Here is a 144,179-nt window from a genome sequence, read left to right as displayed (position 1 = left end):
ATAGCCAAGAGTTGGAACCAGCCCAAATGCCCATCATCAGATGAGTGGATACGGAAAATGTGGTACATCTACACAATGGAATACTACTCAGCTATAAAAACGAATGAAATACTGCCATTTGCAACAACATGGATGGACCTCGAGAGAATTATATTAAGTGAAACAAGTCAGGCACAGAAAGAGAAATACCACATGTTCTCACTTATTGGTGGGAGCTAAAAATTAATATATAAATTCACACACACACATACACACATACACACACAAACCGGGGGGGGGGGAAGAAGATATAACAACCACAATTATTTGAAGTTGATACAACAAACAAACAGAAAGGACATGGTTGGGGGGAGGGGGGAGGGAGAAGGGAGGGAGGTTTTGGTGATGGGGAACATTAATCAGCTACAATGTATATCGACAAAATAAAATTTAAAAAAAAAAATATATATATACAATGTGGTTGATTATTGTGGCCCATTACCGAAACCTCCCTCCCCCCTCCTTCTCCCCTCTTCCTCCCAACAACCTCATATCTGTTCATTTGTTGTAACAACTTCAAGGAATTGTGATTGTTATGTCTTCTTCCCCCCCCCCCGTTTATTTGTGAATTTATTTGTTTATTTTTAACTCCCACAAATAAGTGAGACCATGTGATATTTCTCTTTCTGTGCCTGACTAGTTTCACTTAATATAATTCTCTCTAGGTCCATCCATGTTGTTGCAAATAGACAATCTGGCTTTTTTTTAAAGCAGAAAATATGCACACCCTACTATCCAGCAATTGTAATCTTAGGAACACATCTTTTGCACATATGCACCAGGATATATGTACAAGAAAGTTTATGGTATATGTAGAAGAATGAAACTAGACCTGAATCTCACACCATATACCAAAATCAACTCAAAATGGATTAAAGACTTATATGTAAGACCCAAAACTACAAAACTACTATAAGAAAACATAGAGGAAACTCTTCAAGAAATAGGGCTGGGCAAAGACTTTATAAATAAGACCCTAAGAGCATAAGCAACAAAAGAAAAAACAAAAACAAATGGGATTATATCAAACTAAAAAGCTTCTGCATAGAAAAAGGAACAGCAAAAAGACAACCTACAGAATGCGAGAAAATGTTTGCAAACTATGCATCTCACAAGGAATTAATATCCAGAATATACAAGGAACTCAAATAACCTAACAGTAAAAGAAACAAGTAAACCAATTAAAAAATGGGCAAAGGAGCTGAATAGTCAGTTCTCAAAGGAAGACATACAAATGGCCAGCAGACACATGAAAAACTCCCAATATCACTAAGCATCAGGGGAATGTCAATCAAAACCACATTGAGATATCGTCTCATGCCAGTTAGACTGACTATTATCAGAAAGACAGAGAATAGCAGATGCTGGCAAGGATGCAGAGAAAGTGGAACCCTTCTACACTGTTGGTGGGACTGTAAATTAGTGCAGCCATTATGGAAAATACTATGGAGGGTCCTCAAACATCTACAGATAGAACTGCCATATGAGCCAGCAACCCACTGTTGGGTATACATCAGGAATAGAGGTCATCTTATTGAAGGGACAACTGCACTCCCATGTTTATTGCAGTTCTGTTTACAATAGCCAAGAATTGGAGCCAACCTAAAAGTCCATCAGTGGACTGGGTGAGGAAAACATGGTATGTATACTCCATAGAATACTACTCTCCCATAAAAAAAGAATGAAATTCTGCCATTTGCAGCAACATGGATGAACTTAGAGAAAATTATGTTAAGTGAAATAAACCAGGAACAGAAAGAGAAATACCATGTTCTCACTTATAAGTGGGAGCTAAAAAAAAAACAAACAAAAAACCCAAAACAAACAGCAACCAAAAAACATAAATACATTTTAAAAAAGAAAGAAAGATATAATAATCACAATAATATGTTGAACTTTAAAAATGAGAGAACAGAACTGAGGTTACCAGAGATGGGAAAGGTGGGGGGAGGTAGCAGGAAATTGGTAAAGAGCTACAAAAAATGATGACATTGTGAAATGTCGAATATACTAATTATCCTGATTTGAGCATCGCATATTGCGCACAGGTATTGATATTCAGAGCTGTACTCCACAGATATGTATAATCAATTATGTCTCAATAAAAAAGTAGTTTTTTTAAAAGAAAGATATGGTAGCATTTTTTTGTAACTGGAAAAAAACAAAGAATGAAAAGATAAATTGTGATATGACCATGTAGTACTGAGTTTCAAAAAAAAAAAAAAAAGTCACAAAAGAATTCACAAAGTATAATTCTAGTTATATGTAGTTCAAAAATGTGCAAAATTAATTACTAATTGCTTAGGAATTATTTACATGTGATAAAAAGTATAAAGAAAATAAGAACAAAATTTAGGAAATCGGTTATATCTGGAGAGAAAGGGAAATGTGATATGATAGGAGGTCATACAGGCTTCAAAAGTTTTGGAAATGTACTATTCCCAAACTGAGATGTGAGTACAGGGTTACTTGTTTTATTATTATTCAAACAGTATATGTCTGTTATTTACACAGTCTTGTAAAAATGAATAATTATTTAAATGATATTTAAAATAAATATTAAATATTTAGACTGTATATTGAAAATATTACAAACAGAAGGAAAATGACAAAGTAAAAAAATTTTGTATCATATCTGATAGAGAAAGAGTTATTGCATTTTTAAAATACTGCATATAGACTTAATAGAAAAATATGCTAAACACTGAAAATGATGATCTGTTAAAAAAAAATAGATGAACCTCACTAGTAATTAATGAAATATAAATCAGAGCAGTCATGTGATGCCATTTTCAATTGTGAGTATGGGATGCAAGATCACTTATATTTAGCAGGAAGGATTGTCTATAGATGTAATATTTCTAGGAAAAAAATTTGGCAACAGATACCAAAAGCCTTCATACGTGCTTAATAACCTGGGAATTACACCTCTAGAAATTTATCCTAAGAAAATAATCAGTCAAATGCACAAGATTTATGTTTAAGGATACTGAATAGAAAACTCTTTGTAACAATATAAAGTTGGAAACAATTTAAGTGTTCAGCAATTAGGCATTGGCTAAATAAATTATGGTGATCTATACAACATCACATTATACAACATTAAATGATAGCATAGATACCTAGTCTTGGATTGGAAAAACGTGTTGACAATAATGTTAAATGGGAAAGGGAAACAATTGCAATATAAGTAGTATACAGTATACTCCATTTATTTTTTTATAAAGATATTAAAGGATATACATCAAAATGTTAACACTTGTTACCTCTGGATGGTGAGATTTGAGGTGATTTTAATTTATGACTTTTGACTTGTCATTATTTCCTACAATAATAATAAGAGAAAAAAAACTTACAGTTCTTAGAAAAATAATATTGTGTGAAAACAGCACCAGATAACAACCTTTTTAAACTTCACACTTTTCTTTATGGTGAATCTGGCAATTTTCAATGCGAAAACCTTGAAGCTCAAGAGGAAAGACTAGAATCCAATTACAAAATATTCAACTACAGAATGGAGTTCTGTATACAGAATAACATACAGAAATTACAGAGTATTCAACATACAGAATAATGGAGGTCACCAGTAAAATGATTTTTAAATGCCCTATGGTAACATGGCCACAAATTTAATATAAATGAGCCAGGAAGTCGTAAAAATTAAAATTCAATATCAGGGAAACAGAAAATCAGCGGAAATTTAACAAATCAAGAAAAAGCTATCTGGAGTTCATTGACAGCATACATTGAATATGAGCACCCTACATAGAGAATGAAGAATTTTCTAAGTCATAAATTGTTTATACAGTTTGCTTTCATTTGGGGAGTTTGATATATCCCCTGACAATAAACACTTGATAATGCAATGAGAAGAAAATCAAAAGGAACCTAAGAGGCCATGGAGATTAGTAACAGGACCTAGAGACTTTCAGCACTAGTTCATTGTTTGGAAGTTAGCCTAGATCAACAATGACTAAGAATTATAACCTACACTTCATTCCCAGCAGTTGCATGATCTCTTTGCCTGGAGAAAAAGGATTCACTCCAAAGTGCTACCTACATAGGTGGCACTTCTACTAGAAAAGCTATAGGAATGAAAGGTCAATTCTGAATTTTACCCATTCCCTAAATAACTACACATATATGAAAAGAGGAAATGAAGGAGTGAGAAATTGGGAATGCAGGTGGCTTAAATTCCAAGTATAATCATACAGCTCTAACCTTTCACACTAGCACTGATAAGTTTTCATTAAACATACTTAAATCATGCTGTAGTTAGAAGACCAACTTGATCAGTCCAAAGGTATTTTAAATGTCATTTCAAATTCAATGCCCTAGCACATAAATTCCAAGCTTTCTGTTACATTTAAAGTATGGCTTAAACCTCCCAAAGAGTCCTTCCCAAAAATTACCCCCAATTCATACATTCTATATTTTTATAACAAGACATTTTCCCAGTTGAGTTAAAAGTTTTCTATCAGATAATGAACAATTATGCTGCAACTTGCTAACAAACATTTCTTATAGGTCTTTACTGTGAAGACCCAATTCGTTGGGTCTGCTTTACTCATGCTGGCTTTCATTCAGAAAGCAAATTTACGCAGCAAGACCTGTTCTTTCCTAGAGATATGACTTTGAATGGTGATTGAATAATGTTAAGTATATATGGCTAGGATCCCAAAATCTGACAAACTGAGATTATTGCATATAGCAATTTAAATTCCAGTTGAGGCATCTCATAGTTCCCAAGGGACATCACAAATGGTTATTCGTAATTAAATAAGACAAAATTAGTGGTAGGGGATTAGGGCACAGGGGTGGGAGGTTATTGGAAGAATAAATCTGTCAGCTATTTAGGTAAATATAACATTCAGAAGCAGTTCTTTCAGCTATAAAATGATTTGGTAAATTTCTGACGGAAGACTTTTTTATTCGGTAATTTAACCAGTACAAAGACTTAAAAATAGCATTATAGAGTAACATTATAGAGTGATAAGAGCCCTCAAAAATTTACTTGTTTCTAACCTCTTTCCTACCAAACTTCTCAAGAAAATCTTATAATCAGAAAAGAATAGGAAAACAAAGACAAAATTAACTAAAGCTACTTAAAAGAAAGACATTACTACCACAAAGTAGATTCTGCTTGACCCTAGATCTTGGCTTTTTCTTTTTTCCAAAAATCAGAACTCAGATTTGAAACATGAAAATAAACTCTGCTTGGAGTACCAGGTGCTCTTTAAAAATAAAATGTTGCTGAGGTAAAGTGAGAGGAGAGCCTAACAGTCTGGAAAAAGCCTACAACAAACAACTAGATCCTTTCCAGGCTTCTAGAAAGAATTCTGAAGACCAGGGATCAGCCTGAAAACACAATTACCCACAGAAGGATTCAATTACACATACTCTTGGTTCTATTGAATAACATGACTCCATTTGGGGAACATAAATGCTTTGAGGGCTGGGGAAAAAAATGGGATGAACTGTTCTTCAGCTACTTGTGGATGACTTTAGAATGGTTATGTCTACCACAAGCCATATGCATGCTGCGTATTTCAGTAACAAAAATAAATCTTCGGCTGTTTGTATGGCAACAGGTATCTGGATCATATAAAAAACTATTCAAGGGAATTTTTATAAAATGTTTTGTATTTCTTTTTTCCCATGGCTTGAGTTAATTTAGGCCCATATCTCTCATTTTATTTTGTCAGAAGACTGTGGCTTTACCCTTCCTTTCTTAAAAAGCCAATTTCCTGATAACCATTCAAATGTACCAACGGGATTCTGATTGTGGGCAACCAGTGGATTTTTGAGGGGTTTGAAAACAATAAAATACCTTAGGTAGAAAAACAGTTATCTAAAACATGCCAAAGTAATAAGTCACCTTTCATATATGCCAATAATACCCAGACAGACTGACTCTTAAAAGAGACTTAGGCTTGAAGTCCAATTTCCTGTCCGGTCATAGGTGTGCTTTAAGCCAGCCATGGCCTCTAATAATTCCCTGTGGCTAGGGGCATTTGACTTTAGATCCACTTCTCTGTGGAGAGTTCAGTTTGTTCAGGTATCAGACAACTCCGGCCACTTTAACATTTGTATTGACCATCTGAACAACACACAGCAACATTAAACCGTCCTTAACAGGCAGGCCCAGATCCAAGTCTCAGTTCTGTAGGCCCCAGCTTCCTCATCTATACAATGCAGATAGTAATAGGTCCCACCTCGTAGCACTGCTGTGATTAACTGAAGCCCAGCTCAAAAATTGTGGGCTCTTACTAAATAACAAAGCTACAAAATGATAAAATAACTTAGTTGTAGGAATTTCTTGCTTTGTTGTTTTTAAAAAATATTCTCTACTGATTAGCATCTGTTTAAAATGTATTTTTTTCTTCTTTTTTTTTAAATTAAACTTTTTATTTAAAAATAACTGTAAATTCACATGCAGTTGTAAGAAATAATATAGAGAGATCCCATGTAACATTTCCCATTTCCCCCAATGGTACTGGTATCTTGCAAAATTACGGTACAATATCACAACCAGGGTATTGATATTGGTACAGTCAAGATACAGAATATTTCCATCACTACAAGGATCTCTCATGTTGTCTTTTTATAGCCATACCACTTCCCTCCCACCTCCAACTCTTCCTTAACCCATGGAAACCACAAATCTGTTCTCCATTTTTAAAATTTTGTCATTTTAAGAATGTTATATAAATGAAATCATATACGATATAATCTTTTGAGACTGGCTTTCTTCACTCAGCATCATTCTCTGGAGGTCCATCCAAGTTGTTGCGCGTATCAACAATCTGTTTCTTTTTTATTGTTGCATAGTATTCTATGATATGGACATAGCACAGCTTGTTTAACCATTCATCCATTGAAAGACATCTGGATTGTTTCCAGTTTGGGGATATTACAGGAAAAGCTGCTATAAACATTCATGTGCAGGATTTTGTGTTTTCATTTCTCTTGGATAAATGCCCCAAAGTGCAACTGATGGGTCATATGGTAAGTGCATATTTAACTTTTTTTAGAAACTGCCAAAATGTTTTCCAGAGTGGCTATATCATTTTACATTCCCATCAGGAATGTATGACAGATCCAGTTTCTCTGCATCCATTTGATATTGTCACTATTTTTTAATTTAGCCAGTCCGATAGTTGTGTAGCGATAACTCATTTTGGTTTTAATTTGCATTTCTTTATTGTCTAGTGATTTTGAACTTCTTTTTGTGTGTTTATTTGCCATCTGTGTCTCTTGTTTGATAAAATATCTTTTCCTGTCTTTTACTCATTTTATAATTGGTCCTTTTATAATGTTGAGTTCTGTTGTATATAGTAGTATTTTGTCCAACACATGGGTTGCGAATCTTTTCACCTAGTCTGTGGCATGTATTTTCATCCTCTTCCAAGTATTTCACAGACTGAAAATTTAATTTTGACGAAATTCGATTTATCGGTTTTTACTTTTATGTATCTTGCTTTTGGTATCAAGTCTAAGAACTCTTTACCTAGTTCTAGATACCAAAATTTTTCTTCTGTGATTTTAAATAGAAGTTTTACAGTTTTGTGTTTCAAATTTAAGTCTGTGATCCATTTTGAGCAAGTTTTTGTGTAAGTTGTGACGTTTAGACTGAAGTTCTTTTTCTTTCTTTCTTTCTTTTTTTTTTTTTTTTTTGGCCTACGTCATTTGCTCCAGCACCACTTGTTGAAAAAGTAATCCTTCCTCCATTGAATTACTGCTTTTGCACCTTTGTATGAAATCAGTTGGGCATATTTATATGGGTCTTTTTCTTTGTTGATTCTGTTCCATTGATCTGTTCTGTCCATTGTCTATCACTCCATCAAGACCACACAGTCTCGATTTAATATAGCTATATAATCATCTTTAAATTGGGTAGACTGATCTCTCACACTTATTCTTGTTTTCCAAAATTGTTTTTATTTATTCTAATTCCTTTGCCTTTCCATATAAATGTTGGAATAATCTTGTCAATAACAACAACAACAAAAAATCTCGCAGGGATTTGGATAGAAATTGCATTAAACCTTTAGATTAATTTGGGAGAACTGATGTCTTTACTATGCTATGTCTTCCAATCCATGAACACAGTATGTCTCTACATTTATTTAGATCTTTGATTTTTTTCACTGTTGTGGTGTGGTTTTCAGCACACAGGTTCTGTACATGTTTGGTTAGATTTACACTTAAATATTATATTTTTTCTGTGTGATTGTAAATGGTAGTGTATTTTTCATTTCAGCATCCATTTTAATTTTTGTGTTCATTGCTACTATATAGAAATATGATTGATTTTTATATGTTCATCTCATATCCTTATTAGTTTTAGCGTTTGGGCGGGGGGGAAGATTTCTTAGGATTTTGTACATAGACAACAATGTCATCTGCCAATAGGGACAGTTTTATTTCTTGCATTCCAAACTGTATGACTTTTTAAAATCACCTGTTTAAAATTTAAATGCATTTCTCCCTCCAGTATTCTACTTCCATTTTTATAATAGAATTCAAAGAAGGAGATTTAAATAATTACATTAAGATTCTTTATCTAGGGATTACCTATTACAGAGAAATCAGAGCAGACCAAGATTTTTGTGGGTTTGAAATTTATACAATTTGGGGACCCTCTTTAAGAAAAAGAATATGAGATTATAAATACAAAATTAGGTACAAGGCCTTGAAATTCGAAATACAAAATTAGGTAGGAGGTTGTGCAAGTAAGGGGCCCTGATGTTTCATTAGCTTTATGGTAAATCCACTTCTGATAACAGTTTTACCATCAAAATCATCATCTTATTAGTTTCCTTTTCAGTGCTTATAGCCTGAAAAAAGATAATCTGTATTAAAAAGTAGATGACATAAGTACTTGCAATATAGGTGGGTGGCTAAGTGTAGTATTATAAAAGTAGAAGGCTTGTTAATCAAATAATTTTACATGTATGAGTATTAAAAAGCCAGAGAAATCCTACATTTAGTATCTTTTATAATGTCAAGAATTCTTGTATGAAATAAGTAATCTATTTTCAAAAATTAAATTCCTGTGAACTGTTTTGTTTATAGCAGTAACTATAATTTACTTTTAAGTTCTCTCAGTTAGTCACTATGAGACAGAACTTTATGGGAACTTATCAGAACTTATATGCACCATGATTCTTAAATAGAAGACATTACCTTGATCAAAAAAACCCCGAAACACTTCATTCTGGAGAAAAAGTTCTTATCACCTAATAATATTATTTTCTTCATAATACTCTCAGAAAATAAAAGTAGCATAAATTAAGAGAGAGCATTGTATTTTCTTCAGAAGCAGTCCATAAACCCTGACTGAGCGTATTTTACTTCAGGTCAGCATCCTCCATTCTCATGCAGTTAGAAAAACAATTAAAATTAACACATGACAAGCAATTAATACAAACTATTGTATGTGATGGTAAACCTATCATTTGTTATTGTAGTCAGCCTATAATTCCATACTAGTCTTATATGTTTAACGACATACAGACTTTAAATGTTTCATCAATCAAATAATTCCTACTCCATCTTTTTTTTATTCACTTTTCAGCCTGCTGCAGTCTGGTTTTTACTCCACATACACAAACCGTTCTCTTCAAGGTCAAGATGACCTCTGTTTCTAAATCCAGTCAACACTTTTCAAATGAAAACAAATCTACTTGAAACCCACCTATACCAGAACTTGCAGCCCAGGTTGCCTAGTCTGGCAAACAAGGGCCTTCATAGTCCTACCCCCGTTTATTTCTACAGCCTTAATTCCCCTTTTTCCCTTCCTCAGCCTCTCTACTCCATTCATGCTGAACTGCTTGTGGCTCCCCTGAAGGCTCTCTGAGCCTTTGTGAAGCCATTTCCTCCCTTGCCCTGGCTAACTCATCCTCTAGGACTCCCCTTAGATGTCTCTCCATCTGGGAAGCCAGCATTCCCTGACCTTCCAAGGTCGAGTTAGTTGCCTCCTCCTTGCACCCACTGTGCTTGCTCCATCAAATTGTGTTATAGTGCCTTCACAGATGTTTGTCATTCCCTTCAGACTGTAATATCCTTAAGGACAAGGTGGTAAACCCAATGCTTCATTCATAGTATGTGTTCTACAAATACTTGTAGAAAAACTGAGGGACCAATAAAAAATTTAAAAATAAATGAACAATTTTTAGTATAAATACATAAATAACACATACACACAAACAATCCAGATGATTTTACATAGACATCTGACTAAGTTTTCCTTTCTATTCATAAAATTCAACCAGAATGCATTTAAATTTTCAAGTAAAATGCATTAGTAGCTAGCCAGCATATAATCACCTAATTAAATCTAATCAGCAAATTAAACACTGATAGCATCATATAGCAGTAAAACCAATAATTTTGTATACGTTACTGCCCATAAATAGTTTGGCTAGTAGGTTTTATTTTTCATAGAACTTACTGACTTAATAGACTACTTAAAAATCTTACAGTCACTAGCTTTATAACAATTTTATAATTTAGGAACAATCTTTTAATCAGTTTTAAGAGATTTAATCAGTTTTAAGAGTTCTAAGAGCTTTCTCATATAAATGTTATTTCCATAAATTGGAGACTAGTCAAACTTAATGCATTACTGCTTACAAATAATATCAGAAACACTAGTTCATTTTAATTTGCAGAGGACTTTTGAGTTTGGATGTGTCTTAAATATTCTATGTGCTTTAAAACCTCACTATTGTGCAAATGAAATAGGGACTTGCTATGGTTTGAATGTTTCTTCCCTCCAAAAACTCATGTTGAAATTTAGTTGCCTTTATGATAATAATAGGAGGTGGGACCTTTGTGAGGTGGGGCCCTCATGGGTGGGATAAATGCCATTACAAATGGACAGGTTCAGTTCCCTTTTGCCTCTTTGCCCTGCCTTCTGCCGTATGAGGACACAGCATTCCTCCCCTCTGGAGGATGCAGCAAGAAGATCCTTGCCAGATGCCACTGTCTTAATCTCAGACTTCTGAGTCTCCAGAACTGTGAGCCAATAAATTTCTGTTCATTATAAATTACTCAGTCTCAGGTATTCTGTTATAGTAACACAAACAGACTAAGAGAAGAAGACTCAAAAGAATAAGACACTTTTAGAAATTTGCGCTTTAAGAAATCTAATTGCAAAAACTAAAACACACATAAATTAACTCTATTGTATTTCCCAGGTCCCTTAAGCAAACAGTCCCTTCAGGTTCTTCAATATTCCAAAGAAAATGGTAGCAACAGAGTCACAAAAGAAAGCTGATAAGCATTTGTTGAAGCTAATTACTCTTCAAAAAAAAGGGGGGATGGAAGGAAAGGTGAAGTTTTCTTGACATTCTCATGGTGTGTGTTCTGTGAGACTCTTCAACTGAACTATAGCTTCCAAGACAAACCTAACTATTCATTCAATCATTCATCCAACACATTTTTGTCGAGAATCTATTCCACAGCAAGCATTGACACAGGACAGAAACAGCCCCTGCCTTTGTGGAGCATAGGGTCACTTGTAATGAATGTTTGACAGCAGCTTATTACTGCAAACAAACAAACAAACTGAATCTCTTGACTCTTACCCAAAACCTTTATCATTTTACTCTACTATTATAAACTATTCCTCAGGCCTGGATAATTATCTTTCAAATGTGTATTACGTGTCTTGAAAGATACCAGCCAGTATTTCAGATTCACTTCTGTTTAGGGGAATAAAAAGCCCTCAATGCTCATGAAACTGCAATAGCTTCTCTCTCTTCCTCTTTCATTTCTTACTCTCAGTCCATATTTTTCTCTTCTGTGTTCTTCTTCTAGTTCCTCTATCAGCCAATGATACCATATCCACCTGCTTTCCCATGAAAGAAACCCAAGAGTCATCTGAGCTTTCTTCCTACCACCATCACCATGTCCTAAACAACCTGCTTCTTTAACATCCCTTAACTCTGACATCTTTTCCTCATCCATTACCTGAAAAATTCAAATAGGTTTTCAGCTGCCTGTCACCTCACATCTCCTCTCAAAAATTTATCACCACCCCCTCCACCACCAATGTGATATTTATAAAAAAAAATTTAAATGTGAGTCATCAATCCCCTTCCTAAACTTCACCAAGGGACTGTCAAGGTCACCCTTTCCTGGATCTTCATCTCCCACTATTGCCTCCCACCCCACCTTGAACCTATGTTTAAACAAAACCCAGTGTTCATGGCTCCCTAAATAATTCTATGATGCCTTTGTGCCTTTGTATATGATGTGTTGTTTTCTCTCTCTAAAACATCCAACCCTCCAGTATTTGTATAGTAAAACCCTATCTTCCTGTGAAATCTATCTCAAGCATCACTTGCTTTAGCACCTTTGACTCCTCAGTTGGAATTATGCATTGTCTGTCTCCTCTTCCAGATTAGGATGGGCCAAAGACTGGGCCTTCTTATTTGTATCCTTCATACCCAGCCCAGAGCCTGGACTATAGTAGGCTCTCAAAAATTCTTTCAGAATAAATGGAGGATGAATATTACATAAGATAAGAATCAAGCTCTCTCTGCTCCACCATTTTCACAATGTAATACTCTGCCATACTGTCACCACCACCAAGGCTCTCACCAGATGTGTTCCCTGGACTTTGGACTTCCCAGCCTCGTAAACTATAAGCAATAAATTTTGTTTTCTTTACAGTTCCATGTATTTTGTTATAAGCAACATAAACAGACTGATACAGAAAATTGGTACTAGATAAGTGGGGTGTTGCTTATAACAAATAATTGAAAATGTGGAAACATCTTTGGAACTGGGTGTTGAGGAGAGGCTGGAGGAATTTGGAGGAACAGGCTAGAAAAAAGCTTAGATGCTGGTAAAATTTAAAAGGCAAGAATACCGGGTTTGGAATGTTTTAGAGATAGGTTAAATGGTGGTGACCAGAATTCTGATAGAAATATGGACTATAAAGACCATTCCAAGGAGGTCTCAGATGTAAATGAGAAGGAACTTATTAGAAACTAGGGTAAAGATCACCATTGCTATGAACTGGCAAGGAACTTGGCTGCATTGTGTTCATAACTGAGGATATTGTGGAAGTTAGAACTTAAGAGTTGTGAAACCAGAGTTATTTGGCAGAAGAAGTTTCTAAGCAGCAAAACATTTAGGAAGCTGCATGGCTACTTGTAAAAGCCTATGCTGAGTTATGGTGGCAAAACCATGACATAAAGCCAGAATTTAAAAGGGAAGCAGAGTGTAAAGATCTGGAAAATTTGCAGACTGGTCATGTGGTAGAGAAGCAGAGAGCATTTTCAGAAGAAAAATGCAATGATGTTAAGAAGATTAGTACAAAAGAAAGGGATTATCAAGAGAAGGAGGAAAAGGCCCTAAAGGCATTTCAGAAGTCTCTGGAGCTGATCCTTCCATTACAGGCCCAAAGGCCTAGGGAGACAGAATCATCTTGGGGAACAAGCCTGAAGTGCCTCCACAGGCTTGCTGCCCAGGGTCACCTCGGGAAGCTGCTTCCAGCACCAGCATCCCAGCTGCTTTGGCTTCTCCAGCCATGGCTAAATTAGCCCCAGGTATAACTGGATGAGCAGCTTTGGAAACACAAGCTGGAACCTTTGTGGTGTCCATGTGGTGTTAGGTCTGCAGGCTTGAAGAATACCAGAGCTGTGAAGGCTTGGGAGCCTCCACCCACATTTCAAAGGATATATGGAAAAGTCTGGGGACCCAGGAAGAGATCTGTCACAGGGGCGGAGTCACTACATAGAGTCTTCACTAGAGGAAATGTGGGGTCAGAGTTGCAGCAGAAAAACCCATCAGTGCCACGCCTAGTGGAGCTGGGGGAGTGGGACCACCATGGAGACCCCAGAATTGTAGAGCTACCAACACACAACGCCAGTCTGTGAGAGCTGAAGCATCATCCAAAACCAGGAAAACCATAGGAGTGGAGCTGCCCAAGGACTTGAGGACCCAACCCCCACATCAGCAAGCAGAGGATGTGGAACATGAAGTCAAGGTACATGATTTGCCAGCTTTGAAATTTAATGCCTGCCCTGCTGGGTTTTGGACTTGTTTGGAATGTATTACACCTTTCTTTTGGCCTATTTTTCCCTTTTTGAATGGGAATATGTACCCTATGTTTGTTCCACCATCGTATCTTGGAAGTAGATAACTTGTTCTGAATTCACAGAACGGACTTTGAACTTTGGACTTTTGAGTTGAAACAAGACTTTGGGGAAGAAATGAATGTATGTGTACATGAAAAAGACATGAATTTGGGGGAGCCAGGGGTGAAATGCCTTGGGTTGAATGTCCCCCTAATCTTAATCCCTACTGTAACCGTCAAGGGTGGGAAATCCTATTAGGGTAATTGAAAGATAGGGCCTTGAAGAGGTGATTAGATTGTGGGACTATGCCATAGTGAATGTATTAATAATGGTAGTCAGGGGTGTGGGTCTGAGGACTTTAAAATGAGAGTGCATGAGGAACTATTTCTCTCTCTGCTCCACCATTTTTGCAATGTGATACTCTGCTGTCACTGTCGCCACCACCAAGGCTCTCACCAGATGCATTCCCTGGACTTTGGACTTCCCAGCCTCAGAAACTATAAGTAATAAATTTTTTCCTTATTTTAAAAAAAAAAAAAAAAAAAAAAGAGTCAAGAAAACAGGATTCCAAACTCAGCCCTGCTACTAAATGTGTGTCTGTCTGTCTGTTTCAGGTAAGTTTCTACATAATAAAGGAGGGGGATTAGAGCCTTCAGCTCTGAAGTGTAATCATAAAAAGAACACGAATAGCTTCATCCAACAACAGACACAGTCCCTGGGGAGGATGAGAAGAGGGCAGCATTGTGATCCAGATTTTTCTCCCTGGCCAAAGCCTCCCACACTGATTCTTAAAGAAAGGTGCTTGTGAAAACAGAGACTCAGGAAGGTGTTTCTACTATTGACTATGTAAATATTGATGTCCAATACAATTCCACTTTGGTGCCCATGTGGCAAACTATAGCTCGAGATGAAGCAAGTGACATTTCTCACTTCTACTTGGGACAAGGGCAGTTTCAGAGCATTGGAAGCTCCAGGAAATAGTGTCACTTTGGAAATTCAAGTGCTCCAGTCCAACTGCAGGAGCCACAGTGCCCAGTGGAATACCTTAGACTATGTCCTCAGGCTCAGCAGCTCTCAGCTGTCAGAGAGGTGAGAAGGACATTGTCATGAGCCCAGGTGAGACCCCCGCAGGCTTGCCCTGCCCAGAAGAACAGACATTGGGGCAGAAGGTCCTGCAGTAAAAAACAGATATAAAAGCCAGAAAACAGATTATTATTCTCAATGTGGGCCTGCTGTGGCCTGGAGTCACTCCAGTAACAAAATACAAATGGAGCCAGTCCTGCCCTCTAGCAAAGAAGCTAATCTGCTCTTGGATCACTCACTTAATGTCCTTGGGCCTTTGTTTTTTTCATGTCTCTTTAATAAACATATATGGAACACCAACCAGAGCCACTCTGCTGAGTGCTGCAGATGCCAAAAATAATATGACCTGTTCCCTCAAGGAGCTTTTGGTGGTGGAGACAAACACACAGATGCACATACACGCAGAAATCATAGACCATAGGTCAATGTAATGAAAGGGGAAATACATATGGTGCTGTCATAGTGCAGACAACTATTTAATGCAACCTTGAAGGGTCAGAAAATAGAAGGGATAATTTTCCCATGAAAGCCATATTTCCAATCAACTGAAGTGGAGCATGATTATTGTATTAGACGGTTTCTGTTGCTTATAACAAAATAGTTGAAACTGGGTGATTTATAAAGAAAATGAAATTTTTTACTTACAGTTTCTGAGCCTGGGAATTCTGAAGTCGATATGTGGTGGTGACAGTAACCCAGGGGTCCAACATTGCAAGATGGTGGAAGCAGAGAGAGCAGAGACAGAACAAAGAGTAACCTCCTCTTCACTCTCTTTCTAAAGCCCTCAGAGCCACGCCCTTGACCGCCATTAGTAATCCATTCACTACTACACGGTCTTACAATCCAATCACCTCTTCAATGCTCCACCTTTCAATTACCATAATAGGATTTCCCACTCTCTTAATAGTCACAGTGGGAGCTAAGTTTCTAATGCCTAAAACTTGGGGGACACAATTCAAGCTGCAGTGAGTTGTGGGGGTGCATAATTCAATTCACTACAGTTATTATTCCAGGAAATTACAGTAGTCCAATTCAGTAGTGATCAGAACCTAGGGCTGGAGACTGTTCATAGAGAAAATCAAATATAAGCTTTCCCAAACATTACACAATATGAGGAAATATTTAAAATAATATAATGCTGAACAAGAATAAAGCAATATGGTATAAAATCTTATACACAGGTAAAATATGCTATAAAATAACAACATCGTCTATATTTGCATATATACTTAGAATAAATACAGAGAGAGAGAGAGAGCACTGCACACATATAGACGAGCCTGGAAAGAAATACAACAATGTTGACAGTGGTTGTTTCTTAGGTTGATAATATTTATACCATTTTCATTATGGATGATTTTAATTTACATCTTTACATTTTTATATGTTTTATAAAATATCTACAGTGAGCATTGATTACTTTTATAATTAGAAAAAAACAGATGTTACTGTTAAAAAGAGTCATTAGGAAGAAGGAAGCTATGGAATGTTTAGAAGTATGATAAATTCATTTCATTTTTAAATGTTAGCAACCTGCTGAAAGTAAGTTTCTAATCAAGGTTGTCATTTTAAAACCTACTGTTACGTTCATTTAATATACTTCTGCAGAGGAAAAATAGCTACTATTTTGTCTAAAATGTAGCTTATTCACACATTTTTTTAAATTGCTAGTTATTAGTTATTAATCAGCTCCAGACCATGATTTCTGAAAGTGTTTGAAAGAAGACTAAGTGATAGAAACTCAGCATGTGTATACAGCACAACCCCATTTTCTTCACCAATTAATAGTAACTAGGAGAGAAAATAACTCCTTAATATAGCATCAACATAAATCAGACTGAGACTTCACAATACATGAAAGAGAAAAAAACAATTATTCATACAATTTGCCATATATTTAAGCCAGCCGTCTGAAAGCTCGAGACTCAGAGTAAGTTTTTTTTTTTATGTATCTCAGGGTGATCAATTGAGCCAGGAGCCACTTTATATCACACACAGTACTCAACACAGTCTTTCCAAGCTAAACATTCAATGAAAAAATGAGGAGGATGAGGACAAAGATGACACTATGAAGTGTCTGTACTATTCATTCCATAAACATCTATTGAGTATCTACCAAGTGCCAGCTTTTGCTCTGCAATACAAAGATAGGACTATCAATTGCAACTCCCAGACAGGTGGGACCTGCATTCGTATGAGCTAAGGCCAGCGTCGTAGAAGCTTGCAGCAGGGGCAGGTATGAGGGTCACTTGCCCAAGATCTGCAGAGCACATCATTGAGTGAAGATAATATAAAGGTCATCTCTAGGAGAAATAACAATATCAAAGCAAGCTGACCAAGAGAATTGTCTGTCCAAAGGGGATATAAGCTGAGAAGAGGACTCCTAGTAGGAAGCAATGGGACAGAAATCAAAACAGACAAGAGGATTCATAATATAGGGACAGGTGGAGAAATTTCCTGAGGCAAAGTGCATTCTGCATAAAGCTTCATAGAGCGTATTCTGCAACGTGGGCTGCTAAGAAGATGGAAAAATTCAGTCCCAGTTCAAGAAGATCACAACCTGGTGAAAGAGAGAGATAAAACTCATTTCTTTCTGCACATGTACATGTCAGCTCCACCCAACAGCTCCCTAAGGGCTGGCAACATGCCTCAGTCAAACGCTCAATGTGTGTTGTGTGGATGAATGATGATCATGAAGATTAATTATGTCAAATAGACAAAGGAGGCTGTAAATAAAGAGATATTGCAGGGAAGTAGGGAAGTGGAATGCGCCAAAGATTGGAAGTCAAGACATGTGGTCCTAGTCCTTGGCTCTGGCACTAACTAGCGTTAACTTGGACAAGTCCTCTAAGCTCTAAGTTTCATGAGGGAGTTGGAGCAAATGGTTGCTAAGATCCACTTTTTTTTTCTTTTTCTTTTTCCTAAATCAGATTGGAAAGTTTTTTCTGATCCTGCCATCCTTGCAACTGAATTGAACAAGTTCAGCAGTGTTTTGTAACTCTTGCCCCTTTTAAAAATTAACTACAATAGAGCATCTGCTTGAACAGAGTTCTTTAACAAAAAAAAAAAAAAAAAAGCTTAAATGCTTAAATCCAAGCAATATCCTTCAATATCTCTCTTGTGGATATGTAAACTTTTAACCTCTTACCTTGAGTAGAGTTTCCACATTTGCCCTATTTAATCAACAATAAAAATCGGATATGTCATTCTTTATATTTTATCCGTTAGCAGCATGCTATAAATTCCAAGTAGAAAGGGTTTTTTTCCCCAGACTTTCCACATTCTACAGTGAAAAAGAAGTTAATGCTAGTTTATCAAAATAATTTATGCTTTAAAATTCCTCTAAGAGCAGAGAGAAAATAATAATGTCCATTCTATTTCTTGGCTTTGGTCTTAGCAGTTCCACTGGTATAGGTTATGCCATACCAAGGGAAAAAATCAAGTATTAGTCTTACTAATGCTATTGTACATGTTTAAAATTCTAGATATCAACATATACAAAGTAGCTATGATTTTGTTTTGAACCATTGTTTCCTAAAATATTAATTTGAATATTTTCAAAAAGATTTTAAAACCTGTTTTGTCAGCTATAATCAGTATCAAGATGTAAGATTCTGTATTTACAAAAGAACAGATGAAAAGCATTTCTATTCTAATAATAATCCACAAAGTGAAGGAAAAAAATAATTCAATTAAGGTAATATAAAATCGGAAAGTAAAACATAGAAAATTCTAAAAATCAACAAAATATTATAGGACGATTTCAAACTGGCAAAAGTGGAAAAGTGATGATCCAGTTCTTTAAATTATATATTGAAAAAAAATTACTAATTTTCAGAGGGTATCACTTCTAATTTCATGCTCCATAATACAATCATCTTGAAACCCTATCAGCCTTAATTAGCCAAATGAAGTTTCCGGAAAAGCTAAATTTAAAGGAGATAGGGAGGAACTTGTAGCTGAAAACCAAAAAAAAGCTTCACATCTGTGTCCGCATCTGAAGTTGCTCTGTAAGGTCTGATAACTTGTTAGAAAGCAATCTTTTCTGCAAGGCAATGGATTTACATCATTCATTTTTATCTCTCCAAGGAAATTCTAATTACTGGTTCCAATCATTTCTGATTGATTTGCTTTTTATTCATCCAAGGTATTCTCTGCTCTATGATGAAATCAAGCCTCCAATAAAATTCCAAAAATTTCAGAACAATTTACAGGCTCCAGATGACTGAAAGTTTTCTCATGTTCATTTGGCATTCAAGAAGAGAGTTTCACCAAATGTATTCTGAAGAAGAGTACATCTGGCACTCACTAAAACAAAGCACTCAACAATGACATACTTGAGGCAAATTATATCGCTTAAATACAAATTTGCCAATATTCTTCGAGGCCAAAGCCGCAGTCCAAACTGCATGTATTTCAGCAAGCCCTCTTCAGAACTACAGGTCACCAGTCATATGTGCTATTCGGGGGATATTTTAGAATCAATTAAATACACATTATCTTCTGTGTACAAGTTTATAATTGTTTACGTATTTCTTTTCTTTCAGGAAAAGATTTAGCATCTGCTGAAAGATTCCTTAAATTCATTCGTTCTCTTGGCCTTATGCTGACTCCAATTCAGTTACAAAAAACAACATAGAATCAAAGAATTTTAGCACTAAAAAGAATGTTAGAAACCATCTCTTCCAAGGACTTATTTCGGTTATGGCAAGTATATCTGAAATCCATATGTGTGTTCACCATGAAAATATGTTCATGGATAATAGTGGTAAATGTAACTATTCAAAAATATTGAATTTTTAAGTATCAACATGAAATAAGCCCAAGACAATAAATGACTTAAACATTATTCTTGCAAGAGTACATAACAGGGATATCAGTTGTCAGTGATCAGTTTTAACAATTCACTAAGAATACTAGTATTTACCAATGAACGCTTTCTATAAAAGGCAGAGGTTTATTCAGCCAATTTCAGTTCCAACTTGGCTTCTCCTTCAACAGCTTCATAACAATATACTTTTACAAATCGTGTGGACCCAAACATTGCCTGGTTTGGCTACATGGCCAGAAATTATAGGGGAATTCTGTGATTCATGTCTTGGTCTCTAGCATGTCAGGGATACCTACTGTGGGTCCTTGTTGAACATAGTCAGCCTACACCTCGATTAGCCACTCTTAGCCATGCTAATAGGACACATTTCATTCAGACACACACTCTAAAGGATACGAAGACTTAAAAGCACAGTGCACATTGCTTGTCATCCAACATTTGTGAATTTCTTCTGAAACTGTGAATTTTTTTCCCACCAAACAGATCTTCAACTCTTTAAAATCTCAGAATCCCCTGAGATCAGAGCAATTTAGCAAAGTGATTTTATTGCAATCTCCATGCATCCAGTTTGAATCTCCATTCAATCCATGCATCCAGTTTGAATCTCCGTAGTTGCACTTCACTAAAGAAATCAACCATGCTTCTTTCTGTCGGTGCAATCCTAAATTCACTTGGTGGTGAAGAGGGAGTAACGCAGAGCATTTAGAGCAGGGGTTCTGGCACCAGACAGCCTGCCGTAAATCCCTAGTCTGCTTCTCACTAGCTGTGTGACCTGCAGCAAGTTACCTAACTGCTCTGTGACTCAATTTCCTTTTCAGTAAAATAGGGATAATAACAATGCTGTTGATTTAGCATACATAAAATGTTTACTGCAGCTTCTGGCACAGTGCAAGTGCTATATAAGTGTTAGTTATTACTATTTATTATCAGTAAGGAAATATAATTTTTTTATACTTTTAATTTTTGAAATTTAAAAAGTTAGATATCTTAGAGCCATTTATTCCAAAAATACCTTCATCTCAAGGTGTTGCTCTGTAAGGAGCTACATATTTCCATGACCCAGTCAGCAAACTGCAGCAGAATAAGTGTCCAAACCTTTTTTCTTCTAAATATCTCATAAACTAGAGATAGTTACAAACAAAAGTATGAAGAAAATTTTTAACCTTAACGACTTATCCTAGTAGCATGAATCTGATTTACTAAGCTCATGGCATAGATCAACGCATGTTAATCCACCACAATCAATAACAATAACAATAGAAATAGCTATATGCAAGGAACTGTAGTAAGGGCTTTATGTGTATTTTTTGGTTTAATACTTATAAAAACTCTATGAGATAGGAACTATCATAATCCCCCTTTACAAAAGAGGAAATTGAGGCCTAGAGTGATTAGCTAACCTTCCCAGGTTCACACAGCCAGCGAGTGGCACAGTCAAGATTTGAACCCAGGCTCTCTGGCTTCAAGCCTCATGCTCCCCGTCCCCCTCATTGAGAGTTATCTTAGGGTGTATCTGCCATTCCTGAGCCAATCACTGCAGCTACAGGAGATTTGGTGTTATGACTGGCAGGGCCTGGGCACATGCTCACCTATTGAATCAGAGGAAAAATAAATTTCACATAAATCATATGGACTGGAAATGCTCTAGGCCAAACATGCTATCTGGATTTAAAGATAAGTAAGTATCAGCCAGGCAAAGGATATGAATGAAGTAAGGGCTCAGGGGGATGCCCCAGCTACCAGACTTCCTTATAGTTCACAGAAACAGGCCTGATGCCTGGAAGTCTTGACAACCTCGGTAGAATGGGTTGTCTTCCAGTCAGAGGAACATGGAACAGTGCTCTTTGTGTTCCCAGTCTCATCAGCACATGGAAATAACTTAAGCCACTACAGAAGGCAACAATTCTGCCACGTCGCCAGGCCTAATGGCCAGATCCTGGCCTTGACATTCTTGTGTGGGCACGGGGCTATTTCCCTAATATATACTTTAGGGCCTAAGAGTTTTCTGTTTGTGTAGACTAAGGGGCATTCAGTGGGCAGAACTGCTCATGGCTTACCACTACAACAGTTGGTTTCCAAGGAGAAGCAGGATGTTATTACCAGAAGAAGACAGAATAGATGAGGAACAGGTAAAAACAATGTGATAACTACAAGTAAGCACAATAAAATAACTACAGATAAATGTTGTTACCTGGTTAACATGCATGCATAACTGACTCAAAGAAGTTGGGTGACTGACATAGTTACCCAGCTAGTGCATGGCAAAGTCCAGGCAAGAACTCCTGGCTGTCTGTCCGATTTCTTCCTACTATACTTTTCCACTGCAAAAACCTTTAAGTGTGCCTGGAACTTAGAGGTTTCCCAAGACAGAACGTACAGTGCAAAAGATGTAGAAGTCCTGGGCAAACCAAGACAAGTTGATCACTCTTCTGTTAATCCCCATGTAAACTGTTACATCTTTACTTACTTCTTACTGAGTTCATTCTTTCATGATTTCACTTTCCAGTTGCCCACACACCAATGAATATTCTTCATCAGGTTTTAACCACAGGACTTGTTGGCTCCTTAACTCAATTGATTAAACACCATGTGGAGTCTGGAGACCTCTACTTATTTTCAGTGAATTTTTAAAAGGTAAATATTAAAGAAAACACAACAATATAAAGTTTTCTTTGTAATACACATAATATCTGCCAAAATGGGGAACAGAGGATTCGCTTATAAAACCTGTTTACTGGTTACTTTTCAAATCACCTGAAAAGGAGCCAGAGTTGCCTTCCTGACACAGTGACTGTTAAAGGGAGATTTCACATCTCAAATCTTTGAAAGTGTACACACACACACACACGCATGAACAAAGTAGACTGAGAAACTGATCCAAGCAGAAGTGGCTGGAATGCTCAGCTCGCCCAAGGACAGAAAACCTGGGAATCTCTCCCAAGAAACACTCAAGGCCTGACACTCTGGAGTACAGGGCCCAGGCAGAACACATCACAAGGGCCAGAGTCCCCAGAGTAGGAGGCTTCCTCAGGTTATCAGTGAGCACATTTTCTGCTGCAAGGAACTGAATACCTGTCTAAGACTTGTTTGAGCCATAAGGAAATATCTTATCTCACAAAACTGGAGTGCAGGGATAGGGCAGGGTCCAAGTTTGGCGGATTCTGAAGCTCAACAATCAGGGCTACACTATAACTTCCATGGTCCCTAGGCACTGTTGCCTTCATGGACCCCTTCTTCCACAAAAAAAATATATTTCTCAATTGCAATGTTATAAAGACAAATAGAATCTAGGCAGGCTGATATTAATTTTTTCTTCTGATTTTAAAAGAAATCAAAACATTGTGGAGGACCCCTAAAAGTATTATGGACCCTAGGATGAGTCGGACCAAGATTTTTTCTATTTGTTAGCCGTGCACAGTGCACATCAGCTAAGCTGCTTACCCGGGGCTGCCAGTGCCAGCTGTAACAATGGGCTCCATTGTCCCCCTCCACATCAGCCTGGAAAGCCTTTCTCCTAACTATGAAAAAGAAACCCTTCCTTACAGTTTTGATTCATCCCAAGTGGGACAATGGCCTACCACTGAAACAATAGCCATAGAGTGCCATTGCTAATTGCATTACCTTTAGACTAGTCAGGAGACACCATAGTCTTAGGAATGGAAATGATACCTAAATAATATTGGGTTACGTTAGGACAGAGGAATGGTCAACTATAGCCCTACCTCCCCATACCTTTAATATCTAAAAATTATTATTCACTTGTATTAGATATTCATCATGGGTATCTCACTCGATCCTCACAACAACCTTAGGATGTAGAGATTATCCTTCCCATTTTACAGAAGCAGGAATTGAGGTTTAGAGAGCTTAAAAGATTTGCCCAAGGTAGATTTTTTTAAATAGAACAAAAAATAAAAGAAAAAAAGTAATGAATTGGACTTCATCAAAATTAAAAATGTTTTCTCTCAAAAGGCAGCATTAAGAAATTGAAAAGGCAAGACAAAGACCAAAAGAAACTATTCAAAAAATATATATCTGACAAAGGACTTGCAGGAAGACTATATTTCTTAAAAACTCTTACAACTAATAATAAGACAAAAACAAACAATAACGAAATGAACAAAAGATTTGAATGGGCTCTTTACAAAGAAGACATATTGATGCACAATAAGCAGATTAAAAAAAAAAGTTCAACATCACTCATTTACACACCTAACATTTTAAGTGACTGACAATACCAGGTGTTGGCAAGGATTTGGAACAAATGGAATCTCACATATTGCTGATGGGAACGTAAAATGTACATTCACTTTAGAAAACAGTTTGGCACTTTCTTATAAAGTTAAACATACTCCTACCATATGATCTAGCAACCCACTCCTATGTATTCACCTAAAAGAAAAGAAATATATCTCCACACAAAGATTTTTACAGAAATGCCCATAACAGCTTTATTCATAAACAATCCAAATATCTATCAACAGGTGAACAGATAAACAAATTAGGGTATATCCACACAATGGAATACTACTCAGCAATAAAAAGGAATGAGCTTCTGATACACCTAGCAACAAGGATGCATCTCAAAAACAGGCTGAGTGAAGGAAGCCAGACACAAAAGAGTACCTACTCTATGATTGCATTCATATGAACTTCTGCTAAGAATGGTTGCAGGAGAACAAGGTGAGCAGGGAGACCAATTAGATTGCAATAAATCCAGTTGAAAATGGTGGTGGCCTAGACTTGGATGATTGCAAAGGAGATGATGAGAACTGGTCCCATTCTGGATATATGTTGAAGGTGGAGCCAACCAAGTTTTCTGAAGAATTGAATACAGGATGTGTGAGAAAAAGAGAAATCAAGAATGATCCAATGGTTCTGGATCTGAGCCAATCAAAAAGTGAAATTTCTATTAATTGAGATGGTGAAGCAGGTGGGTGGAGTAGGTTGGGAAAAAGAATGAGGAATGCAGACATATTCAGTGTGAAATGTCCATTACATGTCCCAATGAAGTGAGGTCAGTAGTTGGATATATAGGAAAAGTTCCAGGCTGGAGGTAGAAATTTGGGAGTTTTCACCTCATTTTTCTGGAGAAAGGGCTGATGACAGGTAGAAAGAGTTCAAAAGAAACAGAAGAAAACATCTGGACAGATCTTTTTACTGTACAAAAAGCAAAGATCCATTTTGTTGAAAAGGTTGGAGGTCATTAATGATGGTGAGAGGAGGAAGTTACTAGAATTTTGGTAGTAAAAATCTTCAATACAATTAGCAAAACCCTGTATACCCGAGTAAGATTCAGGGAGCATAACGGAGCTCCTCTGATCTTGTCCAATACTGTGTGGCTTGCTGCCAAATTGGCAAGGTCTGTGTATCCCACTGGATACCCCAAAGATAAAGAGAGTGGCTTGCACCTGGCAACCTCTCTCTCCTGCAGTCTCTACCACCTCCCCACCTTTGGTCAGCAGGGAGGAGAAAAGAGCTGCTCCTCTCCCTTCCTCTGCTATTCCTCCTGCTCCTAGACAAAGTCCTTAAACCCCTCAGTTTGCAGGTTGTCTCATTCATGAAACTATATTTGGCAGTCTGCTTCTTAGAAGACAGTGCTGCCTTGAAAGCAAACTATTAATCGGACTTTAGAGTTGGAGGCTTCAGAGATAAGTGCAATCTGTGTGGTAGGATTTGAGGAAGCCAGAAAAAAAAAAATTACTTTTTTTCCCCCTCTCCAGATTCCTGAAATTCCACCATCAGTATGAAAGATGAAAGTAAAATGTCCAACTTTGAATGAGCAGTACTGGGAACTCCGGCAAGTGAACCAATGGCGAAGAGATAGGCTGGGGGTGAGAAAAGAGATCCATAAAAAACAGAAGTTTGAGAGAACAGAAACAAACCCCACCTCACCATTTTGTCAGTGTGAGTTCTCCTTGGCCCATTCCCAACACCTAGCACACAGCAGGTCACAAATATTTGTTAAATGAATGAATGAATCCTCAGTTTTCTCCATTTGAAGAAGCAGACACCCTCTCAAAAAAATAAAAAAGAAAAAGAAAAAAAAATCTTAAAGAAAAGGCAAAAGGACCAGTTCTGTGAATGGGGTTAATTTACTCTCCTAGGATTCACTTACTGAAGAGAACAATTTTTTAAAGCAATTACTAGGGCCCTTCAGAAGCTCTCTAGGAGAGATGTTTTCTTCTCCTGGGGCAGAAGAAATCTCCCTGGAGCCTGGGAGCATCATCAAGGCTGATTCAAACCCAGGACATCACATGCCAAACGTGCCCTCTTCGGCCTGGGGTCCCGGCGACTCTGGGAACGGAGGGGCTGGCAGGGGAGGGCAGGCGCGGTGCTGCGTGGAGGGCCCCAGGCGTTGAGGGCGCGCACCGAGCTGCGCGGCGCGCTCTCCCGCCGGGCTTGCAGCGCTTGGCTCGGCGCTTGCGCCTCCCTCAGCTCTCTCCTCCGCCCCCCTTCGCCCTCCCCCTTTCCCTCCCTTTCTCCTCCTCCTCCTGCCGCCGAGGCGGCTGCCAGACCTCGCCAGTTCAGACCCACGGGGCTGCCCTCCCCTGCGCACTCCCCTCGCTGCCCGGGCCCGGAGCGCAGCGCGGCCGCGCAGGTAGGAGCCCCCGACCCGGGATCGCACCGAGCGCGCGCGGAGCCCGCGGGGCCGCGCGCCGGGGAATAAGGTGGGGCGACCTGCGGGGTGCGGAGTCCCCGCGAACCGCCCGGGACCGTGCACAGGCTCTCGGGCAGAGGGAGGTGGAGGTGCGCGGTCTCGGAATGCGATCTGTCAGCAAGTGTGAGTATTCGGTGACAACTGTTGGGATGGGCTGTGTGTGCGCGCCGACAGCCAGCCGGCAAGGCTTTGCCCATAAACGTGGTTTTGAAAGTTTCAGGGGACCAATGTGCGAGATTTAAGTCGCACCTGGATTCCACAGGAGCTCGTTAGAAGCTGGAGAGTTGGGCAGCTCCGTTGCACTGCCGCCTGTTAACTGAAGAAAGGGGACCTGACCTCCCTGCGGGCACCAGGCCCACCGCCCCGAAACTGGTACTTCGTGCTGCGGTGCGGTCCCCAGTTCCAGCCCTAGGCAACCCGAATCCTGAAGGTAGCGTGTCGGGGACCGAGGGACTGATAGGAGACAAGAGGATCAGGCGCTTTGGGCTGTTTCTCCACACAACCTGGGGCCTTTAGAGAAAGCCGTGCGCAGAGAACGGCGTGGAAATGCCACTCTGAAAGTTCGTGCTGGGGGATGTGAGAAGAAGCTCTAGTATTCTGCTACAACCGGGAGGAGATTGCTCTTAGAGTTTTGTTTTGGTATTTTGTTTAAAAAAAAAAAAAGTTTGAGGCCAAGGTAATTCATATTGGCTCGCAGGTATTTTTGCTGAGCTGTGTAAGGAACGTCACTAGCTGGACGTGAGCACACAGGGAAAGCCTAAAGTTCAAGAGAATAGAGATTTGCTGCCCCGTCTCCAACCCCGGCGAAAAAAGAATGCACCGTCGCCTTTGAAACTGATTACTCTATTTTTTCCCTCCGACCCCCGCTTTCTGGAGCCTGCTGTGTAAGTGCAGTGTACAATGCACGATGAATGTCCTTTGCATTTATAAGCGTAGCAGGATGGAAATAATGTGACATGCAATTCTGCAGTCGTTCTGTGGCTACGGGGGAGGTTGCGGAGGGGGGAGGGGAGATGAGAAAGCAGATAGGAAGTTGGGGATCGTGGAGCCTCAGCCTCCCCCGCGCTCCCTTCCTTGCTTGTTATTTCACTGCTAAAGTTTTGTTATTTCCCCGCAGTAGATACTAAACACCGCTTTGTCCTGTGTTTTCTTTGAGATTCACGATGTTGAAAGCCCTTTTCCTAACTATGCTGACTCTGGCGCTGGTCAAGTCACAGGATACCGAGGAAACCATCACGTACACGGTAAGGGGTGATGGAATTTGAGATAAGTGCGGTTCAGCGGGATTCTGCGGCACAAGAAAGACTGTACCCACGCTGCCAGTGAATGTGGGCTGTACTCTTGGAGGACTGTAAATTAAACAACTCTTTAGCATGGTTCACATTCAAGATTCGTTGTAAATTGCCCTTGATCCTTTCAAAATTTCATTGAGATCATCAATTGAGATTTGTGTAAGGCCAAAAGAGGAAATCCATTTAAAACTAAAACCAAAGTAAGTTACATGTTTCCAACACATCCAATAAATTAATGGGTGTAAGAAATCAAAAAGCCTGAATTTCTACAAACATGAAGATGAAACCAATACCTGCAGAATAATAGTCAAGTCAAATAAGAATGTTAAACATCTTAAGAGCACATCACTTCATTTGTGCACATGACTTATGTTCTCATTTTAGTGACCTTTATTGAATTTATAGAAGCTATCTATTTATTTGCAGTATAACTGACAACTCATATAAATGCCCTTCAGATACGCTTTTATGTGTGACCAGGATGCAGTATTTGCTAAAGTGGTTTTAAAATGTACTGTGTGCAACTCAGTTTTGCATTTTCTAATTATCATTCCTGATATTTCCTCATAATATTTGATTCATTAGTTAATTTCATGGTCATAACCAATATTTAATAAAATATTTAAAATATCATCTGACCACTACCACTGCCAGGAGAAGATATGGTGAGAACAGAAGAGGGTAGTTCACCTCACTTCTGGTGAGTTTGTTTGCACCCCTGTTTTGTGTTTTACAGTCTTTAATCTGTTTTGTGAGGCAAACGACATTTGTCCTGGATTGGAATATGAAAAACACATTTTTCTACTTGCTCTCAAATTAAAATTAAGTAATCCTACTAGAAAGAATGTTAAACATTTTTGAAAATAAAACTCTTAAAAGTGAGCTAATGTCAGTTACTGATAATAAACATCTCACTTTTTGGTACCGTGTAATCCCTAGAATGTTAGTATTCATCTAGCAAATGTGCCTTTCTGTTGTTCAGATCAACTATAAATAAAATAGTTTAATATAAATATTTTGTTAATGTTAAATGCAGTTGCTTCCTCTGCTGAAGATAAATAAAGCAAGAAAAATGAAGGCATGTGCTGTTTATCTTCAAATGAAAATGTTTTGTTATTCAGGCTAAACTTACTACCTTCTCAGGGAGCTAAAGTTAAATTTACTACCCACTTTTATAATTATCTAATAAAAAATTTTATTGCTTTTACAGTTGCTTATATTCTAACCCCCTTCCCTTTGCTAGTTGCCTAAATCTTATCCATTTTTAGCAGAGAAAGTTCCCTGTGGATTAAACACTGTAGTTTTAAGACCACTAATGTTCATTATTATTATAACAGATTTTCCAGATATGATAGTCTTTCTCATACTAAAATTAGGTCTATTCTCTTTTGAATTCTGTATGCCTAATAATTCATGGTTAAAGGACAAGAGGTAGCTATTTTTGAGTACCCCACTTTGGAGACACTATCTCCTTTCATCCTTGAAGCAAAGTATAAGGTAAGTGGCATCGTCGTCCTTCTGCTGATGGTAGAACTGAAGATCAGAGTGAGTGTCTAACTTGCTTAAGGCTACACAGCCAACAAGTGGTGTTGCTAAATCAGTCTAAGCTTGTTTAATGGTAGACCTACCCCCCAGATTAAATGTACTGGAACTAAATACCTGAAATAAAGTGTACATCTTCTCTATCTAATACACAAATTATTCAAGTGAACTGCCATTTTTGCCTGTTTTGAAAGATACTTTTCAGAAGAATGGTCTTGTATCCACCAGATAGCTTCATTCCCCTTCTATATTAATGATAGGGTCCATTCAGCTATTTACTCAACAAATATCTACATAAACAAAAAACTCTAACCACTATCAAAAGAATTTTATTTGTTTACTAAGAAAATTCAGCCATTCACCTCAGGAAATTTACCCTGGGCAGACACTGTTGAAAACTACAAAATCTCTAAGCACATGAAAATAATATTATTATGCAGATTATACAAATTACTAAAGAAATAGAAAAGCAAGGTGGTGATTAATATCGGTGCTGGCATATTGGAGGAGATAGAACTCTGTTCTCATTCTTGAAAGAAGTGATGAGCTCAGATTGATCTAGAAAGGCTTAAGAGGCACCTGAGTCAGAGGAAGTGCATAGTCAAAGGTGAAAACACCAAAACAAATCCAGGAGGTCATAAGGTCAGATTGGGTGGCGCTGCATAGTAAAGAGAACCTAGAGATGGTAACAGGCCACTGTGAGCTCTTAGATGGAGGAGCAACCAGAAGGATGAGAGCCAGAGAGATGGTCATGGAGGCTGTGTGCAAAGTGTAGAGACACAGAGCCTTGCCTACTCATGCAGCCAGGAAGGCTTGCACCGATGTGGTGGATGTAGAAATGGACACAGGTCAGCAGAGCTTGAAGGAAAAGAATTGGAGAAGTTAGTGCTGGTGTTAAAGTGGTAATCCTGGGTCCCAAGAAAGTTGTTGGCGCCCTGGACAGTGTTGGGGAAACTAGAAAGAATTAGTCTAGGTGATAAAGTGAGTTTAGTTTTTACCATGGATAGTTTCAGATATCAGTAAAATATCTAAACGGATTTCTCTGTCTCCGTTCAGCTATGTACTTGCCAAGCATCTGTTGTGTATATAAGCAACTTTCAGCTCTATTAAAAGAATCTAAGTTTATTTGTTCGTTACTCCACTTTTGTTTAATCCTTCCCGAAGCATCTTCCTCATAGTGACTTTCTCAAATGAGCATCTAATCAAATTGTTTCCTGAGCTTAAAAGTTCTTCAGCGGCCTCTCATCCCCTATAGAAACATTTCTTCATAAACAGCCCATAGACAAACTATATGGGAATCCCCTGGGTTACTTGTTAGGAATTCAGATTCTGGGCCCCCTACCCAGACTACAGAATCAGATCCTTTGGGTGAGTTCAGGAATCTGCATTTAACAAGTGCTGTAGGTGATCCTTGGGTGTAATAAATCTTGAGACTCACTGACCTTCAGGGTAGAATCCAGTCCCTCCCTGTCCCAAAGAAAGACGATGGATTTGGCCTTGCCTACCTCTCTAACCTCATCCCCCACCCACCCAGAACTACTTGTAGCTCCTTCCCTCCTCAACAGTTTTGTGTCTTTGCTCACAGTGCTCCCTTTCCTAGAATTCCCACAACTCCCTGGAAAAATCCTGCTCATGCTATAAAGTCCAATTTACACCTCCCCTGTAAAGCCTTCTCTTCAACCCTGTCATGCCCAACCCAAAGCCCCAGGCGGAGTCCATCACTCCTTCCATGCACACACTTGTAGAAGTCACCTGACATCTTGCTCCAACTTGTCTACCTTTCTGTCTCTCCTTCTGGCCTGTGAGCTGCTTGAGGACAGGGACAAGGGCAGTGCCTTTGCATCCCTAGGGCCTAGGACAGTGCCTGGTGTGAGACTGCTCAATAGATGATTTGTTCAGTGAGTGAATTAGAGAGGACTGGTAGGAACTGAAGCTGGGAAGGCCAGGGTATGAGAGGGAGGTGAGAAAGGTAAGGAAAGCCAGGTGCTTGAATACTCTACAATGATTTAGAGAGAAGAAGAAGAGTCCAGGGCTGGAAAAAAAAAAAAAGAGCTTGGTTGAACTTATTTTGTAAAATTTATAATGTGAAAAAGGGGGCAAATAAAGGGGGAAAAAAAGAGCAGTCAGAGAGGTTGGAGATTAGTCTCAAGACACAGAGAAAAGGATTCCAAGAAGATGGTGATGGACAACTGAACCAAACCCAACAGGAGAGTTGAGACAGCTGATGATTGAGAAGGGACCCCTGACGCTGTCCAATGCACAGACAAGAAAAAAAGGAAGGAAGAGAGAGAGAGAGAAAGAAAAGCTAGAGAATGTTAAACTACCTATCTCATCGTATGTCTAGGATTCTAGCACAAGGATTGTTCCATAATAATAAGGCTTTGAGAGTGACTTCTTAGGGAATGGACATACCGACTAACTTTCTCCTGCCCTGTCTTTGATGTTTTCTCTACAGCAATGCACTGACGGCTATGAGTGGGATCCTGTAAGGCAGCAGTGCAAAGGTGAGCTAACTTCAAAGACTTCCCATCTGAACATAGCTTTCTGTCTTCGTCTAATGTGTCGCTCTTCCTGTCCTATGTGTATGATACCAAACAGGCATGAACGTATATTTACATGTTAAGTTTTCCCTCTAGGAAGATTCCTGACTTATTTTATTACTGACCACAGATATTGATGAATGTGACATTGTCCCAGATGCTTGCAAAGGTGGAATGAAATGTGTCAACCACTATGGAGGATACCTCTGCCTTCCTAAAACAGCCCAGATCATTGTCAATAACGAACAGCCTCAGCAAGAAACACCAGCAGCCGAAGCTGTAGGTGCAGCTGCTAATGCAGCTGCAACCTCGGGTGCAACCAGCGGGGGCGTAACTGCAAGTGGCATGGCAGCCAGCGGGGTGTTGCCTGGGGGTGGTTTTGTGGCCAGTGCTGCTGCAGTCGCAGGCCCTGAAGTGCAGACTGGTCGAAACTTTGTCATCCGGCGGAACCCAGTGGACCCTCAGCGCATTCCCTCCAGCCCTTCCCATCGGATCCAGTGTGCGGCCGGCTATGAGCAGAGTGAGCACAACGTGTGCCAAGGTAAGATGACTGATTACACAAGAGCTTGCCCAGGTGCACCTCGTGGTGAAGATAACAGCTCACATAGATTGAGGGCTGCCCACGGGTCACACATCGTGCTACCTGCTCTGTCTGCATTGTCATATTTCATCATTTCCGTAATCCTAAAATGTAGTCGCTGTCAGTGTCATCATTGTTTCACAAATGAGAAAACACTGGCTCAGGAAGTTTTTCAGTGGTTCCCAACCTTAGCTGCCCGTATTTAGAGTCACCTGAGGGCCTTTAAAATTTCTCCATGGCCACACCACACCCTAGCCCAATGAAATGACAGTCACTAGGGGTTGGTTCCAGGCTTCAGTATTTGTTACATCTCCCCACGCGGTTCCAGCATGCAGCCAAGTTTGAGAACTAGATGTCACACCAATGCTAAGTGCAGAGACGGCCTTCACACCTGAAGTAGGTTGGTGCCAGAGTCACTGCTGTCAGAAGGAATGGTCAGGTTATTCATTTTGAATTTGAAATTGTGCTGTCGGGCAACACCATAAATGTCCCCCTTTGGTTTCTCAAGATTTCTTTCACTGAAGTTGCCACTGACATTTTCCTCCTTCAAATAAAGAAATGGGGCTCCTGCTTCCCATCACCTCTGAGGGACTCTCCCTCACTCACATCTGTATCTCTTTTAATGCTCTCATTTGAGCCCACTTCGCTTATATCACTTGCACCATGGCACGGTCCGCCTGGGCTTTTCTGTTTATTTTCACAGAGAGCACACTTCACTATGTATTCTAGAAACAGCTGTAGACTCATGCTAGCAAAGTGATAAGAATCTGAGGCTTTGAAGACATGTGGGATATTAGCTAATTGGACTGTGCTAAGGGATTTTGTTTCTCTTTTCCTTCTTAGCAAATCCTTTCAGAGCTGCCTAATGTGGAGATTGTGTTACTGAGATGGGGCTATAGGAGTCCCCAGACTCCTTTCTCATTCAGGAGCTTACTAGGAAGACCCCATGTTACAGGGCTCATGTCACCACCACATCAGTGCATGGTACACATTGGCCAGTGGAAAGAGCCCGGGAGTTCTTACCTTCTAACTGGTCATGAGTGAGGAAGAGAGCACCTTCCTCCCTCAACCCTGAGGGGTTCAATCAGGATGACCAAGCTGCAGCATTAAGTGAAAGATGCATCTTCTTGTGCAGTGGAATGCTGCTCCCTGTTCACCAGTGCTTAGTTTTATTTTCTGCATAAGAGATACTTGATTTTAAATGGCTTATAAATGAAGTAAGGAAATCTATCATGCTCTGGCTTTTATTATTTTATATTTTGTGTGCAAATTTTAAGTATCTCACATCAAGAGCTAACCCATGCTGTGATGGTGTCACTTTTCAGAGGATACATCATATTAGCATCTGTTTCGTGTTACTGTCATGAGTCAGAATTCCAATATTGATGATGGATGCTTCAGCATCTGCTTGATATTCTGATATTTAATTCAAGGATTATGTCAAGGAGATAAACTGATGAGGTTATTCTTATATATGTATTTGGGTGAATATTGATTTTAAAAATACCTTGAGTTTATTTAAGATATATATCAACTTTTAATTGTGTTATTTAAATATATAATTAGATTGGAAACCTTGATGTTATTTTTCCTGAAACCGAAAAGTTTTGTTGAAATTTTTTAAGAATTAACTTTTATATACTGAGTAATTTTTAGCACCTCAGATGTTGTATATATTAATGGTACTTGGGAGAAAAAAAACAACAGATAAATGAATGGCTCATTTCCCAAAGTAGTTTATAGTCCATCATTGGCACTTATGGTTGGATTCAAGAACCATGCCTAGAACTGAATGAAGAAGTTCTAGAATAAAATATATTCAAGACTTAACAACAGATATTGGTTATAGTAGAAACTGTGCTGTGAATAATAAAATGGACTCTTATTTAATTATTCTTGAAATGTTTAGACTACCTTACAAAGTAATTTACTTTTTTCATATTAAAACATTTATAATTCTTACTTCTTTGGGATTATGCCTTGCTTATGGAAGATGATTAGTACATACTTGTTGATTGTATGCACACAGGGTATTTCTGACCCAAATTGTTCTGTATAATTCATTCAATTTCTAAAATTTGGGATTGGGGTCTGTATCATTAAAAGCAGGGTTAAAAGTTTTTTGGATGACTTAAGGCTTAAGTTGGATTTCTTCCCACCTCACAATTTTGCAAAGTGCCCATAAATGTGGATTTACTTAATTGTTGATAAAAGGGGGTTATTTCATATGATAACAACAAGATAATCTGTCTAGGGAATCTGACTAACATAAGTCGAGTCACACTTGTGCCCATTTATTATTGAGCTAATCAAACATGCAGTCCAGTTTCTTCTAATTGCCTACAGATGTATGACATTCTTATTCCAGGCCAGCAGCACAAAATAATGTTTTATAACCAATGTGAAAGTGTGAGGACCTCCACTTAAAACAATAATGTGCTCCAAGGACCTATATTATTGACATCATTGTGGAGTTTGAGGAGCCTTCTGTTTTAATAAAGATCTCTACTCCCTTTTAAATGCTGCATACTTATGCCCAATAATCCAAGCACATTTACCACAGTCAGCTGGATTAGAATAAATAAATGCCTACAAATGAGTCATATTTGTATAAAAATTATTTTTTCCACATATATTTTTCAAAAGGTACAGTGTCATTACATAATCTAAAACTTAAGACATTTTTTATGTAAAGGCTGAAATCTGTACTGTTTCAGTCTTAAAATCAATTATGCCTTTGAATGCACTGTACCAATCACAGATGGCTCCTAATAATTTAAATAATACCATTAGATTTTTTAAATGAACACTATTTTATAAACATATCTTTTAACCAGCTGTCCCTGTTTCAACAGTTTAATGAAAACATGATATTTTTACTTTTTTTTCATTTATTTTTCCAGGGTTTTCAGTTTTTTGCAAAAACAAGGGGTTTGAAATGCAACATAACATCCAAGGATCAAGTCATAGTGAGCAGATTTTTTCAGATAACTTTTGCCAAATGTGGGTGATGCTGGGGGAGGCAGTTACGCTGAGAGTTTCACATGATTGGCGTTATCCTTGGCTGCTATAAAATTACATGAAGATCATTTCAGCATTAAAAACCTGGAGTCAGCGCCGAGCCCGTGGCGCACTTGGGAGAGTGCGGTGCTGGGAGCACAGCGACGCTCCCGCCGCGGGTTCGGATCCTATATAGGGATGGCCGGTGCACTCACTGGCTGAGTGCCGGTCACGAAAAAGACAAAAAAAAAAAAAAAAACCTGGAGTCATATATAAAGTTTTAGAAAATAATTGTTTCTATGAGATATCATCTATCTCAAAGAAAACAGATATTCATGTATGCCAAAAGGAAGTTGGATAAAAAGGGAAAATATTGTAACCCACTGTTGGCTTACCTTTAGCTTTCTACATCTTTATTGCATAGTCTCTATGTAATCCTCCTCAGATGAGATGGAGTTCTCATTAGTTCAAGTTGAGAAAGGATTTATTTTATCATATACAACATTCTAAGAGTCCCATTCCTGTAGGGAAAAATAAAAGATCATTCGGGAACTGGCAAGAAAGCAAAAGCATTGCTTGCCCAATTTGAAACATTTGTTCTCACCTAATTGAACTTTCAAACAATTAAACATACGACATTTTGCATAGCTGATAATGAAGCCATTATTAAACTCAGTCAGGATTTACAGGTATCACTACTAACTTGCTATAGAAACTGTACAATCAAGAAATGAACTCATGACAAATGCCTAGTGAAGCTGATTATGGAGCCAAATCCAGAGTGCAGTACCTGGCTTGTATGATGTATAGTGTCACTGAGAAAGGTGCCAACACATTCTAGGGTTTTCAACTGTCTCTGTCTACCAGGACTGTCCTGGTTTTAAAACCATAATTCCCAGGTCCCTGGAAACATCTCAGTCCCAGGCAAATAGATTGGTTGATCACCCTAGTTTACCCCCATAATCAAATCCTCTGTACCTCATAGCCAAGAGTGAGGTCCTAACATTAAAGGCATTTTTTCAGGTTAAGGCATTCTTTGTCCAGTGAGACTATTTAAAAAGAATTTTTTTGAACTTTCAAGAACGAAACTTCATTGATTTTAAGTACTTGGACAGATCCTTCCTTCGCAGTTGTCGGGATCCCACTTGTCAGTTTTCCAGTTTGCAGGTTTCCTAAAAGTATCTAAGTATGTTGGTGCTAATGTCTAGGCATCCTACACATGCGAAGTCTAATGTGTAGGATACCTAGATATTAGCACCAACATATATATATATATATATATATATATATATATATATATATATATATATATATATATATATATATATATATATGTTGTACCTTAGTTAGCTCATGTTTTCACATTTCCATTTGGAAAAATTTCATGAAACAGCCAAGTTAAATACCATGCTTCAACTATAAATTTTTCAGTTTGCTAAAATTTTTATTCTTTTCAACTCTCAGCTGTATTTTCAATGATTTTATTTTATTCTTATCATTATTATCTGTGATGCAGAAGCAACTAAAACACTAAAAACAATTTTTTTTTGCCTCATAAAGTCTAAAGGAACAAACAAATTACATTCAGGATTTAAGAAAACCCTCTATATTCTTGGGGACTCTTATCTTCTGCACATTTCTTTATAAACATAAGGATAACTAAAATACTATTTTGAAAAGGAAAGAAATTATTATCTATACATCTACTTTTTAAAAAGAGAAACTTAAACCAACATGTACAACTTCACAAATGCTATGGACATCTTTCTTCAACTTCTTTAACTTTAAACTTCATTGGTCTCATATCCAAAAGAGGATGTATAAATGATAGTGTTATCATGTGGCTTAGCATACCTGTCATTGTCATTATCAAACAGCTTTCAAACACTGCCCTTTTATTGATCTTCACTAACATCATTAGGGCCACTGGCTGCTTATGTTAGTTTTGTGAGGAAATACCTAATTTTTGTTACATATAATTATACAGCCCAGTAAAGAGCTTTGATCTCAGAAAATATATATTTTGCAAAAGGAAGACTATAATTGAGTAAATTAGTATATTAACCTAAAAAAATACTTTAAAAGTAAAATGGGCATTTAGCCTGCTTATGGTTCTTCATAGTTTTTAGTTGTTAATTACCTCTGAGTACCTGAAAATTCTCTAAAGCCATATAAATGGATAAGAGTTGAGTTTATAGGAAAACTTAATTACTTTTTAAATAAGCTGATGCAGTGTACTAGAAGTGATTGATTTCTTCCTGAAAACTCTAGCATTGTTTCATAATTTACTTTTCCAAATACTGCAGTCATCGAACTTCCAGTCAATTTAAGACAATTTTCATATACATTTGTGAACAGTATGTATATGTATCTGACTTATACAGTCAGAAAGTGTTCTTAAAATTTCTTCATAAAAACTGAATGACAACTGTTTGAGGTGGAAGAATAAAAGAGGTCAGTGTAATCACACTTCTGTAGCAAAAGACTGTGCTATACAATTCCAGATTCAGTGGTTCCCAAAGTGTGGTCCCAGACCAAAAGTATCAGCATCATCTGGTAACTTATTAGAAATGTAAATTACTAGGCCCCACCAAGACTTACTGAATCAGAAACTCTGGGGATGAGGCCCAGCCATCTGTGTCTTACAATCCCATGATTTTTATGCCTACTAAAGACTGAGAATCAGTATCCTAACTTAACTTTAACTTTAGGAAGCTGCATTCAGCTATATAAATCAGGGGACAGAGTCAGAATGCTTTACATGGGATGTGGGAAGTAGTGAAAAGAAAACATTAAAAAAATATATATTCTGCTTCTAGGGTAGAATAATATCTCTGTTTTACTTCTCTCACCTGTCTTATTGTTGTCGCCAGGACTCTGATCCCTAAACATAGATGTTAATGAGTCCTGGTTAAGACTGTATCCCTAAACCAAAGCAATCTAGAGGAAAAGGGGCATCTTAAGAAGAAAACGGGAGAGCCTTGCATCTCTTTATAAAACCTGCAAATATGAAATAATACAACTATCCTTAAATTGTTAGTAGGTGAAACTCTCAAGTTGTGTTCTGTCTATGGTAATGATTGGTGCTAAGTGATACCTGTATCTTCGATAGGGATCTTCTTTAATCTTATGGCACAAACTTGAGATGAGACAATGCTCTTTGGAAGTTCAGTTCATGTAGAGCCACAAAAGGGAAGGAGATTTACTCTGACTTTGACCGTAAAGCATCTTTCAGTTACCAAAGTGATAGGGGATCCTTCCAGTATCAGCTGCACAGCTGACCATCTCATTCCATTTAGACTCTGTGAGTCATCACATATTTGAAGAGTATTCACGTGTCTTCTGTTCAATTTAAGCTTGATCAAAGATTTATTTCCCATCAAAGACGAGAAGATTCTTGTTAAGACTAGTTGACAATCTGTGGAATGAATTTCTCTCTCCCCATAGATGCGAAAAGAAGCAGATTAGGATAGCATTGCAAGCCTGAGTAACTTCAGGAATGTGCCCTGGTACTGGCTCATTATTTTCTTTCTCCAGCAGAAAGTCTCACGCTATATTCTCTGAAATCAACATGTTGCCCTTTTTGTAAGGACTGCCTTTGCACTTGTTGAATTACTGGCACAATTTTATTCTTTGAAACCAGAGTAAACAAAATTTGTCCCAAATGTGTTTGATTTTGCACGAATGTACAAATAACTAATTCATGCCACATCTGATATTCATTACCATGCTTCTTTTTCCAGGAGGTAACTGCAAATTGCACACTCAAAAATAAAACTGATCAAGAAAACTGCGTTCAAATATTGGCAGGAAAAAATGCTTTCATTGCAAGAATTTAGACATAATTGCAGGCTTGTAGTTTAAACTTAAGTGATTTGTAAACATTTAATAAAGATGAAATGAAGAAATAACATGAAAGGACGGCTGAGTGCCAAGATATTGGCAGCAGCATGGATAGTTTATTTCTGTCAATTTTATATGACCACTAAAAGAGATAATTAAAAGGAGGGAGATACAGTGATTCCATGTTATGTAAATGTGTACTAAATAGACTAAAAAACTTAAGATTTGTGCCAAATCAAATTCTAAAACTTTAACTATCTTTCCAATAATTGTACATCTATACTAGTCCAGGGTAACCATGCAATATTGCAAGTGAAATTGATCAAACAATTCACAAAACCACTCAGTTAGTGTTCAATAAATTCAATAAAATTTGAGAACCACTCTCTGTTGTGGGATTGACAGAGTCAAAGTAGAAGGAAGGAATGGTCATAGTCCTTAGGGAACCTGGAATAATAAACCTATAAGTAATCAAGTAACAATAAAAGAAATAAACTGTTCAGTAAAGTAACACACAGGGCATCACAGGGAGTACATGACAAATTGCCAAAAGCAGAAAGAAAACTAGTATGTGACACAAGTAGCCCCATAATTTACTAAAATAAATATTTGGACAGGAAAAGAGAACATGTCCCCAGAAATGTGGTCAAGGACAAAAGTCCGTTTGCTCCACGGAATGGAGCATTTAGGAGAGAATGACGAGATGTCAGGAGGTCTGATGAGGAAATTAAGATCGATACGTCAGAAGTAACCATCTTGCAGCCAAGTAGAGTGAGAAGCAGCGTTGTGTCCATATTCCTTCTGTCCTAGAATAGTTCCCCAGGAGAAGTCCCCAGAAGCAGCGTGCTTCTGATAGGAATGCTAACAAGATAAGGTGGGGAAGAAGACCAAATCAGAAAGTACAAATGATGCTGAACCACTTTGCACAGCAAACATCTATGACTGGTTCCATCTTCAGTAACTCCTCCCCCAAAAATACTTATGAGTTCATCTAGCTCTGTCTAAATGTCTTCCAGAACTGTGTCCTATTTTCCTTATTATTGAATAGGTACTCAGTAAATTTTGTTTGTATAAGTGAATGGTTTTTAATCATAGGAGAATTCAGATTTAAACCATCCTTGAAAATGAGCTACTGAGTACCATGTGTGTATAAGGTATATTTTCCAACTATAAGTATTATAAACTGTCAGTGTGGTCCATGAGCATTTATTGAAAGAAACTGTTCCTTTCCTTTAATAATGGAGGCCTTAGATACCTTGTTCCCATTTTAAGCTTAAGCTCTTAAAAGAAGAATCCATAAACCTATTCTTTATTTCCTGGATTATTAGGTTTTTATAAACATCGGTGACTAAACAGAGCAAGACTAGTAGTTGGAAACACCAGAATTCTTGTCTATTTTCCAATAAGCCATTTAACCAGGGAATGCATCTCTGTATCAAATATATCCTTCCTCAGAAATCTCATGGTGAATAAGAAAATCACACTTGGGTTAGGGAAATGTTAATATTTGTGATATTTGAAGTGATATAATCATAAATCTGGAAAATATTTTTTGTTTTTTTATTTTATTTTTAATTGACAATTGCATATATATTTGCTGGGTGCAATGTAATGTTTTCACATATGTATACATTATGGAATAATTAAATTAAGCTAATTAATACATTCATCACCTTACATACATTTTTTTTATAGTGCAAACATGTAAAATCTACTGTTAACAATTTTGAAATATACACTATATTATTATTAACTACAATCACCATGCTGTGCAATAGATCTCAAAAACATATTCCTCCGTCTAACTGAAACTTTGTATTCTTTGATTAATATCTCCCCATTCTGCCCCCCTCACCCTCCTTCCCAGCTTCTGGTAACTGCATTCTTCTCTCTACTTCTATGAGTTTGACTTTCTTAGATTCCACATATAAGTGAGATCATGCAGTATCTGTCATTCTGTCAAGCTGGAATATATTGATGTGAGCTCTCCAATACTGTGAAGAAACTCAAGGCTTTTGATGAAGCTCTGTGAAATAAGAGAGTTGAAGAAATCAGAGTAATCCATCTTATCCTGAACATTTCCTTAGACTGCAGTCCAGAAATTATCCTTTTTAAGTCTGTTTTTAGAATACAGTAAAGTCACTCAGTTGTATGTAGGTGACTTAAAGAAGAGCAGTTCTGAAATGGTCCAAAAGTAGGAAGAACTGAATTGCTAAAGTGAGAAGGAAAGCCCAGTATCTTGGGAGCCCAGAATGAAAGAACCTAGCTTACTGAAGCCTTGAGGGTTGATAACTAGTTTATACCTGAACTGTAGGTGAAATAAGAATGAAGAATGGAACAGAACTAGAGATAGCTGTAGAATCTGTCTGTATAGGTTTACGTGTGCCCAGCTAAAGCAAGAATCGTGACAGGAGTTGGAACTGCCTTGTGCACATAATTAAATCTCAAAATGCTCCAGAGACTATAGTAAAACAAGTTTTCACTCTAGACAGCTCTGCGTGCTGCAAGGAATCTAATCGTTCCCCCTTGAGTGGAACCACGGGACACAATCCAAAATGGGAAACAAGTCGAGGGGTCCAATTCAGTGCCCACCCTGCAGACCAGGGTTATCACAGCCTGTATCAGGGAAGAATTTTTATTCGATAATGATTAGTTAGATTTCACTTGTGAGATATATCAGAACAAAGCCCTCCTCTTATACATGCATTCACAAGTATGCTATTAAATTATCATTAACATTTTTACTATTCTCTAAACCCTTAAATATCCCACTATTTTTAAATATATCAAAATTACAAAGAGCAGTATAAATCTGTTTTTCATAGCCTGCTGTTAAATCCTTAGAATTGTTGTTGATTTGAAGAAGCTTCTTAGAGAATTCTTTCAACTTTAATCATTCTCCTAAAATATGTTAGCAATTTGGGTATCTGGCATCATTCAACTTTGCAAAACCCACTAATGAACTTTTTTCTAATCACCGTTTTTCATAATTTGAGGCCTAAAGAGATAGTTATATAAAAAGATTTTCTCTCCTTATCTGTGTTCTTCCATAAGTACTTTGTGATATAAGAAGATCCCTCATCTAAAAAAAAAAAAAAAAACCCAGAAGAAATTGTTTTTAAAAAAGCCTTAGAAACTTGCCTATGCAGGCTAAATGACCCTCTTTCTTGCCTAAATGCAGTTTCTTTTAGCTACTTATACTCACACATGTGCACACATACACATACTTACTCGAGTACATGCTTATACACACACACGTGCAGGAACATGTATACACACCATTACTTTCAGGAGGAAAGTATCATGTACCAAAATTAAACTGATCAAAGTTGGTGATGCTTCTGAAAAGATGCCAAACACAGTTCCCCGCTCATTTCTGTAAAATTAACACGAGGAACTGCTAAATGCATGTGTTTACCTATCACAAGAGAATAGGGCACCTTGGACAGCTACTACACTATTTGCTCAACAAAGAATTTTGTTAGACAAAGTATATAGAAAGAGTTGACAAAATAGAAGTGAGAGTACAAAGGCATAACCTCTGAGGCTTTGTCATCTTACACTTCTGCAGCATCATGGCCATGTCTTTACTAATCTTTCTGAAAGATTTACCTGGATTCCATCCTGACCCACCTTTGTATTTTATACTGAACAAATGAATTTTTAGCAAAATCAACTTTTTAGATAAATTGTCATAGAGAGGGTTAGAAAATACTAACTTATCTGAGACTGACATTGAATCTCCAAGCTCTTTCATTCTTCAGACTTTGGTAAATTATATAGTCACGAAGTAGTCTGGAATAAAACTCCACTAAACAAGCAAGACAGAAAATTCCAGTCATTCATGATGAATTAAACTTCACAGTAAAAGCTGTGCAGCCTTTTTGTTAAAATAGTTCATGACCTGATATATCTTAATCCTGGGAGGTAGCCAGAGAAAAAGTCCTCCCACACAAGTTGGTAAAGATGCAGGGCTTTGTTCTGAACTTTAATTGTATGAGCTCCCTCCTTTAGTGACTAGGCTAGAAAAGAGCTAATGATAGAAAGAAGCTAAATGAAAGAAGGAAATATAATTACGGTGCAATTTAAGTAGCTAATGCGAGTTCTGAAAAATCAGGAAAGATTACTTGGTGAATAGCTTATTCAAAAAAAATGTTAAATAACAAAACCATTGTAAATTAGAGCTCAACTCTAAGTAAACTGAAAAACCTTCTCATTGATTTTTCAATTTAAGCAGAAAAATGGATTGTGTAAGCATGCCAGGGCAATAGTTTTTAACAAACTACCCTATCACAGATGGTTAACACTCCAAATAAACTATCAGAATATCACTCTATTAGAAAAAGCTCTTGGACTATTTTGTGGCTATTATAAATACCTGGCCACAGTTTTAGGGTTCTAATAGAGAGTTTTGAAGAATTATTGGAAAATATGGTTATAATATCAAAGTCAGGAATAGGCAGACTTATACATGATTAGGAGTATTATGAATCTATTACAAAATTTCTTAGGAAAATACATAGTTTCTGGACTTATATTAAGGGAACAGTTTACAGTGATAGGAGAAAATAAGGAAGACTATGAATTATTTGATTAAATATGAATGGTGTTTGGAATTTTCTCCAGAGCTTAAAAACAAAATCAAGTAAAAGTCCTGAGACATGGGCAAAACTAACTGCAAGCAATGGATCTACCTATTTCTCAATGTAAATCTTGAATTAGGAAAAGAAGAATCAGCATAGATTCAAATTCAAAGTCTTTGCAGTTGAGTTGGAGAGCCCAAATTTTTAAATTATTCTAATGCATAATATATCATTGTTGTGTCAAAGCTATTATTCAGCAGAAAGAAAATACCACTTTCCCTTAGAAGAGAAGAAAGAGAAGAAATAATTTCACTTCTTTGTCACAGTAAGGTGAACTTCTGTATTAATCAGGGTTCTCCAGAAAAACAGAACCAATAGGATAAATATATAGAGAGAAGAAGAGATAGTGATTAATTTCAGGATTATGGAGGCTGAGAAGTCCCACCATCTGCTGTCTGCAAGCTGGAGAACCAGGAAAGCCAGTGGTGTAACTCAGTCCAAGTCCAATGGCCTAAGAAGGGGGTAAGGGGTCATGCTAGTGTAAGTCCCAGAGTCCAAAGGCCTGCGACCCAAGAGCTCTGATGTCTGAGGGCAGATGAAGATGGATATCCCAGCTCAAGAACAGAGAGAGTAAATTCACCTTTCCTCTGCCCTTTTGTTCTATTTGGGCTCTCAGTGGATTGGATTACATCCACCCACATTGGTAAGGATCATCTGCTTTACTCAGTCTACCAACTCAAATGCTATCTTTTCTGGAAACATCCTCACAGATACACCCAGAAATACTATTTTACCAGCTATCTGGGCATCCCAGTCAAATTGATACATAAAATTAACCATCACAACCTCTTAATTACAAAGATGACAAGTTGGTAACTGTGGTTGCTAAAAACTTCATGATGTAAGTGTTGTTTGCCCATTGATCAATTTAGAATATATATATATACCACATATTATTAGGATGAAATGGTGAACCAGCTATGGGACTTCCCTGGCCCCCCTGCTGAGTGACTTAAGTAACAGTAACACTCTCCCCCCAGCACCACCTACCACAACCACTCAGGTCTCAGGTATGAAAATCAGTCATCTAAGGAAAAAAGCAAAAATGCATGGAATACCTGCTAGGGTAGGAGGCAGGACTGTATTCATACATTTGTGGAGAAAGAAGCAAAATGCAGCTTACAACTGTGTCATGTTGTATTCTTCCAGGTGCTTCCTCTTACCCTAGGAGACAGGAGCTGCTGTGAGAGGAATTAGAGCAGGAAAGAGAGACATGGAATGGAATTGGAAGGGAGATAAAAAGAGAGCAAGACAGGAGAGTAGAGAACAAGACTATATTAATCAAAAGTAGGTTCTACTGAAGTATGTCACAAAATAGTACAGGCATACCTCAGAGATATTTTGAGTTCAGTTCCAAACCACTGCAATAAAGTGAATATCGCAATAAAGCGAGTCACACACATTTCTTGGTTTTCCCAGTGCACATAAAAGCTATGTTTATACTACACTGTGGTCTATTAAGTGTGCAATAGCATTATGTCTAAAAAAGATTGTACATATCTTAATTTTAAAATATTTTATTGCTAAAAGATAATAATGGTTATCTGAGTCTTCAACAAGTCATAATCTTTTCGCTGCTGGAGGGAGGGTCTTGCCTCAACGTTGATTGCTGCTGACTGATCAGGGTAGTGGCTGCTGAAGGTTGGGGTGGCTGCAGCAATTACTTAAAATAAGACCACAATGAACTGCACTGCATTGATTGATTCTTCCTTTCATGGAAGATTTCTCTGTAGTGTACAATGCTGTCTGATAGTGTTATACCCACAGAAGAACTTCTTTCAAAATTGGAGAGTTGATCCTCTCAAACCCTGCCACTATTTTATCAACTAAATTTACATAGTATTCTAAATTCTTTGTTGTCATTTCAACAATGTTAACAGCATCTTCACCAGGAGTAGATTCAATCTCAAGAAACCACTTTCTTTGCTCATCCATGAGAAGCAGTTCCTCATTTGTTAACGTTTTATCATGAAATTGCAGAAATTTAGTCACGTATTCAAGCTCCACTTCTAATTCTAGTTCATTTGCTATCTCTACCACATCTTCAGTTACTTCCTCCACTGAAGTCTTCCCTCAAAGTCATCCCTGAGAGTTGAAATCAACTTCCTCCAAATTCCTGTTAATGTTGATATGTTGACCTCCTCCCATGCATCATGAATGTTCTTAATGGCATCTAGAATGGTGAATCCTTTCCAGAAAGTTTTAAGTTTCCTTTGTCCAGATCCATCAGAGGAATCACTATCTGTGGCAGCTATAGCCTCACAAAATGTATTTCTTAAATAATAAGATCGAAAGTCAAAATTACTCCTTGAGCCAAGGGATACAGGATGGATGTTGTATTAGCAGGCATGAAAACAACATCAATCTCCTTGTACACCTCCATCAGAGTGCTTGGGTGACCAGGTGCGTTGTCAGTGAGCAGTAATATTTTGAAAGGAATCTTTTTTCCTGAGCAGTAATTCTCAACAGTGGGCTTGAAATACTGAATAAATCATGCTGTAAACAGATGCGCTGTCATCCAGGCTTTGTTGTTTCATTTATAGAGGACAAGCTGAGTAGATTTAGCATGATTTTCAATGGCCCTAGGATTTTTGGAATGGTGAATGAACATTGGCTTCAACTTAAAGTCACCATCTGCATTAGCCCATAGCCAGAGAGTCAGCCTGTCCTTTGAAGCTTTGAAGCCAGGCATTGACTTCTCCTCTCTAGCCATGAAAGTCCTAGATGGCAACTTCTTCCAATATAAGCCTGTTCATCTACATTGAGAATCTGTAGTTTAGTGTTGCCACCTTCACCAGTTATCTTAGCAAGATCTTCTGGATAACTTGCTGCAACTTCTACATCAGCATTTGCTGCTTCACCTTGTAATTGTATGTTATAGAAATGGCTTCTTTCCTTAAACGTCATGTACTAACCAACCTCTGCTAATTCCAGACTTTTTTCTGCAGCTTCCTCTCCTCTCTCAGTCTTAATAGATTTAAAGAGAGTTAGGGCCTTGCTCTGGATTAGGCTTTGGCTTAAGGGAATGTTGTGGCTGGTTTGATTTTCTATCCAGACCACCAAAACTTCCTCCCTATCAGCAATAGGTGTGTTTCACTTTCTTATTATTCATGTGTTCACTGGAGTAGCACTTTTAATTTTCTTCAAGAACTCTTCCTTTACATTCACAACTTGGCTCTTTGGCACAAGAGGATTAGCTTTCAGCCAATCTCAGCTTTTGACTTGCCTTCCTCACTAAATCATCTCTAGCTTTTATTTAAATTGAGAGATGTGAGACTCTTACTTCCACTTGAACACCTACAGGCCACTGTAGGGTTATTAATTGAACTAGTCTCAATATCGTGTGTCTCAGGGAATAGGAAGGCTCAAAAAGAGGGAGAGAGATGAGGGGACAGCTGGTCAGTGGAGAAGTCAGAACACCCACAACATTTATCAGTTAAATTCGTCATCGTATATGGGCACAGTCATGGCGTCCCAAAACAATTACAATAGTAACATCAAAGATCACTGATTATGGATCACCATAACAGATATAATAGCAATGTAAAAGTTTAAAATATTGCGAGAATTACCAGAATGTAACAGAGACACGAAATGAGCACATGCTGTTGGAAAAATTGTGCCAATAGGCTTGCTCGACACAGAGTTGCCACAAACCATCAATTTGCAAAAAATGCAATATCTGTGAAGCACAATAAAGGGAAACACAATAGAACAAGGTGTGCCTATATTATTATTACCAATTAATTTCCAGCATATTTTCTTCAAAAGACCGATGAGGGAAAATAGAAAAGGTGACACCTAAATAAATCAGTTTTCCTGTTCTTATAAAATTAGCTAGAGAAGTCTTTAAATTTGGGATTCAATTGTTTAATGTGTTTTTGAGAATCTATACATTACAGACCAGTGCTTCTCAAACTTTAGCGAACTTTTGAGTTACCTGGGGATTCTGTTAAAATAAAGATTCTACTTCAGTAGGTCTGGACTGAGGCCCAGTAGTACACATTTCTAACAAGCTCCCTGATTTTTGTTAATGTATTCAGAGCCCATCTTGTGGTGACTGACAACATGCTTCCCACCAAGAAGCTTATATGTGTAATGATTCTTTATTCTCTATTTTCTGCAGCAGCAAAATGTGGTATAATTTGGATAGAATCAGGTTTGTGTGTGGTGATTTTTCAAAAAGATATTTTTCTTTTTTGGTTAGATACTAAGTTTCTCCCACATAAGTTCCTTTGTAACAGCTATAGCCATAATACGCAGATATCTCCTTACTTGCTAATTAATAATATTATCTTCTGTAGTGGCATGTTTTTATGCTTGAATGCTCAGGAGGATTCCAGAAAGTAATCTTTGGTAGCAAAGAGTGGTGGAAACTCCATGAAACTAAGCAAGAGACAAAAGTTCCCGTCTGAATCTTCCCCTAAGTGACTTGTTGACTGTATTAAATCAGTTAATCTCTCAGCACCTCAGTTTTCTCAGCTGTTCAAAATAAGGATTGTCTTTTCTAGCTCTTATTCAAAATAATTTTTAAAAACTAGAAAGAGAGAGACAACAGACAGAAAATGAGTACATTTTGTCAAGGCTATAAGCCTTGTGGATGTATGGTAATTGTATAGTTCTTGATTGAGACACGCCTGGCGTTTAAACTGTTTCCATTGATAGGAGTTCTCCTTTGCCTTTTGGATTTCATTTTTATGAGGAAAACATACCAGGGCAAGCTAAAATCTGCCCTGGGAAGAATGCAGGTGCTTTCTGTGATTATAATAGCATTAATGACTCAGAAACAAACAAAAAAAAACCCCAGACAGTTCTAATGAACTGAAGCTTTATTGACAAAACAGTTCACACTTAGTACTGGTTGTTTGCTAAAAGTCTGGATCAAATCACTGAAGCTTTAAAAGATAGAATGCTGCAGTCTTTCCCCCAGGTGTAATTATTGTGGTTCATGCCACAGCTCAGGACTCCATTTCAATCCTAGTTCCGAAAGGAGTTATTTTTATTTTGGTGCACAGTAAATATACACTTTGTGTGAATTAATATAAATTCCTTTAAAATGTAAAGGTGTCAGCACTAACTGTGACCAGCCCTTTATTATTTTCTTGACTTTTGAATTAAGATTTTCTGCCTTCATTGGGGACAGGAGTACCTTTCAACAAAGAACAATCTGTTTAAAGTTTACACGTTTGCTCATTTCACATTGTGGAATTTTTTTCAGCCCCAGACTCAAACCAGGCTCATAACCAAAGCAATGGCTCTGGACTGAGTTTGTGCATTATTTTCATTTCATATGAACCATAAGGAAGTCTATGTGCTAGTCATCTGTTGCTGTGTAACAAATTATCCCAAAACTTAGCAGCTTAAAACAATAAACATTTATTATCTTGTGGTTTCTCTGGGTCAAGAATTGAGGTGTGGTTTGGCTGGGTCCAGTGGCTTTGAGTCTCTCACCAGAATGCAGTCATGTCAAGACTTGACTGGGAAGGATCCACTTCCTAGCTTACTCACTGGTAGCTATTAACAGGATTCACTTGATGCCTCAGTTCCTCGTGAGTTCTGCTTTCAATTCCTTCAATTCCTAATACACTTCTGCACAGAGCATCTCACAACCTGACAGCTTTCTTCATCAGAATAAGCAGGTGAGGGGGCAAGAAATGATGCCATCAGGAGAGAATGTTAATAAGACTGAAATCACAATCTTTTGTAACCTAAGCATGAAAGTGACAACCCATTACTTTTGCTTTACTCTGTTCATTAGAAACAAGTCACTAAGTCCAGGCCCCACTCAAGGGCGTGAGTGCCAGGAGGCTGGCGTCATTGGGAGCCATGTCAGAAGCTTCCTGCCACAATCTGCAATTAAAATTCCCCCTGAATTGACTCCAACCAAACCTTTAGAGTTAAATCCTGAATTTTATTTTTTGAAAAGTAAAACATGAGTTAAAAGGAAAATGCACCCATTCCACAGCAGTTCAGGACACGGATGACTCATTCAGATATGCAGCGTGATGGGTGTGGTCAGCCGCTTAGGCAAAGCACTGTCCAGAAGAGCCTGGCTCCTTCTAACAGCTCCTTTTGAGTAAGTGTTCCCTTTTCTTCTTCATTGACCTGGGACTTCTACAATGCTGTCAGTCTTCTCCAAAACCACTCCTAAATGATCTATCCCCTTTGATTTTAAAACTTTTAAAAATTTTTTTCTTTCCTTTTTAAAAAAATTATTTATTTATTTATTTATTATGAATATTCATGAGACACGAAGCTGATTGTCCCCCCCTCCTGCCTATGATGTGGGGGCCAGATTCATACTGGGGGCATACCCACCACCAGAAATTACCCTTGTACTCCCCGTTCCCTTCCAATTATCCCCCAACCTTCCTCCCCTTCGCCCTCTCCCCCCAACTCCAATTTGTAGTCCTAGGAATGTTCCCTCCCTCTGTTGGATCACGCACTACTGTGGTCTTTCTTTCCTTCCTTCCTTTCTCTCTTAGCTCCCACATATGAGTGAGCACATGCGGTATTTATCGCTCTGTGCTTTGCTCGTTTCACTCAACATAAGTTTCTCCAGGTTCATCCATGTTGTTGCCAATGGGAGTATTTCATTCTTTTTTATGGCAGAGTAGTATTCCATAGTGTATATATACCACAGTTTCCTTATCCAATCATATATTGATGGACATTTAGGTTGGTTCCGTATCTTGGCTATTGTAAACAGAGCTGCAGTAAACATGGGAGTGCAGGTATCTCTTCGACATGATGATTTCCATTCCTCTGAGTATATACCCAGAAGAGGGATTGCTGGATCATATGGAAGATCTGTCTGTAGTTGTTTGAGAAATCTCCAAATTGTTTTCGAAAGTGGTTGTACTAATTTACAGTCCCACCAACAGTGCAGTAGTGTTCCCTTCTCTCCACACCCTTGCCAACATTTCTTATTCACCATCTTTTTTATTATAGCTAGTCTAACTGGAGTGAGCTGGTATCTCAATGTGGTTTTAATTTGCATTTCCCTGATACTAGTGGTGTTGGCCAACAGATACATGAAAAAACATTTTTTAAATTAAAATCTTCTTTTACTTTACTCTACAAGTAAACAATATCCATGAAACAAAAACTTTATGAGCAAGCACAAAAACTCCCTTTATTTTGCAAATTAACATGTACTCACATGCATGTAACATAAAAGAAAAATAAACACTGTTCTTGCTTTATATGTTAACTTTTGTCCTAGGCATTGTGATATTTGTGTGTTCATTAGGGAATCGTGGAACATATTCTCCATCTCCCCCATGCAAATCCCTGTTCTGTTTTGGTCACATTTTTCTTCCCACAGTCAATTCAACAACCTGCTTCTAGAACCATCATTTTTATATTTAAATGTGTTTATATCTTTTCTTTTGCTTCAAAAGTCTACTAGGAAATATGTGCTAAACGTAACCTAAGGTTACAATAAATAGGTTGTTTAAGAGTTTAAAAATTTAGAAGCAACAAAATTCAACATGAACTTTCTTAGGGTCCTAAGGCTTAGGTATCTTGATAAGAGGCATGATAGTGACTTATTTTTCAACAGGAGGCCACTGATGAAATAGAAGAGCACTCTAAGGGAAAGAGAAAAGATATATATGACCAAAAAAGAGAAAAATCAGTGAAGGTGGAAACCGAGCGATCCAGGCAATTGAACAATGTAAGGAGGTGAAAGGAAGGCCACCAGCCATACCTAGTCTCCCCCAAAAGAATATGCTAGTAGCCAGATTGTGAATTAACCAGAGAGAAAGAATAGAGAAAAGCTAATGAAAAACTAAGTTATTTAAAAGAGTAATTAAAATCCAAAGGATGAGTTTTTTTTGGTAAAGAAGAGGGAAATGGACCAAACTTTCTTAATTTGCTTTTTAGAGTACATAATACAGTTCTCTATGGAGTTCAGTACATTTTCTCCTTAGTTTACTCTTCCCCAGATTACTTTCTAGATTTGTCCAGGTGTCTCCGATGCCAATAATAAAAAGCTCTGTGGGCCTGTTGAGTGGGTTGTGGGATAAGAGGGTGCTTTGCAGCCAGGTAGAAGCCAGCCTCTGACCTCATGCCTGGAACACCCTGGGGAGGCTGGTCTGTTCCATGAGGCAAGCAGTGAAAGCTGGAGCAGCCCTCAGGGGGGCTGACAGTCAGATCTGGTTCCTTTTACCGTGAAGCCCAGAGGGAAAAAAAAGCATTATGCTCATATTCTGTCTCCTCATATTCAGCGATCCATTTGCCCAATACATTCTCTTGACATAAGTAGCCCTACTAAATTCCTCTTTCTTCATCACTAACTCTAAAATGACAGTTTAAGGATTATCCTTTCTGCCACTTACTATGAAACACAGCTCCAAACCAGTTTGTTGTAGGTTTCAGAGCTTAACCACATAGCTCACAACTGAGTGGATAATCAATCATTCTGTGACTAAATCCATCTGGAGCAAATTTGAAGAAGTGGCCATGTAGGTTTCTTTTGGGGGAAAAAGAAAAAAAAAACCGACACTAAACTGAAACCAGGGTTGATCTTTTCAAAGGTTCAGGAGAAAAAAAAGCTGTAAAATTCAGCAGTGACTCCCCACCCCCCACCCCAACTCATGCATACTCTCTGAGTAGGATTTGTTCTGTCCTTCTCCATTTTGCATTGCATTTAATCCTTCAGAGAGGCGGTCTGCAAATGTACTGGAGCAGTGTCCACTTCCCGGAGAATGAGGTCACGATTCCTCCTTGGGTGGAAGGGAAGGGTGACATGGTGTGGCCGTGTGTTACCGTAACCCCATACTGCACTTAAATTCCCAAATACGCAAAGTTCACCTGTTTCCAACCCATTCTTTCTGGACCCTCTAGGCATTAAAGGACAATGTAAATACCAAGAGCCTTGGTTTTTAAGAATTTTGCCTGCCTTTCTTTCTCTAGATCCCAAATTGTTAGAGTAAATTTAGGATATATTTCTCCATGTATACCCTGAAATCTGCACCATTCATGCATTAATTTGTTCAATTTTTAGTTATTTATTCATCAACTCATGTATCAGTGCATTCCATTAATACATGTTCACACTGTACTAGATATAACTGCTATTGTATTAGGCATACAAGGCAGACTTTTCAGTCTCTCTGAACAGGTAAGATAAGACTAGGTTTTTAAAAATTAAGTGATACAAATAACTCAGCTCAATGATTCAAGCCAACAAATCCAGTTAAGAGCCTCAGTTACCATGTAATCAATGGTAAATGGTGTTACCAAAAAACCCAGAGGAATCAGAGGAGGGATCGGCGCTGCAACCAGGTGGCCAATTAGGACTTTTCAGAGACAGTGGATGTAATCTAAGTCATGAAGAATGAACTGGATGTGAATAAACCTGAGCAGAGCAGGAAAGGCTTTGCTGGAGGGACACCCCAGATATGGCACAATGATGACCATATTGTATCACCGTTTGGGCTGAGAGAAAGGAGGGCTACTGTGTATGCAGCAGCAAACAAATTAGAAAAGTCATTGGAAGACAGTTTACGTATGACCCTGAATTCTTGGTTAAGCCATTTAGATTTAGTACTGTCATACAAGTGGAAGATTTTGAGCAGGGAGTGACATAATGAAAACACTACCTCCGGATAGTTGTAAGATGAGGAGGAAAATAAGCATACACATATGGTTAGATGTATTAAACCATCCCAATAGGGCTAGGATGGGGGATAGGGGAGGAGAGAGCACACATCAGTCTGATTTATTGAAAAGTGAGTACGTTTTTCAAGAAAGAATTGCATTACATTCAAGTACTGTACACACAGCAATGATGCTAGTAAGAGGCATAAAAGGAGAGTTTGATCACAAGGACTATTTTCAGGATCATAATAATTACTTAAAAAACTGTTTCTAACAGACACATTCATTATTTTTTGTATGCAAGAACTTCTCCTGAGTCAAACATTCATTCTAAACAAGTTTAACTCCTAGTAAGGTAAATGGTTTATAATATTCCTTAGCAATACATTTATTCACAGGTATTACAAAGGTAAACGTCAATTACAGATTAATAAGATGGTATAATTTCAGCTCCGGCACCCTATGAAATAACCAATTAGGAGCTAAATATGCCCTTAAATGATCTTCTGAACAATAAGCCTTTCTGCCTCATGCCCATATCCATTAAACTGTTGAATGTTCATTAGTCATAATGTATAGCTGAAGGAATATTGAGAAAGTCTTCAACTATAAACTATGTCTAAACATAGATTATTAATAGCAGTTACTGTTATTTTAACATGTTTAAGGCTGTGACCCTGCAAAATGCAATGAACTCAACCTAAGCAGAGTCATGCCCTGATTATAACAAGGTTTGTGCGGTTATTATGGAAATTATGGTAAGAGGCATTTATCCAGAGGCCCACTCTGCCCACAAGCCCCCACTGTTCATTCTGCAAATAAGCATGAACTAAGGAGTAATCTGGTCATGCAGATATAGGAGAGCAACGAGTTCTCCTGATATGTCTAGGGGAAATGCATTTTCTAGTTAAAAATTATTTTTATTTCAAAATAAGAATTTAAAAGGAGTACGGAAAGAGGAACATTTGTTTGGAAGTCGGGGTGAGGCTGGACTGCTAAACTGATAAAGCAAAAATTTAAGAACATAAGAATATATAGGTTAGCTTATGGAATAATCCAGATGAATTTTAACTGGATTTAGATCTCACTTCACTAAGTCTTGACTCGGCTTTTTTTTTCTTTGAAAATTCTACAGCTCGTTTGCAAAGGTAAGACACCTAGATTGTCTAGGTGTCAACAAAACCTATTTAAGTTTTTTTCTGAAACAGTTTATAAACAATAGTCACGCCTATACTTTTTCTTCTCGAGAGTGGGCGGCTCTGCTGCAAATGATGTGGTAGTACCTGGATTTACTTTTTAAATTTCATATTGGACTTAGGAATAATAATGTGGGGGAAATTTTAACAATGCTTAACACTGCTTGCAGTTGGGAAGATGGCACAAAACCACAAACTAGGTATACTGTCCGGATCCTTAAACATAATTTCCAAGTATGAGATTATTTAACAGACCTGAGTAACTACTGTTTGCGAAGCATAGCAGTTGCTGAGAGTACAAAGATATAAGCCATTGGGGCCTACCCTCAAAGAGCTCACAGTCTTTGAGGAAGCAGGCAGTAATTACAATGAGACATTTTGAGTCCCATTTTAGGGACTGCCTAGAGAAGGTGACACCAGGCCTCTGTGTTAGGAAGTTATGGAAATTAGACTTCAGTGAACCAGGGAAAGGAGAGAAAGAGAACGAATGTTCCAGGCAGAGGGAACAGCATTTGCTAAGGTTGTGAGTAAAAGACAGAAGAAAGGAACAACAGTTGTTCTCCATGATTTCAGTGTGCCACATGTGAGTGTAGACAAGAGTCAAATCATGAAGGGCCTGGCATGTCATGTCAAAAAGTGTGCGTTTCATCCTGAAGATGTTGGGAGGCAACATAATCAGTTTTCCTTTGTACCAAGCAGAAGATGTCCTGTATCAATATGAAATTTACTTACGCAAATCTAAACGAAGTCTACCCTTTTTGCTCACAGAAGAATTAAATGCATGAAATGCATCGTTTACTTTTAAAATTTATTTCTGAATTCTAATTTTTTAGCCTGGCTAGACAACTTTATTGTAGCCAATTAGGACTGGTTTTATTCTCCATTTGTAACAGTGCTACAAAGGCAGATTAAGGATAGATTTCATTCTAAAAATAGCACAGGTCTATTTGTAAACTCAAATTGTTATCAAATATAATGCAGTGGGTAAAATATCTTAGCCTGAGGAAAAGCTGCAGAAGTCAAACCAGCCTTAGAAAACCACTCAGCATTTAGTGCATTATTTCAAACCATTTATAATTTTTCTCCACACAGAATATCACTATATTTTTGTAATTCTTAATGTAAATCTTGTGTAAATATTGAATGTAAATGCTGTGTAAGAATGTAAATCTTAAAAGATTTTTACTCTTTGAGGTTTGTTCCATTTTAGAGTTTTACTAAAACTTATTTGAAGACTGTATTGAAAACAAAATTGTAACTCAGCCTTTGCAGAAGCTATGAGAGGCTCTGCACATTCACCTTATTTGACACAGCATCCCCTAATCTTGTACCAAAAAAAATTGTTATAGTGATAGTATAATGTATAAATACTATGGAAGCTTAGAATAGACAGTGCTAGAATTTATACATCAAAACTGATAAAAGAGCTCAATTGCTATTTTCAATGAGCTAAGGCTATAAAAAAATACCTTCTTGCTAATTTTTTTCATTGAAACATAATTGATTGTACATATCTGTGGGGTACAACATTGAATATCAATACTTGTGTGCAATATATGATGCTCAACTCAGGATAATTACTACATTCATCACTACACAATGTAATCATTTTTTGTGGCCCTTTGCCGATTTCTCACTAATCCTCCTCCCCGCTCCCATCTCCAGTGGCCTCAATTCCATTCTTTCCTTTTGAAAGCTCAACAAATTATTGTGATTGTTGTGTCTTTTATTTATTTATTTGTTTGTTTGTTTATTTATTTTAGCTCTCACTTATTAGTGAAGACATGCAGGATTTCTCTTTCTGTGCCTGGCTTATTTCACCTAACATAATTTTCTCTAAGTTCATCCATGTTGCTGCAAATGGCAGAATTTCATTCTTTTTTATGGCAGAATAATATACCATTGTGTATTTTTACCTTATCCAGTTATCTATAAATGCACATTTAGGTTGGCTCCAACTCTTAGCTATTGTAAATAGAGCTGCAATAAATATGGAAGTGCAGGTATCCCTTGGACATGATGATTTCCATTCCTTTGGGTCTACACCCAGCAGTGGGATTGCTGGATTGTATGGTGGTTCTATTTACAGTTGTTTGAGGAATGTCCATACTGTTTTCCGTAATGGCTGCACTGATTTAACATTCCCACCAACAGTGTAGGAGGATTCCCCTTTCTCCACATCCTCATCAGCATTTGTTACTCTCTGTCTTTTTGATAACGGCCAGTCTAACTGGCATGAGATTATACCTCAGTGTGGTTTTGATGAGGCTATAAAATTACATAGGCCTCTGATGTGTGCCTGGGCTTATCCAGCTGCTGGTTTCCTAATGCAGAATGCCAGGATTAAGTGGTCAGAGTAAAACTTGTTTAGAACCCTGAACCACACCAGATGCCACCGACAGCCCTTTGTCCTGAAGGTGGCTTTAGATAAGGATGAAGTGGGGAGCGGCCATCAGGGGCCTCACCAAGTCAGTTGACTTTCCAGAGACAGCAAGCATGCTGCTACATCTCTCTCTTAACAAGGACAATTTGCTCATACAGCTGTCCCAAATGTCAGTTAGACAAGCTGCTTCCTGTATTGCTCTTATGTTCGCCAAAGGAGCTTAAGAGAAGAAGCATAAAGGTGGACGTAAGCTGGACCTTGAAGGGAAATCTACCCTAGCAAGGTAGAGGGGGCTAGAGGGAGACTCAAAGACAAGAGCAGACAAGAGGCAAAAGTGTGTTGCACATGAGTCTGTAAGTAGGTAGCCTGGCTGATAGGGAGGGTCATTTAAGATGGCACTGGTGAGTTGGAGCAAAAGGAAAAGTTTTTTTGTATGGAACCACCTGTTATATTACAGTAAAGGTACAGATCAGTCATACAGTGCCATCTGTATTTTATTAACACCTACGTGTGCAGTCACAGGCAGGCCTTGGAGCTGTGGGAGCCTGACAGCAGCCCAGCCACACTAGGAAGGTGAAGGTGGCAGGGAGTTGGCCCTCACACCACCTCAAATGTGGCAGCAGTCACAAGTCAAAAGAATGGTCTGAAGGGCACATGCAAAATTGAATAGTTAAATGGAAAGAAGGAGTCAGAAATGCAGGATGGAGATAGGTAGGACAGGAAAACAACAGAGAAGGAAGTCAGCCTTACCACAGGCTGATTTGTCATGCTGTTACCATAAATATAGTGCTTTTCCTCAGGCTTTAAATTCTTTCATTTTTCCTGTTAATTCTCGGTTATGCCCTTAATATGGGAATAAGAGACAATCATATACATATATATAATTTACCTTCAGTTATAGTTATAATGAAAACATTCGGAAGAGGCCATTTGGTATTCAAAGAAATCAAAATTAACTTTCTGAAAGAATATATTTATAATATGCCATAGTTTTACTATAAAACCACACAGTACTTAAAAAACAAAAACTGGCTCCAAATCAAACTCTCCTATGTGATATGACTGAATTGATGCTTCATTAAATACAAGCGGTGTAGATCACCATTCTGTTTGGTGGAGACTCCTTAGACCTGCTCATTTGATAAGTCAGGTATCCAGTGTTTTCATCTTAGAGTCTGACTCTGAACCTTGTCCTTAGGAACAAACAACCAGAAACCCTTGTCCTGGGTTTGTATGCAGTTATTTCTACAACATTTGAAAATATTCTCTATTCTCTAGTCCTGATTTATAATTTCGTTACTGCCTTGAAATATAGTGACCATAATGTCCTTGACATACTCAATATAATAAATAAAAATTGCTGCTAAAATTTACATTTTTCATATGTATTTCATTAGCTAGAACTTGTTGACACTAAAGGTCTCTCTTGGAGTTACATAGGTTCTAATTAGAGATCTAGTTAAAGCTGTTTGCTAAGTAGTTTTTATAAATATTAACACTCCATTGCCGGGAAGGGGTCCTATAGCCATTGACAGTCATTTCCTATTAGAAAATATTATGACATGCAAAAGATGCTAGATTCATTTTGTTTTGTCAGATCTCTTTTGTTTGAACATCTGAAATTTTCCTAATGAGAATTAACTTTAAGAAAGAAAGGCTGACTTTTCCTGTTCTTGTATACATCCATCTGGAATATGCCCAAAAAAGGGAAGGTCATTCCATGCTATGGTGTTCCTCCCAATTGGATTTGGAAGGACCATATTCAAAACATGACACTAAGCAAGGAAATGAAGATAGAATTTGTAATTATATGCAAGTACCTAGAAAATTATATTAAAATCTCTGACTTTCTGTAGTTTTCTTGCTTCCTTCCATCTGTATACAACACAAGTGCCACCCTGATCCACTGCCAACTTACAGTCTTAAATGCTGTTAAGTACAATTTATTGAGCATGTATTATGGACCAGGTACCATTCTGGTTGTATATTATTTCAGTTAGTCTTCACAATAACATTGTGAAATTGGTATTATACCTACTTGATAGATGTGGCAGTGAGATTTGGAAAGGTTAAATAACTTGCCCAGGACACATAACTGAAACATGATATTGCTTGGATTTGAACTGAGACTTATTTGACTTTAAAACCCATGATCTTACCCACTCTCCTGTCTCAATCATATTTTTATCAGTGAGATGCATAAAAAAAAATTTATTTTGTAGTTCTCAGACTTTCCAAAAAGATCAAGTCCTCCCTTAAACTTTAATTCTTGGTATAATAAATTATACATAAACATTAATTCCTGGTATAATATGACTAAGAAAAAAAGTAGCATAAGCAACTCAAGAAAGATACAATCTCAAATGAAATAATTTAGAACTTAGAAATACTAGCAGTAAGAGAATAATACTATTCCTCTAATTCTGGAAACCGTGAAGAGACCCATAACTGAAGGTCCCTGACAGGGGACCTCCTTCCACCTACCTGGCAGCCTCACAGTCATCCACATTAACCACATATGCACCTGAAGCCAAAAGTTTTTGTTTAAAGGTTTCAATAAACAAATTATTACATTTCTAGGGAAAACTAATCCTAGGCTAATTTTAAAATTAACAATGTGAATTTCTCAGTTTTTCCATTTTCTTCCAAAATGAAAATGTGGAATATGATAGACTCCACGGATGTGCTCCATGCAGTAACCACTGTAAGTATATATAACAGATTTGAGAACATAAAGCATTTTTTCCTGTCTCTGTTTATTCATGCCAAGAAATTATCTTTAAGATTGACTCAATTTGGCATCTACCTTTAACATATCAACTGTATAACTGGAGTGGATCCATCTGCTATTGTACTCTACTGACATAGAAACCATGTACAGGGCATGTTTCTCCACTAGATTTTTTCAGAATTTATTCTGCCAAACAGACACTAAGCTACTCTAAATTCTTGACAGGTATGTAACTTTATAGGTACACAATTGTGTATTTAAACATTGAAGAGAACTTTCTTTTTTTTTTTTCTGACTGGTAAGGGAGTTGCAACCCTCGGCACGGTGTGGTCAGCACCACGCTCAGCCAGTGAGTGCACCGGCCATCCCTACATAGGATCCAAACCCGCGGCCTCGGCGCTAGCAGCACCGCACTCTTCCAAGTGAGCCACAGGGCTGGCCCTGAAGAGAACTTTCTATTCATCCCACTCTGCTAACGGAGCCCTTTAATACTGTCCAAAAAGATGAGTCCATTTTTAGACTCTCCTTTAATCCTGTAGATTAAAGGGAGGGAGAAGTCACTGCTAAAAAATGAAAAAGGAGGGAAGAAGAAATAGAGACAATAACCATGGCCCTAAGAAAGCAAGAGCGTGTTGTTCAGGTTTCCCAGGATCCAACATTTTAAGTTAGAAAGGGGAGAAGAGATTAGAGCTACATACTTTTTAAAAGAGCACTCAGGAGCTCATCAAAGTAAGCGTTAATTTCAGATTCTTAAAACTGAAACAGATCTCAGAGAACGTATTTTCTGAGAAATTTGTTTCCTCCCCCAATAGAATTATAAGGTAAAATGCCCCCGAGACTCATTTAAAAGTCTATTTTATATGCTAGTTACGTTGAACTAAAATCTGCCTCCTTTGCATTTATACCCATTTATTCCAGTTCTGCCTTTGGAAATACATGGTCAAGGTCTTTTCCTTCTCTAAGCAGCCCTTCAAAACCCTGAAGTCCACTCTCATAGCCAACCATCTCAAGTACAGATCTCATCTGTACTTTCTTCTCTTGTAGATTGAGCACAGTAAGAAGATACTTATATTGCAAAGTTAACTTTCTTTTGGTTGGTATATTTTCCATCTTTTTTCTTTCAACCTGTGTCCTTATATTTAAATTAGGTCTCTTGAAACAGCATATTTGGGTTTCATTTTTAATCAACTTGACAATTTCTGTTTTTTAGTGAGAGCACTTAGTTTATTTACATTTAATACAACTACTGATATGCTTAAGTTTAAAACTACCATTCTACTATTTGCCTTCTATTTGTCCTGCACATTTTAGTTTCCTTTTTTTTTTCTTTCTTGTCTTCTCTTTAGATTGGTATAGTATTTTGTATTATTCCATTTTTCCCTCTAGTAGCTTTGTAGTTTTATATTCTTTTAGTTTTCCTTTAGTGTTTTACTTAGGGATTATGCAAACATGCATCCATGTCTTATCAAAATCTAAAATAAATTATAGTAGTAGTTTAAACTCTTCCCAGACAAAGCAAGGGCCTTAAAATATTTAAACTCTACTTACCCTCTTGCCAACCTATATAATTATTCTCATGTATCTTAATTCTAAGTATTTTATAAATCACAAAATACCTTACCATTAGTGTTTTTACAATTACTATTCATTTAGATCCACCCACATATTTATCCCTTTTATTGCTCTTTATTGTGCTAGAATTCTGAATAAAAAAAAAGAAATGAAAAAATTTAGTGCAAATTTGGTAAGTCCATCTTCCCCCTTATCCTATTTCTTTGCTCCATTTGGAATTCAAAAAAATCATAAGGACCTTGAGGAATATGGGGAAACATTGTGCAGAAATATCATAAGTAAGATGTAATGAAATGGGCAGGAAGCTATACACAAGAAGGTAACATGCTCTGAAGGCAAGAGGCACAAAGATACACTTTGCTGAAAAAGACTTAGGCAGTTAATGAGTTGAAGTATTGCAAGGTTATAGTCACCAAATTTAGTAGTATGCCTCAATTTAGTGGGCACAAAAGCTGTTTATTGTTGATTGAACAAGTATAATGTAATTGGTCTCATACAATTAGGAGGTCACCAAGCCATGCTTACTATAATTGGCATTGCCATAGCCGGGACTTATGTGACCTCAAGTGATGATTTGCCTAAAGGAGTAAGCCAGGAATGTGTGTGCTTTGGGCTGGGAAGACTGACTGCTCTGGCTGTAAGACCTCCGGGAAGGAGGCCAAGAATCAAATCACAGTGTCCAAGCAGAGCTTGGTGGACTCAATTGAATGTAGTTATTCTCCATTCAGTTCCTCACTCTCCAGGGTTTAATCCGGGACCAGGGAGGTGGGGGATGTGGGAAAAGGTGAGGTTCAGTAGTGGGGCACCAGGAAAACACAACTGATGTGTCAGTGTGAAGGCATCCCATTATAGGGTGTGATGATAATTCCTCCAAAGGCCATTCACTTTGAAGCAGGTCCCTACTATGTATAAAATGGGCTTAAACCTTCACACAGACAGTGCTTAATTCCTAGTACTGACCACCTTGGAGCAGAGACTGATTACTACTTGTTTCCAAATATAATTTTACCTCCACAAGGTTGCAGACTGATGATTGGTTGTGATATCCCAAATACCAGGATCATCTTTTCCCAAACATTTTTTTTAATGAACAATTAAATTTAAGAAGAAAAAAGTGAGTTTTGCTGGGTGTGACATATTCACGTAGATGCCAGAGAATGCTCCGAACAATTAACAATCATTTATCAGTAGAAAACATTGTTTCCTTAAGATTCTGAAAGGAATATGCTTCATTATGCCAGTGAGCAAAAGGATATGAAGAATGAGAATAAAAGCTTTTGTTTCCTTGCTCACCCTTCTGTCTCAGCCTATGACCAATTGGTTCATTTGGTTTGTGTGCAGTACAGATGAGTCACAGATTGATCGTTCACATGCACCAGTTGGTTTTCTTCCCCATGTTCATGAACTGCATTAACCTCATCCAACCATCTTGCAAATTTTCCAATCAAATTGCAAATGTGGAACACTATTGCTTGCAGAAGAAACTAGGTGAGAGGGAGTGTATTTGCAATGCAAAGCCATCATCATTTCTGGAAAAGCAGCTCCAAGAACATGTAGCATGATTTTCCCATATGGGAAAAGTGTATTGCAGGGTTCTGTTAGAACACACTGCAATGCCAAGGACTTCCAGGACACTTGATTCACCACTCTCTAAAACAAAGAAATGAACTATCAGGGATATTTGTTGATTTTGGTGATATTTTTGTTTATCATTTAAAGCACACCAAATTATTAACAATCTGTTTTTCCAGAACTGATAAGAATCTAGAACTATAAATCTACTGCTAGCCATCAATGAAGACAGTTCTCATTTTTAAACTTAATATCAGTGTTTATTTTCTCCACAAGAACTGCTTAGCTTGAGTGAATTCTAGCTGATCATTTCAGAAGGGTGAAAAGCTAACTAGAACTGGGCATTTGGCCCAGATAAATGATTCCAGTACTATGAAGGAAGCAGCAAGGGAACTAGAAAGACTTTGACAAAAATTGTTGATAATTGGCTAAGGACTAGGGAGGGAAACTGAAAACTTGGAGAGCTATGCATGTTATTATTCTAAGTAGAAGGAAGATGCAAAGGAAGAATCAAGGTGCTACAAGATTAAAAATCCCCTCTTTAATGCTAAGAAAAAATAAAAATATATATGACTACAGTTCTGCTATCCAGAACTCTAAGGAAATAAGTCTTTCTGAAGACCTAAACTGCAGAAGCAAAATGGAAATCGTACGTTTGAATCTGTTCTGTATGAGTTAAGGCAAGACACCTCACCGAGTCTACATTTCAGTGAATACTCCAAATGACTATAAGGTCTTCACCCAGTGAGTCCCTTTTATTTAAAAAGTTTTGTATAGTAGAAAGAGTGCTTTGGTAAGAACCAATTTATCACCCCGTCACTAGAAAGGATTAGGAACAATCATTCTGAGCAGATGAGTATCTAAAGTCATTAAGAATGGAAAAAAAAGAGGGCAAGAGTAAAGTAGCTCCTCCTTATAGCAAACGTGAATCTTGACCCTTTTTTTTTTTTTCCTGATTTGCTCCATTTATGAGATAAATAAGTATGGTTTCAGAAGATAGATATAATAAGGTTTTAAATGGACACAAATCAAGAAATATCAGCAACCCTCAAACACTACCTTCTCTTTAACCACGGGAGTTGAAAGAGTAGCACCGTCAAATAATATTTGCAAAGCATGCAGTTTTTCACACATAACTAATAAAGATATGATTATTTTACTCTAAGTGCTTATAGTCTAGAAACAAAAGGATATGTTTTGAAGATTATGAACACTTTTCTAAACCTGCGTGTTATCATAAATAGTCCATTTTACAGTTTGAGAAATAGAGAGCAAAAGAAAAGATACCGTGGTCCTAGATCACATAACAGTGACAGAATAGAAATAATTTCAAGTGTTTCCTCCTGTTTCAGTGTATTCTCATCACTACTCTATGGACTCATTCAAAAGTAGTCCTGACTTATTTCTTAAACCTAAAGCAGCATAAATTAGAAAAGTCTAAATGGTACTCTACAGCATTCAAGGTGCAGATTATTTTTGCCCATGAAAACACCCTGAAGTGACTCCACGTTGTGGTAAGTTATCAAATTATGGAAAGAACACTGCAGAGATTAAAATGTTGCATAAGAGAGAGAAAGCAGCATGAGTCAGGGGTTTGGGAAATATGAGTCAGACTGAAGGGAAAGAGCCAAAAACATAGAGAATGAGGGCCTTAGCAGGGACTTAGTGGACACCAGAGAGACATGGACATAGGTGCCTCCATTAACTCTGAGAGAAATCCAGATAAGTGGTTCCATAGGTCAGTGTGATTAAAGAGTCTAGAAATGAGATCTGAGCAAAGATTAGACTGGATTATTTAAAGCAACTCATGGTGCCAAAGTCAGCAAGAGAGGCACCTATAATAGTATAAATCACCAGGAGGGAGAGAGTGGGCACATTTTTGAAAAATGAGGAAATAACCAAATATTGCCATTAGCTATTCTTAATGTATTAAAAATGATGAAATGTGTTGTGATATTTTAGGAAGCACATTGTATTATTTTGTTCTTTGGTAATGTTGACATTAGGCTATGTCTGCATAGTTCAGAGCTGCTCCTATGGTGTTCAATCCAAACTCTCTAATCCTATCTTTAAGGCCCTCAATTTTACTCATGCCTTGAGCTAGCATTCCATGAGCACCTTCAGCCAGGCACCGCACCAGGCTCCTCACACAGAGCCCCTCCAGCCATGCCCACTCCATCTGTCTGCCATTTTCTCATGCAAACCCGTTTTGTCTCAGTGTTTTCTAATGCCACCTACCTTCTGCCCAGAAACAGCCTCCTTTTCTTGCCAATCCATGTATCTCACCTTCTTCAAAATGCAGCTCAGAACTCACTTCCTCTGGCAAACCCTGGGCGGCCACCCTCCTCTGATGCTGCTTTATTCCTTCACAGCTACTGTGTTTCTGTACTCAACTGCTTTACATCATTTTCCATTTACTGACATCTTGCTAATTTTGCTGTGCTTGTCAGATTTTGCCTGTTACTCTGCCTTATAAATTTTTAGGTCTCGAGATAAAACACTGATCCTACCTTCCTCAAACTCTAGGCACCAATTCTCAGCAAACAGTAATGATTCATTTATCCATTTACTGAAAACCTACCATGCTTCATACACTATACTAGGTAATAGGAATATAGGCAAAACAAAGACATAGACCCCCACCTTCAATGAGCTTGGGTCTAGGGCCCAGGACATGTATTAACTGCCTAAGAAACCAAGCAAGCTTAACTGTCAAGGGTAAATCATGGATCATTTAAAAACAAAATAAAAACTCCTCTCCCCAGAGTACTTTTTTATATTATCAGTAAATTATAGCTGACCTGAGTAGTTTCCCTTATAAATAAGTAGCTTCCCTGCATTGTTTTTGCCAATGCAGATATTCTCCCATATAAATATAGGAAACTGATTTTTCTTACACATGGTGGAAATACCTACAAAAGGCAGTGTTTGTGCCGTGGTGAATCAGGAAGAGGCGGAGAGCAGTGGACTTTCATAAACACTCCTGGGACAGCCAGGTCTTCTGGAACATCTGTACAGGGATGGATATTCTGCTCTGAGTTTCTAACATAGTTGTATATTTTAGTGATTTTCATATAGCACTGAACTTTCTCATATTTGGACAAACAGAAATGCATAAAAGTAGAAAAGACCAAGATAAAAGAATTTATATATAATTTTACATGACTTTTTAGAGATGTGTAAATAAGCAATAACAGGATCTCCAAGTATAGTTTCCAAAATAATAAAATTGTGTTATTTAAATAAACTAATAAATGGACATTATAATGAACATAGTTCGAAGAAATTCAGTCTATCTATATCCTTCAGTATTAGATAACTTGTAGTCAGAGAAGCCATAAATGGAAATGTAGAGGTTATTTTTTTAACCATTTTGTGAGTCCAAGTAGGTAGAAAATATAATCACCAGTAAATCTTAGGTGAGGCGAGTCCTGTCGCAGCTTTGTTTGTTTTTTTGATAAAGGAAAAGAATATAGTGGCAGTGGAGGCAGTGGGTATTTTATTTTTTGTTTGATTATATCAAATTAAATTACTTTAACTGATCTAATATTTTTATTAAATAATCCTTCTCAAAAGGTAAACAGACCTGGTTCTTAAGAAGGAGTGGTACAGGTAACACAAGTCTTTATGTTTAAAACCTATTTATTGATATCTTAATTACACTGGAAATGTTAGCTTATTTATCAAAGAGACATAGAAATGAACGACAAGAAAGTAGGAAGAAAATTGTAGGACAACAGGAATACTGTGGGGTGGAGGCAGTTTGCAAAGAGATGTCTCAAAAAAAAAAAAAAAAAAAAGCCTCAGCCACTGGTGAGGCCTCTCTTAGAAAATGCAGCCGCCAGCCCAAGCCCTTGATCTTCTGCCAGCATGTTCTGAGGAAACTTGCACATGTGAATCTAACATTGCCATATCTCTCAGGACTGTTATCACTGCAAATGCTGGCAAATGTTCTTGACATAAAACAATAAGAATTCTGCTGTCATTTCTGCATTATCGAGTCATAAAGCTCTGAAGAAACCCCAGTAGAAAGGTTTTCATCAAATGCACATGAGAAAATAATAGAGCCGATAATTTCAAAGAAAGATGGTTGCACCATTGCATAGTATTTAAAAAAGACAGTTTGTAAACCTGACTTGAAAGTAATAATAATAGTCCTAAGAATAAATTTTAAAAAAACAAAAATAACAGAAAAACTTAGCCAAAACTTTAAAACCAGGTTCAAAGAATTACGTAAGTAGATGCTTTTATAGGTTACTATCCAATAAGCAGCCATACATCACTCAAGTATTTTTCACCTCCCTTCCCTCTTTCTTACGGAAAGAATCTGTCTTATCATTTCCACACCCGGCTAAGTGAAGCCGATGTCTGAGGACAACCTCCTTACAACCTGAACTTCCTATGTTATTACATTACATAGTGTAAATGCAGCAAATCTCCTTGGAAATACAGAAAATTGAAAGGCAGAACACACTAGGGGCCACTCTCCGGGCTTCTTAAAGCGAAGGCAGGAATTTAGTCAATTCTAATTTCTGATGGCCCTTTTTTTTATTATTGATTTTTGGCCCACTATTTCTTCCAAAGCACCACCCTTGGTCTACCACAGTAATGATCTAAGACCCCCTAAGTCTGTCTCAGTTTTTATGCAAAATTTGTCACCAAGTTTTACAATATTTTTAATGAAGCTTATTAGAGTCTTCCATTGTTGAAGAATGCCAAAATTGTGTAATCCTTTCATTTGTACTATTTAACTTCATGATATGGGAGATCTGAATGAATACAAAGGTAATGTAGAGAAGGCAAATTTAAATTGCACTTAAAAATTACGCAGATATAAATATACACACACAAATTCACATTACATTTGATTCCAAACAAATTCTTTATAACTGGTTTATTATCTTATGACTGAGCATTTTTACTTTTCTAGAACTGTGACCTTCCTACTCCTTAAGACACATTTAGTAAATTATTCCCAGAAGTAAAATGCTTTGGGAAAATATGTACTTTAAACTATACCAGTCTATCTCTACTAAAGGAATATGATCAAATTAAATCCTTTGCATTTTGAATTTACAGTGAAAGATTTATACATACGTGTTGTCTTACCCTTTGCAAAAAAAAAAAAAACCAGCAAGGGAATGTGTAATATTAAAGTTTGATTATACCCAGTTTGGGGGAAGATTTTTAGAAATTTGTCAATAGAAATGATCCCAAATGCAATACATTGGATGGAAAAAGCAAGTATCATGCAACTTATTTAAATTTCAAAACACACAAAACAATATCATATGTCCTCACGGATGCATCCCTATATAATGAAAGTATAAAGAGCATCTCGGGAGCATTTGCACCTACCAGGATAGTGGCAGATGGCAGATAAAGAGATGAGGATGGAGTGAGGCCTTAGCTGTCTCTGAAATGCTTCATTTTCTAACAAAATAAAGTGAGCTGAGGCAAGCATGACAAAATTTATTAAATTTCAGTGGTGCACACTGGTATCTATGAAATTATTTCAAGATATCTATGAACACTTGAAATAATTTATAATTTTAAATGTTTCCAATGTACCAATATTATAATGTTTTAAAAATAAAGTAAAACTTCAGTTTAAGAAAAGTATAACAGCAAAATGGAGGAAACATCGACATCACAACCAACTACAATTCTTTCTGTTGCATGTCTCTGACAGACATAGATGAGTGCACTGCAGGGACACACAACTGCAGGGCAGACCAAGTGTGCATCAATTTACGAGGCTCCTTTGCATGTCAGTGCCCTCCAGGGTATCAGAAGCGTGGAGAGCAGTGTGTAGGTAAGTACTACAGTGTGGTAAGCGAAGTCCTGTCTTGAGCCTCTTAATTGTCTAAACCTCTGGCATTCAAATCAAAGCACTATTTACATGGAGAATGATAGATAACAACTGCTTATTGTTTCATTGACTACCAATCCATTCTCCACACTAACAAGAAAGAACTAACCTTTAGGGTTGCACCTATTCTGAATATCGAAGTGTTGGTTGAATATCGAAGTGTTGGTTACATGTTAGACTAAGCAAAAGCAGAATTTCAGGATATGAATGGAATCATAAAAGCCACCAAGAAAATAATTTTAAGTTAACTGTTTGGGGTCTGTAGCACTAACACAGTGGTGATATGGGCTTTATTCACTGCCACATAACATAGAATAGTGCATATGGCAAATGGTGAGGTTCAAATCCCAGCCCAACCCCTAACTCATTTTGAGACCTTGGGCAAGTTACTTAAATTTTCTGTGTCTTGCCTTGTTTGTTCGGACTGTGGAGACAATCTAGTTCCTACTGCAGGAGCTCACAGAAAGGAGCACTTGAACAGTGCCTGGCCCAGTGCCGTAATGCTGTCATGATGTGTGAATTCACAGACCAGTGCTAAAAGTCTCTTTAGGTGGTGAGCCTGTGCAGGGTGCAAGGTGTGCAAGGTCAAGTATAGCATGTGCCTGACTTGAGGGCCTGAGAGCATGAGCTGCCCAAGGGCAGAGCCAGGTTGACTGTGTCACCGCTGTCACCTCAGTCCCCGAGGAGCACCCACAATGTGATGGATTCTCTATGCGTGTGTTTTGAGTGACTGAAAGACCTCAGCGTGACGAGGATGAAAATAGAGAAGTAAAATAAAGATCCTGGGCTCCATTGTGAGGCCCAGTACTGGGCATGAAACTTTGATTGTTCCCTTTGTCCATTTATTTATATAACACTATATAACACCTCTTACCACACATTAGTGAAAAGGCCTGATGTTCTCTTAGGAACAGAGAGTGAGGATGTGAGTACAGGAAACCAGCATCCATTTTCACCTGAAAATGGGAACTGTTGATGTTAGGATTTCAACTCTGAGCTCCTTATGGTCCCTGGCCCAGTTCTGCCTGCCCTGGGGCTCTGCCTAGGTGCTGGGGTTAGTGTCCAGCATCCAAGGAAGACCCAGGGTTTGCAGTGACTGAAGCTGTGATTTAGGAGAAGAATGTGTGGAAAACTCCATAGACACCAAAGTTTTGCCCATTGTATTAGCCAAAAAAATAAACACTTGAGGACATAAGAAATACAGAAAAAAGAACTAACCCAACCTACTGTGGGGTAAATCAAAGAATGGAACCTATGGTCACAACTCTTTATGATGTAGTAGTAGTAGTTCTTAAACTCAGATCTAATCATGTGTTTTCCCTGCTGTTCCCCTCACCCACAGAATCAAGCCTACATTCTTCAACAAAGCATAAAAGGTGTTCCTCAATCTGATCCCCATCTGGCTCTGCCGCATCAACATTCCAGCTTTATCCCACTAATTATAGTTCCCCACACACATCATGCAGCATCACACTTTGGTGCCTCTACACAAGCTCTTTCCAGGATCAAGAACATTCCCTCCTAACAAACTCCTATTCCACTATCAAATCCCAACTCAGGGTCACCTCCTCTGGGAAGACTTCCATGACCTACCCAAATATAATTAGTCACTCCCTTCTCTGTGCCAGTACTTCTCAAATTATGATGAAGTTTCTATTTTGTAAATTTCCAATAAGTTGCAGACCAATACTTACGTAAAGTGTAATAAAAACGTTATGGTAATGTCACATTGCTATTCCTAACATGTAATCTCAGTTTTTGTATTTATTCATTACAGACTGATCCAAATAGTCCATGGACCAGCAGCAGCCAACAAACCATGCTTTGAGTAGCACAGGGCTGCCTCTGTCCCTTGTATACCTTTCTGTTGTTGATCTTATCATTCCATGGAGTAATTTGTTTCATGCTGTCTTCCATACTAGACAAGGCCAGAACATATGTATATTTATTATCATTATAAAACTGCAGTGCCAAACACAATGCTAGCACATAACAATGGTTCAATGAATATTTACTGGTTGAGAAGATATGCATCATTTATTCATCAGAAATTTATTGAGGGCTGACTACGTGCCAGGTATTGTTCTAGGTGTTGGGCTTTGGTAGTAAAGAAACAGAATTTACAAATTCACAACTTTCATGGAACTATTAGAAAGTATAACAATTAGCTATCAGTACTGGCACCTGGCTGTAATACTGGACACTAGGAAACACTACCCTAAAATTCCTCATAGTGTGAAGTTTCCATTCATTCGGAAAATGTTTACTGGCACTTACTGTGCCAGGCCTTGCTCCAGGTATTAAACATACAGCAAAAACAAAAACCCTCTGCCTCCACCTCCACAGGAGGAGACAGGTCTTATTTGCCATCCATTATAGTGAGGGAGACAGAAAAGAAGAAAATTAACATATAACACAATGTCAAGTAGCATCAAGGACTACAAAGAAATGTAAAGCAGTTTAAGAGTGAACAAACTATTTTATACGGGTGGGAAGAGATGGCCTCCCTGAGGAGGTGACATTTGAGTGGACACCTGAACAAAGTAAGGGAGAAGCCATGTGAATAGCCTTCTTATCATTTGTTTCAATATTTAGGTTAAATCAAACATATCTTACAGCTTATTAATAAAAGCTCCAATGTATTTTTACCTGCCAGGAATTTTGCCTGCATTATGTCATGTAATCCTCTCCACAGTTTTACCACCTTGTTGTATTCTTACTTACAGAAGAGGAAATGAAATCTCTAGAGGTTAAAACCAAACTAGAAATTCCTAAAATAAAATTTCAGACTCAGGTTACCCTGAGGCCACTTGAGCACACTGCCTCCCACATTATTAGTTATTAAAGTACCAAAAAAGCCCAGCATAAAGTTTTGTTTTGTTTTGTTTTTTACCATAAGGCTGTGTCACTATATAGTGTTACACTGTACATGCATAATTGTTTTAAACTACACACGCCATGTTGGAGTTGTCACAAAGTATAGAGTCATGAATTAATAAAATTTTATTATGCTTCTAAGATGTTAGTCCTACACTGCAAGTTCTCAATTGAGCATTTTATAGTTGGAAATATTTATATGAGAAGAACACAGGCTAGAGCACTTCATCAAAGTGTCATAGGGCACTCTCAAGAGGTAATTTGTTTAGCATCCTATTCCTTCCATGGCCTCTTTCATTTGATTCTCACAAAAACCTCCTAAGATACACGTGGCAAGCCTTACTATCCATATTTTGCAGAATAAAAAACCGAGATACTGAACATTTAAGTGACTTAGCCAAGGTCACCAGCTGTGCACAGCCCACAACTCCTTTCTCTTATATCTGGGCTGCATCACTCAATTATACTGTAGTTCTTTTTTTACTTCTTAATAAATAAGCCTTTAGCTCCCCAAACTGACATTCACATATATACATGAAATAGTCTTAATCACTTTTCTCTCTTTAAATCTCAACCCACTCAACTGGGTTTATTTACCACTGAAAGGCGTGAATGTTCAGTCTTTGCTCTAACATCTTACTTAACTGCATAATACAGACCAAAGTATATTTAAAACACATATACCCTAATTTTAACAACAGCAACAAAAAGAGGTAGAGAAAAAATTACTTTTAAAAGGTCTTCTCCAGACAGTTTTCCTAGATAATTCTCTACTGAAACTTGAAAGCAAACAGCTGTGGTAAGTCAATAATTTGGTTCCTTTGTGTGTGTTCCTAATAACCTAGACATAGACGAATGTACCATTCCTCCATATTGCCACCAAAGATGTGTGAACACGCCAGGCTCGTTTTATTGCCAGTGCAGTCCTGGGTTTCAGTTGGCGGCAAACAACTACACCTGTGTAGGTAAGCCTTTTGGAAACTGCCATCCTGATTAACTGAATTCTTTCTTCAAGAAAAGAAACCCCCATGCCACATTGCAGTATTTCCAGTTTTCTATGTTCTTGAATCAACTGGTTTCCATCAACTTCACTTAAGCAATCAAAACTGAAAATGCAATCATCAATCCGTTTCTTAAAACACATCAAGATATGAATGGAATACTTTTTTTTTTTTTTTTAATTTTATTTTGTCGATATACATTGTAGCTGATTAATGCTCCCCATCACCAAAACCTCCCTCCCTTCTCCCTCCCCCCCCTCCCCCCAACAATGTCCTTTCTGTTTGTTTGTTGTATCAACTTCAAATAATTGTGGTTGTTATATCTTCTTCCTCCCCCCCCCCGGTTTGTGTGTGTATGTGTGTATGTGTGTGTGTGAATTTATATATTAATTTTTAGCTCCCTCCAATAAGTGAGAACATGTGGTATTTCTCTTTCTGTGCCTGACTTGTTTCACTTAATATAATTCTCTCAAGGTCCATCCATGTTGTTGCAAATGGCAGTATTTCATTCGTTTTTATAGCTGAGTAGTATTCCATTGTGTAGATGTACCACATTTTCTGTATCCACTCATCTGATGATGGGCATTTGGGCTGGTTCCAACTCTTGGCTATTGTAAAGAGTGCTGCGATGAACATTGGGGAACAGGTATACCTTCGACTTGATGATTTCCATTCCTCTGGGTATATTCCCAACAGTGGGATGGCTGGGTCGTATGGTAGATCTATTTGCAATTGTTTAAGGAACCTCCATACCATTTTCCATAGAGGCTGCACCATTTTGCAGTCCCACCAACAATGTATGAGAGTTCCTTTTTCTCCGCAGCCTCGCCAGCATTTATCGGAATACTTTTTTAATGTTGGTTTTAGTTCTCCTCTGTGGGTCTATCAAAAAAAAATTTTTTTTTTTTTGTTTTGTTTTGTTTTTTTTTTTTTTGTCTTTTTTTCGTGACCGGCACTCAGCCAGTGAGTGCACCGGTCAGTCCTATATAGGATCCGAACCCGCGGCGGGAGGGTCGCCGCGCTCCCAGCGCAGCACTCTACCAGGTGCGCCACGGGCTCGGCCCTCAAAAAAAATTTTAAACTACAGATCAATTGATATACACACACCAATTAGTCAACAGTGTGTGGCTTAAGGTGCCAAAAGGGTTACTGCAAGTTCAAGTACATAAATTTTCCACTGAAAGCACATCTGATTTTTACATGCTTCTTCTCCACTTTCAGAATGCACACAATTTTAAGATTGGCATGACATAGAAAGAATCTAGTACAGGAAAAATGCTTTTTCACAAAATTTCAGTGCCTTAGAGCATTGCAAAACTCTGTATGGGTCTCAAAGGCTTATGTTATAATTGTAATGGAATTTAACAGAACCCATTTAAAAAGTAATGAATAGCACAAATAACTCTTCACTACAGCATGCTGAGAGACTGTATCAGTATGAGTGTCTTACATCAATTATTTGTAGACTTGGCATTTTGCATCTGAACAAAACAAAAGAAAATTGATACTGGAATGTGTATTTATTAGAAGCATTAAATTCTTTTGGAGAGATTCATCAAACATCAAACTAACTCGTAGAAAAATATTCTTCTTTTATTAAAAGAAGTATGTGGTAGACATTTGAAGTTGTTCCAACAAATATGAAAGCTAAATGGATGCTCTCCAATGAGCTTCTGCAGGGCAAAGAATTCAGCTAGGGAATTACTTATCATCAGATGACATAGGTACAAAAGAGCAAGGATATGTTTAAAGACATATTTATAAAAAGCCTTTCCTTTCAGATATAAATGAATGTGATGCCAGTAATCAATGTGCTCAGCAATGCTACAACATTCTTGGTTCATTCATCTGTCAGTGTAATCAAGGATACGAGCTAAGCAGTGACAGGCTCAACTGTGAAGGTAAAATATTTTCCAAATAATGTGTAATAAGAGTCCAATCCCTGTGACTGCTGTGGCTTTATCTGATTATGTATCTGTTTATGAAAACAAATTTTTACTCAGGGAAATTCTACTCTAAAATCTAGTCAATGTAGTTCAATTGTAACACTGGCTTTTTAATATGTTACCAAGAGAAAGGAGAAGAAACAAAATAACTGAACTATTGGATACAGGCTGGGTCTAATTAGAAAGGTGCTTTAGTATCTTGATTCTCAAAGTATGATCCAATGACCAGCAGCATCAGCATCTCCTGGGATTTTATGAGAAATGCAAAATCTCAGGTCACAGCCCAGACCTCCTGAGTCAGAATCTGTATTTAACAAGAACTCCAGGTGACTGGTGTGCACATTTAAGCTTGAGAAGAGCTGAGTGCATGTCAAAAACACTAGAATAAAGACCAGGAGACCTGGCCACTAGTCTTATTCCTGCCATTGAGTGAATCTCTTAAGCTGTCTGGGTTTCACTTTCCGCAAGAGTAAAAAGGGGACCATTTAACAGGATGAATGACCTTCAGAGTCTATTTCATGTACACCTCTCACTGTGGAATTCAAAAGACATAAGACATCCTGAGGGGGATGCCATCAGCACTTGATGTTTCTGGCTTCCTCACAGTCCCTCCCAGCCCTACTTGGGGCCACAAAGGTCAAACCACACCCAGAGAGGCCTCACATCAAGCCAGTATGCTCAAAACCAAAAGAAGCTGGCTGTCGACAGCAGCATCTGCCCTCCTGAGTAAACTATAGAGACATCATTATTCAGAAATGCAAAGCATTCTTCCTCTAAAGGCTGATCTTGACTAGACATCACCTCTGAAAGCTTGCACAGGGATAGGACTTGGAGTTCAAAGCTCAGATGAACTTGGTGGCAGAGTCACCCAATTTCTGAGAAAGCAAACATGAATCTGTCTCCTGGATGAGTCTGCAGAGCCCAAAAAGAAGAGCATCAACCCAAGACAACTCATTCAGTCTTTTCAGCTAGTGTAGTTAGGTCCAGGATTAGCCAAACTGTCAGCAATGATTCAGTAAAACTGATGGTAAAAAAAAAAAAAACTCTTCGTGCTATGAAGTCATAGAGGGAAATGAGCTGATATTGTTAGAATTTGCCCTTGAGTTTTTGATAAAGTCTTGTGTTTCTATTTCAGAATTTGTAATGTTTTTACTTTCTTTAGCACATCTGAAATATATATTACCAAAGTAGTAATGTGTAAGCTCTTAAACTCTGTTTCCTTGCTCTTGTCTGATTCAATAGACATTGATGAATGCAGAACCTCAAGCTACCTGTGTCAATATCAATGTGTCAATGAACCTGGGAAATTCTCATGTATGTGCCCCCAGGGATACCAAGTGGTGAGAAGTAGAACATGTCAGGGTAAGTTTGTTGTTTTCATATATGTTGTGTTCGGTTTTAACCGGGAAGAGCAGGGAGGAACTTATAGGAGTCCCTAGCAAAGACTTTCATTTTTCCCACCTTGAATATACAGATTGAGCTCTTTCTTCCCCTGTTCATCATGAGATATGTGAATCTCATAAAGAGGAGATTCAATGTTAACAATGACTTTCCTTGAAATTGAGAGTAATAGTTTTACTTTCTGAAAATAGAAATAATTTTAATAAAATACTGATATCCCTTCTATTGGCCTACATAATCTCTATGAGATGACATCTTCCAATCTCCACCAGAAAAATTCAGTTATTAAAATGTTTCACCATGAGTTTGAGTTTAGAGCCTAAGTAAGCTTAATATGTGGATTAAGCATACCACAGCAAGTCTTGATTCTCTAAAACACCAAGATTATAAATTGAGTCTTAAGTTAGATGCTGAGAAAAAGCAGACTAATGTGTATTAAAATGTACTTGAGTTCTTCAGAAAAAACTATAGATCCAAAAATAGCTAATGACCTTGGGTTCTGTTTCAAAATAAATATTCAAGTGATCTTCAAATCTACACATAGGTGTGATTTCAATGGTATTATTTCAAAGTCTCAGGAATATCTGAAAATATGCACCCTCTTCCCCCATCTCCAATGCTGCATATAGTTAATAATTTCCTTAACAGGGAAAAAACTGTCAGATAAAACCAAAAACCTAGATAATCCTGGAAAAGCTAGTACAAACTCTTAAATTTACACAAAGCAGTGAAAGAGTGAAAAACAGAATGACTTAACTTGAGGACAGAAAACGTTTTTGAATCCTAGCTCTACTGTATTCTATATGTACAATCTTGAACAAATTATTGAACTTTTCTGAGCCTCAGCTTTCTTATTTGGAAAAGGGAGTTGTGGGAATTTAATGGAATGACATACATAAGCATAATTTGTAAACTATAAAGCCTGAACGATTCAAGGTGTTTGTATGAAATTTACCTGCCAATGTAAATGACTAGTAGTAAATGTTCTCTAGAGAGTCCTTTATAGTTGGAATTGGAGAGAGGGAAAACAAGGGCACTAAATATCCTGCTGAGAAAGGAGACACTGGGGATTCTCAGCCTGTATCATGATTTTGCAGGAAAATATTAACTCAGAGGAATATCTGTGAACTGGGATTTTTTTTTTTTTACAGCTAAATAATGAAATATTTTATTTTATTTTTATTTTATTTTATTTTATTTTAATCAATATACAATGTAGTTGATTTTCATGTCCCTTTACCAATTCCTCCCCACCCCCAACATCATATCTGTTCACTTGTCTTAATAAGTTCAAGGAACTGTGATTGTTGTGTCTTCTTCCCTGCTCCCCTCGGTTTGTGTATTTATTTTTTTATTTTTAGCTCCTACAAATAAGTGAGAACATGTGGTATTTCTCTTTCTGTGCCTGACTTGTTTCACTTAATATTATTTTCTCTAAGTCCATCCATGTAGCTGCAAATGGTAGTATTTCATTCTTTTTTATACCAGAGTAGAATTCCATTGTGTAGATATACCACAGTTTCCTTATCGACTCATCTGATGATGGACATTTGGGCTGGTTCCAACTCTTGGCTATTGTAAATAGTACTGCAATAAACATTGGAGTACAGGTATCCCTTCGATATGATGATTTCTATTCCTCTGGTTATATTCCCAGCAGTGGGATAGCTGGGTCATATGGTAGATCTATCTGTAATTGTTTGAGGAACCTCTGTACCATTTTCCGGAAAGGCTGCACCATTTTGCAGTTCCACCAACAGTGTAGGAGGGTTCTTTTTTTCTCCACAACCTCACCAGCATTTATCATTCTCAGTCTTTTGGATATTAGCCATCTTAACTGGAGGCAGATGGTATCTCAGTGTGGTTTTGATTTGTGTTTCCAAAATGCTGAGTGATGTTGAGCATTTTTTCATGTGTCTGTTGGCCATTCATGTATCTTCCTTTAAGAAATGTCTATTCAGTTCTTTTGCCCATTTTTTAATTGGGTTACTTGTTTATTTGTTGTAAAGTTGTTTGAGTTCCTTGTACATTCTGGATATTAATCCTTTGTCAGATGTATATTTTGCAAATATTTTTTCCCACGCTGTTGGTTGTCTTTTAACTCTGTTAATTGTTTCTTTTGCTGTGCAGAAGCTTTTTAGTTTGATATAATCCCATTTGTTTATTTTTCCTTTGGTTGCCTGTGCTTTTGAAGCACAGTCTGTACCCACTCCTACTTTCTGGAGTGTTTCTCCTATGTTTTCTTTAAGGGGCTTTATTGTTCCAGGGTGTATATTTAATTCTTTAATCCGTTTTGAGTTGATCTTGGTATAAGGTGAGAAGTATAGGTCTAGTTTCATTCTCCTGCATATGGATATCCAGTTATCCCAGCACCATTTGCTGAAGAGGCAGTGTTTTCCGCAGTGTGTAGACTTGGTGCCTTTGTCAAAGATCAGATGGCTGTTGGTTTATGGGTTGATTTCTGGATTCTCTATTCTATTCCATTGATCCATGTGTCTGTTTTTATGCCATTACCAGGCTGTTTTGGTTATTATAGCTTTGTAGTATAGTTTAAAGTCAGGTAGTGTTATGCCTCCAGCTTTATTTTATTTATTTACTTATTTTTTGCTCAGAATTGTTTTGGCTATTTGTGGTCTTTTGTTATTCCATATAAATGTTACATGAGCTTGGATTTTATAGTATGCATATGGTTATTCAAGTAGCCTCCAACCACTAAGTATGAGCATAATCAGAATGTCATTCATTGCACAATGAACAACTTAATAACCTTTCCTAGGTTACTAGAGGTACTGTAAATGATAATTGTGGGAAAACATCACACTCCAATGGTTTTACTTACTGAACCCTAATTGAGACCATTAACATAAATATTACATGCAGGAAAATGTTAAACAGTGGGCTATCCTAACAAGTTTCCCTGGAGTGCTTCAAACAATCACATATGTGCTTCTGATCAAAAATGGAATTAATGCTCAGCAAAAGACAGAAGCAAATTACCATAAAGTGAGATCCTACCTGCCTAGTCAATATATCTGGCAACATTTATATCTGTTGTACTTAAAGGTGAAAAATGCACTGAAATTGCAAATGGGGGATTCATGAGTGTTATATGTTGAAGATATGCAGTTTCAGAATGTTTGGTTAAGCCAAAACACTTTTTGTGAAAAAGACTTAATTTTTTTCTAGTATAAAGCAATTGCTTCCCCTCATTGAAACCATTCCTTCTGAGCCTCATCCACAGGAATAAAGTAAAATCAAAAAGGTCTGAAGTCCTACATTCCTCCCAAAAGCTTATTTTGGGGATGAAATAACTGTTCTTATTTCCACAGGCTTGCAAAAACGATAACACTGTGTATGTGCGTGCATGTGCTCAGAGAGAGACAGACAGAGAATATAATACAGCAGACATATACTTATCAAATATTTTAATACTCATACTATTAACTTCTGAAAAACCTTCCAGAATGATAAAGGTGTTGATTATGCTAGGCTCTAGCATAAATAAATAACAAGTGAAATTATAACATAAACTTTCCTTTTGCCACTGTTGGACTCCATATAACAAACCAGTCTTAGTTTTTCCTGTACCTAAACAGCATCTTTATTTTTCAAAAAAGTGAAAAATATTGAAAGGACAAGTCAATTGTGATTTCTTCTGAGGAATCTAAGTTTTTTTTCTTCAGCAATAGCCAATCGAAGGAGATATTTCTTTTTTGTGTGTGTGACCAGTAAGGGGATCGCAACCTTTGGTGCGGTGTCGCCCGCACCGCGCTCAGCCAGTGAGCGCACCACCGGCCATCCCTATATAGCATCCGAACCTGCGGTGGGAGCGCCACTGCACTCCCAGTGCTGCACTCTCCCGAGTGCACCACAGGGTCGGCCCAAAGAAGATACTTCTTGTAACTGCGTCTTGGAAACTGTATAGCTTTTCCAGTCTCCTCTTGGGTTCCAGATAACTTCAGCCAGTTTGGAGTCTAAAAGAAACTCTTTTCTCCAAAGACAAGGCATAGAATTATTCTTATTTAGAGTAGCTTGCAGTTGGAAGATGCCAGTCACTAACTATGTGAACTTGAACCAGCCGCTTAACCCGTATTTTTTTCCCTCACTATCAAATGGAGATGTCTTTCTCACCTATCCACACGTTGTGTGAGGAGCAACTTAGTTCAATTTAATATTTCTTAAAAGCCAAGTGCCCCAATGCATTAATGTTAGGTGAGGGAAAGACAAAAAGATGGCTACAATAGCCCTTGGCCTCAAGGAGTTTACAATCTAATAGAAGGCTTAAGAAAAACAGGCAAATTTCAGTAATGCAAAGCAGAAAGTAATAAAGGCCATAAAAGAGGAACTCAAGGTATGAGAATTCAAAGAAGATCATGTCCCAGCACCTAGACCATGCTTGGCTTGCAGCAAAGATTCAGCAAATTACTTATGGAATGAGCAAATTAATGAATAAAAATATCCAATGGTGGGGAAGGAATGCTTCAGAAAAGGCTTATACGAGATAAAATATAAATCACCATTCAAGCATAAAAGCAGTAGACGTAAGGATGTAAATGTTGACTTAATTTGGTTGTTGTTGCTGTTATAAATACAATGGCTCTCCAGTAAAACTGTTCTCTCAGATGTCACCTGGGGGCTCCTAATTCCCAAATCTAAAATCAGTTTAGCCTATCCACAGCCCTCCTTCCTGAGTCTCTCTCCCCTTCTGGCTTCTTTGGCACTGCCTGTTCTTGGGCTGCTTGTCACCACTGACAGCCCCTTCTTTAACGTCTCTTCTTCCACACAGTCCTTAGGTCGCTATGCTCTACGAGGTGGAACACGTCATGGTTTCACTTCTTGTGCTGTCAGGAGTGCCAGAGCATTAGCTATCCACTGAAATGCTGCTGCTTACTGAAGCCGCATTCCCAGCCTTCTCCTCTCTCCCAAGCTCCTAAACACAGAAGCTGCCCTCTCCTTAGTTTGTGCTTGCCGCTTTCTCAGCCTGGAGAGCCTTTCCTAACCAGCCATGAAAATTACATCTAACCACCACTCTTCACGGCCGAGTTGAGATGCCTCCTCCTTCCTTTAGCCTTTCCTAATCACCTACGCAGAATTAATCAGTTCTGCTTCACATCTTCCCATGCACTTATTTATCTCTTAAGATAATTCCATTTTACTTTATAAGTAACTGCTGCCATATCTTTATTCCCAGCTAAATTACAATCTCCCTGAGGGCAGGAGCTGGGGTTTTTTACTTTTATATAAGCAGAGTCAATGGTTAGCATTTGGCTTTGAATTCAGCAGATGACAGGTGCTTAATAAAATATCATGAAATGATACACATTAATCTGTCTAGAATGGCTCAGCTATGTCTTTCCTGAATTCAATGCAATGAACTTGGGTCCCACCCAGTCTTAAAAGCAGATTAAACACAGTCCAGATCACCACATGCCTCCTTCCTTGCAAGCCAGAATCTGCCCTTTATACAATTTTCTTAGATCAGTAAACTCTTTGACCCTACATCTCTACAGATATAAATGAGTGTGAGACCACAAATGAATGCCGGGAGGATGAAATGTGTTGGAATTATCATGGAGGCTTCCGTTGTTACCCACGAAATCCTTGTCAAGATCCCTACATTCTAACATCAGAGAAGTAAGAAAAATCAGAACTTTTGAAAGTGAGGACTTTCTGCTCTTACCAAGCCCAACTGGTGAATACTTTTATTTGTTTCTGCAGCCGGTGTGTTTGCCCAGTCTCAAATGCTATGTGCCGAGAACTGCCCCAGTCCATAGTCTACAAATATATGAGTATCCGATCTGATAGGTCTGTGCCATCAGACATCTTCCAGATACAGGCCACAACTATTTACGCCAACACTATCAATACTTTTCGGATTAAATCTGGAAATGAAAATGGAGAGTTCTACCTAAGAGTGAGTATCCTGAGGGTAGCCTCAGCTGTTGAGAAGGGTGGAGTTTGTTGTTGTTGTTTGGTATTCACATGGAAGGAAAGCTAACATTTAAAGAGTTTTATGTAGAGGCATCCTGTAGTGCTCTCCAGTGTACATTATCTCATTAGGTCTTCTTGGTAACACTGTCAGAGAGAGATTAATATTTACCTCCACTATTTACAGGAGAGAAAAGTAAGATTCAGGGGGATTAAATAGCTTCCCTAAAGTCTCTCAAATATCAAGCTGCAGACTCTAATGGAGTTGTATGTGACACCAAAATGCAAGCCTACACACACGTGCACACACAATAGGTACCACAAATCATATATCAGTGATCATTATTTAATTGTACATAGATAAAAATAATTCCCAGGGAGGCTTTCAAAAATCTGAATTTTATATTGTTACATTCCCAAGACAATTTACACTTGCAGCAAAGCTAAAATCTGTGTCTGAGAAGTGACGCCCCAGGCCCTTGCACAGTACGTGTCAGTAGTTGTCTATTCTTGCAAACTCCTAGGCAGACAGTGTGGGGTCACCTTTGTCTTTTCCCTGTCTTTCATTGCTTATGTGAAATCTCGTTTCTGAATTCTGCCATTTCTCTCTTCAGGGTGTCTCCTGGGTAATCTTTTTTTCCCTGTGCCCCTGCCTCTCTTCCTTTAAACTGGCTGTCATCACCTCCCTAATACCCTCAGGGGCTTCCAAGCTGATATTCCTGACTCCAGTGCCTCAGTCTCCCCTGCAAAATCTCAGCAAGTTCATTTTAGGTTAAAATTCTAACATATTTTAAATAGGGCTCACCACTTCTGTGAACATGGTGGCACCCTACCAAGCAGTTTGCAGGGTTCCGGTAACTATTTCATGCTAAGGATGTTACTCATCCAGTTACAATTTTCTCAAAACTCCTTTGGGCACTCTTCATTTTTAATCAAATTTTAAAGTCAATATTTCATTTTAAGAATACGAAAGTAAATTGGGAAACTCATCCTTGTGGTAAAGTTTACAGATTTTTTTATGTTTACACATTTATCCTCTTGGTTCATATATTAACTTCCCTTCCAGCTCCAGAGTTATGTGATTACTTTTCTTTGCCAGTAAATTAGAAATAATTAATTTCTTATGACCAACTTCTGAAGAGAAAAACCCAACCCAAAATACAAGCTATTACTATTATTTTTTCTAATAGGGAAGAATAAACTTCTTTAACATCTGGTGTTTTAAATTTGAGATATACTAGGTGTTTGTAAGAAGTTTCCTCTAAATGAATTTTACATAGGTCAGATAATAACAAATACTTTAGCCCAAACAATATCATTTGCAACCCAACGGTAATAAAATACATTCATCTCACAATCTTCTTTAAAAATAACTTTTCATTTTGAACTCTTAGCCATAATTTAAGAAAATAAAATTTCCTGACAGAATAAGCAAACAGTTAAATAAAGTTCCAGCAGGTTTTTTCTTTGCAATTAAACTGGCACTTTGAAAGTTAATTATGATTTATATCAGTGCACTTATTGACTTGATATTTTCAAACATGAATACTCACATTGTTTTTCTCAAGTGAAATCTTTTTTCTCATGAATGATATAACACATTACCAATTTTGATAATTTCAGAGTTAAATAACAGTTCCTGATTTCAATGAGCTTTAAATATTACTGTAGAGCACATGTTAATATCCATGAAAAAAAAAGAAGGGGACACTTTTGTGCTTAATTCTATAGGCTAAAGACATCAAAAAATTAATGTGGGCTGAAATAGTCAGAGAAGATTTCTTGATAGTCATGAGAGTTGACCTGATTCTTGAAAGGACATATGTAATATAGAATTTTATTTATATTCCTTTGGGGAGAAGACAAAGAAAACATTCTTCCCTAGAAAAGGGGACATATTGTACAGAAGTAATACATGAAATTGAAGGTAGAATATCCCCTCCCCACCCAGTGTCTATGCTCCCTTACTGAGCCTCATTTTTATTCATAGCACTATTACCACCTGGCAGATTATTCATTCAACTGTGTCATTACTAGACTGTGAGCATAATGAGAGCAGAGACTTTGCCTGTCTGTTCACTCTTTTATCCTCAGCATGTAGAATGTTACCTGGCACATAGCAAGTTCTCAAAAAATATATTTCAATAAATGAATTAATTCAATCAACACCTTCAAGGTTACCTACAACTGTTGCTTACAAGAGGCAAGCACCATGGAAGATCTTAGAAGACACAACAGTGAATAAAACTAAGCCAATTCCTGCCCCAGTGGCGCTTACCCTTCAGACATTCAACAAGTGCTCAGGATTCTGAGCACTGCAAAAGAGAGTTAGTTACAAGTTACTCATGAGTGTGTAAGAAGTAGACCTAATCAAGTCAGCAGTGGCCTGGGAGCCTCCTGGAAGAAGTGGATTTAAGCTAAGGGACAAATGAGAGAATAGCAAATGAAGGGAATATAAACCAGTCCAGTTCTGGAACTCCAAGTATTGGACACAGAGTGGCTTGAGAGGAACCTGGAGAGATGATCAGAAGCTAGAAGGGTTTCGAGTAGAGGAATCACTATCAGATTTTCACATTAAAAAGGTACCTAGCTACATTGTAGAGCCTGGATTGGAGAGGATCAGCAATGGAAATGCAGAGACCAGTTAGTAATTCAAGAGACAGGGGACTAAGGTGATATCAACAAGCCGAAAAACATGGACAGACTTACAAATATATAAGAAGAACTATATGCCTTAGTAACCCATTTGCTATAGGGAGGTTAGAGGAGAAGGAAGCATCAAGGATAACCCTCTTCTTTTATTCTGTCTTGAGCAACAGTAAATGGTGGTGTTATTTCCTTAGGGAAAAGGAGCCAGTGTGAAGGGGAAGGTGAGGAGTTCAGTTTGGATATATTAAATCCTGGTCCCCACAAGACACCCAAATAGAGATGAGTAGAGAGCTGGACACATGGGTTTGGAACTCAAAATACAGACTTCGAGTCACTGGTAAATACGTGATAATTAAAGCCATGGCTATGGATGAGGTCACTCAGGGAGAATATGTAGGGAGAGGGTGAGATCACTCAGAAGAGAAGAAGGATGGGATAAGGAGGGGCTAAATTACGCAGAGTTCTCCTTTCTGTCACCTGACCTGGGCACTATCAAAATCATCCAGTACCTTAGCCTCCAATTCCCTGGCCATCTCATCTCCCATGACCCTCAGCTTCATGCTACTCTGCCACCAACCCCATGGCCACACCTTGGACTTTGTTTTCATTCAAAACAGTTCCACATGAGAATCTTAGTCTCCAGGGAACGACCCAATAACCGACTTGCCTTCCTCTCTCATGCTTCACTCCCATCCTATCTGCTCTTCACCCTCAAAGTGATGCTAATCCCCTGGACCCCCGGCCCCCATTTTCTTCCAGTCTATCAACTGCTTGGTGGACATTTGAACTACTTTGTTGTGAGCACCTCAATCCATGTGCAGCAACCCTGGATCAATCCTGTAATCTATATCTACTTTCATACTTAGCTTGTCAGCACAGATTGGTAATACTGTAAAATCTTAGTCTCCAGCTTCAGATGGGTCCTCAGTGTGCTCAGCAACCTTATTACTTTTTCTCATTTCTTTCATTCCATTCTCTTTAGTGCTGATTGCAAATATCCTCATACTCTTTAAATTCTTCACCCCTTCTTTTTCAGGAGGTGACCTTATCTCGTACTCTTCTGAAACCACTGAGACTAACAGGCACGAATTACCTGAACTTCCCATCCCACTCCACTACAAACCTGAGTCCATGTGTCCCCCTTCTTACCTCCTACCTCTCATTTCCAAAGACAGGGTTTCACTTATGTCAATCAAGGCCAACCCACCACCTGGATTCTTCATTCCATCTCCTCTGGAAACTTGTTCCATCAGATTCGCCTCCACCTCCTGCATATTCAACTTGTTTCTCCCGCTACATTTTTTCTTGTCTCTCCTCTCCCTTTCAGACAAGTTTCCTTAAACTCAGTCTGTAATAACAGTCTGTGCTTCTTCACTTTTCTGTCTTCTGGTCCCACTAACCTACCAAAGTTGCTGTGCAAAAAAAGCCACCAATGATATCCATACTGCTAATCCAGAGGACACTTTTCAGTTCCAGTCATCCTCATTCTCCTTATTCTATTGGACACTGCTGGCCATTAATCTGTTTTCCACTTAATCATCTATTTCTTCTCACTTCCTTCAGTGGTGTCTCCTCTACCTACTCCTTAAATGTTGTCCTCTCCCAGAACTCCAGACTCAGCACATACACATTCTCTCCCTGGCTTAATGTCCACCCATTCGGGTGATGGCTAAATGCTAATCCATGTCTCTGTCCCTTGGCATTCTGACTCACACATCCACTTACCTGCCCCTCCAACCTCATCTCCCTCCACTCTCCAGCACCCACCACATTCTTCATCAACATGAAACTTCATCAAGTTCTCCTGAATATGCTACCTTATAAAACTTCCATTTCTCCCAGGCATTCAGAATCTTCCCTCAGTGCCTTCTTTTCTTCCCTCTGCATATACACCTTTATGTATCTTCATATATACCCTGCATATCCCCATATATCTTAGCATTTACCACATTCTATTAAAATTAACTATTTACATGTCTCTTTACCTACTTGAATGTAATACAGATGCACAATGTTGAGAAAGCAAAAAATGACAACTCTGTTTACAAGTTCAAAAAATTATCATATTCTCTCCTGAACTCTAGTCTCTATAAAGTCTGGAACCACTCAATAAAAGTAAAAATAAATGTTAACAGAGAGAGAGAAATAGAAAACAAAGTACGATCAAAAAAGCAGGTCCCTGTAACTCAGAGCTAATGACTTTTTAAATTTTTATTTTTATTGGTAGACAAGCATGAAGAGGGAACCAAGAAGGGAATAAGTAGTGGCTCTTTTGTCCCACTCTGAAACTTCTTCCCCTAATTCTTATAGGAGGTATACTAACAAATAATAGAAACTCCAATCCAAGAAAAATTATGTTCTCTCTCCCTTTTTTTTTTCCTTTTATTTTAGCAAACAAGTCCTGTAAGTGCAATGCTTGTGCTTGTGAAGTCGCTATCAGGACCGAGAGAATATATCGTGGACCTGGAGATGGTGACAGTCAACAGTATAGGGACCTTCCGCACAAGCTCCGTGTTAAGATTGACAATAATAGTGGGGCCATTTTCATTTTAGTCTTTTATAAGAATCCACCACAGTCAATTAAGTCAGCCAAAGAATATTGTTATCTTAAGGCACTATTTTATTTATAGATATATCTAGTGCATCTACATCTCTATACTGTACACTCACCCATAATTCAAGCAATTGCACCATGGTATACAGTGGGCATTTAATCTGTAAAGATTCAAAGTTTGTCTTTATTACTGTATGTGAATTAGACATTAATCCACTAAACTGGTCTTCTTCAAGAGAGGTAAGAATACACTATCTGGTGAAACTTGGATTCCTTCCTATAAAAGTGGGGCCCAGCAACGATGATCTTCTTGTGGTGCTTAAGGAAACTTACTGCAGCTCCACTGACAGTCTGATGAGGAGGCAGCCAAATCGCATGCAAGGGCAAGAATGAGTTTTTTAACGGCTTTGTAAGAAAATGGAAAAAGTCAATAAAGATATATTTCTTTAGAAAATGAGGATCTTGCATATTTGTGTTGGCTTTTATTTTTACTATCAGTCTAAAGATGGTTGCTTATGACATAATAATAACTAATTATTGTACAATATGCTGGTTTCTGTAGGGTGTTTTAAATTTCGTCAGAAATTTTAGACTAAGAATGTAAAAAAATTTTACGGAAATTTTAGACAATGAATGTAAAAAAAAAAATTTTTTTTTAAATAAGCAAAGTTTCTCGAAATTCCCAAAATGACTCAAGTATCCCCTACAAAATTATTTTATTGAGAAATCTATGGGGAGGTGATGAGAAAACAAATTCTTCCTACACCATGTTGGAGCTGACATGAAAAAGCAAACTCAGTAAATGTAATAACATCCTTGAATTCAGGACTTTCACAATATGCAGAGCAAAATGAAGGAAAGGTATTTTATGAAGGAAGTTTTAATTTCTAAATGAAATTTAAATCCTAACACTTCACTGATTTGTAACTAAAATTTCTCATCTTTGATGCTCACAGAGGAAGAGAATGATGATGTTTCTTATTCCTGGCATCATAGTGACAGTGAACTAAAGCAAATTATCCTCCCTCCCAATCCTATGAAAAGGTTTTATGTCTTTTTATTTGTTTAAAATGTGTCTGTTTTACTTTAATGTATCATATTAAATAAAAATAAATATTTTAGAAGACCAGCCAAACTGGAGTTTTTCAGTGTAGCCAGTAGCAGCCAATGTAATTTTTGTGTCTGGGGGAAAAATCAGTTATAGCTATCAGAGAAAGACCATTAGAATTTTTTAATAAACTAGGAAATGAGGAAACAAAAAAGACTGTTAAAATCATGCCACAAAAAAAAGGTGTGCAGCCAATTTTTTCTTACATCCAGTTTCAAAGCACATATGAATAACCTCTGTCACCAAGTAACCTTGCTGCTAAAACAAATGTCTCTTAAATAGTTGACTAAAGGTGCAGGAATTGTCAAAAAGAATGTTCACCAAGAGACCAAAGAACAAAACACAAACTCCTTGTGTAAAAGTGGGGGATGGGCTTTTAAAGGTTAAAGTGGCACCAAAAGAGTGTAGAGAACACAGATCTGATCCAGGGACAGGTAAGGCAGCGGAATAAACAACCAGCCACAACACAGCAGGACTGTTGAATAGTTCTTCTCACCCTGTCTACATGATTATTTATAGCCAAGAGAAATTAAGACTAGATCTAAATGTTTCCATTTTTAATCAGTCTAGTGATTTTTCTACATATGGACACAGCTCTCAAGTCAGAGCTGAGAATGGTAACAGTTTCTCAAGTCAGAGCTGAGAATGGTAACAGTTTTATAACAAAGCTTAAGGCCTTCGTCCAACAGATTTTTCACTCTTAAACAAGAAGACAAGTCCCTACAGAATACCTGAAATATTTATGAATAAACCCTGGTCCTCCACTCCCATCTCCAAATATATGTATTCTGGACCTACTAAAGCCATTAACTGCAGACAAGATAGTTGCCCTTTTATCCAAAAGCCTATTCCTAGTCACAAATCAAAGACACACAAAGAGGGTTGATGTACTGAAGTCTCACTAATGCATTTCCTCTTTTTTCATTGTGGTAAAATACACATAACATGAAATTCACCATTTTGGACATTTTACAGTACAATTCAGTGGCATTTAGTATACTTATATCAGATTGTTGTACAAATATCACCATTACAGTAGGCCTTTTGTATCCATGAATTCACATCCGTGGATTCAACCAACCATGGATCAAAAATATTCCAAAAAAAAATTATGTCTGTAATAAACATGTACAAACCTTTTTTTCTGGTCATTATCCTTTAAATAATACAGTATAACAACTATTCACATAGCATTTACACTTTATTAGGTATTATAAGTAATGTACAGATGGTTTGAAGTATAGGGGAGGATATGTGAAGAACATATGTAAATACTATACTATTTTATATCAGAGATTTGAGCATCCGAGGGACTTGGTATCCTCAGGAGGTCCTGGAACCAATTCCAGACATTTCATGTAATTAGGATCATACAATATATTGCCTCTTGTATTTGGCTTTTTCTCTTAGAATAATGTTTTCAAGGTTCATCCATATTGTAGCATGAGTCAGTACTTCATGCCTTTGTGTGACAGAATAATATTCCATTGTATAGATAAACACATTTTGTTTATCCTTTCATCAGGTGATGGACATAAGTAGAGAGATTGTCTCCAATCTACAATTGCTTTTACATTGGGTATCAAAAAGAAACGATACCTAGACTATTCATTCACTAATTTCACAGCCTAAATTTACCCATTTTTTTATTTTTGACTAAAAAGAATAGCAAGTAAAAGAAATTATTTTTAATTCATGCAAGCAAAAACCTGGAAAGAACTTTGAGAAGCTAACACATGAATTCCCTTACAGGTTACAACCATCCTCAGTAAACATAAAAATATCATGGTCTCTTTTATTGTAATTTGAAATTTGAAATAAAAGAAATACCATAACTAAAAATAAACCAAAGCCATGAGACAAAGCCCCATTTTGGTTTCAAACTACATGTCTCCCTTCTTCCCTCCTCCGTGAAAATCACTGATTTAAACCAGCTCCCATCGATCAGAATTATGGGAATAATTCATGGTCATGAGGTATTCTTCTTCTTTTTTTCTCAGCAAACATTTACTGAAAAACTTCTATGGTAATCCCTTCCAACATCTAACAATGTGCTGGAGTATAGAAGAGCCAGGATTCTAGTCTCAGTTCTAACTTAACCAGCTGAGAGACCTTGGGCAAATCACTCAGCTTCTCAGTACCTCGGTTTATCTATAAAACTGGGGTGTTGAAACAAGATGTTCTTCCAGCTTTAAAAGCTATAACTAATCCCTCCCCCACCCAGGATGCATTGGAAGAAGAGATAGCCCTATTTGCCAGATCTTTGAAAGTACCTGAGTATTCTTTATATGCAGTGTCTGTTGGGAAGCAATGGACATTGGTGGGAGGAAAGAAAATTAATAGTTCCCACTATTAAAAGTTTCTGTTTCCAAAAACAGATCTTCGCAATGTGGGTTCATTATTGGGGATGAGGACATGAGAAATAATCCAATTTAGCTATAAGTTTTTAAGATTACAATCCAAAATACATTTTTTTTTTTTTTTTTTTAGTATTCATTCTTTAATCATGCATGGTTTTTGCTCTTTTTCACGGATACTAAAAGAAATATGATTATTCATGTTAAAATAAAAGCTATTTTACCTTGTTTCACCAGTGGAAAAAAAGACCAGTCATGGGTTCCCACACTTCCAAACACACTTCCAGGAAAATGCCTATGTTTTTATTCAGTGAGCCTCAGTAATGAGGACTGGCTAAGATGTTCCCATCACTTCACACCATTCTAATGCCTGTGGCCTGGGCTTTGAGACATCCGTGCTCTCTGATTGGACAGTGATTCTCTCATAGGGGTTAGGAAAGGCCTTTTGGTTGTTAAGCCCTCTCAAAAGGAGAGTAACTTCCCTTCAGCTGCCCAATTTCTCTCTTAAGTAGTTTCTTTGGCAACTGACAATCTCTATCCCCTTCAAACATAGTATCTCTCTATTACATACTCTTCTCTTTAGTAATAGGATCCTAGAACTTAGATACCATCCTGTCAAACCTTCTTTTTTTAAGACATGTTCAAGGTCGCAGTTTGTTGAGCAAGAGTGCTGCGCTTAGAATGCAAGTCTTACGACTTAGATGAGGGCTCTTTTCAATGGTCATACTCCAATTTCAACACCAACAGGCAATCCCTTTCCTTCCAAACTCCTTCCTGCAAAGTGTCCACTCCATGTCATGGATGAGCCTTGCTGGCTGCCATGACCAGTTACCAACACTGCTTTCACATGCAATTGGGTTAAAATAACACATACAACAACCTAATTCTGATTTAGTCTCTTGAACTGCAGCCAATTTGTTCTCTTTCATTCCAGAAACGCAGAAGTAACACAAAATACTCCTGAACTCTAGAAACTGAAATGCAAGGACCAACCATGTAGACCTTACTGTACTTGACAGGACAGCAATTTCCAGAAGAAAAAAGCCTACTACTAAAGATTCATATGGAGCTTTCTGCATGGGGTAGCTTTGAGAGAGTGACAGTAGTGAAGATGTAGTATATCTAACACTACTGGTCCAGGAGCTGGACAAAAAGGACTTAAGGATTAGTGTAAGGTAAAGGGTTGATATAAAGATTACTGCCATTCCTTGAGAACAGTGTAATATCCATTAGGTGATTTTTGAAGGTGCAGATATGTACACTGAACATCATCATTCAAAGTCTTATTGCTTTAGAAGCCTGGGTTGTAAGATTAAGATGCCAAGCTCTATTAACAACTCGATAGGTCTTTTAGTTCTTTCACAATCTGTTTAAGTGAAAATGCAAGTAGGTTTCTTTTAAAGAATTATAATTGTAAAATATAGATATTATAGGATTGAAATCAGCTAGAAACCAATCCCCACATCTACTGAATGTGCTCATCTCTACCACTCTGCTTCTGCAAGGGAGATGTTCTAGTGAACCCAAATGATGGAAATAGAAAGATTGTTCAATACTCTAAGACCACCTGAACACAGCCCAGTGGGATTATTATTTTGGGGGGAACTTCACAAATAAAAATTTATTCTTGAATCTTGTTTCCATGACTTCAAGCAGTTGCTTATGTTTTGAATAGCTATGTATGCTTCTAACTTTCTAACTCTCCTTTTAAAATATAGAACAGCTGCTGGTCTGCTCATATGTTATGCATAAGAAGCCCACAAGGGACAAAGCCCTCCATTAATATGTTGAATTATTTTTAACACGCTTATATTTCTATCCCAAATCATCATCTCTGAAAGATGGCAAGTTTCCATCTTCCCAGCTGGGGGGAGCACCTGCAAAATACAAACTCGAACTGTGACACATCTGGTACCAAAAAACCAATCTTGTTTCATCTGGCCTGCAGACTAAAATATCAAGATTGTTGAACAGAAACAAGGCAAAAAGTTAACTGCCTCTTATATGTAGTCCATGCAGATGTCTAGTTAAGCTGTTTATATTATAAGCGCATGTGTATGTTAACAGAGCACAGACTCCTTTAACAAGCCAGAGTTGGAATATAAACACAAGAGAACTTTAAAGACCCAAATGCAATAATTCAGTTTTTTAAAATTTTCCCAGACACACTGAATTAGTTTCTGCAGAATCTCAGCATCCTCTTAAAACAGATGCATATAACACAAACAAATGATTTTGTTGAGTTACTTAGGTATCTCTAAATTCTTTGTTTATTTCCTTTAAAAACTGTATTCCATGTTTTCATATTTTAATATTTAGATTATTATTACTTGCACATGGCTTAAACCAGGTGTCTTCATTTGTGCTGCCCCAAAAGCAGACCCTGACACAAGAATTGAGATTGGGTAGTTTGAGAGGTTATCTCAGGAAAAACACGATGAAGTGGAGAAAGTGAACCAGGGAAGGGAGAGAGGCCAATAAGTGAGTGAGTTGATGAGTGGCTCACTCCTGTCGGCAACTGGAGCTCAGCTCCTCTGGGATCCTCTGAAAAATCATGTGGCACTCACCTAAGAAGCCTTTCACCAGAAGCTGCATGCACGGGGCATTTATTTATCCACTGACTCCCATCCCACACACACTTAGAAACCGTCTGCAAGTGGATGAGCAACCAAGTCCTGGAGCAAGCCCCCAGGCAAAGGGGAAGAGACATTGGCTCGATACCGGATGCTGTCAGCAAGCTAGAACTTCCTACTGCAGACCCTGGTAAATGCATGTGGCTGAGGGGGTGTGGAGTAGGGCATCAGGCATCAACATTTGCTGACCGAGGTCAGTGCAATGCCTGATGACTATGACAACTGAAGTTTGGGACTTACTGGCTTCATGGCTTCATATCACATAAATTTCTTCCTTGACCTTTTTTTGTTTGTTCTCCCATCTTTTTTTTTTTTTTTTCCTCTCTTTCTCTTTTTCTTCTACTCTGAGAATTATTCAATTAGCAAATCAGGCACCAACGATTTTCCAAGGTACATGATACTGAATTAGGTACAAAGACACATAAGCTACTGTACACCTCATAAATATGTACAATTATTATTTGTCAATCATAAATTTTTTTAAAAGATACTATGCAAAGTGCTATCATACAGTTAACACCAGAATCCTATCTGATTCTAGAGCTCATCACTAGTCCAACACAGAGTGCTATATAGAATGGGTTGCCCTTCAAGAGTGAATTTTCAGGAAAGCTAATGAAGCTAAAGCTTCAAGGTCCCTCCCTTGCACTGGGCACTTCCAAGGCCCTGGAAGAGACTCTAGCAATGTATTCACATGGTCATATGTTTTTGTAAAATTTGCAAAAATAATACATTTTGGCTGAATTGGTTAGGATTGCTTCTTTCCTCCTATAACACTCATCTTGTGTGGCACTGGAATAGGTCACAGCATTTTTGGAATCCAGCCTAGGGAAGTGGAGTTAGGAGGCTACATTTAGTTTGGGTTTAGTAGGACATATTTACCTACTTCACAGTCACTTCTACGCATGGTTAATTTGAACTCCTGTCTCATATAGGAGTAGCTTCTCGAAATATTCCTGCCACCCTATGTGTTGAACTTACCTGACAGCACACACAAAAGTTCAGCGCCAGGAGTCCTATCACAATACAATGTCCTACAGCATCCAGCACCAGATGTATGTAGTAGAGGAAAACCAGGTTTTGAAATATGCAGAGCCAGAAACTAATCTATGAAACATTCTTCCATTCACAAGAGGTATAAAATGATAAACAGAAGATTTGGTATTTAATTAATGCCTAGTCATGAATATACTTCAGTATGCAGTCTATATAATTATAAAGGTACCATACCATGAAAATATTTTTCATATATCTTCATAAGAACTCACCAGAAATTATTCTGACATAAGTGAATTGTAATCAAAAAAAATTTTCAAATAATACCAAAAGCTGGAATTTATTGAGAGGAAGAAATAAATTTCAAATAGAAGTAATGAATAGACCCTTGGGTTAATTAATAATCAAATTAATGAAGAGGAGTAAATCATGTGAACACACTGAAAAAGGATTTAAGTGTCCTGCTACTTTGATATAGAACACTAATTTTAGTAAAGAAAACATAAAACTGATCATTATACACCATGACAGAACATCAACTCACTGGCTAGGTGGCCATTTCAAAGGATATTTAAGATTAGTCCAGCACAAGAAAACTTGGAGTGATCTGAACTCATACAGATCTTCTGTGACAAAAACTTGATAGAGGTTTCCCAAATTTAATAACAATATTAAAAATTTGCATGATATTGTAATAATGATTTGTGAATCCAAAGAAACTTTTATAAACTATCAATTTTTTAAAAAAATTCTCAATTAGAGGAAAGACTAAATTATCTTTCTATTGTCTGTATGCAAAATGATATAAAATGCTGTCATAGGTAATCAGAGTATGCAGCTGAAAATGTAGGGAAAAAAGTATTACAAAGTAATGTTAGACAGTGAATTAACAAAAAATGTTATTTTCCCAAACCTTGTGATGTTTGCTGTATTTGTCAGCACTTGAAATTTGTAATTTATTGTGATTTCTTTTGTCATTCTAAATTTAAAAATCATGTTTGTGTCTAATTTTGCACTTAAAATTGTGTATCCTTTCCCTTAAAGTGAGCCCCCAAATCTGTATAAGCTTTGCTGTAAACCTGGATACATCCCTGGTAACAAGAGCACAAAGCAGCCCTGCTACTATAATATAAGGTGCCTTTGTGCAAATTAGAAAAGGACACTTAATATGGACCTTGGAACATTTGAATTGGCAGAAAAAAGGTGCAAGGAGGTGGCCCTTTATTTCAAATTTGCCACCACTGCCTATTGATATCATTTAGTCTTGTTAATAGCAATTGTAAATTTGAGAGTCATTAATTTTTGACTCATGTTCAAAAGTTGAAAAATATATTTCAACCCTTGGTTTCTATAAATGAGTTTTTCTTGTAGTGGTTCAGCATTCTGTTCCCCCTACATGTCTCTTAACACTGATTATCTGCCTTGATTTCTTCCTAGGATCAATTGACTGACCATTAATAAGAAGGCAAAGATCTCAAAGAGATCAATCTGAGGCTACCTAACCCCCTGATTATATCCCAACTCTTGGATCCTGCCTTATAATTCTAGTGTCATTCACTTCAATAAACATTTCCCTGGGCACGCATGTGCTAGGCACTATGCTAAGTACTAAGGGAACAAATATAAATATGACATGGTCCCTGGCCTCAAAAAGTGCAGAATATGGTTAGAAAAATAAACACAATATGTTGAGTTCAATTCTTAGTTTTTATTTTTTATTTTATTTATTTATTTTTTAATTTAATTTTATTTTATTTTGTCAATATACAATGTGGTTGATTATTGTGGCCCATTACCGAAACCTCCCTCCCCCCTCCTTCTCCCCTCTTCCTCCCAAAACCCTCATATCTGTTCGCTTGTCGTATCAACTTCAACAAATTGTAATTGTGTCTTCTTCCCTCCCCACCCCCAGTTTATTTTGCATTTATTTACTTATTTTTAGCTCCCACAAATAAGGGAGAACATGTGATATTTCTCTTTCTGTGCCTGACTTGTTTCACTCGATATAATTCTCTCTAGGTCCATCTATGTTGTTGCAAATGGCAGTATTTCATTCTTTTTTATAGCTGAGTAGTATTCCATTGTGTAGATATACCACAGTTTCCATATCCACTCATCTGATAATGGACATTTGGGCTGGTTCCAACTCTTAGCTATTGTAAATAGTGCTGCAATGAACACTGGAGAAAAGGTATACCTTTGCCTTGATGATTTCCATTCCTCTGTGTATATTCTCAGCAGTGGGATAGCTGGGTCATATGGCAGATCTACCCGCATTTGTTTGAGGAACCTCCATACCATTTTCTATAGAGGCTGCACCATTTTGCAGTCCCACCAACAGTGTATGAGAGTTCCTTTTTCTCTGCAACCTCACCAGCATTTATCGTTCACAGTCTTTTGGATATTAGCCATCCTAACTGGAGGCAGATGGTATCTCAGTGTGGTGTTGATTTGCATTTCCCGAATGCTGAGTGATGTTGAGCATTTTTTCATGTGTCTGTTGGCCATTCGTATATCTTCCTTTGAGAAATGCCTATTTAGCTCTTTTGCCCTTTTTTGAATTGGGTTGCTTGTTTTTTTCTTGTAAAGTTGTTTGAGTTCCTTGCATATTCTGGATATTAATCCTTTGTCAGATGTATATTTTGCAAATATTTTTTCCCACTCTGTTGGCTGTCTTTTCACTCTGTTAATTGTTTCTATTGCTGTGCAGAAGCTTTTTAGTTTGATCTAATCCCATTTGTTTATTTTTCCTTTGGTTGCCTGTGCTTTGGAGGTCATACTCAAGAAGTCTGTGCCCAGTCCTACTTCCTGACATGTTTCCCCTATGTTTTCTTTAAGAAGTTTTATTGTTTCAGGATGTTTAATTCCTTAATCCATTTTGAGTTGATTTTAGTATATGGTGAGAGGTATGGGTCTAGTTTCATTCTCCTGCATATGGATATCCAGTTATCCCAGCAACATTTGCTGAAGAGGCAGTCTCTTCCCCAGTATATAGGCTTGGTGCCTTTGTCAAAGATCAGATGGCTGTAGGTGTGTGGGTTGATTTCTGGATTCTCTGTTCTGTTCCATTGATCAGTGTGTCTCTTTTATTCCAGTACCATGCTGTTTTGGTTATTATACCTTTGTAGTATAGTTTAAAGTCAGGTAGTGTTATGCCCCCAGCTTTATTTATTTATTTATTTATTTATTTATTTTGCTCAGTATTTCTTTGGCTATGTGTGGTCTTTTGTTATTCCATATAAATGTTTGGATAGTTTTTTCCATTTCTGAGAAAAATGTCATTGGAATTTTGATAGGGATCGCATTGAATTTTTATATCACTTTGTGTAATATGGACATTTTCACAATGTTGATTCTTTCAATCCAAGAGCATGGGATATCTTTCCATCTTCCTGTGTCCTCTTTAATTTCTTTCAGCAGTGGTTTGTAGTTCTCATTATAGAGATTTGTCACATCCTTGGTTAACTCAATTCCTAAGTATTTTATTTTTTGATGGCTATTGTAAATGGGCAAGCTTTCTTGATTTCTCTTTCTGCATGTTCACTATTGGAGAATAAAAGTGCTACTGATTTTTGTGTATTGATTTAGTATCCTGCTACTTTTCTGAAATCATTTATCACCTCCAAGAGTTTTTTTGTAGAGGCTTTAGGCTGTTCAATATATAGGATCATGTCATCTGCAAACAGGGATAGTTTGACTTCATCTTTTCCAATCTGGATGCTCTTTATTTCCTTCTCTTCTCTGATTGCTCTGGCTAGTACTTACAACACTATGCTGAATAAGAGTGGTGAGAATGGGCATCCTTGTCTAGTTCCTGTTCTTAAAGGAAAAGCTTTCGGGTTTTCCCCATTCAGGATCATATTGGCAGTGCGTTTATCATATATGGCTTTAATTATGTTGAGATACTTTCCATCTATACCTAACTTGTAGAGAGTCTTTATCATGTATGAGTGTTCAATTTTATCAAATGCTTTTTCAGCATCTACAGAGATGATCATATGGATGTTGTGTTTGATTTTCTTGATATGGTGTATCACATTTATTGATTTGCGTATGTTAAACCAACCTTGCATCCCTGGGATGAATCCCACTTGATCGTGGTGTATAATTTTGCATACATGTTGCTGTATTCTGTTAGCTAGTATTTTATTGAGGATTTTTGCATCTATATTCATCAAAGATATTGGCCTGTAGTTTTCTTTTTTAGTTGTATCTTTACCTGGTTTTGGTATCAGGGTGGTGTTTGCTTCATAGAATGAGTTTGGGAGAATTGCCTCCGAGTCAATGTTTTGGAATAGTTTGTAGAGAATTGGTGTCAATTCCTCTTTGAATGTTTGGTAGAACTCTGCTGTGAATCCATCTGGTCCAGGGCTTTTCTTTGTTGGGAGCCATCTGATAACAGCTTCAATCTCTATTATTGTTATTGGTCTGTTCAGATTTTCTACATCTTCTTGGCTCAGTTTTGGTAGTTTGTGTGTATCCAGAAATTTATCTATTTCCTCCAGATTTTCAAATTTGTTGACATATAGTTGTTTATGGTAGTCTCTAATGATTCCTTGTATTTCAGAGGTATCAGTTGTAATATCACCTTTTTCATTTCCAATTTTTGTTATTTGGATCTTCTCTCTTCTTTTTTTAGTTAGCCATGCTAATTGTTTGTCGATTTTATTTATCTTCTCAAAAAACCAACTTTTTGATTCATTGATCTTTTGTATCATTTTTTGGGTTTCAATTTCATTAAGTTCTGCTCTGATCTTAATGATTTCTTTCTGTCCGCTAACTTTGAGTTTGGATTGTTCTTGCTTCTCTAGTTCTTTAAGGTCAAGTATTAGGTTGTTCCCTTGCCATCTTTCCATTCTTCTGAAGTAAGCATTTAATGTGATAAATGTCCCCCATTCTACTGCTTTTGCAGTATCCCACAGGTTTTGGTATGATATATCATTGTTTTCATTAGTTTCAATAAATTTTTTGATTTCCTCTTTGATTTCTTCTTGGACCTATATGTCACTAAGTAGAATGCTGTTTAATTTCCATGTGTTTGTATAGTTTCCACAATTTCATTTGTTATTTATTTCTAATTTTAATCCATTGTGGTCTGAGAAAATACATGGGATAATTCCAATTTTTTTGAATTTGTTGAGACTTGATTTGTGACCTAACATGTGATCCATCCTGGAGAATGACCCATGTGCTGATGAGAAGAATGAATATTCTGAGGTTGTTGGATGGAATGTTCTGTAGATATCTAACAAGTCCAATTGGTCTAGAGTATTGTTTAGATCTTGTGTTTCTCTGCTGATTCTTTGCCTAGATGATCTCTCCAATATTGACAGTGGGGTGTTCAGGTCCCCTGCTATTATGGTATTAGTGTCTATTTCCTTCTTTAGGTCTAATAGAATTTTCTTTATAAATCTGGCTGCTCCGACATTGGGTGCGTATATATTTATGATTGTTATGTCTTTTTGATGGTATCCTTTTATCAATCCTTTTATCATTATGTATTGGCCCTCATTATCTCTTTTATGGTTTTTAGTTTAAAGTCTATTTTATCAGATATAAGAATAGCTACTCCAGCTCACTTTTCATTTCTGTTTGCATGGTAAATCTTTTTCCATCCTTTCACTCTTAGTCTATGTGAGTCTTTATAGGTGAGGTGAGTCTCTTGAAGGCAGCATATAGTTGGGTCCTCCTTTTAAATCCAGTCAGCCAGTCTGTGTCTTTTGATTAGAGAATTTAATCATTTTACATTAAGAGTTGTTTTTGAAAAGTGTTGATGTACTTCTAGCATTTTATCGATTTTTTTTTTGATGTCCTTGGTGTCCTTTGTTCCTTTCTTTGTGATTTACTGTTTGTCTTCTGTATTTGTTGGTGTCTTGGGGTGTAAATAAACTTTTTTTTTTCTCTTCATTGTTGGCATTTTTATTTTACTAGTGGGTTTTGATTTTTCTTGAGTTTTTATGGCAATGGTAGTTTTTTTCAGGTACCAAACCCAGTATTCCCTTGAGAGTTTCTGAGAAGGGTAGTCGTGTGGTAGTGAACTCCCACAGTTTGTGTTTGTATACTATTTGCCCTTCATTTCAGAAGGATAGCCTTGTGGGGTAGAGTATTCTTGGCTGGCAGTCTATCTTTTAGTATTTTGAATATATCATCCTTTTCCTTTCTGGCTTTCAGGGTTTGTGATGAAAATCTGATGTTAGTCTGGTTGGGGCTCCCTTATAGGTGATTTGACGCTTCTCTCTTGCAGCTTTTAAGATTCTCTCTTTGTCTTTGACTTTTGCCAATTTGACTATAATATGTCTTGGAGAAGACCCTTTTGGGTTGGATACAGTCTGGGATCTTTGAGCTTCTTGAATCTGAAGAGCTGTGTCTTTTCCTACACTTGGAAGTTTTCTGCCACTATTTTGTTGAATATGTTTTCAATGGAATCTCCTTTTTCCTCCCCTTCTGGAATGCATATGACTTGGATATTTGAGTGCTTAAGGTTGTCTGATATCTCTCTTAGATTTTCTTCAATGTTTTTAATTCTTTTTTCTTTCTTTCTTTCTTTTTTTTTTTTTGTTTTGTCTCCCTATGTTATTTCAAACAGCCCATCTTCAAGGTCAGAAGTTCTATTTTCTGCTTCTGAAGGCCTGCTGGTTAAACTCTCAGTTGTGTTTTTTATTTTGTTGAATGAATTCTTCAGCTCAGCAAGCTCTACTACATTCTTTTTCAGGGCATTGATTTTCTTGTACATTCCTTCTTTCAGGTCCTGTCTACTTTTCCTCATTTGATCATGTTGTCTAGCTGAGTTTTCTTGTATCTCATTTAGTTTCCTTACAATTATCACTTGAAATTCCTTGTCAGACTTTTCAAGGGCTTCTTGTTCTATAGGATCTAGAGCTTGAGAGTTATTTCCTTTTGGTGGTGTACTTTCTTGATTTTTCATATTTCTGGTATCTTTTCTTTGATGTTTAGTCATTGTGGCAAGGGATTTCACAGTCCACTGGTTTGACACTATGTCTGGCTAGAATCCTGCTGGGGCTGCCAATTTGGCACAGCTGCCTCAGTGTCTGCTCAGTCACCCACTGGTGCCTCGGGCACATGATCGCCTCATTTCTTGGGCCTCTCTGGGGAGGCACCTCTCTGGTTGGTGTGCACTCAGCCTGGCTGGGGATGGGGTCTGGTGGTAGCAAAGCCTACCTGCTCAGTTGCACACTGGCACCATGGGGCACGTGGTCTCTGTGGGACTTGGGCCACTCTGGTGGGGTGCCTCTCTAGTCAGTATGTACTTGGCTGGGGTGGGGATGGAGTCCCCACCCTTGGGATTCTAAAGAGCCCCTTACCTGCTCCTAATAGCCTCTGGGTTCAATTTTTCAAAAAGTAGTCACCATTCACTGAGCACCTATTATTCATGAGGCACTTGAACCTATTATGTCACTCCTCATATTCACTCTAGAAGAAGGAATCATTAGCTCCATTTCACTGGTGAAGAAGCAGATTCAATGACTTGTTTAGGGCCAAATATCAAGCAAGAGCAGAACTACAATCAGAACCAAGACCCACCTTTCTCCAAAACTTGAATATTTTCTAAGAGGAGCAAAGCTAGGAGCTGTTAATCTTGAACAGGGAAGTCAGTGAAAGCACTCCTAAGCTGATCTTAAGTGTGGAATAGAGTTTTTTCTCATAAAGGAAGGGTGTTTCAGCAGAGGGGAATTTATGCACAAAGGCAAGGAACAAAACACAACAAGCAACATGTGAAGAAACCTCATAAATCTTTTGGTTTCAAACAATCAACCAAGAGCCTGACTCTTAACACTCAATCCTGTGGTGCCAAATCTCACCCCATCCATCATTTATTTCCCAAGTCTTCCTTCCTTCCTTCCTTCCTTCCTTCCTTCCTTCCTTCCTTCCTTCCTTCCTTCCTTCCTTCCTTCCTTCCTTCCCTTCCTTCCTTCCTTCCTTCCTTCCTTCCTTCCTTCCTTCCTTCCTTCCTTCCTTCTTTCTTTCTTTCTTTCTTTCCATATTTCATCCTTTCCACAAGCATGGATATGTTAGCTGTTTAGTCACCACTCCTACTTTTAATGAATTTACAATTTATTAGGGAAACATTAATTAAATAATCTCACAAACAAATGTAATTTGTAAATTGCAACTCTGCAAGGCACTACAAAAAAGGCATAAGGTACTACAAGAGACTTCTAATAGGGAAAAATCAAATGACCTGCTTAGGTCTCCCTGGAAAAGTGTCTATTGAACTGAGATCTTAAAGATGTATAGGGGTTAACTACATTTTAAAAAGGTAGAGAAAAGCATTCAGAAAGGGATCAGCATATGCAAATAACCTTTGGAAGGAGGAAACATTTTCTGAGACCATGTCCAAGGGACCAAAATACCAGAGTATCTGGGGCTGGAGATATAAGTAGATACCATTGAAGTTATTTAAATATTTTAAGTAGGTAAGTAATGTGATCAGATTTGCACTTTGGAAAGGGGCCAGAGTGGATGCAGGTTAGAAAGATATACCAGCAGCCCAGGGAAAGATGACATGTGAACTTGGACCAGAGTGTTGGTGGAGAGCACGAAGAGAAGTGAACAGATTCAATATGTATAGGAGACAAAATCAAGGATTTAATGATAGATTGGATGTGGAGAGTGAGGGAGAAGGACATGCCACGAATGAGTTCAGGTTTCTGGCTTGCATATTCTGATAGGCAGGCAATTGTTCCCAAGTAGACATTCAGGAATCCAGGCTCCTTCCATCCTGGGGCTCTGCCACCTTCAACAGCTGACTTTCAAGGTCACTGTGACCATCTACATCAAAAAGTGGGTGGGGAAAGCGTGGAGGATTGCATGTGAGAACTTGTCATGGGGAAGACCTGCAAGTGGCTTATATCATTCTGCTCATCTTCCTTTGGCCTCACCTCACTGTGAGGAAGGCTGGGAAACAGAGTCTAGCTACATGTCCAGGAAGAAGAACAAACAGGTTTGGTCACTAGCTAGCAGTCTCTGCTTCAATGGGCAAACTAAAAAATGGGTTTATTCTTTATTCTGTAATGGAAGTGCTCCATGGGGATAGAGAACAGTTTCCCAACTCTCAGATTTATTTGTAGCCCCACTTATTTTTCCCCTTATCTCTATATCCCTTCTCTTTTATGTACTTCTAGGGTTCAAGGGTAAGTACAACCCTTACTTAGTTCCACACTTGTGTGTATTCATTTTTAATGGGGGCAAATCACCTTTTCAATATTATTTATTCATTCAATAGATATTTAAGTATCTACTATTGTCTCAGCCTGGTTGTTGACTCCATGCCCAAGGATGGCAGAAACAAAGAAAACTAATCTTTAATTTTTTTAAATAGGGCATTAGAACTGGGTTTTTAATTTATGAAAAACACATTTACACACAAATATGATTACTTTAGTGTTATTTCTAACAACCAAACAAATGAAAACAGCTTAAATATACAATAATGGAGAATGATTACATTAGAACTATGGCACATCTGTATGTGGAATATTATGCAGTGATTAAAATCATGTTTATAAAGAGATTTTTATGGAGTAGGGGATGTTTATGACACAGTGTTAAGTGGAAAATGAAGGAATTACTATCTCAATTTTATAAATATATGAGTATAAATGGAAAGAAAAAGTACACTTTCTGAAGATATTTCTGTGATAGAATTAAACAAATATTGTATTCTCCTCTCTGCACTTCCCTATGTCTGAATTTTTTTCAATGAGCTTCATATTCTTTTTTAAAAATTCAGGAAGGCAATGGAGACTTCAAAATATGAAATATGACAGGTAATCATAGTCAAGTCATATTTAAGCATCCCAAGCAAAACAGGCATTAAACTAAAGTTGGAAGCTCAGTCCAAAATCCAGAAGCAGGTTACCAGAACCGTACATATGAGTGCTTATATTCAACGGTGTTTTAATATAGACTCCACCAGTCCCATTAACTGAGGACTTTAACACCTTGGTGTCATGTATGCAGTCCACAGATGGTCCATCAATGTTGACCTTGCAGGGCAAAGCCAAAAAACAGAACTCGGGCCAAAGGGTCAGGCCCAGGTAGATGAGGTGGAGTAACAAAGCCAAACCTCCTGGTAAGAGAGCATCACACTGCGTGAAGAGCTTGGATTCAAAAGTGTTAAACAAGGTTCATAAGCAAGGATTCAGGTGCTGGGCAGTTCACTTTCATTTCCTAGGATGGGATTTAGTCTAGTGCTTCATTTGAAAATCTAAAGTCTAACCTTTCTGGCATGCCTTCAAACATCTTACAGGAATAGCTTAGTGTCAGAAAATCTGTGTAGTGTTTTCCAAGAAAGGCATTTTTAATGCCTACATATTTCAATAGTAATAATGAGAGTGAACATTTACTGAACACCTATTATATACCATACACTGTGGCCTCACACTGTGCTAAATGCTTTATATGCTTTACATATACTATCTCATTTTATGACATGAGCCTTTTCTTCCCATTTTAAAGATGAAGAGAATGAGCCTCAGAGAAATAAGAAACTGCCCAAGTCACACAACTAGCAAGCGGTAGAGCCAGCTCTTTAACCCAGGTCAGATTGACTCCAAAATCTATAGTCCTAACCACTTCATTACTGGTCAGTGACTAGTTCTTTGTGGCCATTGATATTTTCTGAGCTTTTTTTAAAACCATTTGAATAAAACAAATACAGAGATGGGGCTGGTAGACATCATGGGTAAGTAAATTGCATTAAGGTCTTTGGTACCTGTCAAAGGAATATTACTAACAGAAAACTATTTCTGAGAGTTAGCTTGGGAAATAAGGAAAAACCCTAACATCACACAATGAGGACTGGAGATGATGCTTCTTCTCCATCGCTAGCTGACGTAAACAGAGAGGAAATGAAAGCTTATGCTAGGGATATCTAAGGCAGTTATGAAAATTAGTCTGGATTCAGGAAGGACCTAAATGGAGTAAGTAAGGCATTAAGCAACTAAGATTTCTAATTAAAATTGAAAACACAATGCACAACCCTTCCATAATTCTTCGTTGTATCATTGAAACATACCCCATCTAGACCAAACATCTAAAGGACACTGTTAAATATAAAATATAAATATCAAGAAAATCCTTACAGGACTGTAAACATTTCTGTGGATGAAAGAATATATTCGATTTTGCAAGATAGAACAATATGTAAAAACAGTAAATATACCTTTGTTTGCTTCTTAGAGATTAATGTAGAGCCATTGAATATCAGTTGTAATTTAATCATATGCTCAGGTTTTTTGTTGTTTTTTTTTTTAATTGCTCAAGATTTGGCACATTATCTTCTGATGAGTAAAAGGGCATGCAATTAGCTGTGAAGAAAGCTACAGACATGCTAGGGCTGCTTTACTGTAACAGAAGTAACTGTTCACACATCATCAATTGCATATTCTCCATCACAAGCCCTAAATCTAATAAGCCACTCCAAAAGCAACTATGGGGGCTTCGGCACATATCATTCACTTCCTGTTCCAAAAAAAGGGGTTAGTCCCTTAAGCAGCAATTCTCATCCTTTTCCTAAAATATGTTTCAAACACTCTGATGAAATTATGCAAAGGAAACAAAACATGTGAGGCTGAGAATGTCACAAAACAGCAGTGGGGAAATCTCATAGCAGCCCATGACCACTTTGGAGAAGAATGAAATTAAACATCTGCTCAAAGACACCAAAGAAACTTTGTTGTGTTTTTTTTTTTTTAATGGTCCAAGTGCCAATCTGAAGATTCCATTTTGAAGTCATTGAAGTTACACTGAGATTCCATTTTTATTCAATGAGTGTGCTCAAAGGTGGGTGGAGCAAGTTTCCATGTCAAATAAATCAAAGTAGATGATAAATAAAAAGCAAAAACATGAAAAATGATGCAATACAAAACTATTTAGCTCTGCCAGATGCTTCTGTAGCAAACAAGGAATCCCAGCAAGTCTAATGCATGTCCTGTTATCTTCCCAAGTGCTTCAATAACGAGCTATTTGGTGTGGAAGCAAGCTTGGGCCCCAGCTCCTGACAGTTTTATAGTCCTTGGTCAAAGTTTTCAACAGCGTTTGGGGCAGGCGTGACTAGGCAGCTAGATTACACATACTGGCTTTCTACTTGCAGATACACAATATTTACTTTTCAGGGTGAGCCAGTAAACCAGCTGACCAATCAGGCCACAGATTATTTGCGCCTCACGAAAGGTAAGCTAAGACTGTGGATATAAAAGCCTCAGAAACACAGGCAAGCTGGAATATCGTCTAATGTGTCTTTATATAAGCTCCATGAAGAAGACTGCCAATGACCAGTAGTCTTCTACATCATAGCCACTTAGGTGTAAAAACACTGAGAGTGTCTCGAAAGTGGAGAGTTCTAGTTCTGTGGCTTTAGGGAAACACATTCAGGCAGTAGATAGCATCAAACTTCAGAAACAAAGATAAAGTTTTACAAAAAACACCTAAACTACTCTAGCTACCCTGTCATTCAGCCTATCATCCAAGTCCCTCCACAATCAATTTTCCAACTTTTTACACAAATATGAGGGTTCATGGAAAAATTCATATTCACAAAAAGTTCATGGAAAGATTCATATTATCTTTTAATTCTATTTTTTCCACGAGTTTTTTGAGGTGGCCTCATATTTTCTTAAATGAATTCTCTATTCTAGCCAAATTGATCTTCTCATGGTTCCCTGAGTATGCAGGGTATATTCCTACCCCTCTGCCTCTGCTCAAACCATTGGCCCCACTTAGAATGTCATCATTCCACCCTCTCCTATCTCTCTTTCCCCATCATAAATCCGAGGCCTCCATGTAAATCTTCACTCAAATGCTACCTCCTCCACACACTTCTTGGCCACAGTAAATTCTCTCTTCTCTGACCTCTTGTAGCATTAACTGTTTTTGCATTCATTTGATACGTATACTGCTACATGAACATCCTTATATCATTATATAACTTTTCATTTATATATATTTTGCCCTTCCAAATAATTGCTCAGCCACTGGTAGATGATTTCTACTTGGGTGGCTACTGTACAGCTAATCTGACAAATCTACCACTAAGCCTATATCCTTCTTAAATTTCTATTATCAGAACCATCATTGGTACATTTCAGCCAGGCTCAAAACCATGGAGTCACCTTTGAGCCTCCTTCCTCTTCCTTATTTCCTGTATTCAGTCAACCACGAGGGCCTGTGAATTCTAGCATGGTCATATCTCTTGCAACCACCGACCTTTTCCATTTCCACTGCCAACATCCTTGTTCAGGCCTTTATTTCCGCACCTGGACTATTTCAAAAGTCTCCCATTGGCCTCTTTGTCTCCAGTTTCCCTGCCTCCAATCCAATCTAAACACCCCAACCAGATTAATCTTCTCAAGTACAGTTCTGACTCACATTACTTCTCTGTGTAAACACCTTCAATGGCATCCTAAGGCCTACCAAATAAAGCACAAATTCCTCAGTCTGGCATGAACTAGGACCAGTGTAGTAGATGCTGTGGTATGCTGCACAGATTCCCCTTCAGCAGGGTATTCATCTCCCCAGCTGCCAGCAATGTTGGCTTCTGAAAGGTCATAGTTGAACCCTGTTCCAGAAATTGCCCTTGGCAAAGGGAGCTGTTTGGCCCAAGTTTTGCTAGCCCCACCCCCTCCCAGAGGCAGCCCACGTCCAATGAATGATTGCTGTGAGTTTACAAAGGCCCAGCCCCCTTGCCTTAATTCAGGACAACTTTCTAGTGCTATGCCCGCTGCTGAGTGCTATATGGGATCAGCTGAGGGCCTTGCTGCAACTTCATTTCAGTTCAACTTCTCTCCCTGCTATATCCTGCCTCCTTCACTCCCTCACAGGTGTTGATCCCAAGAGCACTCCCCAATAAACTTCCTGCACTGGAATCTTCATCTCAGAATTTGTGTTCAAGGAACCCAACCTCATATACCCAACCCAACTTTCTTTCATATCCTTCACTCCTGTCCTTCATATATCCTACACTCCAGTCAAACTGTATGACCTGCCACTCTTCAAAGACATCTCATGCATTACCACTCACTCATTCATCCGAAAAGTATCTACTGATTATCTAAAATGTTCCTGACTCTATACTAGGTATTGAGCTAAAGGGATATAGACAAGTAAATAGGCCATTAGAATACAGTACGAGCAGTGATTTCCCAGCTGAGACCAGAAGAAGAGCAAGGGAGAAGAGTATGTAGATAGGGAACATCAAGCACAGAGTCCTGGAGATATGAAAACTCACCTGCTGAGTCTCTGCACTGCAAATGTGTACAAGAATTAGCTGGAAGAAAAGTTGAGGGCAGATGACTACTGCAGTCATCCAAGCAAAAGATGATGGTGAGCTGACCCAAGGAGATAGCAATGGAGATGGAAATACCTGGACAGATTTTTTTTTTTTTTAATTTTATTTTGTCGATATACATTGTGGCTGATTATTGCTCCCCATCACCAAAACCTCCCTCCCTTCTCCCTCCCCCCTCCCCCCCAACAATGTCCTTTCTGTTTGCTTGTCATATCAACTTCAAGTAATTGTGGTTGTTAAATCTTCTTCCCCCCCCCCCCCGGTTTTGTGTGTGTGTGTGTGTGTGTGTGTGTGTGTGTGTGTGTGAATTTATATATTAATTTTTAGCTCCCACCAATAAGTGAGAACATGTGGTATTTTTCTTTCTGTGCCTGACTTGTTTCACTTAATATAATTCTCTCAAGGTCCATCCATGTTGTTGCAAATGGCAGTATTTCATTCGTTTTTATAGCTGAGTAGTATTCCATTGTGTCGATGTACCACATTTTCCGTATCCACTCATCTGATGATGGACATTTGGGCTGGTTCCAACTCTTGGCTATTGTAAAGAGTGCTGCGATGAACATTAGGGAACAGGTATACCTTCGACTTGATGATTTCCATTCCTCTGGGTATATTCCCAACAGTGGGATAGCTGGGTCGTATGGTAGATCTATCTGCAATTGTTTGAGGAACCTCCATACCATTTTCCATAGAGGCTGCACCATTTTGCAGTCCCACCAACAATGGATGAGAGTTCCTTTTTCTCCGCAACCTCACCAGCATTTATCGTTCAGAGTCTTTTGGATTTTAGCCATCCTAACTGGGGTTAGATGGTATCTCAGTGTGGTTTTGATTTGCATTTCCCGGATGCTGAGTGATGTTGAGCATTTTTTCATATGTCTGTTGGCCATTTGTATATCTTCCTTAGAGAAATGCCTACTTAGTTCTTTTGCCCATTTTTTAATTGGGTTGCTTGTTTTCTTCTTGTAAAGTTGTTTAAGTTCCTTATATATTCTGGATATTAATCCTTTGTCAGATGTATATTTTGCAAATATTTTCTCCCACTCTGTTGGTTGTCTTTTAACTCTGTTAATTGTTTCTTTGGCTGTGCAGAAGCTTTTTAGTTTGATATAATCCCGTTTGTTTATTTTTCCTTTGGTTGCCCGTGCTTTTGGGGTCGTATTCATGAAGTCTGTGCCCAGTTCTATTTCCTGAGGTGTTTCTCCTGTGTTTTCTTTAAGAAGTTTTATTGTTTCAGGGTGTATATTTAAATCCTTAATCCATTTTGAGTTGATTTTAGTATACGGTGAGAGGTATGGATCTAGTTTCATTCTCCTGCATATGGATATCCAGTTATCCCAGCACCATTTGCTGAAGAGGCAGTCCCTTCCCCAGTGAATAGGCTTGGTGCCTTTGTCAAAGATCAGATGGCAGTAAGTGTGTGGGTTGATTTCTGGATTCTCTATTCTGTTCCATTGGTCAGTGTGTCTGTTTTTATGCCAGTACCATACTGTTTTGGTTATTATAGCTTTGTAGTATAGCTTAAAGTCAGGTAGTGTTATGCTTCCAGCTTTATTTTTTTTTGCTGAGCATTGCTTTGGCTATGCGTGGTCTTTTATTGTTCCATATAAATGACTGGATAGTTTTTTCCATTTCTGAGAAAAATGTCTTTGGAATTTTGATGGGGATTGCATTGAATTTGTATATCACTTTGGGTAGTATGGACATTTTCACTATGTTGATTCTTCCAATCCAAGAGCATGGGATATCTTTCCATCTTCTTGTATCCTTTCTAATTTCTCTCAGCAGTGGTTTGTAGTTCTCATTATAGAGATTTTTCACCTCCTTGGTTAACTCAATTCCTAAGTATTTTATTTTTTTGGTGGCTATTGTAAATGGGCAGGCTTTCTTGATTTCTCGTTCTGCATGTTCACTATTGGAGAAAAGAAATGCTACTGATTTTTGTGTGTTGATTTTGTATCCTGCTACTGTGCTGAAATCATTTATCAATTCCATCAGTTTTTTTGTAGAGGTTTTAGGCTGTTCGATATATAGGATCATGTCATCTGTAAACAGGGACAGTTTGACTTCCTCTTTTCCAATCTGGATGCCCTTTATTTCCTTCTCTTCTCTGATGGCTCTGGCTAGTACTTCCAACACTATGTTGAATAGGAGTGGTGAGAATGGGCATCCTTGTCTAGTTCCTGTTCTTAAAGGAAAACTTTCAGCTTTTCCCCATTCAGGATGACATTGGCAGTAGGTTTGGCATATATGGCTTTAATTATGTTGAGATACTTTCCCTCTATACCTTACTTATAGAGGGTCTTTGTCATGAATGAGTGCTGAACTTTATCAAATGCTTTTTCAGCATCTATAGAGAAGATCATATGGTCCTTGTGTTTGAGTTCATTAATATGGTGTATCACATTTATTGATTTGCGTATGTTGAACCAACCTTGCATCCCTGGGATGAATCCCACTTGATTGTGATGAATAATTTTACGTATGTGTTGCTGTATTCTGTTTGCTAGTATTTTAGTGAGAATTTTTGCATCTATATTCATCAAGGATATCAGCCTGTAGTTTTCTTTTTTGGTTATATCTTTACCTGGTTTTGGTATCAGGATGATGTTTGCTTCATAGAATGAGTTTGGGAGATTTGCGTCCATTTCAATCTTTTGGAATAGTTTGTATAGAATCGGTTTCAATTCCTGTTTGGTAAAATTCTGCTGTGAATCCATCTGGTCCTGGGCTTTTCTTTGTTGGGAGCCTTCTGATAACAGCTTCAATCTCCTTTATTGTTATTGGTCTGTTCAAATTTTCTACGTCTTCATGGTTCAGTTTTGGGAGCTTGTGTGTGTCCAGAAATTTATCCATTTCCTCCAGATTTTCAAATTTGTTGGCGTATAGTTGTTTATAGTAGTCTCGAATGATTCCTTGTATTTCAGATGAATCAGTTGTAATATCGCCTTTTTCATTTCTAATTTTTGTTATTTGAGTCTTCTCTCTTCTTTTTTTTGTTAGCCATGCTAATGGTTTGTCAATTTTATTTATCTTTTCGAAAAACCAACTTTTTGATTCGTTGATCTTTTGAATTGTTTTTTGGTTTTCAATTTCATTCAGTTCTGCTCTGATCTTAATGATTTCTTTCCGTCTGCTAACTTTAGGTTTGGATTGTTCTTGTTTTTCTGGACAGATTTTTTAAAAACTAAATATAAAGTATGTGGTTGTTTATTATATGGAAGGTGATGGGGAGGAAGGAGTCAAGATAATACCTTGTTGCTGACTTGAGTAACTAGATGTGCATTATTCCCTGAGGTAGGAAACTAGCAAGATGCAGAGCTGGGGAGAAAAGTAATGAGTACTGTTTTGGATAGGCAGAACTTAAAGTATTAAGTAAGAGTTGGATATATAGGTGTCAACAGCAGACAGTTAGATACATAGGTCTGAACTTCAGGAGAGCATCCTGGCTAAAGGCGCTGGCGAGGCATCATCAGCACATATATGGTCATAGAAACCTGGGGATGAGATTGAAGAGAGCTGTCAGAAAAGCACAAGGAAACCCACCCATATGTGGTGTCACAGAAACAAAGAGAACACTTTAAGATGAAGCAAGTGGTCAACAGCATCAACCATTGCTCAGGCCAAATAAAATAAGGTCCAAGAGGAGTGTTCACTGGTCAGAAACACCTCTGCACCTTTGCTCAAACTATTCCCCCAGTGTGGAATGTCCTTTCACACAGTCAGAGACAATAGAAACATTTTCCATCTTTCAAGGATCAGCCCAAATTACTTCACATTTGCACGGTGGATTTACTAAACATCATCACACATTACCTCATTTACTGACTGTAAGATTTTGAGGGTTAAAACTACGTCCTATATATCTTGGCATCCCCCTCAGCTCATTAAAATGTATATGCTGTATGTTCAGAAGAGGAGCCAAATTTGCAGGGAAAGCTCCATGAAAGAACAGAATCTAAGGATGGGAAGAGTTGACCCACAGGGCAGAACTATTGCTTGTTCCTGTTAGCAACAGGGCACAAGTAGGACAAGCCCATATCCATTTGGGAGGAGTCATAAAGAAATGCCCTTGATTGTTTAGAAAGGAACTCAAGATAGTCTTCATTCTTATGTGCAAACTTAGTGAATAAAATGACAGTGACAAGGCGATCCTGGCTTTTCATTGTGGCATTAATTTTGTGGACCAGTTTAGCACTAGATCTGGCACAAATTGTTCATATGTTCTGAGCCTGCCTGACTTCACCCATCCCATAAGGGAGACCATGAATAGTCACTGATAAGCATGCATTCACCTCCTGCTTTTTTTTTTTTTTTTTTTTCCTGGCATGTAAACATCTAAAGAGGAAAGCCTATCTGAATAGGTGCAACTGCCAACTTCACTTACCCCTCATATTTAATGAGCCTATTTTGTTTTATGGGCGCTTCAAAAGAGCTGACAGAGAGGAGGCGGCTACGAACAGAAAACATGAAGCGGCTTGCTGAACCCGCATCATGAGGTCGACGGCTTGCTTTGTCACGCCCTCGCAGACCTACATTTTCACGATTCCTTTTCCAAACACAGATCAAGGCCCAAACTAGAAAAGGAGAATTCTTGCTTTCCTCCAAAGCATCAACGTAAGAAGGAATACTTCAGGGCAGCTTGAAGGAGATGCGGTCACCAACACAGTATCAATCAAAGCAGCAGTAATGTAGGACATGTTCCAGAGACATCCAGCCCTGATCTCCAAAATTTGCTGCACAGTTACAAGAACAGGAATTATCCTGCCCTTCCCCCACGCCTGCCTAAGCAACATTCCTCTTAAGTTCTCAAAAGGCCCTGGCACTGAGAACGTTGGCAAATATTTACTCAACGCCCAGCAGAGTACCTTGAATATGGAGGTGATCCTTAACACCAAAGCAGGAGCTTTTGATAAATGGGGGGAGGACAGAGCAATGGAGATAAAAGTTAACAAGGGTAGAGAAACTTCAGGTCAGTAGAAACTTAGTAAATACCCATTAACATTAAGTGCTGCAGGAGTCCAGGTAGCCCCTTCTTTCCATCACTGCATTTTATCGTTTTAGCACTGCCTCCATGTTAATATTGCATGTACTACTGCATACTTCACTTCCAGATGCCTTTTTCCTTTATACTGTGGCTTCCGCTGACAACCCTAATCCACTTCACATCGATCCATCCCACAAGTGTCCAAGGACACATGGCATCACAAAAATGGGACTGACTGTATAAGGAGAGCATTGCAGACAGGAGAAAGAGTTATAAATCTGAATATCAGGAAGGAAATTAGACATTTAGCCCAATGCCAGCATTTTACGTGATTAAAACAAATTTTTAAACGAGCTGAGACATAACAGAAAGTGTTTAACCAAGATCTCATAATTATAAGTACCTTCTCAGAATTAATTTTATTCTCCCTGTATTCCCTTTGTTTTTTTATACCTGCAGTATTAGAACCGTATCACAATACATATAATAGTATGTATTTTATAATCTTATTCACCCAAACACACACACACACACACAGAACCCATGGTGTATAAGAAGCCTTCAGGAAGAACATGGATATAGAGGTTAAACAATTCAGGTAGAAAATAACGTTCTTCACATACCAACTGTATATTAAAATGAGGAGAAAGCTATTTGTATTAAGCCAAAAAGTTCTCTCCCATAGCTAGTAATAATAGTAGTAATAGACAGAATTTTTTAGATGCATTATGACATCTAATCCTGACAACAATCCTACAAAGTAGGACTATTATTGCCATTTTAGAAATGAGAAAATGAGGGCTTGAAGAGGTTAAGTAACTTTCCCAAGGTCCTGGAGGTCCTATAGGTAATGAATGAGAGCAAGGATTTGAATCTAAGCTGGCAGGCTCCATAGGCATCCTCTTCACCACTATGGTGCATTGCCTACGTTTAAGCTTAACATATACAAATAAATAACATGTATGAGACTGATTTGCAAACAGATTTCCCAGAGCTTAAAAAAAAGAATTTCATTCTGTATATGAAATTTGGGATATTCAGCATCTCACAGTTCTCAAGCTATACTTTCCACTGATGTCAAATTATAAATCACTGTCACAAATTACAAATTAAATTAACTGTCGAATTACAAAATAATTTGAGTAATTAAAATTCAATAGAATTTATCAGACGACTATAATGCGACTTAGAGTGAATATCAGTCCCAACAATTATCTGTATTATTTCCAAGCAAAAATAAAAAGTTATTTATTGATTAAATGCTAAAGATCAACCTCTTTTTAGCTCTTCTTTTCCAAGTAGTGAGTGGGCCCCAACAGTTAATTTTTCACTAGTTTTCCAAATAAGGTAAAAATAAAAATTTGATTTAAAGAAAAAGAATGGAACTAAACATGCCAATTAGTAAAATATTTGTGATGGACAGGACTCCATATTAGATGCTGATAACATACACCTAAAAATCAAGAAGTTTTTTCCTTATGATTTCTTCTATTAGTCGTATGACTTAAGTTGTATGACATTTAAGTCTTTTATCCATTTTGAGCTCATTTTTGGATATAGTGTGAGATAAGGTCTGATTTCATTCTTCTGCATGTGGATATCTGGTTTTCCCAGCATCATGTATTGAAGATACTATCGTTCCCCTATTGTGTGTTCTTGGCACCATTATCAAAACTCAGTTGACCATAGATCTGTGGATTTATTTTGGGACTCTCTATTTTGTTCCATTGGTCTGTATGTCTGTTTTTACGTCTGCACCATACTGTTTTAATAAGCAAAGCTTTGTAATATACTTTGAACTCAGGAAGTATGATGCTTCCAGCTTTATTCTACTTGTTCAAGATTGCTATTGTTATTCAGGGTCTTTCATGGTTCCATGTAAATTTTAGGGTTGTTATATTTATCTCTCTAAAGAATATCAATGGGATTTTTTTTTTAGAGATTGCATTGACTCTGTAGATTACTTTGTGTAGTGTGAACATTTTGACAATATTAATTCTTTCAGTCCATGAACCCAAGATGTCTTTCCATTTATCTGTGTTTTCTTTCATTTCTTTCATAAATGTTTTATAATTTGCTGTATACAAATTTCACCTCTTCGGTTTAGTTTATTCCTGCATATATTATTCTTTTTTTTTTTTTTTGCTACTTTGAATGGAACTGTTTTCTCAATTTCTTTTTCAGGCAATTTGTTGTTTGTGTATAGAAAAGGAACTGAGTTTTATATGTTGATTTTGTAACTTGCAGCTTTACCAAATTTATTTATCAGTTCCAACAGTTTGTGGTTTTCTGGGGGTTTTTTTGTTTGTTTGTGTTGTTGTTGTTGTTGTTGTTGTTGTTGAGTCTTCAGAGTTTTCTTCATACATTATTATATCATCTGCAAAAACAGATCATTTTATTTCTGCCATTTTGATTTGGATACCTTTTATTTCTTTTTCTTGTCTGATTGTACTGGCTTCAACTTCCAGTATTATGGTGAATAGAAGTGGCTACATAGAAGAGTACACTCTGGGCTGTTATGACCATATATATATATATATATATATATATATATATATATATATATATATTTTTTTTTTTTTTTTTGGTTAACGTTCCAAACAAATAAACATGGTCCAGGTTTTTTTTTTACTGGCATTCACTTCAGTAACTTGAATCCACAGATATAAGCAGTATATAACCAGAAAGTTACAAGTAAACACAGATTATACAGGCAAATTTCTGTTCACAAAGGTGTTATGACCACATTTTTATGGAGAAAGATATACTGAAGTAAATTTCACTAAGTCTTGATAATTTTGACCAAGTTTCAATGCACATACTTACAATATTTCTAATATTTCCATTTTTATTTTTATTTTCTGATACTATTTTCTTCAGGATCAATTCTTTCGGGGTTAAATTTTACAGTGCATATTTTATTCATTCATGAGATTTTCATCTATAGCTAATTTTACTGATTTTTACCTTTTGAGTTTTCTTTTTTTCTTTCTTCCTTTTTATTTTATTTTTTTTTGTGGCTGGCCAATATGAGTTTTCTTTTTGTGACCATTTTCTCATACCAAGTAAAAATTTTGCTATCTAAATTTTCCCAAAAATATTTTATTCTTCTGTTAAATTTAGTAAATCATATTTTTTAAATTAACATATACTTTTTTACATTCTATGATGTTGGTATGGAGCAGTTTGGAGGGAGGGGGAGAGGGGAAAGGGGAAGGAAATGGGATGGAAGAAGGAGAGAGGAGGAGGGGCAAGATTGAAGCCTGTGGCACCCCCCTCATTCCCACAGGGGAGACCAGGAGGCTTCTGGTGGTGGCTTGGTCATTGCCAGGCTGGGTGCAGATGTCAGGGGGCATGTAGAAAAAACCCTTGCCCCCCACCACCCCAGTTTGGGAACCCAGGGCCCTTCTTGCTGTGGCTCAGTGGTCATCACTGTGCAGGTTGTGCTAGTCAGGGGGGAGTGGCCGAGGCCCAAGGCCCACCTCCCCAGCTCAGGAGAACCTGGGGCATTTCCTGCAGCCGCTCAGTGGTTGTTACTGGAGTGACAGGTTGCAGGTGTCAGGGAGCATGGCTGAGGCCCCTGGCCCTCCCCCCATTCTGGCTTGATAGGCCAGGGGACTTCCGGTCCTTCTAGGTGTTACAGGTGTTCTTTGGTGAAATGAGACCTTTACTATCTGATATCAAACTTTGTCTCCGGTTGTGGCTACTTTGATTTTACTTTCAGTTCTGTTTTGGATTATTTGCTGTTTCTACCAGTTAAACTCTGCTCTAGAACTAATTTGCTGTCCTTTGCTTACGTCTAAAATGGGGGAAATTCCTGTGGGGACCAGTACTTGAGCTCTGTGGTTGAGCTAAATTGCTGCTTTGCTGATGATTCCCTAGGGAAGGTTTTTTGTGCAGCTCAGGTTTGAATGGTTGACTTTATAGATACTTCCAGGTCTAGTGAGATCTGGTGCACCCTGAGTTGTGTAGAAATTCTAGTCTGGGCCTGAGCCTTTTCATCAAACTGCACCCCATGCAATTCTATATTCCTGACCAGTCTTCTCTGAGTGGTCCTATGCTGATTGGAGAGCAGATTAGCTGTCCTTGCTATGCCCAATGTTGCCCTGGTGGGCCCATCTCCCCCACTGCCCATGCTCCAAACGCTTCCCATGGGACAGGCCATGCGCTGGTCCCTTGTGATGACTCACCGGCCTCTGAGTCACTCCTTTTTTTCAGTTGTTGTGGCTCCCCACTCCTATGTGGGTCCATGGGAACACTATTAGTGGTCTTGCTGTCCAGGGAGCCACCAAGGCTCTCTTCTCACCTGCCAGCTCCAAGCAACTTCATCTTAAGGGCACAGCTGCAGCTTTTGCCAGCTCCTGCTACCTGCACTCACCAGCTCTAGCCTGGAAGCAGCTGGGGCTTGAAACAGACAGGTTTTTTTCTTTCTCTCATTGTGATTTCTCCAGCCTTCACATACTCCATAGGTCTCTCCTCCTCTTCCCCTGAGCTCTAGTGGCCCCAGCTTGGCTGTCATTGCTTTTTTGTAGTTGTAAATTGGTTGATTTGTGGGAGAGAGTGATGCTGGGTACCATCTATTCCACCATCTAGACCAGAAGTCCTCTAAGTAACACATTTTATCATGTGAAGTTTCCATTATTGTCTTTGTTATTTCTAATTGACTGTGTATACCTGTAATATTCATTATGATATTGATTAGAAATAACTATTGGTTCATAATAATATTGTGAGTAATTTCTCTCAGATAATCCAAAATTGACCTGACATTAAGGGTTGGCCAGTTCTGTGGTTTGAATTCTTTTAATCACTTTTGTGTTCTATTAACTAACTGTCCACTGAATGAATGAATTATTTTGGTCAAGTTGCTTAACCTGCCCTCTGACTGTTGAGTAACTGAGTAGTTCTCTCATCTGTAAAATCAGGATTATAATAGTGCATGCCTTATCAAGTTGCTGTGATTATTACAAGAGAATATACCCATTAAGTACCTACAACACAGCCTGGTACCTAGTAATCACTCAATAAATATTAGCCATCACAATTTTTACTACTGTTATTAGTGGCAGAGAGAAGAGTTGAAGAAGGGGTCAAAATGTACTCGATGTAAATATGATGGAGTCAAAATGACAAGATAAAAACGGCAAGATCAAAATATTCTGTTTCTTATGATCATCTCAATAGATGCTGAAAAAGCATTTGATAAAATTCAGTGCTCATTCATGACAAAGACCCTCTATAAGTTAGGTATAGAGGGAAAGTATCTCAACATAATTAAAGCCATATATGACAAACCGACTGCCAATATCATCCTGAATGGAAAAAAGCTGAAAGCTTTTCCTTTAAGAACGGGAACTAGACAAGGATGCCCATTCTCACCACTCCTATTCAACATAGTGTTGGAAGTACTAGCCAGAGCCATCAGAGAAGAGAAGGAAATAAAGGGCATCCAGATTGGAAAAGATGAAGTCAAACTGTCCCTGGTTACAGATGACATGATCCTATATATCTGAACAGCCTAAAACCTCTACAAAAAGACTCTTGGAATTGATAAATGATTTCAGCACAGTAGCAGCATACAAAATCAACACACAAAAATCAGTAGTATTTCTATTCTCCAATAGTGAACATGCAGAATGAGAAATCAAGAAAGCCTGCCCATTTACAATAGCCACCAAAAAAATAAAATACTTAGGAATTGAGTTAACCAAGGAGGTGAAAAATCTCTATCATGAGAACTACAAACCACTGCTGAGAGAAATTAGAGAGGCTACAAGAAGAAGGAAAGATATCTCATGCTCTTGGATTCGGCGAACCAACATAGTGAAAATGTCCATACTACCCAAAGTGATATACAAATTCAATGCAATCCCCATCAAAATTCCAAAGACATTTTTCTCAGAAATGGAAAAAACTATCCAGTCATTTATATGGAACAATAAAAGACCACGCATAGCCAAAGCAATGCTCAGCAAAAAAAATAAAGTTGGAGGCATAACACTACCTGACTTTAAGCTATACTACAAAGCTATAATAAACAAAACAGTATGGTACTGGCATAAAAACAGACACACTGACCAATGGAATAGAATAGAGAATCCAGAAATCAACCCACACACTTACTGCCATCTGATCTTTGACAAAGGCACCAAGCCTATTCACTGGGGAAGGGATTGCCTCTTCAGCAAGTGGTGCTGGGATAACTGGATATCAATATGCAGGAGAATGAAACTAGATCCATACCTCTCACCGTATACTAAAATCAACTCAAAATGGATTAAGGATTTAAATATACACCCTGAGACAATAAAACTTCTTAAAGAAAACATAGGGGAAACACTTCAGGAAATAGGACTGGGCACAGACTTCATGAATACGACCCCAAAAGCATGGGCAACCAAAGGAAAAATAAACAAATGGGATTATATCAAACTAAAAAGCTTCTGCACAGCAAAAGAAACAATTAAAAGAGTTAAAAGACAACCAACAGAGTGGGAGAAAATATTTGCAAAATATACATCTGACAAAGGATTAATATCCAGAATATATAAGGAACTCAAACAACTTTACAAGAAGAAAACAAGCAACCCAATTAAAAAATGGGCAAAAGAGCTAAGTAGGCATTTCTCTAAGGAAGATATACAAATGGCCAACAGACATATGAAAAAATGCTCAACATCACTCAGCATCCGGGAAATGCAAATCAAAACCACATTGAGATACCATCTAACCCCAGTTAGGATGGCTAAAATCCAAAAGACTCTGAACGATAAATGCTGGCGAGGTTGCAGAGAAAAAGGAACTCTCATCCATTGTTGGTGGGACTGCAAAATGGTGCAGCCTCTATGGAAAATGGTATGGAGGTTCCTCAAACAATTGCACATAGATCTACCATACGACCCAGCTATCCCACTGTTGGGAATATACCCAGAGGAATGGAAATCATCAAGTCGAAGGTATAACTGTTCCCTAATGTTCATCGCAGCACTCTTTACAATAGCCAAGAGTTGGAACCAGCCCAAATGTCCATCATCAGATGAGTGGATATGGAAAATGTGGTACATCGACACAATGGAATACTACTCAGCTATAAAAACGAATGAAATACTGCCATTTGCAACAACATGGATGGACCTTGAGAGAATTATATTAAGTGAAACGAGTCAGGCACAGAAAGAGAAATACCACATGTTCTCACTTATTGGTGCAAGCTAAAAATTAATATATAAATTCACACACACACACACACAAAAAAAAAAAAAAAACCGGGGGTGGGGGGAAGAAGATATAACAACTACAATTACTTGAAGTTGATACGACAAGCAAACAGAAAGGACATTGTTGGCGGGGAGGGAGGAGGGAGGGAGGTTTTGGTAAGGGGCAACAATAATCAACCACAATGTATATTGACAAAATAAAAAAAAAATAAATAAATAGTGAAAAAAAAATTCTGTTTCTTTTACAGATAAGCTAGAGAATATTTCATAAATCAACTATGTGTATGATTATTATATTAAATCTTATTTTTGTCAGATTTGCTGCTCACCCCACCCCCAACCAAGTAACTCCTGTTCTTCCTTCAGTCTCTTCGCACCTCATGACTGTGTAAACCACCAAACATATGCTGTAATAGCTCCACATACTTCCCTTTTTTAGCACTTATGACTGATACAATTTTAAACGTATTTGTGTGATTATGTGGTTACGATGTGTCTTCCCCACTATACCACATACTCCATGAGGGTGGGAGCTCTGTATCTGGCTTCATTCACCGTTGTTCACCACTACTGAACAGTGTGCCTGGAACAGAGTAGGTGCACTATAAAACAAATAAATACGTGAATGGCCTCAACAACATAAGTAGATTTTAATCTTGTTTATCACTTGTCACATACAGCTTTGCAGCCCCCCTTTTCAACGGCTCCCATTTGGGCGTGGTTTCATAGAGGCAGCAGCACTGTGAATGAAGTCTTCACCACAGGAATTCCACAGAGGGCTAGAGATATCAAAGACCTCTAGTTCCCCTGGGAGGGTTTAATGTTACAACATAGGTGAGGAAAACCAAGGTGTGCTAGAGAAAGACCTGTTAGCTGCATTAGACGTTAATCCCTCCACAGTTACTCTCCCTTCTGAGAACTAATCTCCTCTCGGATAATATAAGGATTTCTGACCATCTGACAATATTGATCTTTTGGCTTCCCTGAAAAGAGCTAAATCTTTTTATGACTGGAGAATTTTTTTTTTCTGTTTGTTTCTTAGCTTAGTGTAACTTATTAAGTTCAACAATAACATTTGAGTTGGAGAATCTAAATGCACAAAAAGATCTTACCTGATCCGCCAATCCCAGAGTATCTCTTCATGGAATCATAGCATCCTAAGGACAGAATGGACCTGAGAGAGGGTATAAACTATCCTTTTTCACACCCACTTTCAGTCATTCCATGTCTCTCACTGGAGTTCCCTTGAGCAAGGACAATCTATTCCATGTACTTTAAGGAGACTTGCAGAAGAAATTTATGAAAGTTCTGTGATAAACGAGCAAAAGAAGATTATGTCTCTCCACAAAGTCTAGAGAAACAAGAAGAGATGGTGGAGCAAAAAAAGAGGATATGTAGTAATAGGAGCTGGGGAATGGATAACTTGAAAAAGAACAAGTAGGGGAAATAAGAAAAATGGAAAAAAATAAAAAACAAATTCTGGAAACATGTGCAAATTGAGATAGTCCAGGATATGAGTCAGAAGAAGCTTGGTTAAAAAAAAAAAAAAAAAAGACAACTAAAGAAAAATAAGGAAAATGAGCATAGCTTTGCTGTTTTTGTTGTTCTTCTCCTACAAACATGTTCACAGTAATTAAGCAAAGCAAAAATTAGAGGTCTTACAATGTACTGTATGTGTAGGGAAAAAATCTTTGATGTAAAATATGAGAATCCAAGAACATATGTAAATAGATGAAAAAATTGAAGATGCAAAATAAAGCATACCTTACATTTGTTTTTAAAGAAATCACATTGAGCAGCTAAGAAGATCCCTTCTAAATGTTTCATTTTCCTTCTCTTCACAGGCTTCCTCACAGTGTGTTCACCCACACACCCTGATGTTACTGGCACATAAGTCAAATCTTTCATAAAAATCAGAAATAAAAATATATGAGCACAGGAGTTTCCTGATATTGGCAAGACTCCAATGCACACATACTCCTGGGCCTGATCCACTAACACACTTTAAGAAGTCAGTTTGTTCTTAGTTCAGTAATGGGGAAGGTAATTTACATGTAAATTACAGCCTTAATTTACATGCAATAATGTACTTTTGATCAGGGGCAAAATTTTCCAACAAATTACTTCAGAAATGTCATATTTGATATTGCTGCTAAGTGTATAAACTCTTCCTGACTAAAAATTTGCAACCAAGCAGTGACTGAAGCCTCAGAACATTTGGAAAATCTGGTCCATGCATTTGTTACGACAGTAACATGAGTCTATTGAAAGGATGTGCAGTTGCATTGGGCATGACATCTGAGCAGAGAAGCCATCTCTTACGACAAGAAATTTGTATGCAATACAGACCACTCTACACTTCAGGAAGATCTAATGCTGACCAACAATCAAGCAAATAAGGATTCTCTCTAAAAAACAAACAAAAATAGTTCTGAAAGGGACAAGCTGCAGATCATATAGAATCATTTTAGCTGAAAAAAAAAAAAAACGTCCGAAAGGAGGCACAGTAACTCCCTTTCTGCCAGAGGCTGACTCCCAGGGAGGGGCTCCCAGAGCAGTCTTCAAGTCTGTTGACTTGTTTTTTCAAGCTGTTAATGTAACTCGCAGCTACATTGGTTTGTTTTGTTATTGTGACATGGTCTCCATAGATGTGCATTGAAATTGTGCCCAGCTGCACTGAAGCCAAGAACCAAGCAATCTGGAGGTTGTGCAAGTGAGATTACAAGGCTCCAAGGTATCCAGTGCCTGCGCTGCTCATCTCTTCTGCTTACCTCGAAGCTTTGCTTGTCTGGCCAGGGCAACTGAATGCTACATTGGGAACAGATCCAAATGCTCTAGGAAAGTGGCCACATCTGCAGAGAAGGAATAGAGCTTTATCTTCAAATCAGGGCTTTATTTGCATGCCTAGGGAATTGTCAGTGATAACCAGGATCGGTTTAGTGTTTATTTTTTTAGTCACCCCTCTTCCTTTCTGTACATAGCCCAGATTGCTCATGTTTATTCTTCTCAGGAGTCTATTACCCTCATATTTTCTTCATCCTCTCTCCTTCTAAAGAAATCACTTGATCAGCTCATTCACGCCAGACTTAGCAAATACAAATACAGGACATCCAGTAAAATTTGAATTTCAGATAAACAACAGATAGCTTTTTAGTGTAAGTATGTCTCATGCAACACTGGGGACATATTTATACTAAAAATTGTACTTAATACTAAAATTAGTCATTGTTTATCTGAAACTCTAATTTAACTAGCTGTCCTGTATTTAAGTGGCAACTCTACACTAAAGAGTAAATGACTTGTGACACTTTTACCTGTCGCAGGGATACTAACTGAATTTTAACTTAAGGTCATAGTCCCCATACCACAAACCAAATTAATAATTAGGAGATTTTAGCAACGGACTGGAAGAAAAATATATCAGGTAAGCAATCATTCATTATTCCCAGCCCTAAGGAGTCACATTTTTTAAATTGTGAAGGCCTTTACCCCAGAGACAGAAAGCATAGTTTGACTCTTGCTTGCTTGAACTTAAGGCTACTTATCAACATTAACTTCAAATCAGACAATATGATTATTCATGTTAACTGGTGCTCTATCTACTCTTTTAGATGGAGAAAATATTGTTCAAAGATACAGCCTCTGTTCCAAAATATCTATTCCCACCATGTCCTCAGTGGACTAAAGACACAGGTAGTGACTGTTGAGTATCCTAGGCATCAGGTCACATCTCATCAACAAAGACTTTTTACATGTCGTGTACCTTGACAGAGCCAAGTATGAAATATATATTCTTCAAATCCTCAGAAAACCTCTAATTAGGGACATGGAGAGGGAGGAGGCGTGAAAAGAATGGAAATTAAAGAGAAAATAGGGAGGAGACTGGAACAAGGAAAGAAGAAAATTAACTCAGTATAAAAAATGTAAACAGGAAGTGAAGAAGACGCTTGGGTCAACCCCAATTGCCCAAAAGAGGTGGTTGCCTACTGGTGTGAGTGGAGCATCTCTACGAAGAACCCTGTGGATGGTACTAGAAATGGGTCCATTCAATATCTATTCCAGACTCCTTCTGGGATGTCTTCCTGTGTATTACAGAGGCTGGTAAACTAAAAACTACTTTTTTCCACGCTCTCTTGCAATCTGGGTATGATTTAGGCTCTGTCATCATATTCACTTTCAGAACTTGAATTGAGGACTGAGGAAAGAGGCTGGATATGAGGCATCCTTCTGCTGCTGCAGATGGGATGTTAACTCCCTGGTTTAGCAAAAGTGGTTTCCTGACCGCAGGTTCTCCATTGACAGATGGTGTCCAGATCAAGGCAAGTAAAGTAGTTCCCTTGATGGCTCCATTGTGGTGTGGTTTCATGATTCATTCCTGGAAGCTCACTAGCCTAGAACTTGTTTCTCTAACTTACAGACCAGTTCTGTAGACCATTAAATACCCTGTCATTAGTACATTTCAGCTTAAGCCAGCTAGAATGGAGTCTGTTAGAAGTCATTGTCCCCAAATATCTTTTCCACTAGCCTAGTGGCCCTGAATCAGGAATAATTTTGCCCCTTGCCCAGGGGACTTTTGGCAACGTCTGGAGACATTTTTGGTTTTCACAACTTGGGCGGGGGTAGGTTGAATGTTACTAGCATATAGTGGGTAGGGAGGTTGCTAAACACCCAATAATGCACAGGACAGCTGCCCACAGCAAAGAACAATCCAGTCCAAAATGTCAATGTGCCAAGATTCAAAAACCTTCCAGAGCATTCAGTTTGAAAATATATCATTAAAAACGCAATGTTTGCAATATTTTGACTTTGAAAGCTTCCTCTTTTACAATGCAAATAGTCCTCAAAAAAGTACAGATAAAGTTTTGTTTTCAACCAATATCGTGTTATGTTATTCACTTTATCCCAAGATATACATGATTTTCACATTTTAATATTTCTGAAATGATGTCATGACCTAAAATTAAAGTGTACTTTTTACATGGTAATTTTTTTAATTCTTTTTTTTTTAATCAAAAAGGCTGCTATTAAATCTATGGTATAATCTCAGAACTGGTGGCATCGTGGAATCAAAGAAGTAGGGTAATCTAAGCAAGAATGTTCCTGAGGACAAGTTTGCCTGATTGCACATGGAGAAGTGTTGAAGGTAGGCAAAGATCACCTTTGTCAGCTGGACAACAGAATCATCACAGCACTTTTCACTGGCTTCAACATGAAGCCCAGGTAACAGTATTTTCTCAATGCTCTTTGCAGCAGGGTCAAGAAGCACTAATTTGGGGCACCTTGAAGAAAATGGAGAAAAGAGAAGGCGTGCCACTATTGGGAAAGACAAGCCAAAAGTGATGGCAGATAACCAGACAGACTTCAGAACTTCACTCTCCTTCCCAGGACCTTCCTATCACCAGGCAATTTGCTAACACCCCAGCCTTACAGTTCTTGAGTAACTTTCACAAGCTCTCTAAGGTCCACAGAAAATCACAACTGGAGAATTTAACTAATAGTGGATCCTGACAAGAAAAAATGGAACATGGAGTTATCTACTCCAAACCCAGCACATATTGAGAAGCAAGATTTATCTTATAAATACATTTTCTATGACTTGTAAATGACTCATTCCTCCATAAAAGTCTAGCTCCTGCTTTGAATAAAGATGTGTTCAGTATTTGCTAAATTGAGCTAAATCCACTCCCTAAAAGTGCTACTGCCTTAAAGTGTGTGGGGAAGAGATAGAAGCCCCTTTCAAAGGTGAGAGCAGAAATTCAAGACAGAAAAATACAGGGGGACAAAGGAACTAGTCCATTCCAATTACCTATGTTATCTGAAGATCCACACAAGTCCAAATAAATGTTGCCTCAGAAGTTTGCTACTACTGCCAACCCAATATCCCTACTATTTATTTATTAAAATTAAGAAATCAAAAGTGACACAATGAATTCTACATTGTTCCCAACCACTTTAAGACCCAGAATGTAGACTTCTTATGCCAGAACCTGGATAAGATCCTGAAGCTATGTGTTGCTACACCCAAAGGCTGTGTTTAGGTGACAGGCCCTGATATCACCGAGGAGTTAATTTCAAGCAGTAGAGTCTGAAGGCTTAACCTATATTTTTAGAAACAATCATCCTCATAATTCCAGCCGAGTCAGTTTTCCTTTGTTTTACATTTATTTATTTAGAGACTTCTAAGTATATGCTGGTCTGTTGAAACAGCCTCTGGGCCCAAGTACAATAAAAACATTAATTAAAACACAGGATTAGAAACACCCAGCAGCGAGCCTGGAACAGCATCAAATGAGCTCTGCTGTGTAAGTGTCAGCCATAGAAGATAAAGCTGCCTGCTGGTGACCTGTGATGTGCCCCCCACTTCTCCATGGATTCCCAGCTGGTGCTGAGGTGAGTGTTCTTGGCCACACCAAATTAGTTCGTTTCTCTCCTAACCCTTGATTTGGCACAGTCTCTACTGGCCTCTCTTTTCATTCTGCAACGGACTAACAAGAAATTCACAGAATGCCCAAGTTTGGCAGAGATCTGGGCACAGGGACCTTACATAACTGTTGGGCTTTGGCAGAGCTGGACCAGAAGGGCTGGGTGCCCTCAGCTGAAATGTGCCCTGAATTTTGTGGGCAGTGTCACTATCTCTGAGACTGTCTACCTTTGCTTGGCTCTGAACACCTCTGAATCCAGAAGTAGCAGCAGAATTAAAATGGAGTACACCATGCAAGAGTCAGAGGGAACACCGTGGAAAAAGTATGGAGTTCAGAGAGTGTAGACACTTCAGATTTGGGGGAGAACCCATCTACAACATGGAGGCAGTAAACTTTCACTCCCTTATGACATAGAAAATTCCCTAAATTCCAAATTTGTTTACACAGCCAATTAGGCATACAAATTTTGAATCTAGCACAGGCCTGTTAAGAAATAAGATCTTGTTATATGCAGACATGTTCTGTCAAGGGCTTGTATCCTGTGAGGGATGCCATCAATGGGAAATATGACTTTATTATAAGTTCTATCCTTTTCTTAAAGGTTTACAAGTAAAACAAAAGCAAGAGATCTTGGCTTCCTTCTTTTATGTATAATTTTCCCACAAACCTCCTGTCTTAGAAAAACAGGAAAAGAGATTTGAAAGAAAACAATAGCCAATCAATTCTAGGTAGGAATAGTATTTCAAAAGTGGTGGGAACATACTATTTACTGTTCCACTGGATTCTGTATTATTCATTCCTCTTTATTTTTCTTTAATGACAAATGTGTCAACATGTTATTACAAAGAGGCGACCATCCAAGTAGATATAACTACCTTTTATCACACATCTGGCCCAAATTATATCTCTGCAACCCCTTTTTAATCAGCCATGGTGCTTTTTACGGTTTTGCAATTTCGTCAAATTGGCTGAGTCTCATGTGCCGCCTGCTACTGCATTCTGAAGTGCCAGGCTGGTACCTAAGAGGAAAAATAACATTTTTCTTCACTCTTAACCCACATTCTGACTTCTCATGCTACATTCAATCCCCAGCTAATTAGTTCAAGAGCAAGCAACTTTAACCAAGATTCAGTATTACTTTCCTGTTTCTGAGAGCTGGGTTTTCCCCAAATATAGCTCTCTTGTTACCCTTTGCATTTTAAATAAGCCATTTTGGAGCATGGCTCTTGTTTTTTCTTTAATATATGTGCCCCTTGGGGCTGCACTGAAGCTTGTGATGGCTCTCTGCCTGCAGTCAGGGCAACAGAATGTCTGCAGACCCGGCTTTGTCCTGCACTTGGCATCCATTGTGCAGCCCCAGCTGAGTAAGGAGGTTGCAAGTCAACTTTTTCAGAAATGCAGGTCCTTAATCTCATTTAGGTTCCTTAATCATAGAGTCCTTAATCTCATTTAGGTTCCTCCATTTTGTTTCATTTTAAACATGCAGTATTTCCTTTATGGATAGTTCATGGAATAAATTATTCCATAGAAGTCCATATTTCAGATAACTGAAGACTTGTTAATGTAGGGGTTTGACGGAAATTATTTCTAAAATGTTAAATACTTCCCTTGGGTCGTAAACAAGTTACACTAAATGTAATTGATTTTTTCTTGATGATGTAGGGTCATCTTTAAACTATCATTTCTTGCATAGCCGTATAAAACAATAACAAATGCATAGAATGCTTTGCGCCTACATTAAATAGCTCCCGGCCACTATGCTTTCTTTGTTATCTTAGTAAACCTACATATTTTATTTCTGTCTCCTGCCATATTATCAAACTATCAGTGGTCACTGCACTAATGTTGGTATGTCATTCTCTAGAAACAAAGTTTGGGTTTATTGCCACGAGTTTGCAGATGTCTGGAAACTTAAATAAACAAGTTTGTTTGAACAACGCCTACATTAAAAGCCCACCAGTTCTGGATGGTATTCTGAGGCTCTGCCTTCTGATCTAAATTCATAAGCATCAGTGCATGCATGTACAACATCTATTCTGGTTGCAGAAAGGCCTCCAGGACTTAATTCTGTTCCTTATCTTTGCCTCACAGAAGAGAAATGACCAGATACTTATCCTCAGGTATTGCACAGTCAAGTTCAGTGGTCATTCTTGGATTTCTTCTTTCCTTCTTGTTCTTGTCTTCTCTCTGTCCCTCTGATGCCTGCTTGAACCATTTTGGTACACATTAAATCATCTACTAAAACAAATGAAAACATTAAGGAAAGAGAAAAACATTTAATTCTATGCAAATTGAACTCTGATTTTTTGGGGGGGAGATGAAAGTACATTGAAATTTGAGATTATATGAACATTTTGACTTTTAAATTTTCCTCTCATCAAAACAGAAACATGAAGGTTGGCTACACTCACACAGGCACCTGCCACTCATATCTGGGAGTCTCCCCCAGTTATAAAATCTCAACCCTTTTGACTAAAATCCCCATAGCTATTTGAAATGCCTGTCCAAGACGATCCAGGCCAAGTTGATGGGGTGTCAAAAGAGCCCTGCCCAAAAGATAAAAGCTCTTATTCAACACCACACTATATAATTTTGGCACTGTTTCGGGATAGGGTGACTGACTCTTCCTGGTTTGCCAAGGACTGTCCCATTTTGAAACCAAAAGTCCCACATCCCAGGAACCTTCTCAGTTCTAAGCAAATCAGGCCAGTTGTCCACCCTGCTGGGGGAGGGGGATGATTGCTCAAAGGTCTCTCATGTTTTCCCCCAGGAGGAACTTTTATCTTCAGAGCATTTCTAGGAATTCAAAGACTCCTTCTTCTTTTCTCTTTCTGCCCAATCAGACTGGCTAATTCTTTCTTAGTAACATTTCTAGCATCAATTTCCTCTCTTATCGCCACCAACTTGGGCCTTTATCCCATGATGCTGAGCTACTATAAAATTTCCATGAAGTCTCCTCATCTTCACTCCAATGTGTGTGCCACTCTCAGATTAATCTTTTTAAAACCCTGGTTTGCCCAAGGCTCAGTTAAAGTGCCCCTTCCTTCATAAGTCTGCTATCTTCCCAGGCAGGAGGGGAAGATTGACCAGGGTGGAAGAAAGGAGTGAGTGGCAGGAGGTATTAGCTGGAGTGCTGCAGGGTAGGTGAAGGAGCTATCACCTCCCAGAAGCTGCTAAGGAACAAAAGCACACAAAGGGAGAGATGGGCAGGGCACTAAGGTCAATAATCCAGAAAGAGGGTCAAAGCCTGTCATCAAGGCTCGGAGGCCTAGCCACAGACATAAAACCCCAGTGTCGATGTGGATATCTCAGAGCGAGGGTGTGCTGGGCTCAGCACACAAGAAGAAAGAGGGCCATCCCAAGCAAATCCCTAGGAGAACACACTGCCCCACAGCGGTTCAAGTCAGGGCTGGCTGCATGAGAAAGGAAAGCTAACTGCATCAGCAGGAACTGCCCTCTGCAGTTAGCAGGTACTAATTTGGAAAGCTGTTTATATTTTAATGCATGCATCCCTTAAATGCAAAGACTACATCTTAGAATGCTCTGTATTCCCCGCACCTTGTACTCCCATGTTCTGCAGGCCATGTGTATAGGAAACCATGAGAAAGTTACAGCAACTCCACTTCTTTTCAGGACATCTGAAAGCCATCTGCTTGGTTGGGGCTCAAGGTGCACTAAGCAGCAAGTACGGGATGAACACAAATCCTCCCTTTTTTCTTTTTAAATCTTCAGAGCAAACATCAACTCTCCTACTTCCTTCTGTATCTTAGTTCAAATCCTAGGCACAAGAAGAAAAAAATTTTTTAAAGAAAACAACCTACCTTTCACCAAGACTGCAAACCAAGCCCCAGACCCAAAATATTCTCATGTTTTCATGCTGTAGTGTTTATTACTACTTGAAGTTCAACCAGAGGGAATGAAAAATTGATCTAGTTGTTCACTTTCTCAGCTTGAGAGTTTCCAGCATACATGTTAAATCACTTCTTGAGCATATGTTCTGATGTATTCATGCTGAGAATCCCTTTAAAATGGTCCAGTCTTAAAAAGACTTTGCTAAGAATATATTTTTCACTCAATAACATTTTTTTTAAATATCCAAGTTAAAATGAAGGCCTATTATGCTAGCTTTATAAATGCAACCACCTTTCTTTATTGACTGATTTATGAAGTCCCTTGAGTAAACAGGAAAAAAAATGTGATAGTTAAGATTTATAAATAATGTTCTACTAGAAATACCCTCAAGTGACAGCCCTGTTTTAAGTGCCAAAGTAAACACCTGCAACTATAAAAAGGGGCTACTGTATTTTGTTTTCTATCCAAAAAAAGTGTCAGGTGTAATTTTGGAGAGTCTCCGGAGAAAGCAAAAAAGAAAGTCCTCAAAATAAATCTCTGATGGAAATGAGCATGACGTGTAATTCTGGAAATATTATTCACCTGAAGAAGGTAACTCCCCTAGACTTTGTAAATCACCTAAACCAGGATTTCTCAATATTAGCTCTATTACCATTTTAGACAGGGTAATTCCTTACTGTCAGGGGCATGGGGCCTTTCCTGTACATTGTAGGGATATAGCAGCATCCATGGCCTCTACCAACTAAATGCAGTAGCAACTTCCCTCTCCTACCACTACCAGTTGTGACAATCAAAAATGTCTCCGGACCCTGCCAAATGTCCCCTGCAGGGCAAAACTACCCCTGGCTGAGCATCACAAATTAAACTAGAGAAACTTTCTTTAAATTGTGAAGAGTCATAAAACGTCAGATTTGGAAGAAATCAGTAATGCCCCTAACAAGACACAGTAACAATACAATCACCTTAGGCAAAAAAAAAAAGAAACAATGCACAGGAATAAATGTGCCTGAAAAATGGAACCATATGAGCTAAACTGCAAGAACAACGTTATGCTGAAGAAAACCAGAAAAGCCAACATCAGTGGAATATTTGAAAAAATATTTTTCTTAATTTTTTAATCTGGAAAAAAAAAATCACATCAGTTTGGATGAAAAAAAGTAAATCAATTTCACTCAGAAACATTCTGCAAAGAATGACAATTCCCCTCTTCCAAAAAAAAAATTGTATTTGTCAAGTGTTTATCATTTAAAGGCTAAGATTTTACAAATTTCCAAGAAGTCAGTACTAATTTGGAAAGCCATTGATATTTTTATGTACACACCCTTGAATGTGAAGACTAGCTTCGAACTCTCTGTAAGCACCACACATTACACTATAGGTACTCAATAAATAGTTTCTCTAACTAATAATAAAATATGCCTTCATGTTCTAAGAGGTTTTAAAGATGACATTTCAAAATATGGTGAGAGGAATGATTTTGAACATCTCACCTGGGAATAAGAAGAGCTACATGGAAAACCCCATGTAATATTGGAAAGGGAAAAGCAAAGTTCGCGGAGTTTAAGAGACCTGAGTTAAATCCCAGCTTCATTGGTCCTAGATATGAATTTTGGTTCTGTTTACTCCTCCACAGAATGAGTACAATAATCCTACCTCAGAGGACAGCTAAGATAACTATATAAGGGGTAAGAAAAAAATCTCAGTTCTCTTGATCTCACACAGTAAGAAAAAACAGTCAGGAAAAAAAAATCAGCTCTCTTGAACTCCCTCTGTAAGAAAGTGAAGATTCTAATTCCAAGAGTTGTATCTACCCAATTTAACTTTTCCCTTTGAAATCAGAAAGAGAAAAATCTCAAATCGTTGCTTACCTAAAACAAAGTGCCAGCAAAGTCCCACACCAACAATGATGATGCAAGAAAAAAAAAAATGCAAAAGAGATGATAAACACTTAAGAGTAAGTGAATACGAAAATAACAGAATGTTGTCAATACAAAGTCAGTTAGTAAATTTGGTAATCTTTTATGGAAAATCAAGGTATAAAGAGAAAATCATGGCTAAACTAAACATAATGTCTTATCTTTTCTACAAAGTATTTTAAAGTGTAATTATAGAATTTATTAATAATTTTTTTAAAAAAAGAAGTTCTGTATATCTGTGTTTAAAAAAGAAGATTGATTAAGCTGAATAAGCTGGTTAAAATTATCTTTCAACTTTGCTTTCAAAAGCTTTTAAGCTGAAAGCTACTTCTGCGTTTATGGAAATATTCTATTTCCTAATTGGGGTGTTGGTTTCATAGATGTATAAAGTCGTCAAAACTCACCAATTGTTAATTTAACGTCTTGCATTTCACTATATATGAAAAAGTATATATGCATATATACATATATGTAATCTATATATGAGAGTACTTCAAAAAGTTCATGGAAAGGTTTGTATTATCTTTCAATTCTATTTTTCCGTGAACTTTCTGAAGAACCTTCATACAAATATACAGACGCAGATACCTATACACAAATATAAACACAAACATAACACACACACAAATATACGAGGATACTTCAAAAAGTTTGTGGAAATATTCATACTATCTTTCATTCTATACGTGTGTCTGTATATATCTATATAAAACTGTTCTAAATTTTTAAAAATACAGTTATAAATTTATGTGGCCTAGATATTTCTCTTCTTCCTCAAATTGGTCTATTTTTTAAACCAATTTTAATGCTCAAAATAATAAATAAATTTAGAAAGAAAGAAGGAAAGAAGGAAATTCACCCAGAAACTAAATAATTAAAAAGAAAAGTATGAGCACAACAGCCTTGACTCCCAAGATCACCAGCTAGATTAAAAAGTAAGACTTCACTTGTGGGATTTTTGGTGTCATTATTGTTGTTGTTATTTCTAATTGTTGTCTGCAAGAGAAACACTTACATCCAAGATACATTAATAGTAGTTCTTACCTATTTGGAAGGTAAGTTGGGGACTCTTTGAGTCAAGGTGGGGAAATGCATATAGGCAATATACTGAAAAATTTGAAATACAATTCCTGATACATTATATGATGGGTTAAAAAACCTTCAACTAAAAATTACTGAATGCTCAAAGACCTATCATCTCTGTATGACTATACAAGAAACAGAGGTTATTATCCTAGTAGCCAATAGGGTTATTTCTTAGCACACATTATTAGTAGAAATGAATATGGTTACTATATATTGGATAATACAGATTAACAATGAAACCTAGTAATACTGAATGCATGTATCTAAAACCACATAGCAAGATCATACATAAAAAAAATTTGGACAAAAATGCAATGATGAAGACATAGTAAACACATGTGTAGCAAGTCCCAAAAGCAACCAATCCTAATTGAAACAGGAAAACAAAAGGTAACAGAATAGATTCCTTCAAGAAAAAAAAAAAAAAGGAAACAGATCATTTTACAGATATTACCATGTGGAGAGCTGTAATGAGAGCCACTTTACAGAGAAGTCTGTAGTCTCAAAAAATATAAAAACTAAGTAAATGAAAAAATAAAATAAGACAATTATTAACTAAGAAAACTTAGAAATTGTGTAAGAAATGCAATTATAGTATAAACTATATATACACTATATATATGTAAGGAGTCTTCAGAAAGTTTATGAAAATATGTACTATGAAAAAACTATGCATAGATTTCAAAATTTTTTTGCACCATACTAACTTGTTATAACATGTCTGAACAGGATCTCATTTGAGTCGCTAAGTAGGATAAGACATCGTTTGAAAAAGAGCCCCTATCAGAGCAACATGAATTCTGCCAAAATTGAAGCAAGAACAAACATCAAATTTATGGTGATGCTTGGCTGAAAGAATGGTGAAATCACTGATGCTTTACTAAAAGTTTATGGGAACAATGCTCCAAAGAAATCAGCAGTTTACAAATGGATAACTCGTAAGAAGGGACGAGATGATGTTGAAGATAAAGCCTGCAGTTCAGACCATTCCACATCAATTTGCGAGGAAAAAATTAATCTTGCTATTGCCTTAATTGAAGAGGACCAATGACTATTAACAGCAGAAACAGCCAACACCATAGACATCTCAATTGGTTCAGCTTACACTGACTGAAAAATTACAGGTAAGCAAACTTTTTGCTCTATGGGTGCCAAAAATGTTGCACCCAGATCAGCTGCAGACAAGAGCAGGGCTTTCCATGGAAATTTTAAACAAGTGGGATCAAGATCCTGATGCATTTCTTCAAAGAATTGTAACAGAAAATGAAACATGGCTTTACCAGTGTGATCCTGAAGACAAAGCACAATCAAAGCCATGGCTACCAAGGGTGAAAGTGGTCCAGTCAAAGCAAAAGCAGATGGTCAGGAGCAAAAGTTATGGCAACAGTTTTTTGGGATGCCCAAGCCATTCTGCTTGTTGACTTTCTGGAGGGCCAAAGAATGGTAACGTCTGCTTATTATAAGAGTGTTTTGAGAAAGTTAGCCAAAGCTTTAGCAGAAAAATGCCCAGGAAAGCTTCACCAGAGAGTCCTCAGCCATGACAATGCCCCTGCTCATTCCTCTCATCAGACAAGGGCGATTTTGCAAGAGTTTTGATGGAATATCATTAGGCACTCCACCTTACAGTCCTGATTTGGCTCCTCCTAACTTCTTTTTGTTTCCTAATCTTAAAAAATCTTTAAAGGGCACCCCATTTTTTTCAATTAAAAATGTAAAAAAGACTGCACTGACATGGTTAAATTCCCAAGACCCTCAGTTCTTTAGAGATGAACTAAATGGCTGGTATCATCACTTACAACAATGTCTTAAACTTGATGGAGCTTACATTGAGAAATAAAGTTTTATGTTTCTTATTTCTGCCTTTTAATTCCATTTTTTCATGAAATGTTCGAAGTTCCCTCATACATATATATATATATATATATATATATATATATATATATATATATATATATATATATACACTATGCTTTAGTACATTTAAACTATATATATAGGTTTTTAAAAATTCTTTATTGAAGCATAATTGATTATACATATTTGTGGGGTGCAAAGTTGACTGTCGATAATTGTATACAAGGTGTGATGGTCAAACCAGGAGAGTTAGCTTATTTGTCATTACAATACATTATCATTCATTGTGTCCATTAAACAATTTCTCATTAATTTCTCATCAACCCCCTCCCTCTCCACCCTTCCTCCCCCTTTCCACTTCTAGTAACCACAGTTCTGTTCTCTCCTTCTAAAAGTTTAACTTTTTACTGTGATTTTGTTTCTTTCTTTCTCTCTCTTTATTATTTGTTTATTTATTAATTTAGCTCCCATTTATGAGTGAGGACATGCAGTATTTCTCTTTCTGCACCAGGGTAGTTTTACTTAACATAATTTTGTCCAGGCTCATCCATGTTGCTGTAAATGGCAGAATTTCATTCCTTTTTATGGCTGAGTAGTATTCCATTGTGTGTGTGTGTGTGTGTGTGTGTGTGTGTGTGTGTGTGTGTTTCCTTGTCCAGTCATCCATCAATGGATATTTAGGTTGGTTCCATAGCCTATCTATTGTAAATAGAGCTGCATTAAACATGAGAGTGCAGGTATCCCTTCGACACGATGATTTCCATTCCCTTTGATATATACCCAATAGTGGGACTGTTGGATCATGGTAGTTGTTTAAGCAACCTCCATATTGTTCCTCATAATGGCTGTACTAATTTATAGTCCCACCACCAGTGCAGAAGAGTTCCCCTTTCTCTGCATCCTTGTCAGCATTTGTTATCCTGTCTTTTTAATAATAGCCAGTCTAACTGGGGTAAGATGATATCTCAAAGTGGGTTTGAGTTGCATTTCCCTGATGATTAGTGATATTGAGCATTTTTTCATGTGTCTGTTTGCCATTTGTATGTCCTCCTTTGAGAACTATCTATCTAAGTCCTTTAGCCATTTTTTCATTGGATTATGTGGTTTTTTACTATGAAGTTGTTCAAGTTCCTTGTATATTCTCTTGTCAGATTCATAGTTTGCGAGTGTTTCCTTCAAGTAGTTTTAAAGTTTCAGGTCTTATAATTATGTCTTTAATCCATTTTGACTTGATTTTGGTACACAAAGAGAGGTACAGATCTATAAACCTTATATAGTTTATACAGTACAAACTATAGTTTATAGTATAATCTACATATAGTATAAACTATATACATAATATAGTACAAATTATATACATAATATATAGTATATGTAATTCTATATACAGTATAAACTATATATATTATATACACAAACACAAATTATATACCTATAAAACTACATAATAATTATAATAAATCATTGAATATGGACTCAACCAAAAATTATGATAGTATTATTGTGAAAGGAATGGAGTAGGGAAAGGTGCTATAAGAGGGCCAAAATAATGTTTAAAAATGATGATTCAAGCAATAGCAGTACGTAGAGTATTTTTATATTAAAAGTAAATACTGATTAAACAGCTAAAGGTTTTTTAAATGATTACCCGAGGGAATAGAGGCCAGCCAGAAGGACAGAGGCAACGTGGGGTGGAGGAATTAAGAAAATATTAGTTTTTTTGCCATAAGATTCTTAGCATTATTTGACTTTTAAACTGTGTGCTCATTAACTTTGATAAAAAGGAAGATATCAATTTGTTTATAAAAGGAAAGAAAGGGAGGTAAGAAGGAATGAAGTTATTCCTTTATAATAGGTTTATGTACATGCTGTAATACTATAAAAATATTTACATAACCATAGTTATAGGGACTATATGACTCTAGAAGAAAGCAACTGCCCCTAGCTTTTCAGTTTGTAAAAAACTTACCCAAGTAATTATATTAAGTCCCAAAACACTTGTCGATGATTAGAAGGAAGGAACCCTGGCCTACCAGGCTTTGGTTACAATTACTTCTTACAACCTATCCTATGCATTTCACGAGGGTTTGGATCACATTCTCTCAAAGGAATTGAGGACCTGCGACATCTAATTGCTTTAGCAATTCTCACAGTGCTTTATGCATATACGTAGTAAATAATCCAAAACTTTAATTACAGGTACAGGAGTGTTCAAAGCTATTTAACTGATGGGGATAGGAAGATGGCAATTAGTATCTTACTCATAGGGATACAAGAAGAAACTATCTTATTCATAAAATAACATCATTGTAAGCATTTCCAAGGATAGGTATGCATGTTCACTACTGAGTAATCCTAGGAGCAAAACAAACCCTCTGTTACATAACTCTTATTTTACCTTTCTTAATCTTTGAGTAATTAACATGGAAAAAAGTTGTTTTCTGGGCCACTCCACAGACAAATAGTTTCCCAGCAGAAAGAGACAAGCAAATAAGCCTGAGCATGTGATGGACTTGGAAAGCAATGAATCTTAACAAATTTGCAGTTGAATTATTGAACTGTTAAGAGTGCAGAGTTGAACAGAAAAGATCTGGATGAATAAATGGGGTTTTGTTACCTTTGTTTCTTTGCTAATTTTGTTTGTTGCTGCTGCTTGTTGCCATGGGCACCAAAAGTTATGACACTGCCATTTATACTGAATATTTTTATTTGGAAAATAAGGTTTCACTTACATAATTGAGGCTCATCAACCACATGAACTGAAAGTGGGAGATTAACACACATCATAGATTTATTTGCTACATAACTAATCTTGTTTATTTTTAGGTGAACTGCAAAATGGTGGTTCTTCAGTTTAGAAAGTCTCTCCACTGATGCATTCAACAACTATTTGTTTAAGTATCTGCTATATACTATGTGCTCTAGGCTCTGTGCTAGGTGCTAGAAATAGGTGCAGTGTAAAACAGTATTTATAATCTAGCGGGTTAGGTGAACAATTAAGCAATTAAATAAGCAATTATAATAAGATGTGTTGAGTACTTGGAACACATATAGCAAAAGCACTCAACGTATCTTGGAGCTCAGGGGTAGGAAGGGCATACTTAGGGAAGCTTCCCAAGGGAAGGGACATTGAATGGAACTTGAGGGTTGACTGGGAGTTACCTATGCCAAGGAGGATGGAGAAGAGGCAAAGAGGCTGAGGAAGACCAGGGGCCAAATGGAGCAGTGAGAAGGCCACTACACTAATGGAGAAGAGAGAACATGGTGGCCTGGACTTGGTGAGGGCAGTGCTGCTAGAGAAAACAAGATGGATCTGAGAGCCATTAAGGAGGCAGAATTGGTAGAATTTCATGACTTATTGGATGTGAACACAGCTGCAAGTTTCTGGCTATGACAGCTGGGTGGGTGTCATTCAATGACCTAGGGTACGTGGGAGGGCAGGTTGAGGGGGCAGAGGATGAGTTCAGCTCTGAGTGTGTTGAGTGTGAGGTACATAGCAAGCATTTAATTGGAGATTTCAAGTAGGCAGCTGGACTATAGGGTCTAGACTGCAGCTATAGATTTGGAAGTTATTATCTCAGAGCAGATTGTTGAAGTTATAGCTTTAGATTAAATCACCAAGACCCTGTCTATAGAGTGGGGAAAGCAGGGGCCAAAGGACAGACCCCTGGGGACTACTGACCTTTAGGGAACAAGCCAGGGAAGGAGATAAGAAACAAGCCTGAGAAAGAACAGAAAAGTGAAAGTGTCATACAGGAGAGAAAAAGAACTTTTCTTCTACCCTCTTAGGTTCAGTGACTAGGACCCTACAAAGTAAACTGACAAAAGACAGATTAACAGAAGGATAAGCAAACAAATTTTATTTGATGCATAATTTTTACATGACATAGGGGTCTTCCTAGAAAAGAAGTTAAGAAGCAAATTGGCCTGAGGGTTTATATACCATTTTTAACAAAAAATGATAAATTGTGGAGATGAGACAAGGAAAAAAGTTTTTAGGGAAGGTAAACTAATGGAAAATAAGGGCTATCATAGCAAGGTTTGTTTATGCAGGTCCATCTTGGTGCCAACTTTCCATTTTCTTCAAGGCCATAAAATTCACCCAGGAGATGGGATTTATGGCAGTCCTCATTTGTCAGAAGTTTCTACTTTTAGTGACATAAAGGAAGCTCTAAAAAGGCTTCCTTCTGCATCTGTTAATTCTCAATTTTCTTCAGCCCAAAATGATCCCTATCCAAAAGAAGAATATTTTGGGATGGCGTAGTCTGATCCCTTTCAGTGGTAAAGCATCACACGCCACAGATAGGTCAATGCAATTCAACAAATATCTATTGAGCACCTGCTATGTGTCATGTATGTGCTACTGGGGATAGAGCAGTGAAAAAAATAAACCCAGTGATTATCATCAAAAGAAGAGTAAATGGCCATGGAATTTGAGATTGTAGAAAACTCTGTGGCTTTTGCAATAGCAGTTTCAGTGGAGGCAGGAGGTGAGAAATCGTATCACAGTGGATTGAGGCTAGGCTAAGAGGTAAGGAAGTGTAACTAGGAAATGGAGACAACTCTTTCAAGAGGGTGAACATGATGGGAGGCAAGAATAGAACAGTAACTAGAGGAGGCAGCTGAGGATGTCCCCAGCTCATGCCCTCCTAGGTTCACAACATGTCCTGAGGTCAGTGCTGTCAGCATCTCCAGTGGAATACCAGGGCTGATAAGGAAATTTGCAAGGCCTTGACTCTGAAGTCAAACACTAAATAGGTTTAAGTGAAATCATCTCCTTTTGTTAGCCTAAAATCTGGATTATTACATGCTGTCTGAGTTGATACTGAGCTGGGACTTGATTGATTCTTGACTGGTGTAAAAGAAAGAACATTGAATCTACCAAAATTCAGGCTCCCACTTGCCATTTATTAATTCTGTGGGTTTTGGCAAACTGCTCAAGTCTCTATTGTACTTTTCTTATCTGCAAAATAGGAATGATTTCTGTGTTCTAAACACTTTAAGAATGACCTTATGTAATCCTCACAACAACCTGGCAAGGCAGGTTCTACTAATACCTGATGATTGAGGTTTAAACCAGATAGTCTTATTCTGGATCCTGCCCCTTTAACCACTGTGCTCTACTGAGCTAATATTACCTTCCCTTGCACTTTCAGGGATATTGAGAAGAGCATGTGAAATAATTTATAAGAAAACACTTGGCAGATTATGGTTTCATGGGTATGAAGTTTCAGTTTTGCAAGATGAAAAGAGTTCTGGAGATGGATGGTGATAAGGGTTGCACGACAATTTGAATGTACTTTTTAAATGTTTAAGATGGGAAATTTTATGTTACGTGTATTGTACCACATTAAAGTTTTTGAATTAAAATAGAAAACACCTAATAGATTATAAAGTACCTCACAAATGCAAACTATTAATGATGATTTTAGTTCTTCGTAATTTAAAAACCAGCAGGTACCCCAAAAGAAGATTTTATGTGACTCACTTTTAATCCTCTGCATGTCTAGAATAGGTGGGAAGAGAGGAAGCCTAGTGTAAAATGGCAGTATCTGTAGTTCAGCAGCCTCAATGGCACAATAGGAACGAGGAGAAAAAAGTGAGTCCAGGTCAGTTTTTTACATGACAATATGAAGATTCCAAGCATCACGGCAAGTGCATTTTCTGGCCACATTCAGCGTTGCCCAACAGGTCTCTCCCAAAGGGAAAGATCAACGTTGAGGCTGGAGAGATCACATCAGTGTAAGCTCCTGTAGAGAAAGTGAAGGAAAATGGTCAGGGCCCCTCAGGTGTTCAGAATCTTGCCCAGCATTTGATGTAAATATGCACCTGCGCCCAGGTGTTCCTTGGTTATTGTCCGATGTAGTTGCGCATGTGCACCCACGTGTCCTGTGTTATGACTTAAGTATAAAGGACAAGTGGCGCTGATCCACAGTGCCCCCTCCCCAGGATGCCCCAGGGGGGGCCACAGGGAGGCCACTACTGCTGCTGGAGGCTGTTGCTGCCAGTGCCCCCAGGATGCCCAAGAGGCCACCGCCACCGCTGCTGCTATTGCTGCTGTAAGCTGCTACTGCTGAGGACTGAGCTCATGTCATCTGCCAATGGCTCCTGGGATCTTTCCCAATTACCTAGCATGGACCTGTATGTGAGGGGTCTGTGACTCAGCCTGGCATGTAAGGGGTCTGGTGACCCAGTCTGTAAAATGGATTTGAAGGACCTGAGCCCTAGCCCTGACAATACAAATGGAAACTTAGTATAACTAAAATAATGAAACATTTTGGCTTTAGTTATGAAATGCCTAGCCAAACAATTAGCAACCCGACAACTGGCGTAGTTGTGTAGCTTTACAGCCCCAGTTGCTCCTCTGCTTATTTGTGTCCATTCCTTCCCAGGCCAAGGCTGAGAGCACCACCAGTGACTGCCAGTCATGTGTGGGTCATTCCTAGCAGTGTGCACATTTCCTACCTTGCCTGTGTTGTGATGGGCCCTCAAATCATTTATTCTACTTATGCCACAATATTCCCTGTAATGGCTTTCCTTTCTTCTAAAAATAATTTTAATAAAAAGCATATATTCATTACAGAAAACTTAGAAAATATAAAAATCAAGTGCTCTTGGCCAAGTGTTAGATACTGGCCCAATAACTCCAAAAAAAAAAAAAAAAAAAAAAAAAAAAGAAGGTTTTCTGATTCTCTCCAGAGAATAAAAAAGTTCAGTCTTATTTTGAGAGTGAATTAAGTTCTGAAATTTTCCTTAAAGGTTTATTATCTGGCACTCTGGTTGTATTTCCCCTTTAAAACAGTGTCATGAAAGGCTATTAAGTTTCCAGATCAGCCCACAAAATCCTACTTAATCTATAATGGAGCTGAACTATAGCATTGGTGGAACTAACACCCAGCCACCAGACTCTAGTCTCCTTCTAAGAGGCAGGGACTTCGCCAGCCATTTCTGAACCTCCAACACTGGCATATACTGGGCACCAAGCAACAGTGATTTCTAACTTTGACTTTCCAAAGAGAAAGGAACTGACTTTGTGGGCATCTCCTCCCTCAAGAAGCACTAACAAGAGCAACCAAAGTTCCATAGTTGAAAGGAGTTAAAACTGTCTATTTACAGAAGGGGACAGTAATCTTTAGTGTACAAAGGTCATTGGTAAAGTGAGTGCTCACAAATTAGGAACATGCTTACTAGAATGTGTTGAAGAACTATCTCAGCATCTCCTATTTTATTTGGGATATATATGAGAGGTCTTTAAAAATTTCACGGAAAGTTTCATATTACCTTTTAATTCCATTTTTCCATGAACATACAATCAATGGCCAGTCATATTTATTAGATGGCTATCTTCTATTTCTTAACCAACAAATTCATACTGTGAAGGAACGCAAAAGTATTTCTGTAGACAAATCATCTGACTCTAGTAAACTTTCTCCTTTATGGATCTACAACAGTAGGCACCAAAGCACTGGAGAATAATAAATTTAAATTTGCAAAGGAATATAATTTAATATAAGGATAATTTAGGTAACTCAGTCTTGGAAATGGATCAATTTCTTAAAAGTTGTTTAGAGCTCACTAGTGCATTTTCTTTTTTTTTAATTCATTCAGTAAAGCACTCCCTACACTTTCTATTTGCTAAGTGCTGAGTTAGGCTCTAGGGTATGCAACTGTGATCATGAAGTTTCAGACTAGTGAAGTCAGGAGAAGACTGGCAGGGAGCAAGTACCAAACAAACAAATATATATATTACCAATCTGTAATAGATGCTGTCATAGACTTCTCTGATAGGGAATAGCAGGAGGACCTAGTGAAAGAGGGAAGGAATGAAAAGCATTACAGGCAGAGGAAACTACCTGTGTACACTCAAGGAACTGAGAGAAAAACAACGTGGATGAACAAGTGAGCAAAGAGGAAAGTGCCAAGAAACGAGGTTAGAGAGAGAGAGAGGCCAGACAATACAAGACCTTGCAGGAGTTTGGATTCCATTCTAAGTAAAAAAGAA

At 37.8% G+C, this 144,179-nt stretch overlaps 1 protein-coding gene across 2 annotated transcripts; it reads left to right on the top strand.

Annotated features, from left to right (window-relative positions):
- The first annotated feature begins 26,566 nt into the window (after positions 1–26,566).
- Positions 26,567–87,827, top strand: EFEMP1 (EGF containing fibulin extracellular matrix protein 1). 2 transcript variants are annotated; one of them, XM_063078588.1, is made up of 11 exons: positions 26,567–26,650; positions 27,867–27,954; positions 32,000–32,048; positions 32,215–32,625; positions 68,903–69,025; positions 72,805–72,924; positions 74,742–74,861; positions 76,149–76,268; positions 81,818–81,941; positions 82,026–82,221; positions 87,276–87,827. In XM_063078588.1, exons 2-11 carry the CDS (start codon positions 27,874–27,876, stop codon positions 87,435–87,437), a joined length of 1,506 nt encoding a protein of 501 aa, XP_062934658.1. In that variant the 5' UTR covers positions 26,567–26,650; positions 27,867–27,873; the 3' UTR covers positions 87,438–87,827. The 2 variants fall into 2 exon arrangements, with proteins under 2 accessions (XP_062934658.1, XP_062934659.1); XM_063078589.1 differs by lacking the exon at positions 26,567–26,650 and adding an exon at positions 27,436–27,594.
- The last annotated feature ends 56,352 nt before the right edge of the window (positions 87,828–144,179 follow it).

The sequence above is a fragment of the Cynocephalus volans genome, chromosome 14 (assembly GCF_027409185.1).
Source record: "Cynocephalus volans isolate mCynVol1 chromosome 14, mCynVol1.pri, whole genome shotgun sequence".
In the NCBI taxonomy this organism is placed as follows: domain Eukaryota; kingdom Metazoa; phylum Chordata; class Mammalia; order Dermoptera; family Cynocephalidae; genus Cynocephalus; species Cynocephalus volans.
This window is presented reverse-complemented; position numbering and strand designations above follow the sequence as displayed.

Bases quoted from the DNA above. Each gene is read 5' to 3' on its own strand.
- EFEMP1 (XM_063078588.1), top strand. From the start codon at position 27,874: ATGTTGAAAGCCCTTTTCCTAACTATGCTGACTCTGGCGCTGGTCAAG. The intron at 27,955-31,999 runs GTAAGGGGTGAT...TTTTCTCTACAG, and splicing joins AGGAAACCATCACGTACACG to CAATGCACTGACGGCTATGA. The intron at 32,626-68,902 runs GTAAGATGACTG...TGTCTCTGACAG, and splicing joins TGAGCACAACGTGTGCCAAG to ACATAGATGAGTGCACTGCA.